The 140,163-nt window shown below is 37.6% G+C and overlaps 16 protein-coding genes and 3 pseudogenes across 26 annotated transcripts in view; 14 read left to right on the top strand and 5 right to left on the bottom strand.

Annotated features, from left to right (window-relative positions):
* The first annotated feature begins 485 nt into the window (after positions 1-485).
* LOC122327440 (CD48 antigen-like) lies at positions 486-3,704 on the top strand. The gene is made up of 6 exons (XM_043222806.1): positions 486-632; positions 1,327-1,665; positions 1,807-2,106; positions 2,481-2,600; positions 2,705-2,772; positions 2,940-3,704. The coding sequence occupies exons 1-6, from the start codon at positions 587-589 to the stop codon at positions 2,991-2,993; spliced, it is 927 nt and encodes a 308-aa protein (XP_043078741.1). The 5' UTR covers positions 486-586; the 3' UTR covers positions 2,994-3,704.
* Positions 3,705-5,361: 1,657 nt separating this feature from the next.
* Positions 5,362-15,205, top strand: LOC122328169 (CD48 antigen-like). Its single transcript, XM_043223874.1, has 7 exons — positions 5,362-5,367; positions 5,735-6,110; positions 6,236-6,522; positions 14,256-14,409; positions 14,780-14,869; positions 14,953-15,017; positions 15,164-15,205. The coding sequence occupies exons 1-7, from the start codon at positions 5,362-5,364 to the stop codon at positions 15,203-15,205; spliced, it is 1,020 nt and encodes a 339-aa protein (XP_043079809.1).
* A 3,786-nt stretch (positions 15,206-18,991) lies between these two features.
* Positions 18,992-20,184, top strand: LOC122327507 (natural killer cell receptor 2B4-like). Its single transcript, XM_043222923.1, has 4 exons — positions 18,992-19,095; positions 19,186-19,503; positions 19,688-19,969; positions 20,051-20,184. The coding sequence occupies exons 1-4, from the start codon at positions 19,029-19,031 to the stop codon at positions 20,167-20,169; spliced, it is 786 nt and encodes a 261-aa protein (XP_043078858.1). The 5' UTR covers positions 18,992-19,028; the 3' UTR covers positions 20,170-20,184.
* A 4,586-nt stretch (positions 20,185-24,770) lies between these two features.
* On the top strand, positions 24,771-29,651 carry LOC122327443. The gene is made up of 6 exons (XM_043222809.1): positions 24,771-25,119; positions 25,840-26,181; positions 26,348-26,644; positions 27,390-27,512; positions 27,602-27,669; positions 28,055-29,651. Exons 1-6 carry the CDS (start codon positions 25,077-25,079, stop codon positions 28,103-28,105), a joined length of 924 nt encoding a protein of 307 aa, XP_043078744.1. The 5' UTR covers positions 24,771-25,076; the 3' UTR covers positions 28,106-29,651.
* Positions 29,652-32,370: 2,719 nt separating this feature from the next.
* Positions 32,371-40,944, top strand: LOC122327478 (annotated as a pseudogene).
* Positions 40,945-44,320: 3,376 nt separating this feature from the next.
* Positions 44,321-48,651, top strand: LOC122327431. 3 transcript variants are annotated; one of them, XM_043222794.1, is made up of 7 exons: positions 44,321-44,478; positions 45,090-45,218; positions 45,439-45,774; positions 45,972-46,280; positions 46,490-46,609; positions 46,698-46,765; positions 48,502-48,651. In XM_043222794.1, exons 2-7 carry the CDS (start codon positions 45,170-45,172, stop codon positions 48,571-48,573), a joined length of 954 nt encoding a protein of 317 aa, XP_043078729.1. In that variant the 5' UTR covers positions 44,321-44,478; positions 45,090-45,169; the 3' UTR covers positions 48,574-48,651. The 3 variants fall into 3 exon arrangements, with proteins under 3 accessions (XP_043078729.1, XP_043078728.1, XP_043078730.1); XM_043222793.1 differs by lacking the exon at positions 44,321-44,478 and having other exon boundaries at positions 45,054-45,218; XM_043222795.1 differs by lacking the exons at positions 44,321-44,478; positions 46,698-46,765 and having other exon boundaries at positions 45,055-45,218.
* A 2,508-nt stretch (positions 48,652-51,159) lies between these two features.
* LOC122327381 (oocyte zinc finger protein XlCOF6.1-like) lies at positions 51,160-54,448 on the bottom strand. The gene is made up of 3 exons (XM_043222709.1): positions 54,238-54,448; positions 53,995-54,156; positions 51,160-53,027 (listed from the first exon to the last, which is right to left on the bottom strand). Exons 2-3 carry the CDS (start codon positions 54,035-54,037, stop codon positions 51,820-51,822), a joined length of 1,251 nt encoding a protein of 416 aa, XP_043078644.1. The 5' UTR covers positions 54,038-54,156; positions 54,238-54,448; the 3' UTR covers positions 51,160-51,819.
* A 956-nt stretch (positions 54,449-55,404) lies between these two features.
* On the bottom strand, positions 55,405-58,734 carry LOC122327401 (annotated as a pseudogene).
* A 2,845-nt stretch (positions 58,735-61,579) lies between these two features.
* On the top strand, positions 61,580-64,340 carry LOC122327426 (annotated as a pseudogene).
* A 1,664-nt stretch (positions 64,341-66,004) lies between these two features.
* LOC122327385 (signaling lymphocytic activation molecule-like) lies at positions 66,005-70,236 on the top strand. 5 transcript variants are annotated; one of them, XM_043222717.1, is made up of 6 exons: positions 66,009-66,522; positions 66,715-67,038; positions 67,467-67,781; positions 67,958-68,074; positions 68,189-68,256; positions 68,965-70,236. In XM_043222717.1, exons 1-6 carry the CDS (start codon positions 66,474-66,476, stop codon positions 69,013-69,015), a joined length of 924 nt encoding a protein of 307 aa, XP_043078652.1. In that variant the 5' UTR covers positions 66,009-66,473; the 3' UTR covers positions 69,016-70,236. The 5 variants fall into 5 exon arrangements, with proteins under 5 accessions (XP_043078648.1, XP_043078650.1, XP_043078651.1 ...); XM_043222715.1 differs by having other exon boundaries at positions 66,006-66,522; positions 68,189-70,236; XM_043222716.1 differs by having other exon boundaries at positions 66,007-66,522; positions 67,958-68,256.
* Positions 70,237-73,865: 3,629 nt separating this feature from the next.
* Positions 73,866-77,661, top strand: LOC122327428 (SLAM family member 5-like). The gene is made up of 6 exons (XM_043222785.1): positions 73,866-74,132; positions 74,323-74,652; positions 75,092-75,382; positions 75,603-75,721; positions 75,879-75,946; positions 76,543-77,661. The coding sequence occupies exons 1-6, from the start codon at positions 74,045-74,047 to the stop codon at positions 76,613-76,615; spliced, it is 969 nt and encodes a 322-aa protein (XP_043078720.1). The 5' UTR covers positions 73,866-74,044; the 3' UTR covers positions 76,616-77,661.
* Positions 77,662-79,764: 2,103 nt separating this feature from the next.
* LOC122327309 (NACHT, LRR and PYD domains-containing protein 3-like) lies at positions 79,765-87,351 on the top strand. Its single transcript, XM_043222577.1, is given in 10 exon segments — positions 79,765-79,997; positions 81,513-82,764; positions 82,859-83,088; positions 83,177-83,213; positions 83,303-83,722; positions 83,725-85,075; positions 85,188-85,535; positions 85,698-85,847; positions 85,947-85,993; positions 86,506-87,351. Coding segments are annotated over 9 exon segments (3,165 nt in total). The 5' UTR covers positions 79,765-79,997; positions 81,513-82,736; the 3' UTR covers positions 87,060-87,351.
* Positions 87,352-87,603: 252 nt separating this feature from the next.
* LOC122327391 lies at positions 87,604-91,791 on the top strand. Of its 3 annotated transcripts, none has more exons than XM_043222723.1 (6): positions 87,604-88,311; positions 88,901-89,051; positions 89,577-89,852; positions 89,948-90,262; positions 90,427-90,735; positions 90,993-91,791. In XM_043222723.1, the coding sequence occupies exons 2-6, from the start codon at positions 88,946-88,948 to the stop codon at positions 91,136-91,138; spliced, it is 1,152 nt and encodes a 383-aa protein (XP_043078658.1). In that variant the 5' UTR covers positions 87,604-88,311; positions 88,901-88,945; the 3' UTR covers positions 91,139-91,791. The 3 variants fall into 3 exon arrangements, with proteins under 3 accessions (XP_043078658.1, XP_043078660.1, XP_043078659.1); XM_043222725.1 differs by lacking the exon at positions 88,901-89,051 and adding an exon at positions 89,093-89,124; XM_043222724.1 differs by having other exon boundaries at positions 87,604-89,051; positions 90,493-90,735.
* A 449-nt stretch (positions 91,792-92,240) lies between these two features.
* Positions 92,241-101,164, bottom strand: LOC122328170 (oocyte zinc finger protein XlCOF6-like). Its single transcript, XM_043223875.1, has 3 exons — positions 100,741-101,164; positions 97,424-99,226; positions 92,241-93,640 (listed from the first exon to the last, which is right to left on the bottom strand). Exons 1-3 carry the CDS (start codon positions 100,793-100,795, stop codon positions 92,931-92,933), a joined length of 2,568 nt encoding a protein of 855 aa, XP_043079810.1. The 5' UTR covers positions 100,796-101,164; the 3' UTR covers positions 92,241-92,930.
* An 848-nt stretch (positions 101,165-102,012) lies between these two features.
* Positions 102,013-111,059, bottom strand: LOC122328171 (zinc finger protein 850-like). Its single transcript, XM_043223877.1, has 6 exons — positions 109,624-111,059; positions 109,079-109,229; positions 106,694-107,802; positions 104,298-104,441; positions 103,566-103,695; positions 102,013-102,986 (listed from the first exon to the last, which is right to left on the bottom strand). Exons 2-6 carry the CDS (start codon positions 109,131-109,133, stop codon positions 102,181-102,183), a joined length of 2,244 nt encoding a protein of 747 aa, XP_043079812.1. The 5' UTR covers positions 109,134-109,229; positions 109,624-111,059; the 3' UTR covers positions 102,013-102,180.
* Positions 111,060-112,394: 1,335 nt separating this feature from the next.
* LOC122327326 (zinc finger protein 658B-like) lies at positions 112,395-116,384 on the bottom strand. Its single transcript, XM_043222606.1, has 3 exons — positions 116,200-116,384; positions 115,808-115,949; positions 112,395-115,307 (listed from the first exon to the last, which is right to left on the bottom strand). The coding sequence occupies exons 2-3, from the start codon at positions 115,860-115,862 to the stop codon at positions 113,257-113,259; spliced, it is 2,106 nt and encodes a 701-aa protein (XP_043078541.1). The 5' UTR covers positions 115,863-115,949; positions 116,200-116,384; the 3' UTR covers positions 112,395-113,256.
* Positions 116,385-116,509: 125 nt separating this feature from the next.
* Positions 116,510-119,963, top strand: LOC122327430 (SLAM family member 5-like). Of its 3 annotated transcripts, none has more exons than XM_043222791.1 (6): positions 116,510-116,652; positions 117,606-117,935; positions 118,229-118,531; positions 118,612-118,725; positions 118,828-118,934; positions 119,354-119,963. In XM_043222791.1, the coding sequence occupies exons 2-6, from the start codon at positions 117,707-117,709 to the stop codon at positions 119,405-119,407; spliced, it is 807 nt and encodes a 268-aa protein (XP_043078726.1). In that variant the 5' UTR covers positions 116,510-116,652; positions 117,606-117,706; the 3' UTR covers positions 119,408-119,963. The 3 variants fall into 3 exon arrangements, with proteins under 3 accessions (XP_043078726.1, XP_043078727.1, XP_043078725.1); XM_043222792.1 differs by lacking the exon at positions 116,510-116,652 and adding an exon at positions 117,278-117,368; XM_043222790.1 differs by lacking the exon at positions 116,510-116,652 and adding an exon at positions 117,303-117,474.
* A 4,110-nt stretch (positions 119,964-124,073) lies between these two features.
* On the top strand, positions 124,074-134,306 carry LOC122328172 (titin-like). The gene is given in 12 exon segments (XM_043223878.1): positions 124,074-124,342; positions 124,493-124,711; positions 124,714-124,785; positions 124,956-125,243; positions 125,324-125,461; positions 128,399-128,494; positions 128,706-128,746; positions 128,851-129,130; positions 129,237-129,542; positions 133,003-133,272; positions 133,548-133,647; positions 134,012-134,306. Coding segments are annotated over 12 exon segments (1,878 nt in total). The 5' UTR covers positions 124,074-124,293; the 3' UTR covers positions 134,031-134,306.
* Positions 134,307-139,173: 4,867 nt separating this feature from the next.
* LOC122327438 (SLAM family member 5-like) overlaps positions 139,174-140,163 on the top strand; it is a 3,842-nt gene continuing 2,852 nt past the window's right edge. Inside the window, exon 1 of the mRNA XM_043222804.1 lies at positions 139,174-139,443. Coding sequence (XP_043078739.1) covers positions 139,386-139,443 — 58 coding nt within the window. The 5' untranslated portion in view covers positions 139,174-139,385. The remainder of the gene's footprint in view (positions 139,444-140,163) is intronic.

The raw sequence follows: 140,163 nt of genomic DNA on the forward strand, positions 1-140,163 counted from the left end.
CGTATTTTAATCCTTTTTCTTGGAAAATAAACTTGTTTGGCAACATTTCACTCCATTCCCAGCCACTTTTTACACCATATCTATTGTGTTTAATAGCGATTGTGGTGTCTGTTATTCACAGCTAGCCTACCATTTTATAGAAGATACCGAACGCACGCACACACACACACACACACACACACACACGCAGGAATGCTGTGTTGTCGGATCAATGAATAGCAATGAAAAGCAAAAAAAGCTTTGAAAAAACTGCACAATGTCGGCGCTGAACGCTCTTCAGAAACCCTGAAATAAAACGCAGGACTTCGAAAAACAAAACAAGCACAAAATCACAGCAAATTAAAATGACTGTGTATAAGCCTGATTCCATTAAACGCGTTAAATGAGAAAAATAAAACAGAGACAATCAGTCCGACTATATGGTAACCTATTTTTTTTTTTCGTACAAAAACCACCCACAATCACCGGAGCAGCACCAGCCATGACACCGCCTTTTTTTAAGTAGGGTTTCTCTATAGGAGCCCTGAATACTATTCTCAGAAATGTCTCGGTTAAGGCTTTCACGCTGTTTTGGCTTTTAACGAAAATGGCGTTTCGTGCATTTTTCTGTATTTGCCTGTGGCTTTTGTGTGGTAAGTTATGTTTTTTATTGCTTCAGTTCTTCCAATCAAACTATTCCAGCAGTTTGAACAGAAACAGGAATGCTTGTAAAATAACAGCGTAAACTAAAATATCGTATTCGTTGAGTGTTTACCAAGGGTTTGAAAACTTAAGCACGGGAACGGTAAAATAATCAACTGAACGCGATGTTTGCAGCATTTTAAAATATGTACATTTTGCCAAAATGTATTAAATGCTCCATCTTACGGTACCTGAAATAGCCTGCAAAAGAGGGTCTTTAACAGTTTCCTCTTTTTTTAAACATGAGCAAAGTTTAATAACGCACTAGCACCAAAGATAACAAAGCTAACTCGTTATTTATTCACCTGTCGCCTCATGTTTTTCATGTTGTCGTGTTCTTCATCATAAAGGAGATGTTCTGAAGAACAGTGGGGTCCAACAACAAATGACTTTCGCTAAATTGACAAAGAAAACACAAATGATCTTCTTTTGTGCTCCACAGATCAAAATCAGTCATACGGGTTAGAAATGACATGAGGGTGGATAAATAATGGGAGAAGCTCTATTTTAGGTGCACTAACCCTATCTCCGCAGTTTTCATACTTATAAATTCTTATGTTAAAGAAATTGTTATAGATTTTTATTGAGTAAAAATATATCCAAGGTGCTAATCTGTGACTGTTTTGATGACTTCTTCTCTTCCAGGTTTGTGTGGTGTTTATACAGAAGAAACGGTGATATCAGTGACTGAGGGAGAGTCTGTCACTTTAAATACTGGTGTTACTGAACTACACAAAGATGATAAGATACTGTGGTCGTTTATACTTAACAGTTCAGAGATTGGTTTAGCTGCAATCTTTAATCAGATACTCTCTATATATGATGATAAAGAGAATAATGAGAGATTCAGAGGCAGACTACAGCTAGATGAACAGACGGGATCTCTGACCATCACAAACATCAACAGATTACACTCTGGACTTTATAAACTAACGATCATCAGTGGAGTGATTAAACACAAGAGCTTTAGTACTGAAGTCTATGGTGAGTAAACAGAATAAATCATATGAAACAATTTTTAATGCAAAACTGACAAACACACCTAGAGGCACATTGTTATGGATCTATGATGACTGACACTTTTTAAAGAAATCATTATCAGTAATTGTCTGTTCCATGTTTTAGGTATTCTGCCTGTTCCTGTCATTATCAGAGACTCTTTAATAAATCTTTCAACATCAGGATCATCAGTGTCCAGATGTTCACTGCTGTGTTCGGTGGTGAACGTGAGTCATGTGACTCTCTCCTGGTACAAAGGAAACAGTTTATTGTCCAGCATCAGTGTGTCTGATCTCAGCATCAGTCTCTCTCTACCTCTGGAGGTGGAACATCAGGAGAAAAACACCTACAGCTGTGTGATCAACAACCCCATCAGAAACCACACTCAACATCTGGACATCAGTCAACTCTGTCAGACAAGTCCAGGTCCAGTATAATATGCACAATGGACATATCTGCTCTGCTCTAAATCTGACGTCTATTGCATATATTTCTATGAAAATGATGTGTTTACTAAAGGAATCACATATGGGTGTTACTTTATTTCCTGAACAAGTGTGCCGTCCTCAGAATCACGTCACAATTTCGTTGGAACCGTAGTCCACTAGACTGGTTTCAGAATAAAATGTTTTTTTGTTGTTGTTGTTGTCTAGCTAACGATTGAAATGTTAGACAGACTAATCAATTATCAATCAAAATAATTCTTAATTTTATTCAAAAGATATTTATGCCTTCAGATCAGTGTTTTTTCATCTTTGCTGAGACAGTAGTGTAAAGACTGTGTTTTTTATTCATTGCAGAATCCAGCCGAACTTTAGTTCTCATCGTTGTGTTTCTGCTGCTGTTTCTTCTTGTGGTCGTGGTTGTAGTCGTCTGGATGTTTGGTCGCCGTAGGACATACACACGAGCAAAACAAGATGGCAAGTACTACGACCGACTCTTAAATATATTTTGTGCAAATTAAGTGCTCAGACATGCCTGCAAATCTTGTAAAAACATTTATTTTATAAATATTACCAAACAGCTCAGGACAATGAAGAAGAGGTTGACTATACAGATGCAACTTTTATTCCACACAGAGCTCTGGATGCTGTAAGATACTTATTTTTTATTCTTTGTACATCTTTGTAAACCTTGCTATGCTTTCACTTTTTTATTACATTATATAATAGATATTATATATTACTTTGACTTTCTGAATCAGTTTTTTAGGCATGTGTAGAATCAGCTCTGTTCTCAACTTGTCTCTTTTCGTGCAGGATGCTAAAGGACGCAATCAGACGGTGTATTCAGAAGTGGCTTTGAGGCGATGATCATATAGACGGCGTTATCACACGGCTCAGTTTGTTACAGGACAGAAATGAGACTGAATTTCATTTCATTTTATGTAATTTCTCATTTTTAAAAACAAAGATCTCATATCTGGAACACACACAGTCGGTAAAAGGATATATCACTTATTTCAGGGACTATATATATATATATGTGTGTGTGTGAGTACGATTAAAATGAACGTGTTCATTACTGCACTGGGCTAATGGCTCCCTCTGCAGACTGTTTTTGAGACTTCTATGAATCAATGGCTCTTGGCTGGTAGATAACCAACTTTGGGACAAAAATCATCTTTCAAAAGTTTAGAATAACTTCCTTTGATAAGCAACACCCCTGCTCTGAAGATAAGACCATTAATACAAGTCATTTTTACTTTAATGTTGCCAGCATTCGAAGTTTTTATTTTTCTGAAGAAAGGCGTGGCGATGTAAAACATAGTAAAAAGTGCACTATTTAACAGGTTTTGCAACAGTTATCAGTATTATCTATGCCTGTGTAAAGTGGTTGATTTATTGAAATTTGATTCTGTTCTGACAAACCAGGTGATTTAATATGACTGATGATTTGAGTTTTCTCTATTCAAATTGTTTGAATGTAGTAATCTTGTAATGAAGTGAAGTCACTGAAGTCTATGGCTTTTTTCATGTTTGATATTTAGGCTCTTTATATAATAAACATTATAAATGAAAACAGCAGTGTGTTAATGTCACGGTGTGGTTTGCGAGAAGAAGCACTCAACGAGTAAAATGAACTTAAACAGTTTTAATCTTCTACAAACTTACAGAAATAACAGTATAGTTTCAAACGGGCAGGCAGGCACAATAAAAGCCACACGCATTAAAGACGAAGTCAGACAAACTGAATACAAACACACTGGGCTTAAATACACAACGTAAATACTTAATAAATGAGACACAGCTGAAGACAATTAGACAATTAACTGAAATTAGGCCACACCCATCACATGGCACAAGACAAAACAACAACAAAGGAGTCTACATGTGTTACAGTTAACAACAAGCTCAGATGACCTAAGGTATTTATTTTTCAATTAAAGGGACAGTTTACACAAAAAATACAATGACTGCATGATTTACTCATCCTCAAACCATCCTAAGCGTATATAACTTTCTTCTTTTTAGACCAATACAATAGAATTATATAAAAATGCACTGACTCGTATCAAGTGTAATGCCAGTGAATATATGTTATATTCAATAATCTAGTTGCGCATTCATCCATCATAAAAAGGACTCCACATGGTTTGATAAAGGCTTTTTGTTTATAAAAATTTATCTCTATCATATAACTATCATATGCACGTTCACCCAAAATGATGCTTGTGTATAAGCAAGTGTTTTTCTGGGCTTCACTTAAACATAAAACAGTAAGTATGTGCCTTTTTTAAAATAGTTTTTAATATGTGCACGTCATTCAGTTTTATGATCACACTAACCCTAAATCTAACCAGTTATGTTGAAAATTCATTTTTTCCCACAATTGTTTTAAATCATTAATCGTGAGTTGTTTTATCCTCTATTAATCTGAACCGAGCTGGACGGTAAAATTGCTGTTTTCTACAGAACTGCTTTACGGATGAATCGAACTCATTTCATGATTGATGATCTTCACACGGTTATTAAACTTAACAATGAACTGACTTTAACAGAAAGTGTCTAGAGCTCGGCAGAAATCTCCAAACTGTTAATAAATGCAAATGATCATTGTGTACAAACAAGCGTTTTGATTTGTTGTTGTTCTTTTTCAGTGAAATGCATTTAATGACTAAAGAAAGTGAAGGTAAAAATCTAGGCTATGCCAAACCACAGTCACTGAAAGTGCATTAGCAAATGAGACGCCTCTCTGCAGTCGGTGTTTGCAACGTGAAGAGCTTTTCGTTACTTTCAGACATGTGGCGGGTGTTTTATGCTTTTTTCTGTTTTTGCTTATTGGGTGGTAAGTTTATTTTTTTCAAATTTTGTTGTATTTCTTGTAATACAGACAGACTATTTAAGTATTTTCTAACAGACTGAAAGGAAACGGGAATGCATATAATAGTATAAAAGGTGCTTCATCTTTATTGAATTTCTGCATAAGTGTGAAAACTTTGATTTACAAGTGCACTTTACAGCATTTAAAAACAAAAAGATGCACATTTTGCCAAATTACATAAAACTTAAAATACATGTCGGATATCCGGTCAATTTAAAAGTATAAACTTTAGGCAAAAATGTAAATTGTCATCATGTACTCTCCCTCATGCTTTTTCAAACCTGTATGAGGAATACAAAAGAGCATGTTTTACACAAAAGCTATAGTAGAACTCGACAATAACGTCCATAGTCAACAATGAGAGTAAAAATACTAAATGTAACTGCGAGTTCTTCAGTTTTGGGATTGTAAAGAAAACATACCCTCACACGTCTTTCGTGTTGTGAGGACCTTTTTTTCTACGGTACACAGATATTGTGAATGAGAGGTCCAAATATCATTGACTGACAAAAAAAGATGATCTTTTTGTGTTCTCCACAGAATAAAAACTAGTTTTCATACTAATTCGGCATAAAATGATAACAGAATCTTTAACAATAACCCTTAAAAAAAAAAAAATTCTATTATGGTACTATGTTTTATTACGGTAATTAAGTAATAGTAAAGACATTTTTTGCACATAAATTAAACTATTTTTAAAAGATACAAAAAAAATGATGGACTCTGAAAGATACTTAAGATAATCAGTGCCGGCTTTTTTCTTCCAGGTTTGTGTGGTGTTTATACAGAAGAAACGGTGATATCAGTGACTGAGGGAGAGTCTGTCACTTTAAATACTGGTGTTACTGAACTACATAAAGATGATCAGATACTGTGGTCGTTTATACTTAATAGTTCAGAGACCCGTTTAGCTGTCATCTATAATCAGATGCTCTCTATATATGATGATAAAGAGAATAATGAGAGATTCAGAGGCAGACTACAGCTAGATGAACAGACGGGATCTCTGACCATCACAAACATCAACAGATTACACTCTGGACTTTATAAACTAACGATCATCAGTGGAGTGATTAAACACAAGAGCTTTAGTACTGAAGTCTATGGTGAGTAAACAGAATAAATCATATTAAAAGAGTTTTTCATTTTAAATTAAATGCAGAAATGACAAACACATCTAGAGGCATATTGTTATTGATCTACAATGATTAACAATTAGTTTATGTTTTAGGTATTCTGCCTGTTCCTCTCATTATCAGAGACTCTTTACAAACTCCTTCAACATCATCAGGATCATCAGTGTCCAGATGTTCGCTGCTGTGTTCGGCGGTGAACGTGAGTCATGTGACTCTCTCCTGGTACAAAGGAAACAGTTTATTGTCCAGCATCAGTGTGTCTGATCTCAGCATCAGTCTCTCTCTACCTCTGGAGGTGGAATATCAGGAGAAAAACACCTACAGCTGTGTGATCAACAACCCCATCAGAAACCAGACCAGACATCTGGACATCAGTGAAGTCTGTCTCACATCTTCAGGTATGTGGTATTGACCATTTCATCGATCAGTTTGGATCATGATGTGCAGAAGTATGACTGTTTGTGTTTTCTGAGCAGAATCCAGCCTGTCTTCATTTGCCGTGTTACTTGTGTTCCTGCTGCTGGTGATCACAGTTATGTTCTTGTTGATATTCTGTCACAGTGGACATCACACACAAGCAAAACAAGATGGTAAGTATTAAAATACATTTTGTAAACGAGATTTAAATTGTATTTATCTATACTAATTTTATATTTTCAAGCAGCTCAAGCTAACGAAGAAGAGGTCGATTATACAAAAGCAACATTTATTCCACACAGAGCTCTGGATGCTGTAAGATACGTTTTTATTCTCTACACTAAATCTGAAATACATACAGAAACCCAACGATGGTCTTGTTGTTGCCATTTTAGCCTATATATAAATAATTTCGCCCTCAGACATCATACACAATCAAAAAACTAGATATGTCCTTAATACGTAAAAGTAGTATGTGTGTATTTTTATTATTGTTTATGAAGATGCACGTACTTTCATGATCATTAAGTTCTCTTTACTAGATTTGCTGAATCCTACGGGATGCTCAATCTGTGTTTGTGTCTGTTCTTGACGTTTCTCTTTTCTTACAGGTGTTTAATGGACGGGATCAAATGGAGTATTCAGAAGTCGTGTTGAGACGATTGTAGGACATATAGGTTTAGTAACGTGCTGAAGTTTAGATGATGGCTGCAGTGTGTTATTTTTCACTTGATAATTCGTTCTACTTTCATAAAGGCTACTGCTGCGGTTTGTGTATTTTCTAAAAAATAAACATCATAAACAACTCTGAATATGCTTGTGGGTAGATAACAGTACATATACATTTCACATCGTAAAGGAACGATCAATTAGGTTTTTTAGAGAAATAAATGATAAGAGAATGATCTTTTAAAGGAAGCTGCATTTATTGTCAGGTTGTTGTTTTTTTATGCTTGAGGCTCTGCATGCACTTCCACACACTAGTAACTCAAGTTAAGAGTTTCAGTAAGGTTTTCTGCCGAGTCAGTATATACATACTTCAGTACATACTTCAACTGATCTGGAGCATTTGTACATGCACTTGTTATATATATTTCCCACCACATCTTAAATTATTTGCTGACACCAAATATATATATAATGTTTATATATAACATACAATATGTGTTTCACAGACAATTAAATGAGTTTTCTTCTTCTTTTTATTGACCTATTGAAAAACTAGGTTGCTGTTGGTAGAGAAGTTTGTGAGGCTTAGGGTGTATAGCAATACACAATACACAATACACAATAAAGCGCTGAATGCTTCATTCATTCATTCTACACATGCATTTTATAGCATCTGGATGAAGTTCGACTAGATCATTTCTATCTGATAAAAAAAAAAATTGTTGCAACTGATTGTACAACCTTTTAATAAATGCACTTTATTACAGTTTGTCAGTTGCCTCAGTGGAAAATGCTGAACTCCTAATGAGGTCAGTAAGTCAGGAGTCTGAGCACAGTGTGTGTGGTTTATAGTGCTGGGTACATGAGCCCAGTTCAGTGTGTGTGTGTGTGTGTGTGTGTGTGTGTGTGTGGTTTGTCGCACTAAAGCGAGTTTTATAATGAGAACCGCAATGTGCGAAAAATCAGTGTGAAGTGTCAAGAAAGTTCATCATTTGCAAGTTGTTTGCTGACTTTTTCTAACGGGTTTTTAAAACCTAGACTCTAGAATATTGACTTCAAGCAAACGCCATGATTTTAATCGCACAATGAAATCGGTATACCGTGCAATTAAGAATATTTAAAGTAATAAAATAAACAAAAATATGAGTCATGCAACATTTTTTTAAACACATTTTCATTTATGTTTTGTTAACTGTTGGTCGAATTCGCCAAACTGTCAAAACATCTTCAGATGTATTGTAATTTTTGTATGAAATACGTAAACACATCTGTACATAAGTCTAGTACTCTCTTCCTGTCTTTACACACCAATGCTGTGTATTGTGTGTTTAAGGAGCCGAGTCCAGTTTGTTCGAGAAGTGAAGCTATAGAAACTATAACCGTCTTCTTGGAAGTGTGAAGTGCTTTTATGTATAATTTACTCTTTCTTAAGATCAATGAGGTTAAGAATGCTGAGATGCATGATCAACAAAACGAAAAGGGATCACATGGTGGAATAAAAATGAGCAACAGTTCAAGATTGAGAAATCATGCATATATGAGCAATATATAACGAGTCCAGACCCATTGAGTGTGATTCCTGCACTGAGGACTCCCTCTGCTGGACATTTTCTCAATGCTTTTGACAACTTCACTAATATTTAGTTTCTGATCTGTGTTGACAATGTAGAATGTATTTGTAAAATGCTGCTCTACCCGCTTTCTTAATATGATATACATGATAGCTGGAAGTTTATATATTCACCTGAGCTGCTCTTTTCTTCTCGTTTCTGCTGTCGTTTTTGTATCTACCGGCAAATACACACTTCTATACTTATATATAACACTCTATTTGTATCTTAAGTATTATGTTAAGCGATTTTAGTGCTGATACAGATGTATTCGAGTATGAGAGAGATCCTGTCACTCTAAACACTGTTGAGTACAGAGAGGTGACCAGATTCTGTGGATATTTGGACCTTAAGAGACTCGCATAGCTGAAATCCACAGATAAAACATATACATATATATATATATAGATGTCACTGAGACAATACCTGAAATCGACGCAGGCTTTATCCCGCAGTTTTTTTTCTTGGTAAACGCATGCTGATTCATCCATTTTGGACGAAATTTTCAGGTAAACAATCCGAGGTCAAGGCAGACGGCGAACAATTAGAATAAACCGAGAAACAGTCCGACATAAAAGGGGTCTTTGTGCATCCACATAAAGGACATAACTAGAAATCAGTGGAGAGTATCCTCTGCCGGCTATAAAGACGACCTCCTCCTCCTTGACTAGCTGGTTAGTTGGTTAGTCGTGTCTCTCTTCTGTCACACCTGTGGCTCAATCGAGTTACGTTAGGAGTCACATCCTCATCGTGATTGGTTGAAGAGGGACCAATCAATGACCAGGCGCTGCTCATATTCAGAAAACTTAAAACAGTGTGATATAGGGAGGTATATTTCTAGCGACTGACTGCATGTTGAAGCATCACCTTTAAAGTCGTTCTGTACTATACGTCTCCATCTGCTGGTCGCTTTTGATCTCGTCGAAAGTGATTTACTTGCGACGCACGTGCTGAAAATTAATATCAGCTCGAAATTGATTCATCGTTCTTGTCTGATCATGGTGGTGGTGATGCGATCTATTAATATTTTTTAGACATTTGTGTAAATATGAACATGAAAACAGCATGAAAGAAGAATTTTATTAAAAGTTGCTACATTTTAATATATAAAAAGGATTTGACATGCACACTTGATTAACCGTGACACTCTTGGGGATGTTTGTTGTTATGTCATGCTTTTATATGTAAACATTTTCAAGTTTTGCATTTTTAATCTCAACTTACTCAAGTCTAAGCTTATATTTATAAAGCACTTTTAACACTTTGACTGAAACCAAAGTGGTGTACAAAGAACAAATGGATGTCCAGCGCTTTAATACCACACTTCAGGAAGACACTGCACCCTCCACTGCTTCGGGTATGTGTTCACGGTGGGTGGGTGTGTGTGTGTGTGTGTGTGTGTGTGTGTGTGTGTGTGTGTGTGTGTGTGTGTGTGTGTGTGTGTGTGTGTGTGTGTGTGTTCACAGTGTGTGTGAGTGTGTGTGTTTACAGTGTGTGTGTGTGTGTGTGTGTGTGTGTGTGTGTTCACTTCTCACTGCAGAGTGTACACTTGAATGGATTGAATGTCCAGCACAAATTACAACACCGCTGGCCACATGTCACATCCTTTTCTTTTTCCTTTTCTTGTCCCTTTCCTTTTTCCTTTTCTTTTTCCTTTACTTTTTCTTTTTTCTTTCCCTGATCCATTTCTTTTTCTTTTTCCTTTTCTTGTTGCGTTACTTTTTCTTTTTCTTCTTCCTTTTCTTGTTCCTTTCCTTTTTCCTTTTCCTTTTCCTTTTCCTTTTCCTTTTCTTGTTCCTTTACTTTTTCCTTTTCCTTTTCTTGTTCCTTTTCTTTTTCCTTTTCCTTTTCTTGTTCATTTCCTTTTTCCTTTTCTTTTTCCTTTTCTTGTTCCTTTTCTTTTTCAATTTCTTTGTCATTTTCCCTTACTTTTTCTTGTTCTTTCCCTTTTTTCTTTTCTTGTTCCGTTTCTTTTTCCTTTTCCGTTTCTTTCCATATTCTTCCAACATTCTCCATCAAAGTATTCATGAGACCCGATACATTCTCACTGTAGACAAGTTGATTTTTTGCAACATTTTCTGCTGCTTCCATCAGATCTTCCATGGCCTTTATCACAGGCTCCCAGAGGATGAAGCTCTGAGCGTGTCTTTCCATTCCAGTGACTTCCACACTAAGAACAGTCAGAAGGTACACAGCTCTCCTGACCGTTTCCTGAAGTGAACTGTAGATTCTGCTTCAATTCTTTAATTTCCTTCTGTCTCTCATTTTCAGCATCCCTGATTGCATTTGAAGACTTAATAATTTCACTGGTTCCCACAGCCATCATTATTATACCTAGAGAGCAAGAATCAAATCAGCCACAAATATTGTTTAGTTGCACTTGTTAAGATAAAAAGTTGTATTGGATGAGGGAGGATTTCTCACCAGGAATCCATCCGATGATTGGTACTGCAGCCACTACAGCTCCTCCAATAGTTACACCTGTACCTGTGCTCTGTTTAGCTCTCTGTCTTTCTATTTCTTTAGATTTTTCAGAGGCATTTTCTTTGTTCTGCTGTCCAGGATTTTCCTTTTCTTTAGTAAGTTGCTCTATGCATTGGGCTAAATATTTTTGTCTTTCTTCTATCATTTTTCTTGATTCTTTCAGGCACCGCTCAGCATTCCCAAGATACTTCCATATTTGTGCATAATCGGGGCTAGCTGTTGGACCAACTTGTGCGTCCAAGAGAGACTTGCAGGTGTTACAGATAGAGACAATTCCCTCATTTAGACTCAAAACAAAAGTCTCAATAGACGGCGCATCCATAACACTGAAGGATAAGGAAAGACAAAAATATTTCATTTGTAATTCATAAAGTCATATCAATACTAAATCATTATTCATAGCAGTTAAAAAGTACTTAAATAAGTGTCACTGCCTAATTTAGTCGTGCAAAATGCCATATTGAAACAAAACAACATGAATTAACACCCTCAGTCTCATAAAAATGAAAGATAAAATGAGTTCAGTGACCACCACATACCCTTTTCTTTGCTAACAGAAAAACTCTTCATAAAGAGGTACCAGCAAGGTAAGTTTTTATATATATTTCTGCATATTTCTTTTCAAAAGCATCATGTTTTGTAGGTCACCAAGCACGGGCTAAAAGGCAAAGAGAGACTTGCTTTACACATTTCATATATCACAGCTATTCAGTTTTTCAACAGCATAATATTTTTGTTACGTTTCAAAACTAAAAATGTCCCATTTTCACTTTTAAAACTGTTCTGCGTGATTTCAGCTCATATAAATGGTTTGGTATATTTTGCTATTAACAGCATCAAGTATTCATCATTTTATTGGACATGATTTATTCATGCATCCCATGAATAAGCCCAAAAATTATTACAAAGAAATAAAAAAAGAGAAAATAGAAATAAATAAATAAATATATAAACATACCTGAAAGTGATGCAGGCTTTATCAGTTTCTTTCTTGTTAAATGTATGCTTCTCTATTGGTTTGGATGGAATCTGTCTGGAATGGAATCTCTCTCCTTTTATACACTGCATTTAACAATCTGGAAAATCCCCTAGACATCCAACTTACCGTAAGTCACATGATCAAGGATCTATTAGGTTTATATTCACATACAGTCTGCCGCACTGCAGTCAGTCTATATATACAGCATTCAGCAAACAAACCCATCCACTGCTGACAACACATCCAGCTCAGCACATTGTTAATAAGAGAAGGAAAGCTCTATGGTCTGTAATTCATGGCATTATTTTAATATTTAACCTATAAACCACGCTATTATTTAATGTCACTAGTACTTATTCATTAGATACTAGTTCTTATTTTTTCCAACAGTGACTAGCATTTAATTATAGTTTACATTTTTCTTTTTTTTATGTAATTAATACAATTTAAAAAATGACAATAGTTTAATTTTTGTTTAGCGTTCAGCAATGACAGATATCTAATTAGATAACCTATTAATTTGTTGTTGCTGATTGTTTTTTTCCAGGTGTGTCTGCTGTTTAAATAAATGAAACCAAGATTATATCAGTGATTGATAAAGATTCTTTCATTTTAAACTGATGTTTCTAAAATACAGAGAGGTGATCATATCATCTGGATATTAGAGAGACTTGCATGACTTGAAATTCACAAACAAATCATTTATATTTATGACAGTGGTAAGAATGATGGATTCAGAGACAGATTACAAATCTCATACCTTTAAAAACATTAACAAATTGCACTCTTTATACTTTATAAAGTGCAGATGTTAAATACAAGAGCTGCAGAATTGCTGTCTATGGTGAACGAAAAGTGAAAGTGAAAGTGAAAGTAAAAGAGAAAGTGAAAGTGTGTATTTTAACCCGTTTAAGTGCACACACACCCCATGAACACACTGCAATGTGCAGTGAGACCCTACTGAATCATACAAAGTCTTTTTAGTTAAAAAACAAAAAACAAAATCCTTTTTAGTAACTGACACAGTTGATGTTTTCTTTACTTTGATGCAGTCTATTGTCCAGCATCAGTGTGTCTGATCTCAGCAACATTCTCTCTCTACCTCTGGAGATTGAGTGTGTGGATGATTCATACAGTTTTGTTCTGTCTAATTTATTCATCAATCGGACAACGCATCTCAACGCAATCACTATTATGTGTCTTCCATGTTTAGGTATGTCAACATTAAGGTTCATTCACTGAACACAGATGTCTTAGCCTGTAATGATAAATACTTTCCCATAAGACAAATTAAATGTTCTGCTAGGATATCTCTATATGTTTGATCACAATAGTTCATATTTTTGGACTGGAAATGACAAGGGATAGGCAGAGGCACAAGTTTACCGGCAGGTTGGAGATGAGAAGTGTTGGAGATTTAACAGAGTAAGCAGCTGCATATTGGAAGGCATCCAAACTGTCACACAAGTACCGAGAAATGGTACTCTTATTACGTGAAACCACATGCATTCAGCTCAAACACAGCACCTACTGACCTCAGTAACTCAAGATATGACTCAACATCTCATGTGCTGGATGAACCATAACCTAAAAATTGTCACGTCCACACATGCAAGGGAGAAGCAGATGTTAGTTTAGTGAGTTTTATTGAAAATAAGTGTAACAAAGAAGACTCAGATGAGTAACGTGTCCAGAATGCTCAAAGGTAAGTTCAGGTTCACAGTATTGTCCTGAACAAGTAAGATTCACTTTCCTCAACCAATGATATGTCTTTTCATGTGTATTTCAGGTGTGTTTGGTGATGAAATTAAGTCGGTATCGTTGACTGAGGGAGATTCTGTCACGTTAAATACTGAGTTTAAAGTACATGGTAAAGATATGTTATTGTGGATGTTTGGACCACAAGAGACTCGCATTGCTGAAATATATTACCAGAACATGATTATTTATGAAAGTTGTGAGACATTTGGAGACAGACTGCAGATGGACGATCAGACTGGAACCCTGACCATCAGAAACATCAGTAATGATCACTCTGGACTTTATAAACTACTGATCCTCAGCAACAGAGAAAACTCATACAAGAGTGAATCATGTCACATGAGTGAAAGTGGGTCATGTGACTCTCTCCTGGTACAAAGGAAACAGTTTATTGTCCAGCATCAGTGTGTCTGATCTCAGCATCAGTCTCTCTCTACCTCTGGAGGTGGAATATCAGGAGAAAAACACCTACAGCTGTGTGATCAACAACTCCATCAGAAACCAGACCACACATCTGAACATCAGTCAGCTCTGTCACATTTGTCAATGTACGTCAGCAGTTATATTAATTAGTAATTTAGGCAAATTGTGAGCAGAATAAAGTTCCCATTGATCAGTATATTTCCCTTATATTACTGTTGAAACATATAACTTGAGATTTTTTTTATTTTTCAAGTTTGATGTGTTCAATTTGTCATTATGTTTTCTCTTGATTTCAGTCAGCAAATCTCCTTTTCTGTTTGTGCTGATTTCTGTGATTCTGGTGATCAGTGCTGTGATGTTTCTTCTCTGCAACAAAAACAAATCGGGTCAGTCTCATCACAATCACAATCTCATCACAACGATTCATAAATGACATACCATACCGAATCAACTTGCTTTGGGTTTCTAGATGAGAAAATCCCTTTGGAATACACACAGATCATCTACAGGCTTCAGACGGGAGATCAGTCCCAGGTCAATACAACAGATTATAATTTACATTAGTGAAGGTTGACTTTGTTCATCTACTTCCTCGCAGCTAAGAACAGGTCTATTTCTGTGTGCTTAAATCTGATGCAATTTACACATTTTTTTATTGACATTTTCTTTGTCTGTAACAGAAACCACATCAGGATGTGAACAGATACAATGTGACTCAATAGTGATCAAGAGAGCTGAAACGACACTATTAAACACTTTTTGACACAATTACAACCTGGAAATTTTGGGATGTTTTGTAAATTTGAATAAAATGAAAACTAAAAGAACTTCAAATCACATGAACCAATATTTCCGTCACATAGAACATAGATAACCGATCCAATTTTTAAACTGAGAAATATTACAATTTTACAATGAGCTAATTTCAAATGTAATGCCTGGTACTGGTCCCAATGGTTGGGCATGTTTACCATGCTGTAGTATCTCCTCTTCTGATCAGAGATTTAATATTTTCTGGAAGTATTCCTATGCCCATATAGTAAATGGCTGAATCATGCTGATAAGTGATGCAGTGTAACCCGAGGGCCTGAAAACCACAGGAATTCTTCAACCTTATCCCTAGAGGTTTCTCTGAAGCTTTCTCTGATTGTATGTGCTGTAGATGATGAGATGTACAAAGCCTTTTCAATCTGACGTTAAGGAATGTTGTTTTTTAAGGTATTTTACAATCTTTTTATGGTATTTTTTAAAGACTGCAGAGCCTCTGCCCATGAGCATGCTGCATTAATAACACTGCAACAATAAATCATTTTTATGGAGGAGTGACTGTGCGTGAACAATGAATTTGTTCTTTTGTGCTTCTGTTTTTTTTCACATATGAGATTGTTTTGTGTACAAACAGTATTATAGGTTTCCATCTGCTGGTCACTTTTAATATTCTTATTATATCATGGTGGTGATGCTATTTAATATTAGTAGCAGAGGTAATTTGTGCCATTTACTAGTAACAATATTATTGTAAATATGAACTAAACAGCATAAAAGAAGATTAAGAAATCTAACATGCTAAGTCTTAAACTTGCCCATGCGTAATAATTAATTAAAAGTTCTGTTTATATATATATATATATATATATATATATATATATATATATATATATATATATATATATATATATATATATATAAATACAATGGAATAATTCTTGAAATAGATCTCGGTGGAATCCGATGGGGGAGTGTTGGGAGAGACAGGGGCGTCCTGGGATAACAATGGTAAGATAGAGATGTCATAGGGTTTCGAGACTACAACCCCAGTCCTTGATAATTCGGCCTGGTCTTCTGTCAGCACATAGACTGGCGGACACAGAGGTAAGTGCAAACACAGCGGGTTTATTGCGGTATAGGTGGGAAAATGAAAGCAAGGCAGTGAATCCAGGAGAGTAAACTAGATGAAGCAGGTTTCTGGGGTCTTAACTGAGTGATGAAACCAGCACACTACTTATACTCACCTCAGTCACCTCCTCTTCAGCTGGTCAAAGTTACATAGACACTCATCTCTTGCGTCCTGCTGATTCCCCTGTGTTTCCAAGGAAGCTTATTCTATGACTCTGTGGATATACCCTAAGACTTGTTTGAGGAAAGTGAATCTTACTTGTTCTAGACAATACTGTGAACCTGAACTTACCTTTGAGCCTTCGTTTGAAGTTACCTATGTTGGACACGTTCCTCATCTGAGTCTTCTTTGTTACACTTATATTCAATAAAACTCACTAAACTAACGTCTGCTTCTCCATTGCATGTGTGGACGTGACAATTTTTAGGTTATGGTTCATCCAGCACATGAGATGTTGAGTCATATCTTGAGTTACTGAGGTCAGTAGGTGCCGTGTTTGAGCTGAGTGCATGTGGTTTCACGTAATGACAGGTTTTTCAGGCAATGCACATGTTTTTAGATGATGCATATCTTCATGAGAGTGTGAGATGTGCAGCTCTTTCTTTAAACCACAACCCTCTATACGCCTGATGGCTTTAGAATTTTATATAGACCAAAAAATAAAGCGCAATCCAGAATTGCATCACAATGGGGGAAAAAAGTTTGCAATATATTTGAGATTGACAGAGGGAGTTGAACTTGAACAAACACCACAAACCAATTCCCCTTATTCAGCAGTCTGTTTAGCTGCAGTTCTCGTTCAGGAAGTTGCCCTTCTGTGTCTGACTCTTAGCTGGACGTTTTCATCACAATGTCTTCTCATCTGTGTGAGCTGATCTTGTTTGATCTGTGCGTGGAGAAACTCTTCATACTCTTAATCAAATTTATTTGGGGAAGCAGCATTTTATACACAAGTCCATTTTCACAAAACTTTCTTTTAGAAGTGCATGACTAATCTTAAGAAAATTTGATAATGTTGTATTTGTTCTTCAGGTGTTTTTGGTGCTGATACAGTTGCAGTGAAGTCAGTATTAGTGACTGAGGGAGATTGTCACTCTAAACACTGTTACAGAAGTACAGAGAGATGATCACATACTATGGATGCTTGGATCCAAAGAGACTTGTATAGATGAACTGATGAACTGTTAAGCAGCAATGAGATGTTTGGGAGACAGACTCTTTGACTGGATCTCTGACCATCAGAAACATCACAAGAGACTCTGGACTTTTTATTAATAGTAATCTAATAATAGTAATATCGTGGCTATCATTGACGGATAGCAGTTGTAAAAAAAATATATATATAGTTCATAAATTCTATTAAGTCATATTTGGCAGTTGGCATTAGTATATTAATAGTATAGTGGCGGAAGATTAATACGACAGAAAAAAAGTAAAATATGCCTTTTAAGCTGCCGTACATAAAATTGCTAAAAAGTTTAATTTCAGAGTTAATTTCAATTACATTTTTTTAACACCCCCTCTGAACTGTTAAGCCTTAATTCTTATTGTTATACATAATTTGTGCTAAAACATTGTCAAACGCACAGTGGTGTTATTAATAAATGCATGTTTCTCTCGTTTTAATTTGACATTATAAAAGTTTCAGTATTTTCTGACTTTCTAAATTGGTTTTGTGTAAAAACATTTCATGAGATGTTTGTGTCAGATCTTCTGTTACTGAAGTCAGTATGGTTTAAAGTGTGGATCTTCAGCTAATGAACACAATATTAGACTATGTGTTCTTGAAAGTGCCCTTTTTTCTTAAATCCAGAGGGAGATTCAGTCACTTTACACACAGAGACGATCAGATATTGAACCTGTGCATTTTCGCATTCACATTCAAAGTCCTTTTTTTTTTTTTTTTTTTTTTACAACATCTTTTTGTTTGAAGAGTTTTACAAATTTTTATTTACTTTTTTCGCTGTCTGTAACAGAAATCACTTAACGACGTGACTTTAGTCATTACTCACGAGTAAAGTTAGGTTTAGATGTAGAAATATGGTTAAAATTTAATTTTTGGATTAAAATATTGTTTCACAGTTCAGCTTCACAGTGTAGTACAGAACAAGTAAAATTCTGTTTCCTCAAACAAGGCTCAGAGTATATCCACAGAGTCGTAGAATAAGCTTCCTTGGAAACACAGGGAAATCGGCAGAACACAGATGAGTCCGATACAAGTGTCCATGTAACTTAGATACCAACCAAAGTGACTGAGGTGAGTATAAGTAGAGTGCTGGTGATTGCTGGTGCAGCTCATGGTGATTAGTATTCGGGTGATTGTTCCTGATTGAGCGGTTGGTGACGTGTATTTTAATGTGCTACTATGTCTCTCTTGGGTAGGAAAATCCCAATATTTATTGTGTAAAATATTTCATTTCAGAAGTCATGTGTTGTTATACGGCGAGCGTGAAGTGGCACATCCTGACACTTTAGAGTCACAGCTTATGTTGTGGTCAGTAAATGTGTTGAATGCATGTGGTTTGAGATGCTGAGAGGATGTGAAGATGCTGCGTATGATAGATGGTGTGTGTTTGTGTGTAGTTGAGAGTGCGAGGGGCCAGTTTCATTTCACAACCACAAATTAAGACGCAAACCTGTTTTCTGAAATGAGAGTTTACGGATCCAGAATAATGTTCTCTCATCTGTGCGCTCTCCTCCTGTTTATCCTGTGTGGTAAGTAACTTTTCAATACTTTTTTTATTACTAAATATTCTGCAAGTAAATGTTTGATGTTAATGATATGTGTTTTCATGTGTATTTCAGGTGTGTTTGGTGATGAAATTAAGTCTGTATCGGTGACTGAGGGAGATTCTGTCACGCTAAATACTGAGTTTAAAGTACATGGTAAAGATATGTTATTGTGGATGTTTGGACCACAAGAGACTCGCATCGCTGAAATATATTACCAGAACATGATTATTTATGAAAGTTATGAGACATTTGGAGACAGACTGCAGATGGACGATCAGACTGGAACCCTGACCATCAGAAACATCAGTAATGATCACTCTGGACTTTATAAACTACTGATCCTCAGCAACAGAGAAAACTCATACAAGAGATTCAGTGTCCGTGTCTACGGTGAGTAAAGTATTAATAACCTCATTTCAGTATTGAACAGTTTGTATCTGTTTGTACAATTGTTTCTTCTTTCTTCTAGTCAGAATCATTCATTTTCCGAAGTTTATATCATACATCCTTAGAAATTGTCTTCCTGTTAGTATATTTCGATGAATCTGGATAATAATGTGTAATCATTTTCCAGCTCATCTGCCTGTTCCTGCCATCACTATAAACTCTTCAGGATCATCAGAGTCCAGATGTTCGCTGCTGTGTTCGGCGGTGAACGTGGGTCATGTGACTCTCTCCTGGTACAAAGGAAACAGTTTATTGTCCAGCATCAGTGTGTCTGATCTCAGCATCAGTCTCTCTCTACCTCTGGAGGTGGAATATCAGGATAAAAACACCTACAGCTGTGTGATCAACAACCCCATCAGAAACCAGACCACACATCTGAACATCAGTGAAGTCTGTCAGACATGTGGAGGTACAGCAATGGTAATGTTTAGTGTTCTTTACAGACCTGAAAGAGTTAAAATGCACACTAATGTTTCTGTGTTTCCTCCAGACTCTGTTCAGTTTTGTGGTTCTACTGAAGCTATGATCCGATTGGTCAGCTCTGTTCTGGTGGGAGTGGCTGCCGTCGTTGCTGTAGTTTATGACTTCCGATCTGAAAGAGTTCAGTAGAAGTGAACACCAGGCGGAGATGGTTTTTTTAAAAATGTAAAACATATGTATATGTAAATAAAATGTTTAATTCGATGCAAAGTGTACAAAATCTTTCACATCCTTCTGTTTTGGGTTAATTTTGGGTTGTGTTTGGTTTTGAATCTCTGTTGTGATCAGCAACCATGAGGGTTTCTTTTTTTTGCAATATCTGAAATATATTTACAAGTATAGAAAGAAGCAGAAAAAAGGTGTTTATTGTGGAGTCTCATTCACCTCAGCTATTTTCTTTTCCTGTATATAAAAGTGGAGCAGTGATGGGGAAAAACAAAGCTTCAACTGAACAATTCAATTGTTTCGAAGCGGTCAGACAAGTAGTAGCAAGTGTTTTTATGAACGTAATTTCTGTAAAATCAGTGGGTTTTTTTCAGTGTTTGTTTAAAGTGTTATTAGGCAGGGCTTAATTAAAAGCAATTAAGCATCATTTTCCTTCTATTTTACATGCCCAAGTATTTAAATTCATAAAAAGTAATTAGTCTACATTATAAAACTGAATAGAGATCAGTTAAAGCCATTAGATGCTTGTTCATAGTTACCCAAATCAAAGTTCAAGCTGAAGAAAGTTTCTCTGCACCTGATTCCCAGTGTCACTCAACACGGAGACGAGACCGAAATAAATGAGAACACATGCGTGACTTGTTTTTACTTCGTCACGCAGATAAACACAGGAAAAACTCTGATATGAGTGGCAAAAGCTCAAGTTTGACTTCCTGGAGAACTTAGTATTAGAAGACATGAAACTATTTTCTGTTAGAGAGAGAGAGAGAGAGAGAGAAACAAGATAAAATGAAAACTCTGAAATCAGAAGACTACCATAACATACCACTTTCCACAGAAAACTGCATTTTTTTTTGTTTTTTATTCATGAGGCTCTTCCTGCACTGACACACCAGCAGCTCAGGTTGAGCGTTTCATTGAGGTTTCTGCTTTATTTAGGTCAGTATATATTTTTTTCTGGTGTCTGAACTCCACTTGACACCAAGTGTGTTCTGCACGCTTTGTGTTTACAATTCAACAAAAACGAGGATTTTACATTTTAGCTTGAGTTTGAGAAAGCATTGTGCAGAGTTGAATTATTTCTCGAATTTCCATTGTTTACGCCACAGGAGTTTGAAATTTTCAGACACATTTGGAGGAATATGATGTCGGTCGCTGCTGTTTTCTGTGTATGTTCGCCACAAAATGTAAGTGAATGTTATCTCATTTTAATGACATTTATGTATCTACTAAACCAGTAAAGCATAAATGCTGGACCAAATGATTTACTCTCTCTATATATGATGATCAAGAGAATAATGAGAGATTCAGAGGCAGACTACAGCTAGATGAACAGACGGGATCTCTGACCATCACAAACATCAACAGATTACACTCTGGACTTTATAAACTACAGGTCATGAATGGAGAGGTCAAACACAAGAGCTTTAATCTAGCTGTTTATGGTGAATAAACTGAATAAATATTTTAAAATTAATTTAATTGATGTCTATGTGGGATAATAAAGACTGTCTCGGGAATAGGCTTAATGAGAATTCTTTTAATAAATAGACCAGATCAAATCAGCACCAGATGATAAACGCTGAACATCTGCATGTGTTTGTGTTTGTAGATAAGAGAAGTCTGTCAGAATACACACAGGTCATCTACCGTCTGCAGATCGCTGATCGTCACCCATAATGCACCACTGATTTATGACCATACCATGCCTGATTTTTGATTCTGCCTAGTAACTACATCCTAAAACATGACATTGTGTTTAATGAAAGTGTCATTTACACATAAAGGTGTTTAAAATTTGAATAACGAATGTTTGATTAGTGAATGTTTAAAGTTTGACTTTTTTTAGTTCTTTAGATAACGTTTTAAATTAGAGAAAACCGTTAACTAGTTATTAGCATGCATCTTACTAGCATTGTTTGTTTATTAGTGCTTATATAGCAATTCAAATTTAAATAATGCATGTTTGATCGCTTGCGTGCATGTTTTGATGTTTAAATGAGATTTTTTGTAACTCAGATACCAATTTACATTAACTAGATGCTATTAGCATGCATGTTATTAGCACTGTTTGTTTATTAGTACTTATATATCACATATGAATGTTTTATTCGGCATTTGGCACCTGTTTTATTTTAGTCACTTGTGAAAAGTCATTTGAAAGCGTCTTTTGTTGTTTGTGAGTGAACCAGAACCTGAAGTGAGTCTTGACGCGATCGCGATGTCTTCTCGTCTGTGGCTCTGATAAAAATGAGGGTTTGTTCATATGTAAAGCATTTCTTATCTAATTTTATTTTATGCCAGCAAACCTTAACTCAATGGACAGAATGAATCGATCTTTTTAAAACCAGTAACGTGTCCGTTTTTATTTTATTGTTATATTCAATTTAATTTAATTTTATATATTTGTATTTTTGAGTCATTTTTGTTATTACGTTGGCTCTTTTCTTGTATTTTTTTTAGTCATTTTTTTTCATACCAAATAAATGTGCAAAGACTTATGGGATTAAAGTGGCCGTCAATTTTATCCTTTAAATATCTCTGTTCTAAATGCCCTTTTTTTAGTGGCCAGTTTTGGAGCCTTTTGGTTCTGAATAATTCTAAAATAATCCTAAAAAATGCCTACATATTTTCTTTCTAAGTGTGCAGTTAGTAGGATCTGGATGAAGTCGACTGAAAGGACCATTATTATTCACAGAAAGAATAGAGACACCTGCTAGAGGGCAATGTTTTCAAGCTAACCCCAAATCAAAATGCAAAAGTAAGATATATAAAGAAAAGTGAGATAAACTAAAATTGTTTTCTAAAAAATACAGCTCTTATTCGAACATAAAGCACATTAAAGACCAAAGTGAAAGAACTGATTGCGTAAATAAAGCTTTTCTATGCCTTTGAGGTCTGTGTAGCGTTAAATGTGTTTTTAATGGTCACTTCCTACCACATGGTCATCAAAGGACAGTTTCTTTTTCTTGTTTGTGTCGAGTCTTGCAGTTCATTTCAGTTGAGGCTGTTCAGCCGGTTCAAATTCAGTTTTTTTATGAGCAAATAGCAATAATCAGATTTGCATAACAGTTTTGCTATCTTTTTACTTTATGTAAATATCGCAACCACAGTCATGTGACCTACCTTTCACAAAAACCTTTTTTGCTTTTTATTGATGGGAGTAATTTTTTTAATACAGCAGATGTTAGGGGCAAACAAGGTACAAAGGTGTATTTTTCAAAAGGGTAATGCCTTAATGACAGCTTTGAAACCTGAGAAAACACTCAACACCTCACACACACACACACACACACACACACACACACACACACACACACACACACACACACACACACACACACCCATTCTATTTATCAGCAGCTGCCATAATCTGTTTAACCGTTCTGAGCCAAAGTTTTATTTTACAACAAAGGAAGTAAAAATGAAAAAAAGCTGTTCCAACAACTGAATAAAAAGTCTTTCTTCAATTATTCATCTCTACACTATAAACTTTACTACTTATGTATTTTACCTGTTTTGTCTTTCTAAGTGAAGCACCTGTCTAGCAAGGGTGCAGAGTAACTTCAAATAAGTGATTTAAGATGAACATTTGTCCTCAAGTTCTTGTCCTTGACGTAACCGATGTAAAAACCTAGCTAGGAATACGTAAACTACTTCCGAGGTCAAAGTTCAGAGGAGGCAGATTACACATATAGATGGTTCATTTATATGTGTAATCTGTAATCTTATATCAGTAACATTAACTGTGTACATATTTTTACTTTAAATGCGCAATTTATTGATTTTAGTGGACTAACTTTTGTGGATGGATTTAACTGGACCGTGTCTTGATTTTGAGAATGACCTAATTGCATTGTACGATCTGGTTTTCTGTGATATGGCGAGTTTGACAGGATGTGGTTTGTGAGCGAGAGATGGAGGAAACAGTTGCACAACACAATGTTTCCATTGTCTTAAATGGACAGTTCGACTCAAAGAAACATAATTCGGCCCAAGTCGTCGTTTACTCGACAGTCTTTCTTTTTTAGAAACCAGAATCAAGTAACACACAATACATAAATAACTGGAAAAGGAGGATAATTGATGAGACACACCTGAACCAAATGACTAAACAAGAGAGAATCTGGGTCACGGGGAGCACACCGTCCAGAGGTGCGACTGCAAGATACTTATTCTTTAGAAATCCCCGTTTAAATACAACGGCCTGGTTTCATAAACAGGGCTTAGCCTAAAAAGGATTAGGTTTTAGTTCATTGAGGACTTAAGTTTAAGCCTTTTTAAAGAAAGGGAAGAGAATATTACTGCATAATATCGCTCCCTTGTTTATTGTACTGCTCTTGTGCCTTACCCACGATGCACCTGTTGGCCACCGTTTGCTTGTTTCATGACCAAGTATCTGGCTAATAAGGATCTCGTCTGTGGCCAACAACGCTTCAGTTATTTGACATAGTGCATCAGCAGAGAGAGAGAGAGAGAGAGAGAGAGAGAGAGAGAGAGAGAGAGAGAGAGAGAGAGAGGGTATTATTCAACAATCTGAATAAGGACCCTCTTTGAAACCCTCATCTTTGGGTCCGAATAATGCTCAGGTCCTTGAAAATGAAGATTCCAAAATAAAAGTTACATTCTAAGATACCATCTTTAATATCGTTTCTGTTATAAGCGCTCTAACTCAAACGAAGTATTTTACTAGGACGCCCAAAGCACGTGGTGCACGCAAAACAGCCACAAGCTGTTCTGGGGAGTTTATCGTTATATTCCTGGAGACTGTGTTACCTCTTCCGTTTTACGGCTTATGTTTTTTCTGCACATGGCAAAGCGCGAGTCTGTCTGGTCGCTTCGCAATTGTTCCGTTCGCGTCGTTAAAGAAGATGTTTTACGCATTTCTCTGTTTCTTCTTATGGCTGTTCAGCGGTAAGTTTTATATTTCTAACGGCTTGTTCTTAGTCTTGCATGCATATTTAGTGCTGTTCATGTTAAACGCGCGATGCTAAAGGGCTGTCAACCTTAAACTTTAAGCATACTTAAATATACAGGTAGCCTAGTCATGAACGCATGCACAACCAACACATCTTACCATGTGCATAGCGAGTTTACAGTGGGAGAATCGCAAGACTTAGAAGACATTAAATAATGTAATCTAAGCATGAGGCTGTTATAGATATAGCTGTATAGATTATTATCACAGTGCTCAGTGCCCGTATTTGCTCGGTGTGTGTAGTCGCAAGCAACAAAACGTTTACAAAACACATTGTAAATGAAAAATGAAATGGACGAGAACAGTGACTGTGCTTAAGGCGGCAGACCATGTTAAAGATGCACTATAAAAAAAAATATATATATATATATATATATATATATATATATATATATATATATATATATATATATATATATATATATATATATATATATATATATATATCAATCATTGATCTCATTAATAACACATAGGGCTTCTATGCTAATTCTGGGGTGCCCAAAAAAACAAAACAAAACTCTGAGGTGGGCTTAACCACAATATTTCTACATTACTCAAGTATCTTCTAATGTTTCTGATGTATGATTAAAATAATTGAGTTAAAGAAATTGGTGCTTCCAGACCAACTTTGATCCGTGGTTTGTTGTTTTCAGGTGTGTCTGGTGATGAAACAGATGAAACGGAGACTATATCAGTGATGGAGGGGGATTCTGTTACTCTACGCACTAATGTTACTGAAATACACAAAGATGATCATATAATCTGGACATTTAGGCTTAAAAATTCGGAGAATCGTTTAGCTGTCATTTTTAATCAGATACTCTCTATATATGTTGATAAAGAGAATAATGAGAGATTCAGAGGCAGACTACAGCTAGATGAACAGACGGGATCTCTGACCATCACAAACATCAACAGATTACACTCTGGACTTTATAAACTACAGGTCATGAATGGAGAGGTCAAACACAAGAGCTTCAATCTAGCCGTTTATGGTGAGTAAACTGAATAAACTTGATCCCTTTTGATAAGGTTTAAGTTTAAACCATCTGGAGATTACTTATTTTTAGCTACTTGTTTAAATGGCTTTTTAAAGACACGCATCTCTTTCAATAAACTATTGTTTCTAAGTAACGTTTATCTTTCCTTCCCATTTCTTAGCTCTTCTGACTGTTCCTGAGATCAGCGATTCTCCTCAAAACCCTTCGGTATCAGAAAAACCTTCAAGTCAGAATTGTTCGCTGCTGTGTTCGGCGGTGAACGTGAGTCATGTGACTCTCTCCTGGTACAAAGGAAACAGTTTATTGTCCAGCATCAGTGTGTCTGATCTCAGCATCAGTCTCTCTCTACCTCTGGAGATTGAGTGTCTGGATGATTCATACAGCTGTGTTGTTGCTTATTCATTCATCAAACAGACTAAACACCTCAACGTCACTCAGCTCTGTCGGCCATGTTCAGGTACGTCAGCTCTGGGGGTTTTCCACTGTGCCAGTCTCTAAATGATTCATAGTACTCCCATGATCCCATAAATGTAACCTTGTCTCATAAACATATATACAAATATATATATTTTTGTGCAACACCATTTTTATGTACCTTACTGCGTATTCCACAGCAGTTTCAAAGAGACATGTTCACTGAGTGGCACTAAAAACAGGTTCAGTATGTGAACCATGACACAATTTTATTAAGCGGATATAGGTACATATTGCTGTGTTTTTATTATGTTGGTTCAGGTGCATATTGTGGCGGTTCAGAATTCAAATATCCATGGACTATTGCTAAAAGTTCATGCTCTAATGTGTTGGAAATATGCGCTACACCAAATCCAACCCTAAACCTACCCGATAGTGTTAACAAATGCCAAACTGATATAAAAGGGCATGCGTTGATGCAACCGTGCCATTTCAACTTGCTTTTATGCAGATTTGAACAAACTTAACGTTTATGAAAACCAATAGATATGAAGCAGGATATGCTAACATTCAAAAGTGTCAGTTTTCCAATCTTGTCAGAAAATATCTATCTATCCATCTATCCATATATATAACATATCCAATTATGTAAATAATTGACAGATTAATCAGTCATCTAATTAACTTTTAGCTGCATCTTTTATAATTTTTACCCAAGTTAGATCTGTTATTTCGTTTTGACTGGAGTGAGATCCATTTACAGTAATGATGGTTTTTCCTTATCGCAGATGGTTCACGTGTGCCCTTTAAAGCTGTAATAGCTGTATTTCTGCTGCTGCTGCTAGTGATCTCAGCTTCAGCCGTGTGGATATTCTGTCGCCGCAGGAGCCACAGAGCAGCAGTACAAGAAAGCAAGTATTACTTGTGATCAATAGAAAAAATATCATTGTGCAGTTAATGTTTTTTTTTATTATTTTATAAATATATTTGTACTAAACAGCTGGAACTACTGCGGAAGAGGTGGAGTACACTGATGCGATATTAACTACCAACAGAGGTCAAGATTTGGTAAGATGTGTTTATTCTTCGTTATTATCATTCTTCAATTGAGTCATGTAAAAACTAGGCTTTTTCTCGCTGAGCCTATTTATTTTTTTTGGCTTTAAAAAGAAATGCATTTTCTATAGTTTAAAGAATGTAAAAGGCAGCTGTTCGCTTAATGTGCTTTGTGAGTTTTTACTTGAGTTGTTCTGCGTCTCTGTGCATGTTCTCACACGATCTTGCTTTTCCTGTCTTTCTGCCGGATTTGGTCTTCTCGCGATATCCCTTTTCTCAATGTATGAAATGTTGTGTACCAAGTGCTGCCTTGTTCTTTAACTCTTTGTGCTTTTGTCATGTTTCATCAGCACTGTTTTACAGTCTCTTGCTGAAACATGTGTCTTTTTTCTTACAGGAGACTACTGGAAAGAACCAGACAGAGTATTCAGAGGTTGCGTTCAGATGATGATCATTCAGACTGTATTATTATACGTCTTATTACAGGGCAGAATGTCAGTAGGCTATTTGGCAAAGCATCAAGTCTCATAGTTGAACGATGCTAAGGGCTCGATGATGGAGGTGGGCCCCCGAGGAGGAAACGTGGCTTCTACTCAGGGGGGCCACCGGAGCGCGTTTGGACCGCAATCGTGTTTTCTACAGGGGTAGAACACGATTCTGAGGGGTAGCCTGAGTGGACAGGGGGTCCAGAAACCATAGCAGTGCCCCTGAATAATAAAAACAAACATAAAAGTGAAGTAGCAGCCCCTCAGAGACCACTTGCGCACACAAAACACAAATAAAGCCCAGGCCTGGTCCTCTCTCCTGGCCTTCAACTGTTGTTGCTCTGACTTGAGGCGCAGGTGTTGTTTATTACCATTTAACTCCAACTCTAATAGATCACAAATTGTCCCTGAAGCCTTTGAAGTTTTTTTTATATTGGTTTCCTTGTGTACAGTTTGAGCAATAATGTGAACATGAGTTCCAATAAAGGCTCCAACAACTTTAAGAAAGCCCACAGTACTCATAAAAACTACTAATCTAATCTAGTAGACGAATCTAATTTGTAGTTCTGATGCGTTCTGAATTAAGTTTGTCTTTACTAGGATATTCTTTTTAATTCTGAGAACATTTTGTCATCTTAACACCAAGAATTTTCATGACTATGTGCCAGAAGTATTCACAACAGACAAGTGATGTGCCATTAATTTCTGGTCTCTTGTCTGCATCTGCGCAGGTTCATACCTTACAATGTGTAAATGTGTCTAGACTTGGTTTTAGGTTGTTTATATATCCATATGATTGCTAGACTAGAATGTCTTAATAAAGTCATCATAACCAGAACAAAAATAGACCAAAACAAGTAAGGAGGGTCAGAAAAAGGTCATTCCAGGATCTAGCTTGGACACCCTTGCCTCTGCTGACTATCTGTGAGTTTTACATGTAGTAAGATCAGGTCTGCCTATGCTGGTAGATAGTACAATTCTCCTTATATTCTCCTTCTCACAAAACGGTTTAGAAAGTAGCATCTGTTATCAGTTTGTTTTTTTAGGCTCCTAATCAAGTTATTGGAAGAAAACATAATTTCTTGTATCTGTTCTTCGTTTCACACACATCTTAAAGAATATGTCGAAATCTACTGTTTTCAGTTGTGTGTTTGTCACAAATTGTATGTGATTTCATTTTAGTTTTTACTTTTACTGAATTCAGATTTTACAGAATTCATATAAAAAAACAAGGCTCAACTTTTTTACAAGTTTGGCTTGTTTAGTGATAAATGTGATTATTTCCTTAAGATTAATCTGCATTAAACAATGTTTGCTTTTCTGAAGAAACAAACATTATAAGCAAAAATAATTTACGATAAACCTAAACTTAGCATTGAACATCTTTTTTTTTTAAGAATATTGATCACTCCTGTATACTGTACAGACATACAGTACATTTATGCCAGCATTATTATCCATTTTGATGCCAGATATTCCACTGAATGGCAGAAAACAGAACATACTGAAACATACAAAACAAGCTTAAAATGAAATATATATGTACATGTGTGTATATATATATATATATATATATATATATATATATATATATATATATATATATATATATATATATATATATATATATAAATGGACTCTCATTTAAAATGTTCAATTCAGTTGAGTCATTTGACAGGTGCTCTTTAGATGTAATTTGAGCAATGACTGGAAAAACCCTTCCCTCAGACATGATCTTTGTGATGATTGCCATGACCTCCAGGTGTGAACATATCTCTTACAGACCAGATGGGAGAATAATACAGAATGGTAAAGTTTCCTATTGCAGAAAATGAAAGAAAAGATCTGCAGGGGTGTCATCAAGCAGATGACAGTGAGCCTTGGAAAAAGAAGAGAGCATGCATTATTGTTAAATAAAATATTTTTATAATGAATGTACTAATGGCTTTTGAGATAAGTCTTAACTGATATGTGGTGACAAAATATAGTGATGTATTGGAAATCAACAAGTTAACAGTTCAGTAAACAATAACCTCTTGGTTATGTATGTAACCCTCGTTCCTTGAAGAAGGCACTTGAAGGTTCACCACCTGGTCTCTGAATGGGGTAGTGGGAACTCGATTGTGTAGCCAATGTTGAAGCGGTCTCATATGGAATAGTCCCAGCAGCGTCACAGTGGCGCGGCTGCCATTTGCCCCAGGAGGCTCTGAAAACTTTCATGAAAACTTTCCGCAACTTTCGTGAAGACACGTGGCGACAGGGAGAGCCCGAAGGGTAGGACTTTGTACTGAAATGCTCGACCTTCGAACATGAACCTCAGGAATGGCCTGTGGCACAGAAGAATCGACGCATGAAAGTACACGTCCTTCAGGTCGATCACTGCAAACCAATCCTGGGGACTGACACACTGAAATAGGCGTTTCTGTGTCAACATCCTGAACGGGAGCCTTTGAAGTGCTCGTTTCAGGACTCACAGATCCAGGATCGGTCAAAACCCACCGCCTTTCTTTGGCACTATAAAGTATGGTCTGTAAAGCCCTGACCTCATATCTGCTGGAGGGACCAGCTCTATTGCATCCTTTGCTCCGCATGCAAGACAGGGGCACCCGCAACATTCACTGACGTATAGCGGATCCCACTGAACTTGGGGGACGCCGGGCGAACTGAATCATATAGCCGAATCGAATGGTTCGCAGGAGCCACAGGGATAGCCTGGGAAGATTCAGCCATGCATCCAGAGACCGAACTAGCGGCTCGAGCAGAACCACTGACGTACTGACGATGGGGAAGCGAGGGGGAACGAGGACACCTGGCTTGGGCGTCTCGTGGCCAGTCAGAAGCGAGGTCTGAGTGTGTGCAACCTGCTTTCTCGCAGAACTGAGGTGGGTAGTCCTTTGGTTTGTCCTCCCAGTCTTCCCACTGCTGCATGTTAGCCAAAGAGGAGAGTGAGTGTGGTGAGGAACTGGCCCGCTTAACTTCCTGTCCTCCCTGGGGACCCAGAGATAGAGGAAACTGCTCGTGTCGAAGTTTTGGATAGCACTGACCATGAGGTCAGCGGTGAAACAAAGATTCGCCACCCGGCCCTCCTCCGGGGAGGGAGTGATCCGTCTCAGGGCCTCTTGCACCTGCGCTTTCCTCCAGGTTTGGCAGGAGCCTGGACGGGCTGGATGGCTGCCCTGCTGCCAGCTCCACAGCGCTGCCTAGATGGGGGCTGCTCATGGAGCGAGGTCCGTCACGATACAGAGTTCTTTCAGAACTTCCGGGTCATGTCCACCGCCGTGCAGATCCTTAAGTGCCTTGGCCTGATGAACCTGCAACAACGGCAAAGGGTGTACTGCAGATGCAGCTTGTCCACAGGCCGCACAGGCCGCACAGGCACTGCCGTTCAAAGCTGACAAGTACCTTCAGGCCTGGGAGGGGAGCACAGGATCACGGCTGCATCGCAACTGACCGCTCCACCATTTCTAGATCTGTATCCAGTACAGTCAACAGTCAGGTGTTTGAGCTCCGTAGTTTTGACTACTAATCTTCGTTTTTTTCGTGATACATAAACATTATAACCGATTTATTCTTTCTCTGACCAAGAGTAAACATACTCGCTATATCTTTTACATCGAATCGCTTCCAAAAGTTGTATAGTTGCCAGTTTCTTTTCCATTTTCAAGATCACCTGCTTCTAGCTTGTAGCCCGTTAGCACCACTAGCCGGCTATCACCACTAGCGCGGCTATCACAACACAGCACACATCACAACACAGGGTTTACTAAATCACACCCTAATCTCTGTCGTCTTTAACAATGTCGACTGCTTGTCTACCTTTGAGTGCAGGGGAGGACTCACTCGAGCTGCACTCGCTGGTGTCGGAGCTGGAGGCTATGGAGAAGCAGATCGGCGTTCTCCAGGTGAAGCAGGCCCAGCTCAGGAAGCGGATAGCTTTGCTTGAAACTTCCCGCTCTGAGGCCCGTGCTTCCGACACGTCCGCGCCACCGCGGTTAAGTATAAGGTTCAAACACACTGTTTTCCAGGCGCTCGTGTTAAGGATGTCTCTGCACAGGTGCCGGAGATCGTGACCGAGCTCACCGGCACTGTGGTCGTGCACACGGGGGTGAACGACATCCGGCAGCGGCAGTCTGAGGTTCTGAAGAGGGACGTGAGGAGCATGGTGGAGGGAATCCGCAGCGCCGCGCCCGAGACGAGACGCATCATCATGTCGGACCGATTCCCACGCTCCGTCATGGAATAGAAAGGTTCAGTAGACTTTTTGGTTTCAATGAATGGTTGTCTTCATATTGTAAAGAACAGAAGCTGCTCTTTGTTGATAATTGGGATTCTTTCTGGAAGCGTCCTAGGTTCTTCCGTGCGGATGGTCTGCATCCCAACCGTGCCGGAGCAAAGCGCCTCTCGGACAACATCTCCACCGCGCTACACTCCATTTGACTAGTAAGTAACGAATCACACGACAGCAGCTTTGACAATATACCATGTAATGTAAATGTTAGACCCGAGAGTATGATTACCCACATAGAAACTGTGTCTGTCCCGCGAAAAATCTGATATATCAGTAAATCCCGCACAGGCCTTAGAAATAACCTAGTCACGATCAAAACAAAAGTTAAAACCAGTCAACATCAGCAATATTTAAAGTTTGGTCTCCTAAACATCCGATCACTGGCGCCGAAATCTCTCATTGTACATGAATTAATTACAGACAAAAGTTTTGACGCGCTCTGCCTGACTGAAACATGGCTGAAACCTAACGATTACATCAGTTTAAATGAGTCGACTCCATCAGGGTACTTATATAAGCACGAGCCCCGCCGGTCAGGTCGAGGTGGAGGTGTTGGAACGATCTATCGTCAGGAGCTAAATGTTACTCAGAGAACTGGAATTAGCTATAACTCTTTTGAACTGCTTGATCTTAATGTTACGCTTATGGATGCTACAAAGAAATCTCTGTTATCTCTTTCTCTTATCTCTGTGTATAGACCACCAGGACCTTATGTAGATTTTCTTAAGGAATTTGCTGATTTTATTTCAGACTTAATAATTAATAAAGACAGAGCACTTATTATCGGTGATTTCAACATTCATGTAGACGACCCAAATAATACAGTAGGAGCTACTTTCACAAATTTATTAACATCTTTTGGGCTAAAGCAAAATGTAATCGGCCCAACTCACTGCTGTAAGCATACATTAGATTTAATTATTTCGCATGGCATCGATGTTTTAGACCTAGATATCTTACCTCTAAGGGATGATATCACTGATCATTTCCTTATATCTTATAAACTCTCTGTAAGTGAGATTAACCGAGCCGCACCTCGTTACCAACTGGGTAGAACCATTATCCCAACCATTGTAGATAAATTCACAAACAACCTACCAGATCTATCTGACCTGCTCCGCAAACCTGAGAAAGCAGATGATCTTGAGCAAATGACCAGCAGTATGTGCAGTATCTTCACTCGCACATTAGATACTGTCGCTCCCATCAAGTTAAAAAAGATTAGAGAGAATAAAAGTGTACCATGGTACAATAGTCATACACACGCTCTAAAAACAGCTACTCGTTCACTAGAACATAAGTGGAGAAAGACTAAGCTAGAGGTTTTTAGAATTGCCTACAAGGACATTATGTGCACTTATAGACAGTCACTAAAAGCAGCCAGAGCCGAGCACCTCCGTAAACTCATTGAAAGCAACCAAAACAATCCTAGATTTTTATTTAGCACAGTGGCTAGATTAACAAATGATCGGTCAGCAATAGAACGCTACACACCCTCTCAGTTAAGTAGCAATGACTTCATACAATTCTTCACTAATAAAATAGATAATATCAGACTTAAAATAACAGAAAATCAACCCTTAACTTTGTCCTTTAGTCCAGCCTTACTCAGTACCCAGCAAATTCAGTTACAGTGTTTTGCAACCATAGGACAGGAAGAGTTAAATAAACTAATCACTAAGTCTAAATCTGCCACATGTGTATTAGATCCTATTCCAACTAAATTTCTGAAAGATATATTACCAGCAGCTGGTGAACCTCTTCTAAATATTATTAACTCCTCCCTATCATTAGGTCACGTTCCCAACCCATTCAAATTAGCAATTATTAAGCCTATGATCAAAAAACCACAACTTGATCCTAATGAACTATCTAACTACAGACCGATATCAAATCTCCCATTTATATCAAAAATATTAGAAAAAGTTGTGTCAGCGCAGTTATGCTCCTTCTTAAAGATGAATGATGTCTATGAGGAGTTTCAGTCAGGTTTTAGACAGCACCATAGCACAGAAACCGCATTAGTTAAAATCACTAATGACCTGCTCTTATCCTCCGACCGAGGCTGCGTCTCGCTACTAGTTTTATTGGATCTCACTGCTGCATTTGACACCATAGATCATAATATTCTCCTGGAGCGTTTAAACACCGCTGGTGTACAGGGACAGGCGTTAAATTGGTTTAAATCATACCTATCAGAACGTTATCAATTTGTAGATATAAACGGAGACCGCTCTAGTACAATGCCTGTAAAGTGTGGTGTGCCTCAAGGATCAGTTCTAGGCCCCTTACTGTTCTCTATATACATGCTGCCCCTGGGGAACATTATTAGAAAGCACAGGGTTAATTTCCACTGTTATGCAGATGACACACAGCTATACATTTCATCTAAGCCTGATAAGTTATCAGAAATGTCTAAATTAACAGAGTGTGTTAAAGACATAAAAGACTGGATGACTAGAAATTTTCTTCTATTAAACTCTAATAAAACAGAGGTGCTTCTTATCGGACCAAATTCATGTTTACAGCAAATTTCTGAGCTCAAACTACAATTAGATGGATGTGATATAAACGTTACTCCGACAGTTAAAGACTTGGGTGTGATATTGGACAGCAACCTGTCCTTCGAACACCATATCACTCATGTTACAAAATCTGCCTACTTTCATCTTAGAAATACTGCTAAACTCAGACACATGCTCTCTCTCTCAGATGCAGAAAAGCTAGTTCATGCATTCATGACATCTAGACTGGATTACTGTAATGCGCTGCTCGCTGGTTGTCCAGCATCTTTTGAGTTCTTACCAGGACAAGGAAATATGATCATATAACCCCAGTTTTATCCTCCCTGCACTGGCTGCCTGTTCATTTCCGGATTGATTTTAAAGTACTGTTACTGACCTACAAGGCTCTAAATGGTTTAGCCCCCATTTATCTGACCAGCCTTCTGTCTCGCTACAACCCGTCACGCTCTTTAAGATCTCAAAACTCAGGGCTCCTGGTAGTTCCTCGTATAGCAAAGTCTACTAAAGGTGGTCGAGCGTTTTCACATTTGGCACCCAAACTCTGGAATAACCTTCCTCTCACCTTCCGATGCAGCGATTGACTTCTGATCATCAAGGGGAGCCCAAGAGGGTCCAGACTGCCCCTTTTGCAGCTCCACTGGTTGCAGAGTTTAAGCATTGTGTCACAACCCAAAATGTCTGCAGCCAGGATGAGAACCAAGACGAGCAAACACAAGCTATGTCTTTTTCAAGGTGACAGAGCCTGCCCATCACTCCGAGATGACCACCTCCCCACAAGGATATGATTCATCCATAACCGCCACCTCAGCATCCTTAGTGCCCAGGCACACAAGGCAGCGATTGTGATCATCACCTAACACCAGGTAACAACCGCAACCAGAAACACACGGGTGTATGTCGTCTTCCAAGACACGTTGAGTTTGCCAGATGAAACTTCTTTAGAAAGACACACCGGCGAATGCTCTTTTAGTGCTGAGGCAACAGGGGGTAGCCGCTTTGCACACAAACAGGGGGGTAGTGCAGCCTGATTGTGGCAACCCATTGACACAGGAATGACCTCCGCTGAAACGCTGTACTCCAACACTCGTAGATCGTCTTTAAAGCAGATCAGTCACGCTCGGCTTCGAAGCAAAAAGCTAAATATGCGCTGCACCCGCTGCTTATTTATACTTGCGCTGTAATCAGCGGTAGCTGGAATGCGATTAGCACATGCCAATCTTCAATTGGCTCGTTTAGATACACTCAAAGTAGAGATCCCAATTCGTCAGTCATCCGACGTGACTTGGAGTGACCGACTGAAAGGGAACATAAGTTAACACAGGAGACAATATCATTGTCGTCTTATCATTCATTTGCCTGCATACACAACAGTTTTTTTAAAGATAACTGTTGTGTTCATAACAAAGAACTAAAGCTGCCTACACTGCATGATTTTGGGCTGTTCTGTTTCAAAAACAGCTGTTGTCACAGTCTTGAAGAAATCCCTGCAGTTATTTCACGATGCCAGTCTTTCGTCTGGGATAACTAGAAATCATACAGTGGGACTTTGAGGCTGAAAGTAGCTCATAACTTGCTGAATTAGAAGAAAATCAGTCCTAAATTGACATTTTTAAATGTTTATTTTAAGGGTATTTAACAAAAAAGTGTTGAGTCTGAGTACAGCATTTGATTACCTTGCTGATGACTTATAAAGGGTTAAAAACTTAAAAAGTTAATGAGATAATTAAGTGACTAATTAAATGATGATTGTGCATCAGTGATGAACACCTGCTGTTATTGAGAACTACAGAGGATCAGATGGTTATGTTTTATTGGTTAAAATGATGTCACCGTCATGGACATCACTGTTTGCTTTGGTTAATCAGTAATCAGATGCTGTACTCATACCCAACACTGGTTATTTGTGAAATGTTAGGAGCGAGGAGCTACAAACTATCCTAAAATGGCTGCTGTCAGCAATCTTCCTTAAAATCTAAACATTTTAGTAATATTTGGAGAGAATGGGCTTTTAAAAAGATATAGCCTTTGGTTTTAGAGGTTATCCCAACTCTATATTTTCCTTCGATTATATCTTTATTTTCATTTATTTACCAGTTGGGCAAGAAGTAACAGATGTTCTTGCATCCAGTTTGGTTTTCTTTTACATTTACATATCCTAATATTAATTAGGCTAGTGACAATAAACCTGCATTTTAATTTTATTATTAATTAAAAATCTTTATATGGCACATCGTTCACGTAGCTATCATGCGTGACCTGTGCTGCAGCTCAGTGTATTTTTTTATTTATGCAAGGGTCTTCATGCACGGTGACGAGTCAGAGCAAGATCTGCTGTGGTCTGGTTTATTTAGGTCTGCACAAAAACAATGTGGTTTTGTTTTGTTTTGGGATAAATGCACAGCCAGTATATGAGAACTTGTCTATTATGGGATGTATGTGGTAGGCGTTCGTTCATTTGAGCAGTGGGCCGCTTCTGTTATCAGACTCACGTTTGTCACTTGAATTGACTTATCATTAGTAAATATAGCTATTTAAAATGGTCCTTTGTTTTCTGTATTGCAGCTTTGCTAATGGTTTGCACTAAATCTTATGTGTATATACAGTTGCTTTATGACCAGTTACTTACGGTGAATAGTTCACCTAAACATGACAATTCCCCTATATTTTACTCACCACGAAGGCATTCGAGGTGTATACGACTTTCTTCTTTCTTCTTTTTAGACGAACTCAGTCAGAGTTTGTTTTTTAAATTTATCCTGGATCTTCTAAGCTTGGCAATGCCGGTGGATGGCGGCCATTATTTTAATGCTCTGTTAATTGGATATATCCTTAAACACTGTGACGTGAAACTAACCTATACCCTTCGGGCAGTTACCACATGTCCTCTGAAGCAGATCGATGGAGTTTAGTAAAAAATTTTTTTAGTTTTAAAAATATAAATGTAAATGACTGACTGACTGACTGAGCGCCAAGTTCCGGCTTCTTGGCTGATTTGTGACGTAAGTTGCGTCACACCTCGAGTCATATGCTGAGTTCAAGTCTTCCTCAGAAGTTCGTTCTTACGAGTTGACCAGACATTATTATGACATCGGGAGCATTCAAGTCACTTTTGACGAAAAACTCTATATCTACAAAATATTGAATAAAGTTCGCTATAGTGTTTTTTTTCTATTTTCCGTTTTTTGATGAACACAGATTTAGTAAAAAGAAATTAGCATTATATACATTGCTCTGCAGGAAATAGTGTCCAACCACAACCCAAAGTGTCAAAAAATCTCAAGAAAGTGTGAACAAAGTGGTAGGCCATAGGGAATGAATTTCGTTATATTTCATTTAAGGTCTACTTTTATGCATATTAAATAAACATTTTCCATTTTTTGGTTTTGTATTTTATTCTTTCTTTCTTTCTTTTTTTTTTTTTTTTTTTTTTTCAAAAGTGCAGTATATATTTATAATATAAATAATAAATAACCTAGCATTTTTCTAATCGTAGCGTCATAAAGCCGTGCTCCTTCACTTCCTCACTATCAGCAGACATATACTTCTGCCTCGCAGCTGCTGGTTTGAACGCACGTTTTCCTCGGAGCTATGAAGACTTTAATTGTCGGAAATCGTTCGGACATCTTCTGAGGAATATGCATTCGGACGCTGCTTTCATTTGTCTATGGATTCTTATCACAAATGGTAAGATGGATTGCATTTATCGGGTGGTTTTCACTGAAAAAGCCCGCGAACATAAATAGTAGCTACAGTACATACAGTTTTGTGCGCGCGCATGTGTGTGTGGCGTGTGTACAATAATAAAATGTAAATATTAATTTAAACCCCACTATGTTTCTTTTATCCGTAAGCTAGTCTGTTTGATTATGATAAAGAGTTTCGTTTGGATCTGTTTCAGGTGTGTTTGATGTTAAATCAGATGAGATTGTGTCGGTATCAGTGACTGAGGGAGATTCTGTCGATCTAAACACTGATGTTAAAGGACTCAGAGATGATCAGATACTGTGGACGTTTGGACCTCCAAAAACTCGAATAGCGGAAATCATTAAAAGGGACCAAATGAACTTAATTTTTGTCAGTAATGAGGGGAGATTCAGAGACAAGCTACAGTTAAACAATCAAACTGGAAATCTGACCATCAACAACATCAGATCTGAACACACTGGACTTTATAAACTGACTGCCATCATCAGTGGAGAAACCTCATTGAAGAGCTTCAGTGTTACTGTGTTCGGTGAGAAACTACTGTTACTAATGATGGGATTGTTTATTAATGTTTAACTCTAGTCTGAATTGTGGCAGAAAGTTAGAAACTATGACCAACCAAACATTGAGATAATAACTGTGCTGCTTTAATGATCAGTCATTGTCTTGGAGTAGATATTGTACAAACATTAATTTAATTCTCAGCCTTTAATAGCCCTGCAAGAAAACATCTGCATTTTTTTATTTGCTTTTTAATAATTCTGATATAACAATTACTTTTAATTGTTCCAGCTCCTCTTCCCTCCTGTCATCACCAGAAACTCTTCAAACTGTTCTTCATTATCTAAACGTTCATCAAAGTCAAGATGTTCGCTGCTGTGTTCGGTGGTGAACGTGAGTCATGTGACTCTCTCCTGGTACAAAGGAAACAGTTTATTGTCCAGCATCAGTGTGTCTGATCTCAGCATCAGTCTCTCTCTACCTCTGGAGGTGGAACATCAGGAGAAAAACACCTACAGCTGTGTGATCAACAACCCCATCAGAAACCAGACCACACATCTAGACATCAGTGAAGTCTGTCAGACATGTGCAGGTCAGTAATATTACTTGTTTTTGCTCTTATGTTTCCAATCTATTATTTTGGCTGAATTCAAAAGAGAAAGTTTTTTTATAGAACAGAGCAAGCATTCGTATTTGAATGTAATGCTAATAGTCAGCGTGTGGCTGTTGGTGTTCATGTCTGCTGTTATGATGTTCTGTTGCTGCAGGAAATTGTGTCAAACACAACAAAAGGGCAAGTAACTGACAAAGCTTACTATATTATTGAAGAATTTCTTACTTAGTATTTTTTTCATCTTTTTTCCATTCCACATATCTAAACATTCTTGACTCAATACACATTTTTCTGAGAAGACTAAATACACCTTGATTAAATGATGTTTAGATATACTTAAAATAAAAACAAAAATAAGTAAAGTAAATCCAGTTATTATCTATTGTCATGCATCATTGCCATCATATTCCACTAGATGGCAAAAATTTGACAATCATAGAACAGGAAAACATGTCAGAATACACAAAGATCATCTACTGCCTTCAGAGGGAAGATCTGCCAGAGGTCAGTAAACACTTTATCAGATCATAACTGATTTTACTTTAAATGCTATATTTACTTTACAATTTCAGGAATAAATTAAGTTCTGTTCATCTACTTCCTGTCAACTCAGAGGTTTAGTTATGTTTGAGATGTTGAATGTTTCTTCCTTATAGTTGGGATTGCTGGAGGTGGACAACTGGACAACTGTGAATTATCAACAAACAGCGCAGTGAATTATCTCAGGAAAATATATCTGTCCTAAAGTCCTCGTGTTTTAGCAGATGCATCAAATCATGGTGATTGATTGTCTGCGTTGCTGACGGATTCAAAGGAGATGCACAGGTGTGAGGACGATTCATGGATGTTTAATGAAGGACTTCTGTAGTTTACTGAATTAACATTTAAACTGGAGAAAAGAACATCAAGGTTCACATCAATCAGTGTAAGAAATTAAAACATGATTTATCTAGTGAAGATTTGAAATATTTTTTTCGCCAAGTCTTCTCACCACCGAACCCTCAATGAATCATGTGACGTCTGCTTTCTGTCGGTTGTCATCAGCACAGACCAGATGGAGTTAGATGTGTTTATAGTTGGATTAAATAATCTGAATGACCTCCAGGTGTGAACAGATCGTCATACATACACCCACATTTACTGATCAGCTAATAAAAGTCTGACATGAAATGTGTTGTGTTGATTAACGCGTCATAGCGCTAAAATGTTAAACTGCTTACTTCAAACACATTTAACATCCTCTTTCATAGCTTCCTCTTTTTTAAGCAAACTAAACAGTACAACCGTGCTTCACCAAACTGTGCTTTATTATACGCTTTATGATTATTATTAGCACATGCTTTTTATTCTTCTATATCAAGGGTGCCCAACCCTTTCCCTTGAGTTTCGTTCCAACCCTGATCCATTGCCAAGTGCTCCTTCAGATCCTAATTAGTTCATTGAGTTGTGTTTGATCAGGGTTGGGCCTGAACAGGAAGGTAGATCCCCAGAGACAAGACTGGGCACCACAGGGACCGAATGAACAAATCTTAAGCCTAATACATACTGCATGATTTCTGGCTGTCCCAGATTATTTAGAAGTAGACGCAATTGTTTTGCAATGCCAGACTTTCATCTGTGACAACTAAAAATCATATGAATGTGTACAAGTGAGGTCATACGTATTTGGACGAATTAGCCCCCTCATAAAATATACACAAATTGCTGTATTTTACATCAGAAGTAGTGAAGAGGACCGCTAAGTCACTAAAACCAAGCCACATACTATCCTAACATGGCTGCTGTCAACAATCTGCCTCAGAATATAAAGATTTTCGAAATATTTAATGATAATGAGCTTTTAAAAAGGTATCACCTTTAGTTTTTCTTTTTTATGTCTTTGTTTTTTATTTGGACCTTTGTTTTTATTTGGACCAGTTGGACAAGAGCTTTGGTTTTCCAGTTACATGCTATTTACTATCAGCTATAATTATATAAAATTATCTGTTAAAAGGTTGAATATATGCCTATTCACTAATTATGATACGCATAAATGTCTGACAATTAGGTGAAAAGAGGCCTTTCTCCTATTAGCCAATGACTGTGTGTGTGTGTGTGTGTGTGTGTGTGTGTGTGTGTGTGTGTGTGTAAGCTTGATGACATGATCTTATAAGATAACAGGTTGGCTGGTTTAAGATGGTCATCCAGCTTGGTCAGAGCTGGTCATCACTCAGGTTTTAGATGGGTTCTGAACACTTATTTAACTGGTCAGGCTGGGAGACCAGCTGAAACAAACCAGCTAATGCCAGCTTGACCAGCCTCCCTGCTGAAAAAGCAATATAAATACGGTTCGTTTTCTCACACAAACCGCTCATTTCATCTCTTAGACCAGTCGTTCCCAACCGGTGTGCCGCGGCACTAAGGGGTGCCGTGAGATCTTTTGAGGGTGCCTCCAAAATTTCGGGGAAAAAATTCCAAGGGTGCCTCAAACAAGAAAAGGTTGGGAACCACTGGTGTAAACAGTATTCTCATATCATCTAGGACTAGGTATAAGGTGTTGTTGCATGCAAACTCTCGAAATGAAACAAATAAATAAATAATAATAAAAAAGCTACGGAGATTTTAAATATCTATTTCCTTATAAGGGTGCCGGGAACTTTTGAAAGGCTTTCCAAGGGTGCCTCAAACAAGAAAAGGTTGGGTCTTAGACCAACAATGTTTTGTGACGATGGCGTATGGTTTAATTTGGACTTCTCTGTGCATGTTTTTTTTCCTCTTATAGAAAAAAAGTTCCCCATACCGACTATTATTTGACTCACTTAAAAATTTCTAAATTGCATCTAATGAAGATAAAGACATCTACACCTTCAGATGCTCTTGCGTCTAAACCTGAAACTTTTTAAACCAGTTAACAGCAGCCAATGATCTTAGGTGACCATTAACTGAAGACAGAAAGTAGCGCACACACAGAACACATGGCGCCTCAAAAAACAACAACAAACAGTCCTAGCATGTGACATTAGGCTGATGTTTTAGCTGTTTTTGACTTGCAGGTGAAAATCTAACCTGAAAAAACGCTAACTGCGATGTCCAGCAACACGTCACATCTGATCACATTCTGCTGATGGACACAGTAGGCTAAGCATATCATGGACAAAAGGCCTGTCATCTAAAATTAGCAGTGTATTCTGTAAACCATAAAGAGAGCGTGCACTTTCATTACGCCATCAGCGTGTGCATGAGTTTGTTTACCAGACTGCATATAAATTATTTATGAAGGTTTATATAAAATGTTAATGCAGTATTGTATTTCGTTCTGTATTATATTTATAGTCACGCAATGGGGTTCTGTCTCGTGACTGAGTGGTCAGGATGTGGTTTGTAGCGAGAGATGTTAAAATGATAGAGGGAGGGCGATGGCGTTCATGAACGTGGGGGAGATTTTCCTGTTTGTTTTAACTAGATTTTTATATAAAGATTTCTTATGTGATATTAAGAGCAATTTCTGTGATGCAGTGATGTCCAAAGTGTTTTTTTGTTATTCCAGTTGTTAAAAGTCATAAAAGTATTTTAGAGAACTAAAAAGAGGAACAGTAACTGTCATTTTCAGAGATCCAGCCTGCTGGAAGTAATCAAGCCCTTTGTCCATCTAGACCATCTAGGACTATTACTGAGTCACTGGGGTGAAATTAAAGCTGCATGATGTCAGATAGCTAATGCTTTACTGGAAAGAGAGTAAAAGAAAGACAAAGATGCTTTGAGATCTGCATTATCATGATGATGGTAAAACATAGCGTTGAAGATGGTTGTATTTCTGGGCAGTGTAAAAAAAACACCTAAAATAAGCTAAAAACTAAGCAGTCGATGCAATAAGCCCACACTATAAACTGCTATTATCTGAAGCTGATGTGAGCATTCTGGAGATAAATAGTGGTTTATAATGGTTTATAATTTACTGTAAACAGTTGCTATGGATAAGAAACGGCCTTCAAAAACAGTACTTTCCAAACCAATAACATTGTTTTTAACGTTTAACTGTGCTCAAGCTTCATTTGCTTGAGATTATTTCATTTTGTAATCAAATTTATGGCATTACATAACAGCTTTTTAACAGAAGAGTCAAAAAAACGTTTTGTTTTTTTTCAGGACTATATATTTTAGAAGAAATTTGAGTATTCCCTTGAAGCGCTGATTTGCGTCACCACATTTATGAGTAGTTCCCACACTCCTGTATCTAAAGTTCCTTACCAATAGAAAACTGGACAGGTGATTTCCATGGTAGATGAAAAGATTTTGCATTGTGTGTGTTTTTTTTATTTTCAGAAGACCCGTGGGAGAAATAAACATGAGGGTCTTCATGCACTGTGACACACAGAGCTTCTGAGTCAGAGCAAGATCTGCTGTGGTCTGGTTTAGTTAGGCAGTGGGCTATGTCTGCACTGAAACGATGTGGTTTTGTTTATGAATAAATGAGAACTTGTCTATTATGGGATGTATGTGGTAGGCGTTCGTGCATTTGAGCAGTGGGCCGCTTCTGTTATCAGACTCACGTTTGTCACTTGAATTGACTTAACATTAGTAAATATCGTTATTTATTGACAAGCATATTTTCTTTTCTCCATTGCAACTTATTGTTTGCACTAAACTTTACGTGTATATAGAATTGCTTTATGACCAGTTACTTATGATGTTCATCACTCGTTAGTCACTTTGGATAAAAGTACGGTAAGTGAAGATTTTTAGGTCAGTTGTATCAGTATCTTTATGCTTCATGCACAATGTATAAAGATTCATTACATGCTTAGGTCTACAAACAATGATGCTATTATTAAACATATAGTTAAATCGTGTCAGCAGTATAGCATGCTGTTGAAATATTTATTGCTGCAAATTGTTTACATTGCATTTTTAAATATTGTGCATTATGGAATAGGCACGTTCTGTTTTCATATTTGTAGACTGCACATCACATTCACCGTTACATCTGATGAACCCAGATTTAGCACTTTACTGCATTTGTATACATCACTATACAAGGAAATAGTGGCCAACCAGAACCCAAGGTGTCAACAAGTCTTTAGAAAGTGTGCATTTAGTTTCTTAAAACCCAAGCCTCTAACATAAGGAAGGAAGGAAGTTCTTATATGGTGTGTTTCAAAATTACATTACATTTTTCGTATGTGTCCATTAAACGTGTTCCCCGCAAACTCTGAATTTAGATTACGTTTGATTATTGTGATAGAACTATACTTTTGATTAGACTGATTTGTAAGCACAGCGTCATAAAGGCACGCTCCTTCACTTCCTCACCATCAGCATATACTTCTGTCTCGCAGCTGCTGGTTTGAACGCATGTTTTCCTCGGAGCTATGAAGACTTTAATTGTCGGAAATCGTTCGGACATCTTCTGAGGAATATGCATTCGGACGCTGCTTTCATTTGTCTATGGATTCTTATCACAAATGGTAAGATGGATTGCATTTATCGGGTGGTCTTCACTGAAAAAGCCCGCGAACATAAATAGTAGCTACAGTACATACGGTTTTGTGCGCGCGCATGTGTGTGTGGCGTGTGTACAATAATAAAATGTAAATATTAATTTAAATAAAAACCCCACTATGTTTCTTTTATCCGTAAGCTAGTCTGTTTGATTATGATAAAGAGTTTCGTTTGGATCTGTTTCAGGTGTGTTTGATGTTAAATCAGATGAGATTGTGTCAGTATCAGTGACTGAGGGAGATTCTGTCACTCTAAACACTGATGTTAAAGGACTCAGAGATGATCAGATACTGTGGACGTTTGGACCTCAAGACACTCGATTAGCGGAAATCTTTAAAAGGGACCAAATGAACTTATTTTTTGTCAGTAATGAGGGGAGATTCAGAGACAAACTACAGTTAAACAATCAAACTGGAAATCTGACCATCAACAACATCAGATCTGAACACACTGGACTTTATAAACTGACTGCCATCATCAGTGGAAAAACCTCATTGAAGAGCTTCAGTGTTACTGTGTTCGGTGAGAAACTACTGTTACTAATGATAGGATTATTTATTAATGTTTAATTCTAGTCTGAACTCAGTATGTGCCAGTAATTTTATTCCCAGTCTTTTATAGCCTTGCAAGTAAACATCATGTTTTTTGATTGTTTATTTTTTAGTTTTGTTTTTGTTTACTGATAATTCTGATATAACAATTACTTTTACTTGTTCCAGCTCCTCTTCCCCCTCCTGTCATCACCAGAAACTCTTCAAACTGTTCTTCTTCATCATCATCTAAACGTTCATCAGTGTCCAGATGTTTCCTGCTGTGTTCGGCGGTGAACGTGAGTCATGTGACTCTCTCCTGGTACAAAGGAAACAGTTTATTGTCCAGCATCAGTGTGTCTGATCTCAGCATCAGTCTCTCTCTACCTCTGGAGGTGGAATATCAGGATAAAAACACCTACAGCTGTGTGATCAACAACCCCATCAGAAACCAGACCACACATCTGGACATCAGTGAAGTCTGTCAGGCATGTGCAGGTGTGTCATCTGTAATTAAACTCTTCACCTGTATTGATATAAATATGGTGCAGGTGTTAAAACTCTATAAGCAAAGACAGGTCAGCATCACCAGTATTAAGAGTTTCTAAAGTTGTGATTTTTAACTTTTATCACTATTTTTAACACAATTAGACAAATGTCTCCCAGATCTGCTTTATGCTAAGAACTGTTTATCTTGTTTATTACAGAACATCAAACTTTCAGTTCCATACCAGTGGTAGTTGGTATATTGTTGCCGCTGACCATAGTTTGTGTAGTTGCAGGGACTGTGTGGTACATCAGGAACCATAAACAAACATCACACACTGGCAAGTATTACTGCAACAGCATATATTCGTCTTTGGTTTTGAAAAGTGTTTATCATATGATCACTGTTTCGTGCATAATGTTTTATAGTTAAAACAGAAAACGAAGACATACATTATGCTACAGCAATATTCATTGCACGTCCATTAGATAATACGGTAAGATGCAGTTTTGCTGTGTGCGCTGTGTCTCTGTGAATTATTAATGCTCAAAGTAAAAGAAATCTCAATTTCTGTCTGCTTGCTTATTTCCTAATTTGAAAAAAACTTGCTGTATTTCAAGCTTAATTCTAAATTAATTTGGTTATAGATTTGATTTAAGACACATTATGCTTCACATGCACAAAGCATTTGATCAGGAATCAGGCAATTACTAACAAAGTTATGCAAATCTTTACATCTTTTGGAATTTAGAAGCAACCGACCGAAAAGGTTCCAGTTTGTCAGTTGACAGTGAACAAACCTGTTCGACCCCACCTGCTTTAAACGTACGTTTGTGCATTTTTAGCAAGACACGAAAAAATGTACCAATGAGTACATATTATTGACACTAGAGGCAGTGAAGCTCCAACACCTTTTAAAACATACTTTTCACAAAAACGCCTGAAGAACATCATGTTATGACTTCACAGAGCACAGAGAAATACTTGGTAGGTGAGGAGCTCCGGTTTAAATCCCGTGTAATTACGGTTTGAGAAACCAGTTCAAATTTGTGTAAAATGCAGTTGAAATGACACGGTTGCATCAACAGATGGGGGTGTTTTTATCAGTTTTGCATTAAACTTGTTAACACTATTGGGTAGGTTTAGGCTTGTATTTGGCCATATTTCCAACATTATAAAGCATTAACCTTTAGCGACATGCATCGGATATTTCAATTCTAAACTGTCGTAATACGAACCTGTATCAATGTAATAAAAGCACAGCATTGTGTAATAAAGCGTGCCAGGGTCCGACCTGTCTTTTAGTGCCACTCGGTTGACATTGCTCTGAAAAATTGCAGTGAAGCGTTCAGTATGGCACGCAAAAGCTGAGTTGCACAAAAAGTGCACCGAGGTACATATTTTGATGAGACCAGGTTGGATCTACCGGTGAATAACCATGAAAGGTGAATTTTTGTTTTGTCGTGTTTTTGAGGTAGTAAAATCACCTGTAGGTTACTTTTTAGTGATGTTACATCTGCTGTTTGAGCACAAAATCACTCTTTTTTAAAATAAATATACTATAGTAGGTCAAGCTTTATTTATATAGATATTATTTTATAGTGATGCTCCTGGTTTTACTCCGTTTGAATTGACATCAAGAGGAAACGTTTCTTGCTGTCGACATGTTGCTGCTTTATGTACTTGTGCTTCACGAAGTATTTGTTCACCGCGTGTATATATTTGCATGATCTTTCACGCATGTGTGTGTGTGCTGCTCATATATGTTGCTGATCGACTAGTAGCATGAATACTTATTTTATCACAAACTGCTCTGTCTGTGATTGTGAGATAGTGCTCTCTTTTCATGTTTGGATGCATGCATCAGCCACCTCATTTAAATTTTGAGCTCTTTATTAGAAAATACCATTGTTAAGTAAAACGTCCCTTTCAGAACTTCCTCGCCTTATGAAATGAGCTTTTATTAAATCTGATTAATCTGTGAAGTTCTGCAAAATACATAGCCTGCAATAGTTGAAGGGATGGTTACCACTTTTCTCGAAATATTAGAAATCTATGGGCAAAACAGCAGTTTGAGAGCTGATCATCTTATCTTCAACTTTACTAAGCATGTTAATTAATGAGATTCATTTTCCGCCCATATTTCATTATTCTCAAAAAGGTTTAGTTTCTTCAGTTTTATGGCATCAACGCTGTTTCTAAGTTTTTTTTTGTCTTGTTTTGTTTTTACAGAAACCAGCTGAAGAAAGCACAGTGTACTCAAGCGTTGCAATACCAAAGGAACAAAACTTGCAGTATTTGTAAGTTTCTCTCAACTGAAACAGGAGGATTTGTGGGCCCAGTATTTGGAAAAATATTATAACTAATGTAACCATAATCATGCAAAAGTAAAAAAAACAGAAAACAAATTTACATTAGGAAGTGATTTCATGTTAATTGGTTTGCAGCTTATTGTATTATTAATCCATAACAGCATTTCATCCTATTTTAGTCGTATTACTTTCACTTAAGTATTATTATCAATCTAGGCACTGAAAAGAAACCAGTTGAGAAACACTGAGGTAAAATACAAATGTATTATTTTTAGTCATTTATTTCCACACTACCGTTTCATTGTGTTATTTATCAAATAAAATTTCAGTTGAGTTTTCAAAAACCATTACTGACAGGCACAAGAAGCCAAGTATTTAAATGACTTCTCTTAGGCTGTTAGACACATTTTAAAATGCGCAGGAACTGCCTACACAGCTAAGTTAACTTGTCTAGACTTGATCACTTGAGCACATGCAGCTGCCCTAAAGTTTTTGGGCTTTGTGTAATTTGTTTCAGCATTATTTTATGAAAATTGCACTGAATGAAATGCAAGCAAAATAAATGTTTGTGAAGCTTTACGCGGTTTGAAGTAGTTGAGTGGCTTTCTAAATATAATCATTGTCTCAGGCTGTTTTCTGAACAATAAGCAAAGCAAATCTAGTCTCTTAAAGGTTTAACAATAACAAAGCCCCGAGCTACACTAAAATGAAAAATGGATTTCTTACTTCATACACATTGGGTTTTTTATGCTCCAGCAGCTACTGCTTTTCTTCTTTTTAACTTGTTTGGATTCTGTCTCTCTCTCTCTCTTCTTTTTTTTCTTTTGATGGGACTTTTTACACAAACATGTGGTATCAAATGGGTCGTAGGCTCCAAAGGCAACACCTGTGAACTAACTTAAGGAGTCTCTGGCCACATATGGCAAAGGCCCCTTCCACCTGGAATATGCAGGCTACAGCAACACATACTTGGCAACAAGCACATGCTTTTCATTGAGAACTGTTGGGTCAGAATTCTGGAAATGTCAAGAGAACACAGACGTAGCATGTAACCAAGTGCTAATGACATGTTATAAAAACTAAAAGGAGATAAGTTCATGAAAACGTCATCTAATCTTCAAATGAAATGCCATTAAGTATGTAGTGTATGTAATGTGAGCATATATTTTCTGCCAGTCAGTGACTTTTATTGTAGATAAATGTGCCTCTCATTAATAAATCACATCATTTGTGTCATTTGAGAAACACTATCCAATATCAAACTTAATTTGCATTACGCACTTCAGTAAAACACCATGCTCATAAAAGATGCGTAAAAGACTGGAAAAAGGCAGAGTAGCCTACCCAATGAAAAAAAACTGCACATTAGCTCCTTCTGGTACAAGCACAGAACTTACACATAAGAAAGCACAATGATTTTAATTATATTATTATTACATTAGTATAATATATAACAGTATATACAACCTTTTATATAATGTTCAGCTGGAAATGGAAATGGATATAGTGTGGATCCTCCCGTTATTTTATATATTCTGAGCCTCTTGTCAATGTGTGAACACTGATAAGGTTTTTCTCCGGAGTAAGTTTCAGTTCAGCATCTCTAACAAAAGTCTTCCCACAAACGAAGCACACGTGATGCTTCAAACCACCGAGTCTTTTCTGGCGTCAACTTTGTATGAACTTCCAGGTGGACCTTAAAACCAAAGTTCGTCTTCTTCACGAACAAACGGCGCTTACTCTGCGAAACCAAAACAGAAACGACTCTTCAGGAAGGCTGCTTCTACTTCTTTTGGGGATTTATTGAAAAGGAATTGGTGCATTACCGCCCCCGAATGGTGAGAAATGCGCACCAGAAAAAAAACATCCCTTCCCAATTCATTTAGTTGTTGACAAGTAAATCTCCATCAGGTATTTTGTAAAATATACACTGGCTTTTATTTTTTCAGCACAAAAAGTATAGTTCGGCAAGTAATTGTACCATTTTATGCTTTTCCCCAAAACATTCTGAATATTTTTATATCTTCTTGTTCATCATTAAATACATGGGGAAATGTGGACAACCAGTAAAACTGATAAAGATGATCTTAGCATCAAGCTGAATTTGACCATTTAAATATGTGCTCCTCACATTTTTTATCATTGTGGAAACTATAGCGAATAAACTGATAACGTGATGTGAAAGGTGTCTGAAGAAAGATAACTTCAGACCCTGCCATGGACTGAAGCAGCGCTGCAGCATCTTACAAGATCTTATTTTAAAATAGTGCATTACCGTTATTTATTGGATTATGCAGCGTCAGTATATGTTTGTCTCAAGAGCTGTACATTTCAGTTGCTCACAACGTGCTTTGGAAAAGTAACACACACCAAACATCTAACCAAAATCCAAAACATTGATAAAACTGATATCCAACGAAAGAGAACATTTAAAACGATTTTACAACACAAAGTTTGTAATAACAGCTGTTCTATGTGGAAATAAAGGCTATGTCGTTTAGCGACGTATTGTAAATTTACTTTATTATAATAAAAAAGACTCAAGATGGCCCCAAGAACACAGATAGACCACCGGTCGTGGGTTTTTTGTCTTTTTATTCAGTCACAGATAGTAGTCTTGTTCATAACAGGGATTTCCTGGAGAATCATGAGTTCCCAGGTGAACAAAAATGCACTTCTACAGTATTAAAGTGCTCTATTTTTGCTCTACATACTAAAAATGATTATTTAGTACTTAACAACAAACCTAAGGAAAAGTGTACTCAACTGTGCTATTTTAAACAAACTTAAATGTGCTTTTAACATACTATCCCTGTATTTAGTACAATCAAGTGCACTCCAAGAGGTAGCTATGCATTTTTGAAATACAGAGACAGAATATTAAAAGCATTTTGATTCTTATTTATGGTTTCCAAAATATATCACAGTTGAGGACACTCAATCTTAAGTTTTCTTAAGAAGCACTAAAAAAATCATACGGTAGAAAAACGGTACATCTTGCATTGGCATATGGTAATAAGATTAAGTGAAGAAAACGATATTGCAACCAAGCAAAAGGATTGAGAACAAATCCTAATTTTTACATTTCTATTATATAATTTCAGACAAGTGACACACTTATATAAGCTACAGCCTGTTTTTGGTCATCTGCACACTTGTTCGGTGGTAAAACTATGAAGGTTATCTCTCCAGCCACTCATTGCAAGCGGTCACAAAAGGTTCATAGGACAGAAAGCTCTTATTCCGTTGGACATTTTCTTTTATTATGATTGCGTAGAGAATCTAATTTACTGAAGCTCTTCCCGCACGAAGAGCAGCGGTGCGGCTTCTCTCCCGTGTGGCTCCTCTCGTGTATTTTCAGAGACGCCAGCCAGCTGAACCTCCTCTCGCAGCGTGAACACCCGTAAGGTTTCTCTCCCGTGTGGGTTCTCTGGTGCAGCTTCAGTTCGGCGTTCGTGATGAAGCTCTTCCCGCACTCGATGCACATGCAGTCCTTCACGCCGCCGTGTCTTTTCTGGTGGGATTTGAAAGCGGTCTTCTGAGTGAAGCCCCTTTCGCACAGTGAGCACTTGTAAGGTTTCTCCTTCAAATGGACTTTCCGGTGGGCCCTCAGGCATACCGTCTTCACGAACGTTTTGCCGCACTGATCGCAGCTGTACCGTCTTTCTCCAGAGTGGGCGAGGACGTGTAATCGAAGAGTGCTGAGATGCGTGAAGCGCTTCCCGCACTGATCGCACGTATACGGCTTCTCTCCGGTGTGGGTCCTCTCGTGTATTTTGCGGTGTCCCGTTTGACTGAATCTCTTGTCGCAGTGCGAACACTTGTACGGTTTTTCTCCGGTGTGCGTTTTCTGGTGCTGTTTCAGTTCGGCATCTCTAATGAAGGATTTCCCGCAGTCGAAGCACATGTGGTTCTTCACACCGCTGTGCCGTATCTGGTGCGTGTTCAAGGCGCCCGTCTGGCTGAAACCCTTTCCGCACAGAGAGCAAACGTAGGGCTTCTCCTTCGTGTGAACTTTCCAGTGAGTCCTCAGGGATCCTATCCTGATGAACGCTTTGCCGCACTGGTCGCAGATATACGGCCTCTCTCCAGAGTGAGAATGCACGTGTAATTTAAGAGTGCTGGCGTGCGTGAAACTCTGGCCGCATTGATCGCACTTGTACGGCTTTTCTCCGGTGTGGATCTTCATGTGATGTCTGAGGGATCCTTTCAGTGTGAAACTCTTCCCGCACTGATCACATATGAAAGGCCTCTCTCTGCTGTGAACTCTCATGTGAATTTTCAGACTTTGTTTGTACGAGAAGCGCTTTCCGCACTGAGAGCAGGTAAAGTTCTTTTTGCCCTTTCTCTTCGGGGAGCGGCGCAAGGGCTTTATCGCGGATTTCACGTCATGTTTCTCCTCCGCTTCAATAAAGTCTTCGCTCTCCTTTGTTCCTCCATTCAGATCTAAGATTAAAGGTTTGACTTTTAGGCAAGTGAAAATTGGAAAATCTAATATTGTATTTAAATGAACTAGTGCCGTTGAACGATTAATCGCGATTAATCGCATCCAAAAAGAGTTTTTGCAAAAAAAAAAAAACATCTGGTTGAACGATTGTCGACTCATAAAAGTGCATTTTGACATAGCGGCTCTCAAGTTAAGAGACGTTCAACTCCTGTTGTCTAGCATGTTTTATTATTCCCCTGCCCGCTTCGAATCGAATCAACACAAAAATCGCAATATTAGCGATTATATTGGTGTTTTTCTTTACTATTATCACCGGCATATTGCCAAAAAGTGTCTATTTTCTGACACTCGGTAATATGTATATACAAAAAAAAAAATTTAAATTGCAATTCTTCGATTAAAAAAATTTGTTGCAAAACATTACATTCGAATGAATCAATAAAATCGGAAAAACCGCCCAGACCAAACAGATACATCTACATATTTTAAAAAAAATGCATATAAATATATGCAAAATATCATTTGTACAAACTTGAATATATTAGAGTAAATATTTCCAATGTGTTATGTATGTGTGTGTATCAATATATACAAAATAAATATGCACAGTACACACACATATTACATAAACAAATACGTTTATTTTGGATGCCATTAATCACGATTAATCATTTGCCAGCACTAAAATGAACACATAAATTAACTCTCTTTACTATGGTAGAAAAATAAAAAACAACTTCCTGATAAATACTTCCTTGACAATAAATAATAACTTTATTTGACCATTTGTTAACAACTAAAGAAAAGGCATCTTCATCCCAAGAAGTGATATGTGTTGTCATGGAAAGTGCCCTATATTTGCTCCTTTAACTTAAATTTGTATACCCTACTAAATCTGCTTTAACTGCTTGAAGGTTTATATATTCTTCAGCATCACTGGTGGAGAATCAAAGAATAAAGACCAACCTCTTTCTTCTTCTTCCTGTTTGATCCTGCACGGTTCATTCATGCTCTCTCTCTCTCTCTGCTCGGTGTCAAACTCTATATTCTTCACTTTCAGGCTGATGTGAACAAGACGAATCGTTGCAGGAGAGGATGTTTTTTTCTCGCGTGCTAGAAAGAGCGGATCTGTTCAGACGAAACATTAAAACGGTTGTTGATTTGATTCACAAACAGCCACGTTTTCACCTTGCATGTGCACGTTGTTACCTGCTAAACGTCCAATTCCGTCGGCAAAACGGCTAAAAAATATTGCGGTAGAGTGATTTCACATCCGACACAAAGCTCCGGAGCTTCATAATAAAGCGCTGCATCGGAGCTCGATTCACTTTGTCTGATTCACGTGATCCGTGACGTCGGAGCTTCGTTGCTCTTGCTGTATATTATATTTTGTGTCCCTGGCCCTTTTTTGTCTATTTTTGTATCTGTCGTTCAATGCAAAAATAAAAAATATATATATGATGCATAATAAAATGCTACAGGTTCCGCTCGATATTGTCTCTTATACTCTATATAAAGCGCTTCTTTGATAACATCTGGTGAAGATCCAGCATCACTCTATGGATGATTTACTGCGATTGCAAAATTAACTGTTGTTTTGCATTTGTATATGAAGCGTAAAACTTAAAATACTTAAATACTTTTGCATGTCTAAATGGAATATATTAGCTAACAATACTGATCGTTTAAAACACAGTCTTGCATAAAACAGTTGAACACGAAAGATCAATGGCCAAGGTCAGGATTTTATTTTTAGACAATACATAACAACACCAATAAACCTAAACACCTAGAAAACGTTTTTTTGTTATGTAAAACATTGGATCAGTCTGTGATTTATTTATTTTAAGGCTTGATGCTGGTTACTAATTACCTAATTGCTTGATTTTATATAAATGAGCATCACATTATTTATTTATTTTTGTGGCTGGATGAAGATAAAATAACGTTCAGTATCAGAACAACACCAGGATCAGTAAATGCTGACTTAATTTTCAAATTAGGTAAACTATTCCTTTAATTTTCTTCAGACGTTTTAAAGAGGAAACAGGAATAACGATTATGTTTAAAACTGTTTTGGGGTTTTATTTATATAATCCGGAAATAGCGCACCGCAATTAATGATGTAGACAGAGCCATTTCATTTCAGTCACATGTAATGTGCAATAATAGAGTTAACCAATACAAGAGTACTAAAATACTATCAAAGAGAAAAAGATATAACCATGAATATTGTTCTTTTGGGAGGAAAGGCAATCCTTCAGTTAATCATCATTTCTCATTTAAAACCAGTGGTTTTTAAGGTGACCCACTATTGTTCATATGTGGAGCTTGTCACTTCTTTGAGAGTGACTGCAGAGTCCATTCTTGAAGCAGTAACCATGGCCATTTTCAGTAGGGTCTAAAATACGAAGCCATAAGCAGGCACTTTCCATTCCTGCGGCACGCTCCGATTCTCTCAGTCTTCTCTGCTGAGCTGGATATAATTGTAAAATTTCTATTGGTACTGTTTTTTTAACCAGTGGCCCTCAAGAACCACAGTTTCGCTCCAACCCTGATCCAACACACCTAAACAAGATAGTTAAGGACTTCAGGGTTGCTAGAAAGCTGAGTTGGATCGAGATTGGACCTAAATTCTGCAAGAAAGTCGACCAAAGCTGAGAACCCGTGTCACAGATTGCACGATTCACTTATACTCCAATCAGTAAAAATTTAATCATGTGTGTGGTTTCTCTCCACTGTGGATCCTCTCGTGTTTTTTCAGGTTTCCTGGCTGATTGAATCTCTTGTCGCAGTGTGAACACTTGTAAGGTTTTTCTCCGGTGTGGGTTCTCTGGTGCTGTTTCAGTTCTTCGGTTGTAATAAAAGCTTTCCCGCAGTCAAAGCACATATGAGTCTTCACACCACTGTGCCTCTTCTGGTGTATTTTGAAAGTACTCAAGTGACTAAAACTCTTTCCACACAAAGAACACACGTAAGGCTTCTCCTTTGTATGAACTTTCATGTGGTCCTTCAGGGAATGTACCCCAAAAAAGTTTTTACCACACTGAGCACAGCTAAATGGCTTTTCTCCAGAATGGTAACGCAGGTGCGATTTAAGAGAGCTTGTCTGCATGAAACTCTTCCCGCACTGATCACATGTGTGTGGCTTCTCTCCGCTGTGGACCTTCTTGTGATACTCAAGGTTTCCTTTTCGTGTAAAACTCATCCCGCACTGATCACAGGTGTGCGGCTTTTCTCCGGTGTGGATTTTCATGTGTATCTTAAGCTGTCCTTTTAGCGTGAAACTATTCCGCACTGATCACACGTGTGCGGTTTCTCTCCGCTGTGGATTTTCAAGTGATCTGAAAGCGTCCCCTTTAGCGTGAACCTCTTCCCGCACCGATCGCACGCGTGTGGCTTCTGTCCGGTGTGGATTTTCATGTGATCTTTGAGGACACCTTTACGTGTGAAACTCTTCCCGCACTGATCACACGCGTACGGTTTCTCTCCGGTGTGGGTTTTCATGTGAGTTTTAAGGTTTCCGTTTTGCGTGAAACTCTTCCCGCACTGATCACACGTGAAAGGCTTCTCCACGCTATGAACTCTCGCGTGAAGTTTAACACTCTGTTCAGATGGGAAACTGTTTTCACAGAGAGAGTAGGTCATGGGTTTTTTGGTTTCAGTCTGCAAAGATTTTTCCTCAGTTTGGACATGATGCTTCTCCTCCACTTCACTCAGTTCCTCACTCTCATCCTTAATTTTTAACAGGTCTAAAATCAGTGAATTAAATAGAGAAATATAAAGGAAAGATAAGAAAATTCTCTCAATACATTCCTTTTTATATTGAATTTGTTACCAAAAACATAACTTGCATTGAAATTGAGTTTCATGATTGCGTTCGTATGCAGCTCAAGTATTACTTTCTACCTTTCTTTTTGTAATCTTAAAGGTTATATTAATATTGTTCACAGTGTCTGAGTTTTGTTTGAGGTTGATATCCTCATGCCCATAGTGTCTTGCATATACAATTACAGATTATAGGCATTTTGAGACATTTTGAGATTTTGTTACTTATCCTGCAAACACAGGTGCTGGCCATATATTTAGAAAAATCATCAGATTTCACTAATTCCATTCAAAAAGTGAAACTTGTATATTATATTCATTCAAAAACCACTACACACAGGTCTCAATGGTCGTCTTTTGGACAACTGTCAAGTCAGCAGTCTTCCTAGAACTAGACTGAGAGACCATTTAAAGTCCTCCGCAGGTGTTTTGAGTTAATTATCTGATTAGAGTGTGGCACCAGGTGTCTTCAATATTGAACCTTTTCACGATATCCACATTTTCTGAGATACTGAATTTGGGGTTTTCATTAGTCGTCGGTTATAATAATCAAAACTAAAAGAAATAAAGGTGTCTTCAATATTGAACCTTTTCACGATATCCACATTTTCTGAGATACTGAATTTGGGGTTTTCATTAGTCGTCGGTTATAATAATCAAAACTAAAAGAAATAAACATTTTAACGTATCAGTCTGTGTTTAATGAATAAATACAATATGCAAGTTTCACTTTTTGAATGGAATTAGTGAAATCTACTTTTTGATGATATTCTAAACATAAGACCAGCACCTGTGTTTGCAGTATAAGTAACAAAATCTCAATATGTCTCAAAATACCTATAATCTGTAACTGTATGTGCATTATTGTGAGTCACTAGACTAGTTGTAGCTGGATTAATAACATAGCTGCAAAATTAGTTGCCTGCTGAAATCGAAATGTATAACAATCCTGTCAGATCTCGGAGTGAACTACAGGTCGGTCGATCTGGTCTCTTCTTTTCAGCATGTTTCTGTGGTGTTGTTGTCAGTCATGTCATGCATGGAGCTCGGGTGATGACTGAAGGAGGTGACTAAGTAGATCTGATGTTACATTTTACTACATTTTAGCTACTTTATGCAGACTGCGTGCAGTTTACTGTGGATGAACCGTTTTGAAACTTATATGGTAGTTACTCATCATCAAAAAATCTGCAATATTGCACATTTAAAGTTCTTTATCGTCCATAATAAAAAAGAAATAATAATAAACACCAACCTCTTTGTTCAGTATCTTCAGATTTAGGGGATCTGCAGTGTTCTGGATCATTCATGTTCTTTCATAAATTCTGGTCTTCTTCATTTGTAGGCTGATGGAAATATTTAACATTTAACCAGTGAACTGTCAGAAGAACTTCACCGGTGGCTTGTTGTAGGAGGAGCTGGACTATAAAACTGCTCAACAGATTAACTCCAACATCTTAAGACTAATAAAACAAATACAAATGACACCCATCTTTGCGATATTTGCTCTATTTGTGTTTTTGCAGGAGACCTTTTAATTGCCCACTAAATAACCACTGAGAAAATTACATGCCTGCAAATCTAAATGCAGTTTTGGGTTTCTAATAACTAGTTCACAGCCATGAAGACAATAAAGACATGCCACTGTTTTGCAGGAATTGACAATACTGACAACCACCTTTAAGAATATAAAGCAAACCTCCTAGCAGACCTAACATGAGGCATTTATAATTAGCTAACTCTTCAATATCGTAATTTGCAGAACTGAAATGACTCAAACTAACGAAAATAAATTAATTTGTTTTACGGTCGTGCAATTACACGAAGTACTGTCTCCTGTCCATCTCTCCTCAGAAGAGTCGCTGCAGACCTGATCGTGGCTGAGGGCGCGGTGACGTCATCAGCGCGAGACGCCCGCAGCTTGTTTGTTTTTAAATGACTAAATTAATTAACACATTTTTTTGTAATATAACACAACCCCTTACCTCGTATCATTTCATCACTGTTTATATAAAAACACTTTATTTAGATTCTCTATTCTTGAAACGATAAACGAGCGCCATTGCTAGTGTATTGCTATCCACCAGATGGAGATATAGACTACATTTAAAATCTAGCTCTAGCGCTCCCAGCTCTGGCTTTGTAGGTCTACTTTCATGCAGAGTTAGCTCCAACTCTAATAAAACACACCAGAACACACCAGCCATTTTTAGGGTTTCTAGAAGGCATTTGAGTTTGTAGCTGTAACGCAGGAAAATATGGATCTTGTTAAGAATCTCTGATCTAGTGCACGTTTTCATAAATAAATACAAACAGCAAACTTGAAATGAAATGGCATCCAACTGGAAAGTATTGTTATTGTTAGCTAGAGAACTTAATGGTCATATGCACAGCATCCTACTAAAATAATACCAATAAATATAGGCTACAAAAGTTCTAGTTTATTGTTTATGATTTATATGAGACAGGAGCCGAAAATGGTTCATGTTTCACTTTTTTAATGTTCATGCATCATCATGATTCATTATGCACCGTGACACTACCTGCTTTGTTTAAAATGAGTCAAAATGAGATGCACTGTGGTCGCTGGTCGCGTGCGGTGCATGCTGTGGAAAGGCTGTAGGTGGGTGACGAGCTGAACTCTCGGCCTGTGATGGTACGCTGAAGTAGTTCTTACTCGTGGGAACTTGCCCGTGACTGCATAGTAAGAAGAAAATGTCAACTGAGAAGCGACAAAAGATAAAAAAATAAATTAAAATATTGCATTTCTATGATGTGCTGGGTATGTGTGCAGTTTTGTTTGCGTAAATCACGGTTTAATTGATAGTGGCACGAAGAACATTAATCTCAACTGTTCTAAATTAATTGATTTCTGTTACTTTGTTGCACAGGAAACGGTGGTCAACCAGAACCCAAAGTGTCAGAAAATGTCTAGATGGTGTGAAAGAGTGGGTATGGGCATGAAATGACACCATCTATGAAGCTATTCCCTGTACAGCTTTAATTAAACTTTTGCTGATTTATAATTTAGCCTACGTTTAGTCTAAATGTTTACCAGGCCATCTGGGAGTTATGATATAAAAAAAATATATACTCAAACAGTTATGGTTTGTAAAAAGGGTTTGTAAAGGGTTAGTTTTTCCTGCTGAGAGAAAGAACATGTAGGTTAGAGGTACAAACCACAAAGATGAACAAGTAATGTTTCTGTAAAGCTCAAAGAGGTCACAGTCTTCATCCTGTTTGGGTTTTTTGAAAGAGATTATTTTCTGAAGAGCATATAGCTACTGTGAAAACATTTTAAAGACCAAAGGTGATTGTCGCTATCAGCTACAAAATGGAGAATGTTTCATTATTGATGGCTCTTCACATAATCAAAGGTCACTGAGTAAGCTGGTGGAGAAGCAGCCACAAAACTGGGCCGATTATTTGGAGGCCACAATGTTTGGCCTCTGTATAATAAAAAAAGAAACCCAAAAAAACCAAATGACTACAAAATACTCTCCAACCTTCTTGATGTTTAACACAGAGGACATTGCAGCAAAAGAGTGTGTCGCAGAATGAATTAAAAGGCACGACGGGATATTCAAAGCCATACATATTGGTTGTGTTCAATGTAAAATTAAAAAAAGAAAAATGGACGTTGATTATCCACTCAAATCAAAGTTGGAGGCGTGCGAAGCAGGCAGAGAAAGGGTGGTAAACTGGACCCAGACTACACTGACCATACACAGTAATGAATGAGGATGGCAAATCCATTCATTTAAGGGAAGACAATGGACGTTCTTTTCCAAAGATTAACAAGGACCATTTAGTTCATTTTTTTTCCGTCACACAATGATTCCTTTAAGGTATCCTCATCCGTCCCTTACCCACCTGGCCCTGCTCTGCAACAACCTCTTATATTCGTGCATTTCATTCATTCTCTTACCCTCCCACCAACAACACAGCTTTTCATGCATAAACAAATGCCTCCTTTCACCGTGACAAACACCACCATTTAACTGCCACCCAGCCTGCTCTCCAGACTAAATGTCTTGCTAAACTCTGTATCTATTCTTTTGCACACATCTATATAATAATTTACACTTTTTTGTTTATAGCTGTAATGACTGGAAACGTTCGCCTTTGGAATGCAACTTAAGATATTTCGGATGAAAACCATGAGGCTTGTGACTGTCCCATTGACTGCCAAACAATTTTGCTGTCAATGTCTAGAAAAGTATGAAAGACATCGTCAGAACAGTCCACCTGCCATCGTTGGTGCAAATTTGTATTTTTAATATTTTAGGTTGTGTTCAGTGGATATTCTCCAAAAAGTTATCATGCATTGACACATTGACACAAGACGACACATTGCTCTGAGCTGCCATTGTACTGTACAAAATCTAAACAAAGACTCATTTTCAGAGTGTTTACAGGAAGCCAGAGGTCTTGAGTGTTATGTAGTTTGCTGTGTTTTTTATAGAACTTCACTTCACACCAATTATAAATTCAGGCTTTGTTATGTTGCAGAAAATTTGAAAACAAAATGTTATAAGTCAATAAAAGTAAATGCAGTAGTAATTCTGTTTTGCATCCAAACGGACCTGCACAAGCATCTTGTTTTGCTTTTTTATTGCACCGAGCATATCTCTTGCACTGTGACACATTACCCGCTCTGCTGAAAACGAGATGCGCTGTGGTCTTTAGGTCAGATGTGGTACGTGTGTCTATTATTGGAGATGGGGCACCAGCCCCTGCAGTTTTAATCGGCCCACGCACAACTGGCTTTTCTTTTTGTATTCAATTTGAAAAGTTAAAGCGTTTAAAAGTTAAAACGATGCTAACGTACCAGTTGTAACAGATAGCACCATTAACTGTAGTCCTCAAAATGATCTATGTTCATTTTAAACGTATAAAGCTATTTTAAAAATCTTCTTCGACTTCTTCGAAACCCGCGTTAAATCATGAGGAGTGTACGCTATTGATCGTATATGTAGGGAACTTTGAATATGATTCATAAATCTTTTTTCCTCTGCCTATGGATTTGGTTCTCACCCGGTAAGTGATACACATATTTTATTATTAAGTAATGTTTCATTACAGTTTTTATCTTTTTACACAATAACTTTATATAGGCCTGTTTTATTATCTGGAACAAAAAAATATACCTTTTAATGGAATAAACAACTTGTTGGTCAATAAGTCTTTTTCAGAGGATTTTTTTCTAAAACTGGATAAATGAATAAAACAATACTTGTCTGTTCCAGGTGTTCTTGGTGATGCAGATGAAGAGAAGTCGGTGACTGAGGGAGACTCTGTCACTCTAAAAACTGGTGTCTCTGAAGTACAGAGTAACTATCAGATACTGTGGATGTTTAATGTTAATAATTCAGACGCTCGTATCGCTGAAATCTACAGACAGAACATCCATATAGAGGATAGTACTCATATATTTGGAGACAGACTGCAGATGGACAGTCAGACTGGATCTCTGACCATCAGAAACATCAGAACCCAACACTCTGGACTTTATAAACTACAGATCATCAAAGGAGGGGTCACAAGAGTTTTTCTGTTGCTGTCTATGGTGAGTAATATTACATGTTTAATAATACCAAGAAATAAAAGTGATGTTAAATGATGAAAAGATGTAGATTTATTTTTTTTATTGGAAGAGATTTAAAAAAAAATGTCATTATATAGCTTGGATTCTCTGCAGTTAATGGGTGCCATCAGGCTGCGGTGCCAAACAATCTTCAATTTTGTCCTCAATTAAATTAAGTTACATTTTTGTTTACATTTATTCTCAATATTCCTAGCTCCTCTTCCCATACCTGTCATCACCAGAGACACTTCAAACTGTTCTTCATCATCATCATCATCTTCATCTTCATCAACCTGTTCACTGCTGTGTTCGGTGTTGAACGTGAGTCATGTGACTCTCTTCTGGTACAAAGGAAACAGTTTATTGTCCAGCATCAGTGTGTCTGATCTCAGCATCAGTCTCTCTCTACCTCTGGAGGTGGAACATCAGGAGAAAAACATCTACAGCTGTGTGATCAACAACCCCATCAGAAACCACACTCAACAAAACATCAACATCACACAACTCTGTCACGCATGTCCAGGTTAGTCAGCGGTGATATTATTAATTAATAATAATGAATTCTTCAGGTTTTCCAAACACGTCTGAGAAGCTTTTGAATGAGTTAAGACCTATGGCCACAATGTCTTGACTGATAATTATTATTGTTCTGCTGATCATTACAGAACCCATGCAGCAGTCACTGTCAGTGGTATTTGTCCTAGTGATAGTACTGATCATGACTGCAGCTCTGGGGGTCATATACTTACATCACAGCAAAAGCAAACAAGGAAGAACACAAGGCAAGGATTACCTTTTACATGAAATAATACAAGACTTTCTGGGACAAAATTAGGCGCTATAAAGATGTGCTATAGTATTAATTTCATTATTATCATTTATACAGACTATATATTGTTAAAACAGCACAGGATGCATATTGCTTTATATAATAAATCATGATTATATAAGTTACGTGTATTGCTGATCCTTTCACGTTGACTTGTGTTCGTAGCTCTGAGAATCGTAGAAAACCAAAGCACGACGGAAAACACAGAGGTCATCTACTGCCTTCAGATGGATCTGCCACAGGTCTGTGAACAGTTCATCTGATTACGACTGATTTTCTTTCTTCCTTGCAGTTATTCATTCAGAATTGCACTGATTCTGTTGAATGATTTTGATTTACTCCAATGGCTACATTTAAAAAACCAACAAATGTTTCCAAACTCGTAAAAGCTTAATCGCTACTGTAGATATTTTTTGGACCCCCTGGACTGCATGTTTTGTATGCCTCCCTAATCATACAAGGAAACACAAATGTGCAGGCCTGGGCGTCCTCCAGAACATTATAGATAATGATTACAGATTAGTTTGTGATAAATGCTTCTCTCTGTCTCTAATAGAAATCGTCTCTGGATGCGCTGAGAACGGAGACATCCGTGAACTATCAACACACAATAAAACTCAAAAGTCAGATCCCAAGGGAATATCACCTAGACCCAAAGTATATTAAATGACTTTTATTATGTATTGAAAAATAAATAAAATAATAATATAAATAAATAAGGTTTATATCAAACAAACACCACCAGAGGGAGCGACTGACAGCATTTAAAGCATCTTATATAAAGTATACAAATTATTTCTATAACGGGCCTCCGATAAATTTCTGCAATTCTCAAACACATCCAACTACTGCGTATTTAGAATAACAATTAAAACCCTGCTGATCGACACACATCCCCTTAAAGGTCGTAAGCGCTATGGTTTTTTATCACTGCCCTCACAAAAAGACTATTATACTTTGTTTTCAGACTGCACTTTCACTTTATACAGAGCAGCGGTTGTGTGTAGCTGCAGGGGAATAACAGCCTCCTCCACATCTGCTTGTGCAGATCATTTACTGCAGATGTCATCCAGTATCCAATAGATATTCGTTTTCACTTTTCTGCAGTAAAAGTTGACACATTGCCCTGAGCTGACTCGACTCATGCAATTTGATAGTGTTTACAGGAAGCAGGAGGTTTTGAGTGATGTGTAGTTTGTTGCATATATATATATATATATATATATATATATATATATATATATATATATATATATATATATGTATGTGTGTGTGTGTGTGTGTGTGTATAGGCCCATATAAAAATGTTAACTATTTGTAATTCTGTTTTGCATTTGAAGACCTGCACAAGCATCTTGTTTTGCTTTTTACTGCACTGAACAAATGCTCCATGCACTGTGACACATTACCTGCTCTGCTCAAAATGAGATGCTCTGTGGCCTTTAGGTCAGATGTGCAGAACATGCTGTGGAAACACCGTTTGTGGGCAGAAGCGTTACAGTAAAACAACGTACTTCATCCTTGAAATGTCTAAAAAAAAAATACCTGTGAACATTTGGCCCATTTCCTTGGTAACCGCAGTATAGAAAGCACTTTGAAACTTGCAGCACTCATACTTAATGAATTAAAGCATAACCTTTTCAAATGTAAGCTCTATTTAAATTTGCATTTTTTTTTTTTTTTTTTTTTTACGACCATCACCAAGAGCCTTCTTCGCACATTCCCGAGCAGGAGTACGCCTGATCAAAAATATTTCAAACACAAAAATGTAGTAATATTTGCACCATCAATGGTTCATCTGTAAAAATGTTTTGTTGAGTCAACTAAAATATTTTAGTTGTCATAACGAAACATTTTTAGGCAGCAAGGTAACAAGTTATGTCAAGTTAGGATACTTTTTATACAAGGTCTGGCAATCGAACAGCTTCTGAATATACTGATATGATTACAGGATTTTACCGAAGGTGAATGTTGCAAATTACGGTCAGTGGGACTTTTTATAGCGAAATTAAAAATACGGGAGAAAAACAGTAAAAAATGGAGGGTTAAAAACACGACCAAGATGCTGTAAGATCAACTGGCTGTCGACTAGAACAGAAACTCGCTTGTTGAGGAAGTTGCAAAGAATTGAGGCAAACATGTGATAGCGGAAAAGCTAGAAGAAAAAATATAGCTGACAGCTTGTTGCGCAGACGAAATGAAAGTCTGCATTGAGGCTGGTGACCTTGACCTTGAGCTCCCATGAATAACAAAAGGTCAACTTTGACCGAATATAATAAAACGGTTGTTCTGCGATTCCCACGAAACACACGTGTGCAGGTCACCATAGAGCAAATCATTTGACAGCAAAGAAATCGCATCATTTAAATAATTTGTTTAAAACACAAACGATATTCACACAAATGCGCATTTATCATAAACACCTCTTTCAGCGCAAGAAGATTTCTGGGCAGGAAACAGTGGCCTACCCAAACCAAAGTGCAAAAATTTCTAGACAGTGTGAACTAGTGGGTATAGAAATGAAACGCCGTTAATGAATATCTAATGTTATGTAATTATGTCAGTTGGCTTAAGGTATGTATAGAGTAAACCATACTCTTTTGTCACAGAATCTTGGTTTCTTGGAGAGGAGCTGCAAACCACAAGTTGAAATAAATGCAATCGTGGAAAAAAAAAAAAATCTGCACTTCACCACGTTTCCTGCTCAAAGTCTTCATCCTGTTTGTGTCCGTGAAAGAGCTGAAGTTCCTCTCACGTTCATTTAGATAGTGTACCGTTCGGATGCAGCCATCATTTAAGAAAAAGAAAGACCCCCAAAAAAGGGCGGAGCTATTTTCTCCAGCTCACTGACATCTGGAAGTCTGGTGGAAAATGCGTTTTAGATTCTGTCGGCTACTTTTTACTTCTTTACAGAAATAACATCGTGCGTTTTTCAAAAAGAATGGACTGCAGTTTTTTTAAAAAGGCCCTGCAGTTTTAATCGGCTCACGCACAACGGGCTTTTCTTTTTGTATTCAGGCTTGAAAAGTTCAAGCGAAGACGACGCTAACGTACCAGTCGTTAACTTTAGTCCTGTTTTAAACGTGTTATACATCGTGTTTAAACGCTGTTATACAGATCTTCTTCGATTTAAATTTGAAGCGGATGAGCAAACTCGTGAGGAGTGTACGCTTTTGATAGGATATGTAGGGAGCTTTGAATATGATTCATAAATCTTTTTTCCTCTTCCTATGGATTTGGTTCTCACCCGGTAAGCGATACACATATTTTCTGTTAAATAGTGTTTCAGTTCCAGAGAATTTTATCTTTGAACACAATAACATCATGTAGGCATGTTCTATTATATTCTATCTACTTATGTAGGCACGTTCTGTTGTTTGTAGTATGTTAGACATCTTTCTAAAACTGGATAAATGAATAAAACAATACTTGTCTGTTCCAGGTGTTCTTGGTGATGCAGATGAAGAGAAGTCGGTGACTGAGGGAGACTCTGTCACTCTAAAAACTGGTGTCTCTGAAGTACAGAGTAACTATCAGATACTGTGGATGTTTAATGTTAATAATTCAGACGCTCGTATCGCTGAAATCTACAGACAGAACATCCATATAGAGGATAGTACTCATATATTTGGAGACAGACTGCAGATGGACAGACAGACTGGATCTCTGACCATCAGAAACATCAGAACCCAACACTCTGGACTTTATAAACTAACCATCATCAAAGGAGGGGTCACTTATAAGAGTTTTTCTGTTGCTGTCTATGGTGAGTAATATTACATGTTTAATAATACCAAGAAATAAAAGTGATGTTAAATGATCGGAATTGTTCTTTAGAATAAATATTTTATTTAAGAAGTTCATATTTGCACCATTAATGGTTCATCTGTGCTGTATTCAGAATATTATTAAGGCTAACCACATTATACACAGACACCAGTGCCTTAAAAATATATTATTTATTAAAAATATGAAAAAATCTTTACTCTTTCTCAGGCCAAGAGGTGGAGGATTGTTTTTTTTTCTCATTATTTTATTGGGAGCGATTTTAAGAAATTATGCATTAGATTGCTTGAATTCTCTGCAGTTAATGGGTGCCATCAGAATGAGATTGTAAACACAGAATACCACTTCTTCAATTTTGTCCTCATTTAATCTGTTAAAAATAAAAAATTCCATTCTCAATATTCCTAGCTCCTCTTCCCATACCTGTCATAATCAGAGACACTTCAAACTGTTCTTCATCATCATCATCATCTAAACGTTCATCAGTGTCCAGATGTTCGCTGCTGTGTTCGGTGGTGAACGTGAGTCATGTGACTCTCTCCTGGTACAAAGGAAACAGTTTATTGTCCAGCATCAGTGTGTCTGATCTCAGCATCAGTCTCTCTCTACCTCTGGAGGTGGAACATCAGGAGAAAAACATCTACAGCTGTGTGATCAACAACCCCATCAGAAACCAGACTCAACAAAACATCAACATCACACAACTCTGTCACGCATGTCCAGGTTAGTCAGCGGTGACACTTGTGATAAGAGTTTGTTTATTAAAGTATTTTCTTTGAGGCTTCCATGCATGCATGTTTAAAGACACGTTAAGTCAGTTAATGACAACAATGCCTTGACTTTAAATCAGCAACTGCAAGGCTTATTGATAATTATTGTAGTTTTGTTATTCATTACAGATCTTACGCAGCAGTCACATTCGGCGGTATTATCAGTTGTAGTGATATTGCTGGTCTTGGCTGTAGTTGGGGGGCTAATATACGTGTACTACAGAAAATACAAAGCAAGCCCAGAAGGCAAGTATTACCCTTTTCATCAAACTATTTTCATTTCAAAAGATGTACCACAATATCTGTTCTTAAGCACCATTTCAGATTCATTTGAACAATGTGACGTTATCCTTAAAACAGTCCAGATTTGTGAGGAAGAGGTGCTTTATGCCGAAACAACGTTTTGCGCACGCAGTGTTCACAGTACGGTAAGACACTGTATTGCAGTGTGCAGTGAATCTGTCAGCAGAAACCACAGATGCTTAACGAGACAAGCGCTTTCACACGTGATGAAGCAGAGAACCTGCCATCACCGATTTCAGTGTTGTACTTGTTTGTCTGCGCATTATGTTTCCTTTTCAAGCTGCCTTTGCTTGTTTTTCCTGCTTAGGCTTCAGCTGTAAGCACATTATGCCAAAAAGTGTTCTCAGAGCTAGTACAGTTTAGAAAGGTTGGAGGTTTCTGAATACGATGATCGTGCCTCCAAAAAGCCAGAGGCCTCCCTAACGGACGCTCAGACATCAAATAACAAAAGTGTTTATTATCAACCCGGATTATTCAATGTGCTTGCTTTGCAGCTCCACGAGTTTTTTTAAACACCCGAAAGCACCCCAACGCCCTTCAAAAAACAAAAGCATAGCTCCTTTGTGGTAGAAATCGTGTATGCAGATACAACTAGCATTCAAGAAAGCTATACAAAATGATCAAACATGCTTTTGCCGTCATGTCCTCTGCTCGTCGTTGTGTTCGTATTCAACCGTTATCCTTGAAAACCCCTGCAGTGTTTACAGTCAAGAAGGATTATAAGTACATGACCAGACCGTTGGTATAGAAGTATACACACAAACACTGCTTATATGCATGTTTTAAGTCGTTTTAGTTTTAATTCCTAATGTTCACGTTTCGATTTTTTTCAGAAGCCAGATGAAGACCACCACATCATATACTCGAGCATTAAAGCGAGATGACGGCATCGGTGCACTAGCATCTTGGTGATTATTGCGAAGCTGGCATGAAGTCTTTTTTTAAGCACTTCATGGTCAGTGAAATCATTTTTAAAGGCAGATTTTCAGAGGAGCGACAAATGCTTCACAGTTACGACTGAATTAATAACCCTAGCGCCATGAGTATCTTAGCAGTATTTCAACATCGATTAACATCCTTTATACTTATTATTGTTTTCTCTGGAATATCTGATATTGATTGGTCAGTTGACATTTTGCAGTAAAATATATATTCTCAATAATCTACACTCATGGATATTATTTAATACATTATACTTAATGTAACATTGGAGCTGCAGTATTTGGCGCTTACACTAAAGGTACAAAAGCTATCTCCGGGGTACTTTTTGTACCTAAAGGATCCATTTTGGCACTTTAAAGGTACATACTGGTACTTAAAGTGTGTATATGTAACCTAATGTATTACAAAAAAGTATACCTTTTGAAAAGAGAACTTTTGAACCTGTATTTTTTGAGAAGGTATGCAATCTAACTTCTAACATGCTGCGACTTGTTCTACAATCAGCTTTTTACCTGTTAGACGCGACATGTTCGTGCAAGATCAGCTCCACTGATGGAATCTTTCTCTCACACAATCTTAAACCTTCTCGGCAGACGCCGAAGCCTTAACAAAAAAAATATTTTCTGTATTTTTCTACTATGTACCGTTTCATAAATATTTTAACTCTGGTACACTTTTTTTAAACGATTGGCATACAGAATATATTTGTACAGTATTTTGCATTTTTGGTACCCGCACTTCCAAGGTTTTCCTGCACATTGGTATAACTTATTATGGACCTTATGTGTTCTTGTGGTGCCATCGTTGGCTGCCCCCATTAATGCCACATCTAGTTTGCCTGTTGTTGTTTTTTTTAAACAGATTACATCCTGAAAGTTTGGCGCCGATTTTAATCCAACCCTAACTGACAAGATGATACTCGTCTGCTGTTAACTTGTTCATCTTGACACGCAGGATATGTTTGTGCAGCTAATGCTGGAAATGTTCCACAGTATTTTACATTTTAGCTCTGTGCTCATCACAAAAACCACAACACTCTTTTTTATCAGTATAAAGTGTACTAAACACTGTTTTCTGCAGTGTGTCCTCTACTGATCTTAGCGTACTAATACAATGTAAATACTATGTTTCTACATTTATGTATTAAACCATCTAAAACAGCACTGATCATGTGTTTGTTATTAAATCAGCGTTGCCCCAATAAAATAACTCTGCCGTGACAAAAAGTATTTCAAACAGCCTTTCACTGTTCGCTGATGTCTTTAACCCAAACAAGGTTTATCATGTTGTAAAGATAGGTGTCACCGTGGACTTCCAAAGTGATTGTTTGACTAATTCATGAAGTCCCCTGGGGTCCGTTCTTCGCCGACTAAGTTTAATCGTTGACGATTTCTTGAATTGTTTGGTTCTTTGAAGCTCATCCCGGACTTGCTGTCATAGCAACAGCTAAAAAATAATATAGGCTAATGCTGTGTAATCTGTGATAGCCGGGTTTGCTCGTTGAAATATTTATTCGTGATAAAACAGTTACTTTATAACTGTATTGGAGTTTTACAAACAAGCTATAGTTAATCCGTACAATCTGTTTCAAAGAGAAAATAAAATAAGTCGCTAATGGCAACGCTAAAATAAAAATGTAAAGCATTTACGACTAACCTACTGGAAATTGGGATTCATGACGCTAAAAAAAACATTTAAATTTAAAAACAGTGCACAGTTAATTTATCTATTATACCATTTATGTACTTTTGTGTCCTAAAAGTCGATTCGTCAGGTGTCACGCATCTGGCCTTTTTGGGGAGCGCGAGGACGCGCAGTAATCCAGGTGTTTTAATCTAATCCGATAATTGAGTTGAAGAAGCAAATTAGACAGATTAGAAGATATGCCACCTTTTAAATCATCTCGGATGTATCAAGCAGGGTGAGAAGAACGGACCCCCAGGTCTCTGCTTGTTTGTAAACGGGACACTAGATGGAGCCAGAGCATTAAACTTTCTTTTTTGTTCCAAACACATGTATTTCCAAATAAGCCCAAAGCACTTTATTAGATGGATCAAGCGTGTTTAACTTGGGTTGCATCTAAACTCTGCAGGGCTCCGGTCCTCCAGGAGCTTTTTGACACCCCTGTCCTAAATAGTATGTCACAAAGACACAAACCATTGTGCTTTTAAATCCTTTTTTTTTTTTTTGAACGAATAGAAGTAACTAAAAGCATTTATACTTCTGACTTATATTTGTCGTTTTCATCATTTATTTCGCTTTTGTGAGAGCCTGTATCTCACCTATATCATGAGAAAAAGCCATACTATATAAATATAATGCCTAGAAACGTTGGACTCCACTATGGGGCACCATCGCGCGCACAATGTATCACAACAAACAAGGAACCTCAAAATTGCATGCAAACGTAGAAATCCCCAGAATCACTAAATCTCCCCAATGCAAAAATGCTACAATATCTTTAGTTCAAAAAAAGTAAAGTAGTTTGCGTCGCTTGATGTTACTGTTAGTGAGTGTATCTAAACCAAAGCAGCAGCGTTAGCATTAGCATTAGCCGTTGGGCTTTTCTGACTCAGGGTTGCAGACTTGCCTTCCAGTGCCTTTGAGTTCATTCAGCTTCTGTGAACAGGAAAGCCCGTCTACTTTGATTTGATTGATCATTTCAGTCATTTTGACATTGATGTTAATAGACCACTGAGTCGGACGAGCCTAAAATGTAAAAGGGCAACGTTCAATAACTGCTGCAGGTGATTGTGCCAATTCATGCGCCAATTAAATGAGCTAACTGACGAAGCTTTTCTATCCATCATGGATCCTGATTCAGCTCCCATAAGAGAATGAGATAAGCATTACACATTAGATAGCAAGCTCTGCTGATTTTTGGCTAAAGGATGTGGAGGAAGGCTAACTTTACACCTACACAGAGGAGGTAGATAAAAAAAAAATGGAGCTGATGTAAGAAAATACTCTTTGCGGAGAGTAAACATGCAAATGTTAAGAGCGAGAACATTCTCAGAATGATTTATTTAACTTAAGCGTGAAGCTGCAGAGAGTGTAAAACTACATACAGCTTCTTTTTTCGATCGTGTAATGTAATTATCATGAAAAGGGATTCACCGATGTGTGGTTTGACCTTTGCTGCCTTTGAAAGACGCAGACTCTAAATTGGTACATTAGTACATGAATTGGAGGAAGTACCAAAATAAAAGGCAGCTGCCAGTTGATTGGATAGCAGCTGCCCCTTGTTTGCATAAACTAGCTGTTTCAGCATAAGGAACACCTTTTTTCCCAGCTGATTTAAAAAATACGCGAATCACGTGGCCAAAAGCCAGTGCATCTTTATGTTTTTGCCTTCTGTGCATTTAAAAAGCGCAAAGTCTTGTATGGCAAACATATGGAGTTGCTGCAGCACTGGCACTATATGATTAACTGCTTGGACTTGTAAGGTGTATTTTGTGCTTTGCTCATACCACACTTTGTGCTTCAGTGAAAACAAATGTAGTGAGAACGCTTCAGAGAACTAGAATGCTTACTTGAAATACGTGTAGAGGTAAAAGATCAGCTTGAAATGAGAGCAGTGTTTGTGGCGTTTTCTTATAATATACATTTTTACCTTATTCGCATTTTTACCTTCAATGATTCAGAGTTGAGTCTTTTAAAAAAAAATTGTTTTACACAGCACACTTAAAAAGTAAAAACTTTGCAGGATGTTTTTATTCACTTAGAGCATAAAAGCACATTTTCCAAAATCCATAATAGGGGCGCTTCGAGATTAGGAGCTTGGGAAAAGCATCGTGCTTTAAACTACAGAAAGTAAATAGACACTTTTTGACCTGATGGTGGCACTAATTTGAGTTCAGGCCTACCAGAAACCAACAGAAAAAAAACTCTTCTAGAGGTTACATGAAAGGAACGAGGCTGCTGCAGCTTCTCGGTGGTTTAGGGGTCATGTGTTAGAGCTGTCTGAAATAGCATACTGCCGTTTTCCTGCAGTATGTGTGTACAGGGTGAACAGCGGCTGAATTTATGTGATGAGTGCTTACCTGAGAGCTTCCTGATGCTATTTAAGTCTGTGGTTTGCACGTTGGTTCCGGAAAAAGAAGAAAACAACGTAACACAATGTTCGCTATTAAATGTGATTCAACTCCGGCTGGAAGATCATCAGTCGTATAAGTAACTTGAGAAGAAAGTACGGAGTACTTTTCCTAAACGAATCAGTTAAAATAATAGCATCGCTGGACATTATCAGGACATGGCTGTGTGAAACGTGTCTTAGATATTCTACCATTTGGATCTGTAGAGTACATGGAGCTCTTATTTTGTACAGTCCTTGCAAGAATGTGTTTATGTATGTAGGAGGAGGAGAGCTTGCTAGATAAAACTTTGCTCCTAAAAAGGTTTTTTACTTTCCTCTGCATAACTCATTATGACGCAGAGGAGGGAGGGTGCATTGCTTTAATGTGAACAAAGCAAACTATATTTATGCTAACATTATATTTATACTATTATTATCAGTAATATTTATTGGCCAAACTAATTTCCAAATTGACGGACTAAAAACTATTAATAAAAATGTTTATTTTAAAATAATAGGAGATTTACCGCTGATTGACTTAGCAGAGACGATTTACAGCTGAATATTAATTTTGTAGCTTGCCAAAGAGAGGAGTGAGGGGTGGTTGTTTGTGTGTGTGTGTGTGTGTGTGTGTGTGTGTGTGTGTGTGTGTGTGTGTGTGTGTGTGTGTGTGTGTGTGTGTGTGTGTGTGTGTGTGTGAGCGTGAGCGCGCGTGCGCGCGAGGGCGTGTGTACCGAAAGTTCAGACCTAACGGCACTTCTTTCCATCTTCATCTAGTTGTATTATTTCTATTCTGTTACTAAAGAGGTGACGGAACGCGCGGACTACATCTAAGAATGAACTTTTTTCGTAAGCAGAGGAACGGATAGACGCACTTTTTCACCCGTTTTCGCGCCATGTTTAGCCTATTGTTGGGTGTTTATGAAGTCCGAAAAATGATTCACAGCGCATCTGTCTTCTGCCTATGCCTTTTGCTTACGACTGGTAAGTCTTAAATTCCTTTGTTTTAAGAATTGGTAAATTATATTACACACACACATGCATATATATATATAATAGTCTGGTGCATTTCAGTTTTTTTTTCTGTTTGTTTTTTTGCCATGAAGTGTCTTGCCTTAAGACCAGTGGAACTTAAACAGGTTTTTAATGTGCTTGATAAACTGCTTTTCTTCAGGTGCTTTTGGTGCTGATACAGATGCAGTGAAGTCAGTATCAGTGACTGAGGGAGATTCTGTCCATCTAAACACTGATGTTACTGAAGTACAGACAGATGATCAGATACTGTGGATGTTTGGATCTAAAGAGACTCGTATCGCTGAAATTCACAGACAGAACGTCTATACAGAGGATAGTACTCATATATTTGGAGACAGACTGCAGATGGACAGTCAGACTGGATCTCTGACCATCAGAAACATCAGAACCACAGACTCTGGACTTTATAAACTACAGATCATCAGCAACAGAGAAACCCTATACAAGAGATTCAGTGTTGGTGTCTATGGTGAGTATTGGTGTCCTGCACATGAAGATCCAGACTGTGATGATTCTCAAAACGAAAACATTTTTCCCCTTTTTTTTTTTTTTTTGCAATTTAATGACAAAACAAAGTGTGAGGAATTGTCCACACCCTGTTTTTCAGTGATCTCATAATGGCTATTGTTTTGATATGTCCAATGGAAATACTCATTAATAGAAGGAAGAAGGACAATAGTGTTGAAGTTTCACGTACGTTGATAGTTGGACAAGTCTGTTAAGCCAAAAAAATGTATTGCTATAGTTTGGATGGATAAATTGGTCGAAAAGTCAGTATGCAAATATAACGGACATCATGTCTGGTACATTTTGAAAGCATCAGAAGTCAATGTAAAAACAAATGCGTGTTGCAAAGTCTTTTGCGTGCAATTGTTCTGAACAACGTTTTTGCTTTGAATGTTTTGCAGCTGCTCTTTCTCTTCCTGTCATCTCCAGAGACTTTTCACAACATTCACAATCTGAAAGATCATCATTGTCCAGATGTTCACTGCTGTGTTCGGTGGTGAACGTGGGTCATGTGACTCTCTCCTGGTACAAAGGAAACAGTTTATTGTCCAGCATCAGTGTGTCTGATCTCAGCATCAGTCTCTCTCTACCTCTGGAGGTGGAACATCAGGAGAAAAACACCTACAGCTGTGTGATCAACAACACCATCAGAAACCAGACTCAACATCTGGACATCAGTCAACTCTGTGCAGGTAAAGTTTAAAAGCGTTAACAATGTAAAATATCAATAAAGTGAATTAAATAATTTCATGCAAAATATAACGCAAAAGACCGAATTTAATCAAATATTTAAGTAGCCTACTTTACTTGAATACATGCTTAGGTGAAATGTAATAGATGTCACCATCATATATATTTTAAAGTTAATTAAGATTAAGATGACACTACTGGCTTTTTTTCTGTGCATTACAGAACTGGGAGAACGATCGCGTCTCAACATTTTAATAGCTGTTATAGCTCTGCTGCTGGTGTTGGTTGTAGTTTCAAGTTTGATGTACCGCCACAGGAAGCATAAACAATCGAAAAAGAAGGCAAGTATTGAGTATTATATATATATATATATATATATATATATATATATATACACATATATATATATACATACATATACATACATACACACATTTTAAAGATTAAACTTATTAAAAGTAGTTAGGTTTATTAAATGTGTGATTATTATCAAAACAGTTAAGGTTCAAGAGGAAGAGATACTTTACGCCAGTACAACTTTTTGTGCATATCCGGTTAAGAATACGGTAAGACATATTTCTGTGTGAACCCGTTTTGTGCACGTGTACACCCTCCGCTCCTTTAAATACCAGCGCATTTTCCTGTTAACAAAACCTCACGAGTCTCAAATACCAAAAACATGACGCAGTGCTTTTTTTAACTGCATAAAAACCCTTGTCAGACCAACCCAGTTCCCCGAATGTTGTCCCAAACACAGCTGTCTGAACAAAGTATTTTTACGCTGTTGAAATGTTAAGGCTCTGTGAGTTCCCAGCGTGCACTGCAGTATGAATAAATTATGCAGCAAACCTTCTTTGTTGTTTTATCATCATTATTAGCTGTTGCACTGTTATGTAAAGGGCTCGTTTTTAATATTTGTGTAACCACTTACGTCCTACCTGCCTTGAAATTTTAAGCTAAGCCAACTTTTCAGTTTTTATAGTGTGTCTGAGTATGTGCTATCACACCGCTGTGCTTCTTTCTGATATAATGACACTAAACGCGCTTCCTTCACTCTTTCTGCTCAACTGTGGCAAATAAAGCTGTTGTTTTAAATCATCCTTGGCTTTTATCATTTAGTATTTTACTTTGTTTCGTTTTTGATTATTATGTTTCCTTGCAGGGTGTCGTTGAAAAAGAACAAACTGAATATTCAACTGTTGCCCATTTTAAGACAGAAAAGGCCCCCGTGTTAAAAGAAGGAAGCCATTGTGTTTACAGCTGCGACATTGAGCGTTTATCAGGAACAGGAATTTATCAGGAATGAGCATTTATCAGCTTAACTCTGAATTTTCAAACGTGAAATGTATAAGACCAATTTTTCCTTATGGGAAAATTATGGAGCATATAGAACAGAACAAACGAACCACTTATAACGTGTTTCTGCAATTGTTTTTGAAATATAACCCCTCCTCTGTAATGTGAAATATGACTTTTATGGCGTTTATGATTTATCTGATATAACCAGATTTTTTTCACAACTTGAAAATGTGCAAACTGAATGTGACCAATACTGTTATACCTAGTGTTATAATGTTAAGAGCCCTTTGTAGCTTGTTTTATATCATTATGCTTAGGAAATGTATTAAAAGCAGGTTAAGTGTAATCTAGGATATGGTATTAAAACATTAGAATTGCTGCATGGCTTGAAACGTGCCTTTAAATGAAAATTGCCGACACTGCAACATGTGCTACCCAGACGGACCACCATTTTGGAAATGTCGTCATGGCAACAAAAATGCGAATATCGGCACCTGACTGAACTTGGGTGTTGATTATATGTCACGTAGGGACTTTCTTGAGTTGAAAGGCATGCCGCTTTAAATAGACCTTTCAGGATAAGCAATAGTGTTCGTGACACCAGCGTCATCGTGGGTTCTTATGGGATTTTATGGGAAAATTTTTACACAATGGTCTGTTATTGAGGGAACACTTTTAAATGCACTTTAAATAAGCCATATGTGTCATTTAATTCAACAGGGCATCTTGCTTTATTAATATTTATTACGAATGCCAGCAGATCCCTTTAGCGCAGCTCATTCCTTCCTCTCCATGCGTGCGGCCTATCCTAAGGGTGTGGAGCTAAAATGCAAGGAAACACTGAGGAAATGTGTTCTTTGGCTGTTGTTCGCTCCTGAAACTGCTTCCACCGATGTTTAAAACAAAATCGATCATAGTTCCATGTTCATGCTTACATTGTGTCTCCAACCTCGTTCCTGTTCATAAAAAGCACTTAAAAAGATACCAGCGTTATGTGGTCTGTTTTTACCGTTTTCCCAGTTCTTTTTTACCCTTAAATACAATTTTGAACCAGTTCATCAATTATGGCTGTATGTTGAACTTGCCTGTGTTCAGTAAATAACACATATGTTGCTTTAAGAGTTGTACTATTATTTATAGGAAAGTGTTTCCCCCACAACATCAAAAACATCAAGTCTGACTGAAAGCTATTCTGCCCCCTACCTTCAGGTGTACTGAATGTACAGACAGTGAACGTGCATCAATGGCGGTAATAAAGTCTGTATAAGCTTCTCTGTTGCTCTTTGTAGGACAGGACTGATCATCATTTGCCTGCATTGGTAGCAAATATACTGAGATAAGAAATATGATGAGGCAGGCTACAACAAAATACATTTTAGAGAGGTTTTTATCAGCATTTTGTCACGATCACAATAATGAAGTAAAACAGACATGACCAGTGAGACAGCTCAGCTAATGCAGTTTAATTAATAAATGTTATTTATTAAGTCTCTACATTTAAGCAGGCTTTTCCCGAAGTCCCCCTTAAAGGGCCAGTAAGCAATTTTACGTACATAAAAGTACATTTCGCTAAAATAAGTTCTTTAATTTAGTTTTCTAATTGTAGTCTTCTTTAAATACGTGTTAACAACGCTGGGTATGTAATAAAAATATGATATTTTTAATAAATCACATTCATTGTGTGAGATGGAGTGGTCATTTCTGAAAACCACACAGCCACTGTTTTCAGTTTTGTTTGCTAAAAGGCCAAAGCAGAAGAGGTCACATTAATTCTGAGCACTGTTTTCTTTATTCTTATTTGCGAGGGCCTACTGCATATTGATAATATTGTTGTTTGATTCAATTAATTGGTTAAATTACGCTCCCGGAGGCCCCGTCACTTTATCGGTTTGTGTAGTATTTATACAACCTGTCCTGTAAAACACATTTATTCTCAAATCTGGAGAGATTTCGCAAGACTTTTGGTCGTAAATCTGTTTGTGTGAGGCGTGTTGTCTTCGCCACACACTATAGGAGCAAAATGGTTAAATGGTAGTTAAGCACATAGTAGTTAAGGCCACTTAAAAGTATGACCGTAAAGAGCACAAGCTGCTGTTCTCCAGCTAAAAAATGTTCATTGAGGTTCATTCTATCGATAAGCGATTTTATGTAAGCGATTTTTAGACCCCTTCATAACAATCCCCCATTTATAACAAGCATAGCATTGATATTTTATATACATCAATATTTTAGGTGTCATTACCATGTTCGTGTTGCACGTTTAAATTCTGAAAAAGCACCAGTATTGTACATTTGAACGTCTGTTTGTGGAACCATAAATACGTTGGACGATGAGATTAATCAGGTGTGTTTGACTAAGGAGTCGGCTGCATGCGTGTGGTTTACCTCCAGGGAGAGATGGAAGCATTTCTTGGTAGTTTATCAGATAACACAAGCAAATTGGTACGCAGTTTTGATGCAAAGCGGTTTTTAATCTTGTGTGTATGTATTTGGGCAGTTTTTTGTTGACTGAGTACAGTCAAAAATGCCCTTGGCAAAAAAGGTTTGCTTGAAAACCGCCTCGAAGTACCTTTGGTTCTTTAATTATCGAACCATTTGGATATAATTCAAAAGCCATTGGGTCTTGTCCAAAATATGGGGTCTTTTTGGGAGTATTGGGCCCTTAGTCTGAGAATTCATGCCGCTTTTATACTAAGACAGCCGTGTTAAGATTATTTCCTTCAAACGGGGGCAAATTCAGAACATCAGGATGTAGCTTATTCCCTAAAGTGTGTTAAGTGCAGTCATTTAGTCAAATATTAAACCGGCATAACTGCAGGAAGAATACAGGCTTTAAGATGGTTAATATTGTTGAAGTTTCATAATGTTGTATATTATTGAATAAAATGTCTAGGTTAGAAAGTTTAGATAATGGCCAGGAGGTTGTAGACAGTTTATTCATTTAGATCAATATCTGAGTTGATCCTAATGTCGGCTTTGATCTCATAAACGCGAATCATTCCGCCCTCGCTTGATAATAGTGAAAGTAGGTTAGAGCTAAACAAATTGTTTACAGGAAGTGACTGGGATGTTTTACATGGTTAAATATGTTGATGAATCTAAACGCATCGTTTTTATTGTCTGCCTGTTTCAAAATCCCGCGAATCGGTGTGTTAAGTTTTTATGAAGCAGACTGATGAGACGATTGCGAGTTACTTCTATCGAAAAAAGTTCAAAGATGGAGCTCTGCGGCAGCGCCTGCCTGCGTTGACATCCGCCTTGAAAACCTCCGTTCTTTACTGTGGTTATCAGCCATGTTTATTTGATAGCTCTTGTGAGGTAAGTTCATTTACTTGTATAAATTCATAAACATATTTTTTTTTCTATACAGTATGTGATGTTCCTGTACTTCCTCTTTGCGCTAACATACCTAATTGAACTTTGTTTAGCTATGCCTTTATCTGCTTTTACTGGATCTCTCAGGATGTCTCTTTATGTGATTCTGTTATACACAGTCAAAGGGTTGGATGTAGAAACCTTGAAGATCAGGACAAACTAATTCAATCAAGTGTTAATTTTACAGTTTAATGAGTTTATTGTCTTCATTTGGCCGCTAAAGCTGAACCACGCTGAACGTCCTGAAATGTACGTAAATATTTAAGTTGGGGGGGGGGGCTATCTGGTTGGCCCTCATTAAATTAGCATTAAACACCACGTCGTGTTTTACATTTAGTTGTGGAGCTACAGTAAGTAAGGCTGTTAGTTAGTCATTTTATTTAATTTAAAAATCGGATTAAGTGTTTATTTTCTTTTGCGAGTGCGCAGGACACAGTTTTCGCGCGCACTGAGATGAGAGGCGCGCCCTGTTTTGTTGCCAGAGCAAAAATCCGCCCCAATAATGCGTCCCAGACGTTTGTCATTAAAATAAAACGCCACATTTTCCCTGATACACTGTGTAACTTTATCTGTTAACTATTTATGGCCTTTTAAAAATGCTCTTGGGAAATTTTATGTGTATTGCACCCTCCTTTAACTGTTACTTTCAGTTAATAACACCCATAAATTACTCAGATTCTAGGAGTAGTCTCTTCATCCGAAGTGAAACTGCTTCGCCCATGGATGTGTGAATTCGCTACTTTGCAGCAGTCGTCAATAAAAAAGGGGCAGAGTCTAAACGAGTTCGTAAGTTTTGTTTTCCGTTAAAACCCTTACAGTGCTAAACAAGTTTGTTAGACCACCTGTCAAACAAAAAAACTAAATTAATTTAGTCATTTATTATGCAAATGCTGCGAGGCGTATTTAAAGCGTTTGCTTTAAACTCGTTTTACTCGGTTTAGATATGGTCCAGACTAAATTTTGGGATTACAATGTTGTTCCAGGGTCAGCAAAATATCGAGCAAAGTTTAGCTCCAGCTCTAATCAAACACGCCTGAAGCAACTGGTTAAGGATTTCAGGATCGCTTGAAAATGAAATGAAAAGCAGGTTCATTTGCTGGACAGTAGATCGCCAGGAGCCCTGCTGTAGACTATACTGCCCACTGGTTTTGTATGTTAATTAGCTTTGACATGCATGCTGTACATAGGCTGCATGTTTTGTTTTTGTTTTTTTAAAAAAGCGCATTTTTGGATTTTATTTTTCTATTTGTCGCTTTGAGATGAAAAAAAGTGTTCTCCGCCCAGTGCCGAACCAGAGCAGACGCTGTCGGCTATGCTGTAGCCAAACTTATTTCACTTGTGTTTTGAATGAAGAAGTCCGATCTCTCAGCTGTTTTTCAAGGCGAGGAACATCTCAGAAGAGCCTATATTTCGACACCGAATATCCACTTCAGTTAACGGGCGCTTTCGATTTTACAGTGTAGGTTTAATACACGGAAATATAGACGCAAATGGATGCGGCGCGTAAACACAATCAACATGAAAGACATGGCCGAGAAGAACAGCTCTTTATTACAGAAGAAACCGATTAAGAGCCACTAGACTAGCCTACAGGTAAGCTGTTACTGTGGACTATATGCCGGTATATTAACGTTCTGGATTGTTAAGAAAAAAGACAGCGATGTACAATTATATATAAATGAGGTGTGCACAAAGGCTTGTGATGTTAGTGTCGCCAATTTAAAACTTTTAAAGTATTTAAAACCAATATAAGCTATTATGCCATTTTAAAAATACTTCAATTTTATAATACCGATAACATTTATTGTTATAAAAAAATATTTTGCTGCTTTAAACTTTTGTGATGCACCATTCGAACGTTTGGGATACTTGCATTCATCTAGGATATATTCAGTAAATATTTCTGTTCCCTTCGTGTGTGATGTGCATGAACAGTGGACAGATGTTTGGAAGCCATTTTGGACTTTGTGTTGTAGCATCAAGCCCCAACCACCACCTAGTAACCTCAAAAGTAATTGTAAGGATACTTATTACTTTTCCAGATTATAGCTCTCAATTTGGGGATAACCTGAAAGTCTCACCCTAATCACCCTAAACTCAAGTGTCAGGCTATATTGGCTCAAGCCAAAAAAAATGTCTTTTAGATGGCATTAAAATGATTATAGCTACTCAGCCATTTGTCCCATTGGCTTGAAGCTTAATATGAAGTGTCTTTGTTCAATGTGCCATGAGGGTCATTGGCATATCTCAAAAAAATTTGGCTGCCATCAGCCAATGAATTTTAAGCACCTATTAGACAAGGTCGTTCAGAAGAAAAAGCAATGGGCATGTTCAACTCATAGCCCTGAAAGTCTGTATGAATTTTGAAAAAAATCAGCCACTAGTTGGTGCTAAAAAATGAGATAAGGTTTTTTTTTGTTTGTTTGTTTGTTTGTTTTTTTATATATAAAGTGGTGTTTCACAGATCTCCTCATTCTTAGCAACTTTGCTTCCGGGATTAATGCATCAATCATATCTTTCAATTTGATATTCAAACTGAGCATTAAAAGACCTGAAACTAATGTAAATGTTTGCTTTAAAATATAGACATTAATTATGAAGCATAACAATTACTCCTAAACCATTTATCCTAACACAGCAGAAAAACTGTGAGGTTAGAAGACCCACTTAAAGAGGATAATTATGGAAAGAAAAAAAAGATGTATTGAAAGTAGGAAAATATTTCTCATTTATTTTGTAATTTTCAAAAAAGCTTTACTGCCACATTTGCACTGTTTTGGTTATGTATTTATTTTTTTAAACAGATGTTAACAGTATTGAAACAGAGTTTGGAAACATGGCACTTCAACAGCATGACAACGTTTCACAACATAATAATAATAATAGTTCTACATCGCTCAGACAACCTACAATTAAAAATTCAGACCGGTATCTTCAAGATTTCAGAATTGACCAAAAAAATGGTGGCACAGTTGTCTCTCCAAACATACTAGGATCCAAAATAGCTGGTGATGTTTTAGTGAACGTCAATGTGGTGAGTCTTAATGAATATCATTAAAATGCTGAGCTGTTCATTTAAGAAATGGCTTAAATGTATATTCTATTCTATTTGTTTTTTTCAGCAACAAGTGTCCCACTTTACCTCAGTAAACAGCAATGGTAAGATGGAGAAGAGACATGTCAAAACTTGCTTAATAAAACTGTTCATTCATAAGTGCAATTCTTCTTCTCACTACTTTGTCCTTTAGAAACTCTTCAGAGCGTAAAGCATAAGATGAAAATGAGAATGAAGACGGAATCTGAGAGGATTTTGGAGGGATGTGCACAACAGTCAGTCTCTCTAAATAAGATCTACACTCAACTTTTCATCATCAGTGATGAGTCAGACCCCATCGTTAAAGAAAACAAGACTTGGCATATCGAGATGATGAATGATTTAAACAAAATAGTGAAGGAAATAAACTACAATGACATTCTTAACCCACCCCTGGATGTAATCAGAAACATGAAGGTAGTTTTAACAAAAGGAATGGCCGGAATTGGGAAAACCGTGACCGTGCAGAAGTTTGTCCACGACTGGGCAAGTGGACAAGCCAATCAGGATCTAGAGCTTGTTCTTCTGCTCCCATTCCGAGAGCTGAACTTGTGTGATGAGGAAAACCAGAGTCTTTTGACCTGCTTTGTGCCTTGTATCCAGAGTTCAAAGAGGCGAAACCTATCTCTGACCAGATCTTTGATAGAAAAGTTCTGTTCATCTTAGATGGTCTGGATGAATATAAAAATGAACTGAGCTTTAAAACAAGCATTTTGTCAGATGTTACTAAAAAAACCAAACTGGATGTTCTCCTAGAAAACCTTCTAAGAGGAAAACTGCTTCCGTCCGCACACCTGTGGATTACCAGTCGGCCCGTGGCAGCTGAGCAGCTTCCCTCTGAGATCTTCAGTCAGGGATATGTCACGCAGATCAGAGGATTCACAGATGAACAAAAGGAGAAGTACTTCATGAGGCACTTTGAGGATCCAGATCTAACCCAGAAAGTCATCAGTCACCTAAAGTCTCATAAGTGCTTGTGGATACTGTGTCAAATACCCCTATTTTGTTGGATTTCATCAGCTGTTCTGAAAGCCATCATTAAAAGTCAAAATAAAGACATGCCCACAAATCAGACAGAAATGTATATCCACTATCTGCTCATTCAGACTGGGTTAAGCCACAAAAAATATCAAGGGCAAAATGTCTCACAACAAGACGCTCTCATACAGCACAAAGAACTGATTAAGAAACTTGCAGAACTGGCATATGGGAAGCTGAAGGAACAGAGCACAATGTTCAGTAAAGAAGACTTGAGAAAATATTATATCACTCCTGATGAAGCTCTTCGATATCTTGGCATCATTACCTGTGTCCACGAGTGCAAGTTTGGATATAACAGGACTAAACATTTCAGCTTTGTCCACCGCAGTTTACAGGAATTCTTTGCAGCCTTATTTGTTTTCCATGAATTTCTATCAGGAAATGAAGACTCCCTGGGATTAACTAAAGCGAAAAAGGGGCAAAAGTCTAATTTGTCAGATTTTCTAAAAAGCGTAATTGATGTGGCCGTGGAAAGTAAAAATGAACACTTGGATCTTTTTATCTCTTTTCTGTTTGGAATTTCTTGTGATTCCAGCAGACATATACTCGAAGGATTCCTGCCTCGACCGGAAAACAGTAGTTTAGAAGATCACAAAAAAATCACCAAATACATTAAGTCTTTGAGGAGGAAAGATTTGTCTCCTGAGAGATGTTTTAGTCTTGTTCATTGCATCGTGGAGCTCAAGGACATGTCTTTTTTGCAGATACCAAATCTTGAATCCTCACGGACCAAAAAGCCCCTCACACTGTTCCAGTGCACGCTTCTGGCTTTCCAGTTTGTGATGTCAGATACAGACCATGATGAGTTTGTCCTCAGGAAATTCAAGATAACTTTAGAAGGATTTCAGAGATTCTCTCCAGCCATTATATGCTTCAGACATGCTATGTAAGTATTATGAAAACATCTGTAAAAATCTTCACTGTGTATCATAAATTTTCCTAGTTTCCAAAGTCTAGTCCATCAGAGTTTATGTGCAAAATTGTAACAATATCGACAGGCTCACAGGAAGCGGCTTTACAGAGAAACACTGTGAAATCCTGGTGCCTTTTCTTACCTCACCAAACTCTCGCCTGACTCATCTTGATCTAAGCCACAACAGTCTGGGGCTTTCTGCACTGAAGCAACTTTCAAAAGCCTTGTGTGATCCCAAATGTCAGATTGAGATGCTGAACCTCAGCCACAACGGCCTCCGTGGTCAGGACATGGACTTCATCAAGCAAGTGCTTTCAGGATCAAATGTGAAGCTGAAAATCCTGGATCTCAGTGATAATCATCTAGAAGACGAAGGAGTGAAAATCCTCTCAGCTGGGCTGCGGAGTGCTAAGTGTCATCTTGAAGTTCTGAAGTAAGTAAAACTAACTGCAAACATCTTGGTGGCCTTCGTGTGAATATTTTAACACAAAGAGGTTTGCTTCTCAGGGATCACTTGTGTTTAGCTTAAATGCAAAATCATTTGATAAATGATTAAGTATATGTACAGAAACCAACCAGCTATGCTGCTTTATAGACTTTTAGGCTGTCAGATTCAAGATGGAGGTTTGAAGTTGCTGTCATCTATGAAAGCCAGTCTAAGAGAGCTGGACCTGCGGTATAATAACCTTGGAAAACCTGTGGAAAATAAAGTTTGTGAACTGAAAGATAAGCTACCCTCACTAAGGTATTTGGTATGGGTTAATTTTGAAGGTTGGAATGAGCATACAATAGCGTGATAGTCTTAACATATTAACCCATACTAATCCTAACTCCAACTCTACAGAATTTACACTGGTGGAGTCTGCAGTCACCAACCAGGGCTGTACAAATGTGAGTTTAACCATGGATCAACAAAAATTGTAGGTTAAAATGTGAATAAATATCTATTTGTAGACAACTACAGGTCTTGCGATGTGACATACATTTACCGAAGTGCAAAAACTGTGTTTCTTTAATTTAGTTCATGAAAACCTGCCCTCAATAAAATGAAAGAACTACCCAAATGCTGTTTAAAGAAACATGCCTCTTTTTTTGAAAAAAAAGCTAGTGTTCCAACTCACCTAGAGTTAAACAGTAGAGTTTCACCATTTTGAATCCATTCAGCCGAACTACGCATCTGGCAGAAGCATGTTTAGCTGTAGCTTAGCATAGATCATTGAATCTGATTAGACCGTTAGCATCACAATCAAAAATTACTAAAGAGTTTCACATTTTTTTCCTGTTTAGAACCTGTTAAACTCTAGGGGTTTTGTGACTTCTCTACATTGACTCTATATTTAACTGTGTATATATATTGTATATATTTACCTTACATTTACTGATAAATCTCAATTTGTTTTTAGATGCTGTCGCGCTTACCTTTGACCCTCGGACAGTTAACGAATACCTCTATCTGAACGAGGACAACACAGTAGCTGTTCATAAGAGAGAAAGGCAACAGCTACCTGCTAATGATGAAAGATTTGACAAGTGCAACCAGGTCCTGTGCTGCCAGCCGCTGTCAGGACGCTGCTTCTTTACGGCAGATGTGATCGGGACAGAGGTGCGCATGGGTGTGGCCTGCAAGGGAATCAACAGGAAGGGTACGAATGATGCCGTACTTCTGGGACGCAATAAGATGTCGTGGTGTTTATGCTGCTCAAAAAGTCTATTTGTGGCTCATGACAAAAAAAAAGAATCGGTAACTAAACCACTTCAAACAGAGTCCACCAGAAAACTTGCTGTGTTTCTGGACCAAGAGGCTGGTTCTATTTATTTCTATAGGCTGATCCCAGACTCTGATCCAGAACTCTTGCACATGTTTGATGCAAAGTTTCCTCCTGATGAGGAACTTTACCCTGCATTTAGTATTCAGAAACCAGACAGCTCAGTCCGTTTACAGCAAGCATCACTGTAACTATATGCTTACACTTACAGTTTGTGTTCATGACATGAATGATGCCTCACATCAGGAGAGAGGGATCAGACATGGATTATTCACCTGGCAGACCTTCTAAAAACAGCCAGCTAGTAACCCAGAAGATCAGCAGTTATTGATACATGACTTCATCATTATCAGTTGCTTTATAAACACTACACAACAGTGCTATGGCATTTTTGTGTTTGCGTTACAGTTAAAATGTCTTAAGTTGTGTATATCTCAACATAACTGGTTTTCTTTAATGAAAAATAAAGCTGCATTAATTGGACATGATTTAGTTTCTATGTACTGGAATGATTTTTTTTTTTTTAAATCTGTCATTACAAAACTATATGACTTACTTTCTCCTGAGGAGCAATAAAAGATAATTTGAGGATACTCTCCATATGTTGGAAGTTAACGTGATCCGATTTATTGTATTTATTCATTTTTTTGGGCTCCCAACATTTCTTACAAGTATTTTGTTGTATGTTCCATAAAATAAATAATCACCTGCTTATAGCTGAAACCGAAATGTTAAAATCACATTTCTATAATTGTTTCTAATTTTACACTGTATTAGATAACTATTTGCATTACAAGTGATTGTGTCATGATAGCAATAGCTGTTACTCTACAGGTGTTGCTGTAGCTGAAGTTGTAGGTTTTTAACACAGAAGATGAAAACAATCGTGAGAGAAAGGCAAGGGTGAGATTGAGAGGTGCATTAAGTTATCGCAACATTCTGTACACATTAGTATTAAAATATGGTAACCGTGGACTGTCTCTTTTCAGTATAAACAACCCCATCTTCCTTACACTCCTGTATCTACATGTGCTTACACGATCTCAATCCCAGACTCCTTTCAAGAACGAGGACAAAAACAATTACTCATTTTCTCAACTTTGCGGATTGCTGAAACGGTGTAAGGAAAGGGAGGATTCGTAGAACTGAAATGCACATTAAAATGCCCATTAAAACTCAAACCGAGTCATATCCGGCTCCTGGATCCGAAGAGATCCACCTGCGAACCACTCGCAAACGATCAGGCGAAGTAGCAGTCCATTTCCGCCGGCCGGAAACAAACACCTGCCGTTCTCGTTCCTACCGTTGATCTTTTATACCTAACCACGCCCCCTTCATTGATAATTTCACCCCTCAGACGTCACCTGCCACATAAGCATTTTTAAATAAGCAGGTTACATTTAAGAACACGACAATTTATCCAACCAAACTACTCTTATGAAGGTGCGTATGGAAAGCATGCCAAATAAAAAACAAAACCCGCGGTATAGATACGCAAAAATGGACGTTTTCCGTGTTTGTGCTACGTTATGGGTAGGATGAGGGTTGGAAAGTAGAGACGTATCATATGTACGCGAAAACTGCGTGCCGTTTGCACACCAACAAATTTCGTATCATATGCACGCAAAGACTGCGTATCATATACACGTCCTATATAGGCCAAAGTCCGTTTTTGCGTATCAATACCACGAGTTTTTCGTTTTCGCCTATTTATAGGCATTTTCATGACACCGGAATGAACTAAAATATTTGACAGAACAAACATGATTTTAGTTGCTGGAGGGAAGTTTGTTCTTAATGCTGAGATATGTGTGTAAAAGTTCTGAGAATGGTAGTTTCTCTTTTGCTTTAGCAACAGGTTTTTTTGCGTATTCAAATAGTCCTGTGACAAACGAAGACTTAAAAAAACATTTCAGCATTTGTAACCTTCTTCAACATCTTGTATTGCTCCTAGATCTACTTTACTGCCCAGATCTAATCCTGCCTTGTTCTCTATACTTCTAACCTACCCGCAACCGCATTTTTTTTGCAGCATAGCTTTCTCCAGTTATCTTACAGGTAGCTCGGATCTTTCCCAATGAGAAACAATGTCGATGGAGGCACGATGGAAACGCATCTATTCAAGCTGAAAAAGAAATTGATTTTTTTTCTTGCTTTGTTCTGTTTTAATCTGTGCAAAGATGGTGAGTGATGCATTTTTCTTATTCTACTCCATATTTCCTAGGTGTACTGCAACCCAGGGATTCTCAAATTAAGGTCTGTGACCCACAGTCAGGGAAGGGGTCCACGAAATAAATTTAGGGCTTCATAATTTCAACGATGTGCTAAATGTGGATGTAATCGAGAAATCCAGTCGAACCGGAACTTACTGTATGACATGGGATGTCACCTTATTAGGAAAGTTTTGGATAAATAAAAGTAGATAAGTCAAATCTCGGATATGAATAATCTGAATGTTAAACCGCAAAGTATATTTAAATACGTTACTGCGTTTAGTGACGCAAGCACCTGCGGTTTTATCTACGGCACAAACTCAAACAATAAATTTGCATGATGAGTCCCCATAAGTCTGTGTGTATTCAGGTTTAGGTCCCATGATATAAACCTACACACACAAATAGGCCGCAATTTTGCATGACCGTGTCTTCAGTTTTTAGATACATTAACACTTCTCACCACTGACCATGATATCCATTGACCTTTAACAGATGGGAATGATTTCGCGAGAGATGAAATGGTGACCCGAGTGACTGAGAGAGATTTCATCATTCTTCACGACGATATTACCGAAACGCAGCGAGTCGACCGCGTGCTGTGGATGTTCGGATCTCCATATATTCACACCCCTGAAATCTACGAAAGGATCATCTCAACCTCAGACAGTTATGGGGGTTTTAGGGACAAGCTGAGGAGATCTCACATCATCTGGAGTTTCAGCAGCACATACGGGGCGACTCAAAATCAACTGTTCCTTTCCAGATCCTGTGAGTAGAATATTCAAACCCTTCAAGCTTCTGCCGTAACAATGCTAACGGGATGGAAATATAAAGTGTTATAAAGTGGATTCTGTGTTTTACAGCCGTAAGAGTTGTACAGAATGTTTTAGCGATGGAGGGAGAACGTGTGATATTTTACCCCAATGCTACCGAAATAGAAAGAGGTGATTTGCTACAGTGGAGGTCTGCAGATGGAGGTCATCTGTGTAAAGCGATAAGCAATGAAATGAAAATCACTGAATGTGACGAGAGCTTCGGAGACAGATTTCAGCTTGATTATCAGAGAGGATCTCTCACTATCAGGAACATAAGCGCAAAGGACCCCGGACTTTATGAATTTACCATCATCCGAAAAGGAACTATAAAAGCATGCATGCGTTATAGTGTTAAAGTCTACGGTATGCAGTTTCTTTCTTCAAGGCTTTAATGATGGTTATAAATTAGCATGTTTTAAAACGGCGAGTTTATGAAAAAATTAACATTTTGTCTCAATCTGTGGTTGACATCAAACAACGTTCATAAATCTGTTTGTAGTTTTATTTTTTATTCACTTGTTTTCTAGCTAATCTACCCATTCCCGTCATCATCAGTAAATCTTCAAACTGTTCTTCTTCATCAACATCTAAAGATTCATCAGAGTCCAGATGTTCGCTGCTGTGTTCGGTGTTGAACGTGAGTCATGTGACTCTCTCCTGGTACAAAGGAAACAGTTTATTGTCCAGCATCAGTGTGTCTGATCTCAGCATCAGTCTCTCTCTACCTCTGGAGGTGGAATATCAGGAGAATAACACCTACAGCTGTGTGATCAACAACCCCATCAGAAAGCAGACCACACATCTGAACATCAGTCAACTCTGTCAGACATGTGAAGGTACAGCAGCTGTGATTTTACAAGTGATGTTATATGAATTGCCTACACTTGCATTGTAATGATTAAAAGCCACATATACAGCAACTTTATATATATATATATATATATATATATATATATATATATATATATATATATATATATATATATATATATATATATATATATAAATAAAAAAACACCTGTTATTTACACTTTTGTTTGGTTCTTGATGCACACAGATATGCTAACTTCAAATTTGTGTTTGTTCTTTACAGAACTCCTACATTCATCATTATCTTCATTATCATTACTATATATACTACTTATTTTAGTAGTTTTGGTCTTGACTGCAGTGGTTGCGAAGATGTATCGCAGAAGGAATCCCAGAGAAGAATTTCCATGGTCACATGACACTTGGTGATTGTCCTAGACTACTATTTCCACATGAATCCTGATAAGTTTGAAAGTTTTTTTTTCCTGTGCAAACTGACCTTTTTGAAGACTTCAAAGCGGATGCATTTTAAAAGTCCATTTTCATGTTGTCATATAGTGTGGGCTGCGAAAACAGAGGAATTCGAAAACGTTCCAGTTTAGTCCTGTGATGCACATTGTACCCAGATATCACAGATTGTATACTGACATAGTTGTGCCTGCTTTTTTGAACTTCGACTCAGAGTAAAATTGAAAGTGAAAGTGAAAGTGAATGACTGACAGCTAAAACTGCATTAGCATCACATTCTCCATACGTCATGGCCTCAAGGTGCTATGTTGAGGGAACAACATCCATTTCTTGTGGTATTATGTTGAGGGAACAACGTATTTTTCTAGTGGCCATGAGTTTGAGTAAACAAACCTGTCACCATAGCAACCCAGGTTTTTTTTATTTTTTATTTTATTAATTGATGAATTATTACGTAAATTGTTCTATTGTTTTATAATATAAATAACTGTATCCATAGGTTACTGGACTGTATTGCATGATATGTAAATAATTAAAAAACTACATATTGAATAATAATATCATGAATAAATGTTACATAAAGTAAATAAAATAGGCCAACACGAAAACATTTCTATCCGTCCCAGTCTTGCTAGCTGTGTGTGTCCATTAACTGATCTTCTTTTTTCGTAATTTTTATATTTATATATATATATGTGTGTGTGTGTGTGTGTGTGTGTGTGTGTATATATATATATATATATATATATATATATAAGCACTATAACTGCTGTCTTATTTATATTGTGCTCAATATTCAAACACATATAAAACACATTTCAATACATTTAGCCTAACTACAACACAATGAAACAAGCATAAATTTGCACAAAGCACCAGAACAAAACATTTTAATGTGCATGATTATAAAATATCACACACCCAACAAAGCCCATATAGCTTGTATTTACTTTAAAGAAATGCATACCGCCACCACTCCAATAATAATGCTATGCCAATCAAGAAGATTGTGAAGCTGTAAACTACCATAGAAATATTAAAAATTATCCACAGGACACATTCATTTACTTTTTTATAAATGAATGCACTTTATTGGATTTATTTTGGACTGTTAACAATAAACACCCCCATTTCGTTAATAGAGCTTGGAAGAGCCAGGGCAATTTTTAATATAACCTTGATTGGGTTTCGTCTGAAAGAAGGAAGTTTTATACACCTAGGGTGAGTAAATAATGTGCTAATTTCCTTTTTAGGGTGAACTAACCGCTTAATTATTCTGCCCAGATCTGAGAAAGAGTCGATTCATCTTTTCACAACAAAACTTAAATCTTAGACTTGTGATTATTCTGGGAAATAACGCTTTCATTTGTATAACAGCTTATAATACAATGTTTGTTTGCACCATTCAGTATCTGCGTCTGCTCGTTTAACACTTAATGGCTTCCAATATGTTTAAAAGCATGAAATAATGAGCAATGATTCATAAATATTTAAACCATAATATTGTAATATAATACAAAAAAATCCTAATAAAATCATTGAACAAACGAGCTGGATCTTTAGATAAACTTAGACATGATTTTAATGATTTCAGACCATTTTTTTCGTCTTTAATTATAAAGGGGGAAACTTTTCCCACGTGGAAGGCAGTGATACGACTCTCGCCGTTGTAGATTCTCGATGATCTCGGGTTTCCTGACCACTCCTCTAGTGCCGTTTCAGTTCATCAACCGTAATGAAGGTCCTCCCGCGATCAAAGAACATCCTTCACGCCGCTGTGTCTTTGCTGGTGTTTTCTTAAATAACTCAGCTGGCTAAAACTCTTTCCACACAAAGGGCACACGTGAGGTTTCTCCTTTAAATGAACCGTCAGGTGGTCCTTCAGGGAATTCGCCCAAGAAAAGTTCTTGCCACACTGATCACACATATATTGTCTTTCTCCAGAATGAGAATTCAGATGCGATTTCAAAGTACTCAAATGCGCGAAACTCTTCCCACAGAGACCGCACGTGTGCGGCTTTTCCCCGGTGTGGATTTTCATGTGATCGTTAAGGTGTCCTGTATGTCTGAAACTCTTCCCGCACTGGTCACACGTGTGCGGCTTCTCTCCGGTGTGGATTTTCATGTGTTCATTAAGGTTTCTTTTATGCCTGAAACTCTTCCCGCACTGGTCACACGTGTGCGGTTTCTCTCCGGTGTGGACCTTCATGTGTTCATTAAGGTTTCTTTTATGTCTCAAACTCTTTCCGCACTGATCACAAGTGTGTTGTTTCTCTCCGGTGTGAATATGCATGTGTCCACTAAGGTTTCTTTTATGTCTGAAACTCTTGCCGCACTGCAGGCAGGTGAAAGATTTCTTGGATACTCTTTTTACGGAAAAAAACGTCTCGGCCTGCGAGCGAATCAAAGATTTGACGTGATGGTGTTTCGGGTCTTCCGTCTCCTCATTCTCTTTGATCAAGTCTAAAATAAATATAAAAAAGCTTTCATTTTCAGTACACCGTAAATAATCAATTGGAGAAAACCTAATGTAATAAGTAGACAACTGCATACAAACATTTGTGTAGCACTGAGCGCATTCATCAACTCTGTTCTGAGAGTTTGCAAAAAAACGTCATTATCTTATAATAAAAAAGTTTCTAAATAACTAATAATGAGAGTTTGGTTGATGTAACATTTACAATCTTCCTTTCATTGCAAAAACACTTGAACAGGTTGTGTTCATCCAAGTCTCTGGCTTTCTCACACAGGACAACCTCCTGGATGGACATTCAGCCGAGACTGCCATGCTTTCTGCTGTAGAAGCCCGAAAACCGGCAAGAGTGGATTACGGACGTTCTATACTAATTTTGCTGGATCTGTCCGTCCACTGCTTTTGACAAGGTCAACCCTCATATCTCCTGTCAGGAACCGCACTTCCATGGTTTCAGTGCAGCAGTGCCCCGCTAAGCCTTTGCGGGTCCCTGGGTAAACGCGGCTTTAACGCATCCAATAAAACTGACTCAGGGGTCCCCTAGTGTTTGAGGTCCTGGGCTGCAGCCCATGTTGCCCATTAAGATAACACAGCTCTTAAACAGGTCCTAGGAGTCAAAGACACTAATTCTAACTACTGGGGTGCCTCAGGGCTCTATGTTTGGACCACTTCTCTTCTCTGTTTTATATATATATATATATATATACACTGGATAGCAAGTGCGCTTCAAATAATACAAAGTTTATGTATTTACAACACAAGCCATAACAGTAATTATCAAACGAAAAACCTGCCTCTTTTAGACTTGCACTCTATTCATTTACTAGCTACTTGCTTTCTTAAAGAACTAAATAACACTAGCTTCTCTGTTCTTTTCGTACGCTAGGTTTTTTCACAGCTAGTTTGGTTTCTCAGAGAGCTCAACGGGCCGCAGCTTCAGAAAACAAATACAACACAAACAAAGAACAGAGTTTCTATTTACACTAAGTGCAAACAGACCACTTTGTTGGCAGACGTTATTTGCACTAACTCCACCAACCGATGTGTGACTGGGACAGTCAACACTGAAAAAAGACACTTGTTAAACATCACTTTCAGTGGTGTAGACGGCAAGGCGTGCACTTTCTGTATATTTTATTCACTAATTTGTTCTCATTGCTGTGTAAAATGTATATAAAAACACATATTTTAGAATATGCAATCTTATTTAGTTATTTAAATCTCTTGTTTAAAAGTAGGAAAACAGATGTGCTGTAGTTAGGTTACTTTAAACGATAAGGATATTTGTTTATACATAATAAAGACCCATTTCGAATGTTCATGTGCTTTCCTTCGTCCTTCAGAACATGTGTATGCAAATTAAGCGTTCAAAACGGGACGAAACACTGAATTTTAAATCGATTTTTCAAAATGATATGCCAGACTACCCCTGTAAATGGTGAAAATCACTTACATCTGAGCCTATTTGCGGCGCGTTTCTGATTTGTTTGTGCTGCGACAGTTTGCAGAGCGTCTCTTTGCTTGAGTTGTAAGTATTTACAGTGTGTTTCTTTCGTTTGTGTTTCGAGTGTCCGCAGACAAATAGTTTTAAAGTAGACGTAAGTGGGGGGTTTTTTATTTACAGCGTGCTGATCTCTCTCTGCCACCGTACTAATCTTAAAAAAACGCTGTTCTTCAACATCAAACGTGAAAAAATAAGAATAAACGCCCACCTCTTTTTCTTCACTCTCTTCCCGTTTCATTCTGCGGGGTTCGGATCACTCATGTCTCGAAGTCCCTCATAAATGCGTTCTTCTTCACTTGCAGACTGATGGGAAAATATTTCGGCACGTACTGCTGATCTTCTAGGGGAGGAGCTTCTGTGAAGGTGAACTGTCAGGTAGTAGGAGGTAGTAGGTATCTGCCAAAATAAAAATTATTTCAATTTCAAAATGATTCACGCCTTCACCCAAAGAATACATTATCGTTTTAATGTTCGCCTATATCAAAATATATACTGAAATTGTTTCTACAACAAATGAATGGCTTGCATTTGACAGTTTTGTCAGTGAACCAATCTATTTTAAATATTTTATACATTTATCTTTATTTTTATTGGACAGATAAATGAATGGACGCATAATTATGCAAAAATATGAACAAACCCGACACTTAAAAGAATCCAAATACAATAATGATGATGATAATACTACTACTAATAATAAAATGTAACAGTAAGGAATAAGGATGAATTAATTTAGAAATACATTTACAGATTTGTAAGCAACAGCTAACATTTATATGAATGTTTATGAACTGGCTTTCAGTCCGCAGTTGTTTTTAAGTGAAAAATGGTTTGTCATACAACCTGCTGAAAATAAATAAATCCAGCAAATAAATGGATAGCACTAAAATCAATAGCCTGTTGACGACCGTTGCTATTATGCCATTATATTACGCATATGAAACGATTAGACTCGTTAACTGTAACAGCTGGGGAATGTTGACATGTAAGGACAATGCGTTATTTCAATAAATAAAACGTTTATATTAAGTGACTTACGTTGTCCGGCTATAACAGGCTGATTTTGCTCTATTCTGTCTACTTGTAATAGTTTAAAAACAAGCTCACATCTGAGCCGCTGCACATCTCCATACAAACACAGCGTTTATAAATGAAACGAATCGGTCTTCTTCTTCTTCTGCTTCTTCTTCTTCATGTTTTAATGCGGGTGGCATCCAGCGTTAAGGTGCATTACCGCCACCTACTATGCTGGAGTTGATTAACAGAAACTTAATAAATACACTCTTTATACTTTATATTAATACTTAACCCATGCAAATTAAAGAAATATGCTTTCCTGTTTTTCCCCCCATCTAATATCTTTGGTGTTTAGAAATAATTAAAAAAACATATAAAATTACACACATGATTTTGACTAACGATAGCATGCTGTAAATGGCATTGGAATAAATTTTTCTTGAGGCCGCACAGGATCATTCAATTCTTTGGGACCTCACATAGTTCACCTTTAGCGTTGGCAGTATGGTGCAGGAAACTCAGAAGTGAAGAACAGCAGTCTTAAACCACTTTTCCACCAGGGCTGGAACTGGAGCCGGAGCCAAATTGGGAACCGGGCTGTGCTTTTCCACTCTGGTTCAGGACCAGCCCTGAAAACCATTAAGAATTATCATCTAATTTCTGTATCCAGTACAGCTGTCATAATAAGTTATGACTAAGCCCAAAGCTTCCACAGTGCAGACTGCATAGCCTTAGCCTACGGGATTATTACAGTATGAACAAATGACTCTGAACCAAAGACTGCTTTGGAGTTTATTGTCAAAAAAGACTCTCATCTTATGTTTTTAATGACCATTGGTGTCCCAGTCCCATTCTGTGATTGGATAAGGACCGATGAAACTCTGGGATGGGTTCCTATACCTGCATGCCCTGTATCAAATCAAACCAAAGAGAACAGAAAACCTGAAACTCAATCCAGCTTACATAAGGTACATAAGGCGCTGCACAGCACCACACTTAAAAAATCAGATCTGGAACTCGCTGTAATTCACGACTTGCATCTTTTATTATGGAAGTGTAGAGAAGCTAGTTGAGTGAAACTCTTCCCACACGGATGGCAGCGATACGGCTTCTCTCCGGTGTGGATCCTCTTGTGTATTTTTAGATATATTGCCCGTTTGAATCTCTTCTCGCAAAGCGAACACTTATAAGGCGTTTCTCTAGTGTGCACTGTCCTGTGCACTTTCAGTTCACCATCTGTAAAAAATGCCTTACCGCACGTAGAGCAAGCGTGATCCTTCACACCGCTGTGTCTTTTCTGGTGTGATTTTAATGTATCCAGCGTTACTACAACTCTTTCCACACAAAGAACACACGTGAGGCTTCTCCTTTGTATGAACTTTCAGGTGGTCCTTCAAGGAATCTGCCCTAAAATATTTTTTACTGCACTGGTCACAGCTATAATGTCTTTCTCTATAATGAGTACACGTATGTACTTTTGATTTTCTGAAACTCTTCCCGCACTGATCACAAGTGTGCGGCTTCTCTCCGGCGTGGATTGTCATGTGATCATTAAGGGGTGCTTTTTGTGCAAAACTCTTCCCGCACTGATCACACGTGTGCGGTTTCACTCCAGTGTGGGTTTTTATGTGTGCGTTAAGGTTTCCTTTATGCACAAAGGTTTTCCCACATTGATCACATGCATATGGCTTCACTCCAGTGTGGATTTTCATGTGTACAATAAAGTTTCCTTTTTGTGCAAAACACTTCCCACACTGATCGCACGTGTGCGGCTTCTCTCCGGTGTGAGTCTGCATGTGTTCGTTAAGGGTTCCTTTTAATCTAAAGCTCCTCCCGCACTCATCACACGTGTACGGTTTCTCTCCGGTGTGGATCCTCTCGTGTATTTTCAGATATTCTGGACGTTTGAAGCTCTTGTCACAGTGTGAACACTTGAAAGGTGTTTCTGTAGAGTGAACTGTCTGGTGCACCTTCAGGGCACTATCTGTAAAAAAAGTCTTCCCACACTCAGAGCAAGCATGATCCTTCACGCCGCTGTGTCTTATCTGGTGTAGTTTTAATGCACCCTTTTGGGTAAAACTCTTTCCACACAAATAACATACAAAAGGCTTCTCCTTTGTATGAACTTTCAGGTGGTCCTTCAGGAAATCTGCCCTAAAAAACTTTTTACCGCACTGGTCACAGCTATACAGCCTTTCTCTAGAATGAGTAAGCAGATGTACTTTATAAACACCTGATTTTATGAAACTCTTCCCGCATTGATCACAAGTATACGGCTTTTCTCCGGTGTGGACTTTCATGTGATCATTAAGCGCTCCTTTTCGTGCGTAACTCTTCCCGCACTGATCACAGTTGTGTGGTTTTTCTCCGGTGTGAATATTCATGTGTTCGTTAAGAGCTCCTTTTTGAGTGAAACTCTTCCCGCACTGATCACACGTGTGCGGTTTCTCTCCGGTGTGGATTCTCACGCGTTCATTAAAGGATGCTTTTAGTGTGACGCTCTTCCCACTTTGATCACACGCGTGAAGTTTCCCTCTAGTATGGATTTTCATGTGTACGTTAAAGTTTCCTTTTTGTGCGAAGCTCTTCCCGCACTGATCACATTTGTGCGGCCTCTCTCCGGTGTGGATCCTCACGTGTTCGTCGAGGTTTCCTTTAAATGGGAAACTCTTCCCACATCGATCGCATGCGTACGGTTTCTCCAGGCTGTGGATTTTTTCGTGTTCATCGAGGTTTCGTTTTTGCGGGAAGCTCTTCCCACACTGATCACAGATGTGTTTCTTCTCTGCGGCGTGAATTTTCACGTGTTCATTAAGGTTCCCTTTTATTGTGAAAATCATATCGCACTGCTCGCATGCATAAGGCTTCCCTCCGCGATGAAATTTAATGTGAAGATCAAGATTTTGCCTACACGAGAAACTCTTTTCACACATAGGGCAAGCGAAACATATTTTGTTAGGACTCAAAGGGGTTAATGATTTTTCTTCAGTTTTGACATGATGCTCCTCTTCAGCTTCAGACAGTTCTTCAATCTCCTTTTTCAATTGCAACGGCCCTGAAATGAAAGCAAAAGGTTCAGAGGGTTCAAAATTATGATTATCATTAAAAAGAAACCCTGAAATTAAAAGAATGTGAGATGCCTATAATAGTAGAAACACTAGAAAACATTTCGATGCATTCATTTTAGTTAGTTAACCCGATCACCCAATTACTTTTAATTCAATCCAGGCACAAACCATTTGTGTTGTACGGCGAGCTATTGAATACGTTTAAGAACTATTTTTATGTCAGGGTTCGACAATGTTATATAAATATATGTAAGAAAATATTATAATAATTGTCAGACCTCCTGAAGATTGCAGTCAGCATAAATGTTTCTCTAAACTTCCTCCTAAACCAACATAAAACCCGGGCTCCATATTGTACACATTTCACGAAGAGTTACCCTGATATTATTTGTTTTAGATTCATGTAGGGAATTAAATTACTGTTCTGTAGCTTTAAATGACTTGGCGAGACCAGAGAACTGCGATTGGGATCGAGAGAGAGGACATAAACGTTTTAGAAACGCGTGTTTTCCAGCTGATCTTTTCGGGTTTTGAAAGTTATCCAATGTCAACATTTTCCAGTTCGATTATATCCTTGTTTTCATTAACAGGGCGATCTGAACCTTAACTTAATACAGGGTGACCTGAAACCTCAAGGTTAACATACAGGGTGAAAAAGAAAACCATATCGTCCACTTCTAAGGCACATCGGGTTCTCGTTTTATTGCAGGTTCGGGTGACAAAGCTACTTTCACTTTGACATGACGCGCTAGCTGAGAGGAGATCCGTCAAGCTAAAAGCCATCGAGGATGGATCGTTTCAATTTCAACTTGGTGAACCTGTGATATCTTCTCCAGGGTGTAAAGGAAAATAAAAGCTGAAGCTTTTTCATGGAAGCTTGCAAAAGAAGCTCTGCGTTTTGTGTTTAATCACATCCATACAGTCTAGGAATCTACATTATCATCACTACGAAGATATTGTGCGTTATATATAGTTATATATAGTAAAGTGTTTTATTTCTTCATTGTTTGGTCACGCTTTGCATTATGGCTAAACTGGCAATGAAAAATTCTTGTAAACATTTATTAATCTTCAGTACTTCCCATATTTAATAATCTTGCTACTGTACATAATTTAAGAGTTATTAAAAAACAAATAAGTACTGTAGCAAATTTAGCTATTGCTTATTGTTAATGTTAATGCATTAGCTAAGATCTTTTGGTCTTTATAATAATTTTTAATCGGCTTTTTATGTATTGATTTACTGTTTGTAAGTGTTCAATTATTTTAGTTAAACTTTACGGCAACCCCTTTTTATAACTATATTTCAATATTATACCGTATGCCATGATAAAAGCATTAGCAATTTGACATATGCCTAATAGGGTATTGCCAACTCCCCTATATATTCTTGTATCTATATACGTATTGCAAAAGCAATTGCATTTTTTCTAACTGAAAACAATTATTAATTGATGACCGGTTTTATAGCCTCACTGAAAAATTAAGAGCAAACACCAACCTATTGGTTCTTCGGTATCTTCCGGTTTAATTCTGCAGGTTTCTGGATCATTCATGTTATTTTGTCGTTATGTTCGCCAACTCTGTCGTCTTTACTCGTGGGAACATTCAGCATTAAGACCTGTGGGAAGAGCTCCACTGTGAGAAAGGACGAGCAAAACTGCCAAAAACAAACATAAATCAGTCATAAATACAGCACAGATTATCAAACGAATGCTTTCAGTAATTCACAGGCTTTAAACAAGCTGCCTGTCTTTATATATCCAACCAATTAGTAAACAGTACTTGCTTTTTAAAACTAATTAACATACTGTGCATATATAAATATCGTCTTTTTTTCACATTATGATCTATTTTTGATGGAGATGATGTTTATTAGCAACATATGTATTATCATCCTAATGTAGTTAAATTGCAGTCATTGAATAAAAACAAAAAATATTTTTTGTGTGTGTGTGTGAACATAAACTATTTATTTTTACACACCAGAAAATATTACTAAACTAATCTACATATTAATATTTATGATCTTGCGACGGATTTAAAAGGCCCGGCATGATGGATATCACACGTTTGATTAAGTGGCAATCGGTAACAAAGCCATTATTGCTGTGAACATAGAAACAGTCACACAAAATATGTATTTAGCACACATCGTCGTCTGCTAGGCTAAATGATTATTATTTCAGACAGCGGACTCCAGAAAAGACGCAAAAAAATAGCACCGGATCAAAACAGCACGTTACAGAAATGACTCCGTGGCGCGACGCTTTAAAAGCTCCGTTAGTGAATAAGAGAGAAACACCGTGAAATGTTTACCTCGCATCAGAAAGACCCGACGCTGCGTGCGTGCGCGCGCCCGCGGGGACGTCACCAGCGCGAGGCGCGAGGGGAGAGAGACTAATTAACAGAAAGGAAAATATATATTTTTTAATTATTATTCTTAAAGGCCATTAAAGTAAAAACAGAGATAGTTTGCTAAAAAAAAAAAAAGACATGTTTTGTTAAATTTTATTTATTTTTTTACTTTAATTACAATAGTATACTCTTTTAAAGAAGCTTCCAAACTTTTCTGGAGAATTCTGAAAAGGAATAAAACTAGCCAGTCATCTGCCGACTGATTAAAAAAAATACATAGATACGAACATACTTTCAGCGATTGCTTAGTCTCGTAACTTTAAAATGCTTTAAATCCTCTTTCGGGGTATTATATATCGCGCTGGATATGAAGAGTAAAAAGATAATAATTCAGACAGACTGCCATCTCTTTCGATCTCCGAGGTGAAATATCATTTATTAGGCATTTAGGAACTTCAACATCAAAAAGCATTCATAAATCGTCATTTGCATTTCATAATTATAAATCTACAAATTGTTTAATGATAAGACTGGGATTAATGCAAGCATGGCACTTAAGTGATCTAAAGATGAACTGATGAACTCATTTCAGGCATTTGTCTTTTGTATGACTGCGCAGCGAATTTAACCAGGCGAAACGCTGCCCGCACCGAGAGCAGAGATACGGCTTCTCTCCAGTGTGGACTTTCATGTGACCCTTCAGGTGTCCTTTTCGGGCAAAACGTTTCCCGCACTGATCACAAGTGAAAGGCCTCTCTCCGGTGTGGACCCTCTCGTGTGTTTTCAGATGTTCTGACTGACTGAATCTCTTGTCACAATGTGAACACTTGTAAGGCTTTTCTCCAGTGTGTGTTCTCTGGTGGCGTCTCAGTTGAGCGCTATCAAAAAAGACATTCCCACAATCAAAGCACATGTGGTTCTTCACACCGCTGTGTCTTTTCTGGTGTTTCTTTAAAGCAGCCAGCTCACTAAAACTCTTTCCACACAAAGAACATATGTGAGGCTTCTCCTGCGTATGAACTTTCAGGTGGTTATTCAGGGCGCCTGTCCTAAGAAACCCTTTACCACACTGATCACACGTGTAGGGTCTTTTTCCGGTGTGGATTTTCGCGTGCTCCTTAAGTACGCATTTTTGTGTGAAACTCTTCCCGCACTGATCACACGCGTGTGGCCTCTCTCCGGTGTGGATTGTCATGTGAACTTTAACAGTGTGTTTGTTCATGAAACCTTTTCCACACAGAGGGCAGGTTAAAGATGTTCCGGCTCCTCGTTTCAACGAATTGCTTTCAGTCGGTGAGGAACTCAAAGATTTTCTTCCGAACTTAACAACGTGATGTTTCTCCTCTGCTTCACTCGGTTTTTCGTTCTTCTCATTCTCTTCCATCAGGTCTAAAATGAAAGCAGAAAAGGTTTAATATCCAGTCAATTATACAAAGAAACAGAGTTGTGAAGGGGAAGAACATAAAACTAAACCCTAACATACGTTAACGGTTAATTTTCTTAAATTACCAAATCACCAAGGACAACAGTTTCAGCTAAAAAAAAAAAATTCCTGCGCTACTGAAGGAAAAAGAAATGGATGAACTATCCCTTTAAATTCCACTATGCTGAATTAATCAGTTCTAGGTAAAACTGCCCGAACTGAAGACAGTGTCTTAACGGTCAGGACCCCTTTGGGGATTGGTGAAAGCTGAAGAGTTTAAAACTTTATGAAACAAACAAATCTTGAGTCTCGGATCGTCTAATCTACCAGGAGGAAGAAGAAATTGTTCGATTGTATTTTGTAGCTGCTTTGAAGCAATTGTAGGATTAAAAAAATGACTTTCAGGCTCCATTTGGTATCTAGAAAGTGTTCCGTATTACGTTCAACATTTTTACAGCTCTCATAATTTAACCAAAACATGCATTCACCATTAGCGAACCTTGATGTTCTTTAGCATCAATAATAATTCAAGAATAAACACCAACCTATTCGTTCTTCAGTATGCTCCTTTACCGTTCTTCGGGGGTTGTGAATCACTTTTGTCCTCACTCTTCTACCATGAACTGTCTTCACTTTTAAACTAATGGAAATATTCCAACATTTATAGGTGAATTCCTGTAGGAGGAGGTTAAATGCTGTGTGATACGAGCATATCTGCTAAAATCACCTAAAACTACACCTTTAGTCAATGAAAATTGACTTCACTAGAGATCTGAAGACATCAGAATAACAAATGATGTGAAAGGTAACTGCTTAGCAGCTATTAAGCTTTATTATAAGTGTTTGTGGTAGAAACAGATAATCCGAATTCCCTTTTTTGCTGCTAAAACATAACACTTTTTGTTATTTCATTGGTCATATGTGATAAAACTTTATCATTTATGTGATAAAAACGTCAATAATACACAACAGCAATTACAACTGACTGCTGCTTTTGCGTTTGAGTGAATATAAATGAATATACGATCGATGTAGGCTACGGAAAGTGACAAAGGACAGAAAACCTTTTTTTAAAAAACGAGTTCAACAGAGATGTATTTTAAGGTTTAAAGACGGCTAAATTGTCTTGTTTTGCATTAATAATACAGATTCACATTTACCTTTGATGGTATGGATTTAACGCTCCCGTATTATTTGGTCGTAACCCTTCAAAAACAGCTATAATAACCAAATCGCAAAAAACAAAACGAGCACTGCCCTCATTTCAGAAAAGTTACCGCTGATTGTCGTCTTTCTTTGTTTTTCACGGGCGGTAGGTCAACCAACTTAAATGGTGCGTTCCCGCCACCTACTGAACTCAACGTAAACCTAAAATGAAAAATTGAGAAACTGGAAACATTATAAAACTGTATATACCATCGTTACATTTTAGGGACATTTGTAATAGCAGGATAAACGCCTACATTAACAGTTAGTGCTAGGCTGGCACGTGCACAGATAGGGCTCAACCTGTGCAAACACGTGCCCCTCACACTCCATCGTTTCCCCCTCAGTCAATGCTATTAATCTCTCTATTTCCTGTCTTCAAACGTATAGCTAATGAAACGTATTAAACAGAGCCTGTTACTAAAATCTTGTTGAATCCGCTCTGTCAGCAAACCTCACAACCCTTCCTCTCGCCTGAATGAACTGAAGCGCAGTGTTGCCAAGTCCGTGGGATGTTTTTCATCTCCGCGAGTTCAAGATAAATAATGCGGTACTTAGTCTCTGCAACGCTAATCTACCAGGGAACCCCACCAAAAACCTCATAACGCGAGCGGGGTAGTTTTGGGCTAGTTTTAAATAGCAGTTTGCGGGTTTTGTGAAAACCTGGCAACAACGCACAGCAGCTGAACGGTTTCTATTTTGAGTTTTGCAGCGGTAAAATATCTCGCTGTTTGAAGAAGTACGGCGTTTTCTTTAGGCAAGAGACACAATGTCTATAAAAGCTCATATTTCATGTATTTGACGTCTGAGACAGAGATAGAGGGCTAGCATTTTTAGCATCTTATAGTCATATCCTCGTCACCTGTTACGTTAAATATATTTCTAAGAAATGTCTTTGATTTAAGATTGTTCACACACACTCAGTCTGTTAGCATTTAATTATATTATATAGTCGCATGGTTAATGTTTATGCCGTTAACATACACGTATGCTAGCTAGCTCATTTTTGAATTTAGCTCGTTATCTTTACTTTTGTAAAACCCTGTTTTACTTCGTTTATTCGTGTAATGTATAGTAACAAAAATAATAAGTGTATTTGAGTAATAGGTCTTCAAAACACCAACATTACTTGTGTCGGATATGCAGTATTTTCTTATAATCTTCTATCCTGACTGGAATTGTGTTTGGACATAATTGTTGAAATTATATTTTAAAAATACGCAAAAATGGTATGCTAGTTATTTAACAATAAAGTTCAATATAAAACAATACTGCAGTCCTTTTTTAAAATAAAAAGTCTGGTGTGTTTTTAAATTACTAGCATGACTAGCAAAACTCTTTCCACACAAAGAAAACACATAAGGCTTCTCCTTTGTATGAACTTTCAGGTGGTCCTTCAGGAAATCTGCCCAGAAAGTTTTTTTCACACTAAGGGCAGGGGAAAGATTTTTCTCCACCTTTGACATGATGCATCTTCACGACTTGACTCTCCTCATTTACTTTCATCACGTCTGAAATGAAAGTAAAGAGATACATAACTTTTTGTGCCGTTTCGGTTACTAGCCGACACTGCATGCATCTTGCATGTGAACATTGTAACCGGAGATACTTGTCTGTAATGTACTATTCAATCTACTGTCAAATCTTTGAGTGTACTTAATGTAAATATACACTGCAAAACCTACGTAAACAGGTCAGCATCTAATGATTACCATGTTCATATTATTGACATTATATTCCTGTTGGGAATAAAAACAATCATATCCGTGCGTCCTGATGAAAGCCAACGAGAAAGGTCTCAATAATGTCAGCTGTAGAGAAAATGCACGTCGTAGGGACACACAGGTGATCGTTCGCTATGCAATCATGTTTGTTGAAGAAATTAGTCTTGGAAATCTACTGATGAATCAGATTTAGTGCAAAAAAGTGGTTTGGTTTGAGTAGATCAAAGCTTCACTGGTTGTTTTAACACTGTGATGCACTGCAAGAGAAGACATGTTTTTTCTGTTTAAGTTCTAAGCAAAGTTCTCAACATATCAGATTTATTAGGTCCGAATGCTTTGACTGTGAGAGACAGGAGATGCTGAAGAAAGACGAAGTAATGATAATTAAATTAAGTTCACTGAATAATCTTAGTCGTTCGCGTTTCAATGTTTAAACTTGAAATCTAAATGCCAGCGTCTCAAAGTGCAGACTTAGTCCAACAAAAGCAAAAACAACGGAAAAGGATTGCTTCACAACAATATCCTGCGAAATGTAAAACCTTGAAACAAAGGCATTCTCTTATTTTTTTTACAAATCATACATTCGGACGATTGAACGACGATAGCAAACATTGCTAAAGAAGGTTTATAATTAAAATAATAAGTCAAATAAATAAAATAATTATAAATAAACAACACTGTTTAAAAAATATTAATCTGAGATAATGAGTGGATTAATTGTTCTAATAATCTTTGATTAATCAGTGACCAACATGACTGACAGACAGACATGCATTTTTATGACTGGATAGAGAAGAGAAATGAGTGAAGCTCCTCCCGCACTCATCACACGCGTACAGCTTCTCTCCGGTGTGGACCCTCTCGTGTATCTGTAGATACGCTGATCGTTTGAATCTCTTGCCACAGTGTGAACACTTGAAAGGCGTTTCTGTAGAGTGAACTGTGTGATGCACCTTCAGAGCACTTTCTGTAACAAAAGTCTTCCCACATTCAGAGCAAGCGTGATCCTTCACGCCGCTGTGTCTTTTCTGGTGTATCTTTAAAGCACACATCTGCCTGAAACTCTTTCCACACAAAGAACACACGTAAGGCTTCTCCTTTGTATGAACTGTCAGGTGGTCCTTCAAGTAATCGGGCCTAAAAAACTTTTTACCGCACTGGTCACAGCTATACAGCCTTTCTCTAGAATGAGTAAGCAGATGTACTTTATAAACACTTGATTGTCTGAAACTCTTCCCGCACTGATCACAAGTGTACGGCTTTTCTCCGGTGTGGACTTTCATGTGGAAATTAAGGGCTCCTCTTCGCGAGTAATTCTTCCCGCACTGATCACACGTGTGCCGCTTCTCTCCGGTGTGGATTGTCATGTGATTATTAAGGTTTGTTTTATGCGCGAAACACTTCCCGCACTGATCACACGTGTGCGGTTTCTCTCCGGTGTGGATTTTTACGTGTTTGTTGAGGTTGCTTTTAACCGAGAACCTCTTCCCGCACTGATCGCATGAGAACGGCTTCTCTCCGGTGTGGACTTTCAGGTGATCGTTAAGGTTTCCTTTTTTGGAAAAACCCTTCCCGCACCGATCACACGTGTGCGGTTTCTCTGCGGTGTGGATTTTCATGTGTTCGGTTAGGTTTTCTTTTATTGCGAAAATCTCACCGCACTGCTCACAAGCATACAGCGTCCCCCCACTGTGACATTTTATGTGAAGGTCCAGATTTTGCTTGCATGAGAAACTCTTTCCACACTGAGGGTAAGCGAAACACGTATTGTCGTTTTTCGGTGAAGATGTTTCTTCAGTCTTGACATGATGTTTCTCCCCCGCTTCAGTCTCCTTGCTCTCTTCAAACAGGTCTAAAAAACAAGTTTTCAAAAGTTTGATTTTCAGTAAATCACTAAAACAAATAATAATAATCAATAGAAATTTGGATGCATTTAAATGATCATTATTTTTAAACATTACAGGCACAAAATGAATGTTTCTGTAATGAAAACGACTAACTATATACACGTCGCTACATAACTATGCATTAGCTATTGTGGAAGAAAAATTCATATATTGAGGGACTACAATAAAATACTTCCAGGTTACAGACGTCATAAATCTAGATAAACCCCGCCCCCAGGAACATGCACCGAAGGGGGGCGTGTCCATGCTGTGCTGCTTTAGAGGTGTACATAAAAATCTTTCCTACTGTATGAATCGATTCTGTCTTCTAACGATTCAAAATGAATTATCAAGTTTCAAAGTCAATGTTTTAAAACAGTAGTACCCAAACCTGCTCACCCTGCCCTTCATCTCTCGTTCAGACCAGATCAGCTCAAATTAACATCCATTTACACACTTTCTTCCAACGACAAGCCTTAAACATGGATGCACGTGTGGTCGCAGTACCGTTTTAAAGCTTCAATCATGATAAACCTTTAACAACGTACCTAAAAGTATGACGCAACAACGATCAGAAAACGTACCGTTAATGCTTGCACGGGTTCTGGGTGATCCTCTTCGTCTCAATCGGGCTCAAATCGATAAGCAATATAGACAACCCGGAGCCGATGAGGTGAGGGGTGGGACATTTAGATGCACACTAGAGGCGTTTAGCCAATCACAACACACTCTGCCAGCTAACTAATTGGCACACTGCAAATTTTTTAAGAAGGGCCTTCACAGAAACAGGAAATCAACCAGATATTTTTATGCTAGCTGAAAAGTAGCGTACAATACCACATAAACGCTATCAAACCTAATTAGACCAGTTTCGGTCTAAGTTCTGCTTCTTTGCCTCAATATCTTTTTAAAACCTGCATTTATTGTCAGAATTGTCTTTGTTCATTCTATTTTCTGCCTAAAACAAAGGAAGATAGTTTTTAAAAGATTCTAACCGTTCTCTTACTGGGTCACCATTGACTTACATAGTAGGAAAAAATACCATAATGTCAATGCTAACCCAAAACAGCTTGGTTACATTTTTTTTTTTTTTTTTTAAATATATTGCTTTGTGTTCGGCAGAACAAAAAAAAAACCATACAGGTTTGAAACTACTTGAAGGTGAATAAATGGTGACACGATTTTCATTTTTGGGTGAACTATTCCTGTGAGCAAACTTAAAATATAAGAACAAACACCAACCTATTTGTGGCTCAGTTTCTTCTTGTTTTATTCCGCAGGGCTCTGGATCATTCATGTTTTTAAGTTTCTTTCACAAATGTAAGCTTCTTTACTTTTAGTAATTGAAATATTCCAGCATTTAGCGATGAACCTCTGTCAAAACGCTGCACTGCTGTTTAGGAGCAACAGAATAAATACAAAAAAATAAATTATCAAAACAATGCTTTATCATCGGGCATCTTCATGTCAAAATACATTACCAAAATTAATGCAAAAAATAAATTATTATTTTTTTAAACAAATCAAGTTTGCCTCACGGGTAATACTTTTTGATCAGGTGGCGTTCAAAAACAACACCATTATTGCTTTTATAAAGTAAATGTATTTAGCATTAGTTCCTCACACTGTTGTCTGCTAAACTGAATGTTTATTTCAGTCAGAAAAGACAAACAAATAGCGCTGAATCGGATAAAAACGATACGGAATGACTCTGTATAATGTTCCTTTAACAAACGGTGTTTTTGATAATTGTACAATTATATGAAGATCCGTGAATTGATTTTTACCTCAGAAACCCAGCGCTGACTGATGACGTCAGTGGCGACGTAGTCTTCTTCTTCTTTTACGTCAGATCGTAGACACGGAAGTGTATTACCGCCACCTATCGCCAACGCTTCATATTTTATTTCAGTCATTTTTCCGTAGTGAGAAATATTAAAATATCCGATGATTGCTCTTTTGGATAGTGGTTTTATACTAGCCTATATAACTTACACGAAGCGATGTTTATTTTGTAAAGAACCAGTTATAATTCAGTTCTTCACTCTCCTTATTGTCTTCCGTCAGGTCTAAAAAGTAAAATTATTTTAAAATCTCGCGATATTAATATAAATAAATAATAACGTTTTGCGACGTTAAGAGAAAGCGCAGCGTGTCCATAAAAGAAAGACACCGCTATTTAAGGCAATCGCTATTTTTCTACACCAAACATGTGATGTTTGTCAATATATTTTCAGAGACGAGATGTTACTGAAAAACAATTGAATGAAAACGTAATTTTTACAAAAAAAAATACATTAGACATTTTCGAATTTGATCGAAAACGTTCCAGCACCACGTGCAACGGTTTTTCCCATATCAATATTAAAATATCACTCAATTTCAAACAACTATATCTTTGTTCTTCAGTATCATGTTCACAAACTTCTTTCAATCGTCTTTGCTTGTAAACTGGGGGGAATATTCCAGCATTTACTAGTAAATTTGACAATAAAGCAGACTTGATTTAAATCGCTGTGGGAGGAGCTTCAACCCCTCCCCAATGAAAATAATCACGTTCAAAAAGAGGGCGTGATGATAGAACTAGTATACTAGCCTACTTACTTCGAATAGCCTATATTTTAGTAGTTTATAGAGTGTGGCTTTTAAATATTAGAATGATTCCCTCAACCAAAAACAAGAAGATGATATTACTAAATGTTATTAACTCTGCCCTTTGTCACCATTCCTGTTCATTATTTATATGGACAGGATTTCGGGGGCCGGTTTGGTGACCACAGGATATCGTCTCTGCTTTTTGCGGATGATGTTGTCCTGTTGGCTGCATCTGGCCAAGACCTACAGTGTGCGCTGGGGCGGTTTGCAGCTGAGTGTGAAGCGGCTGGGATGAGAATCAGCACCTCTAAGTCTGAGGCCACGGTTCTCAGTCGGACAAAAGTGGCTTGCCCCCTTCAGGTTGGTGGGGAGCTCCTGCCTCAGGTGGAGGAGTATAAGTATCTTGGAGTCTTGTTCACTAGTGAGGGAAGGATGGAACGAGAGATTGACAGACGGATCGGTGCAGCTTCTGCAGTAATGCGGTCGCTGTACTGGTCTGTCATGGTAAAGACCAATCGATCTTCATTCCTATACTCTCACCTATGGTCATGAGCTTTGGGTCATGACCGAAAGGATGAGATCCCAGATACAAGCGGCCAAAATGAGTTTCCTCCGTAGGGTGGCTGGGCGCTCCCTTAGAGATAGGGTGAGGAGTTCAGTCACTCGGAGTAGACCCGCTGCTCCTGCACATCGAGAGAGGCCAGCTGAGGTGGCTCGGGCATCTGGAAGTGTTCAGGGCATGTCCCACCGGGAGGAGGCCCCGGGGAAGACCTAGGACACACTGGAGGGACTATGTCTCTCGGCTGGCCTGGGAGCGCCTCGGTGTTCCCCCTGGAAGAGCTGGAGGAAGTGTCTGGGGAGAGGGAAGTCTGGGCATCCCTGCTTAGACTGTTGCCCCCGCGACCCGGCCCCGGATAAGTGGAAGAAGAAGAAGGAAAACAAACGTCTGAACATTGCTCAAAGAAATCATCGATCACACGTGAGGCTTTTCTCCGTGGTGGATCCTCTCATGGTTTTTCAAATTTCTTTGCCAACCAAATCTCATGTCACAGTGTGAACACTTGTAAGGTTTTTCCTCGTTGTGTGTCTTCTTGTGTGACCTCAGATATTCTAACAATTTGAATTTGAATTCTTCGCTGTGCATGCTCTGGTGCAGTTTCAGCTCAACCGGTATAATAAACCTTTTCCCACAATCAAAGCACATTTGATCCCTCTGTATCTTCTCTTGCTCTGGTTGGATAACTGCATGATTAAGAAACAAGAAGCCAGCCGGGTTAATTATCAGTGTGCACTCCTCCCAAAACTTGTTTATAGCTAAACATCATTTAAAATGTAGTAATAAGCCATGTTTTATTATAATTTCCTTAGATAATGGTTGTCTATGGGGCACTGCTACCAACATGAGCAGGACAGATTCACTCAAAACAATGAAAAGTGCAGCTTTGTCCTGCAACATTAAAAACCTTAAAACAAAGACATTCTTGTATCTCTTACAGACCATGCAGTGGGGCAAAAAAGTAGTCAGCCACCAATTGTGCTTAAAAAGATGAGAGAGGTCTGTAATTTTCATCATAGGTATACCTCAACTATAAGTGACAAAAATCACATTGTAGGATTTTTAAAGAATTAGTTGGTAAATTCCTTGGTAAAATAAGTATACAGTCACCTAAAACAAGCATGATTTCTGGCTCTCACAGACCTTTAAGAGGCTCCTTTGTCCTCCACTCATTATCTGTACAAATGGCATCTGTTTGAACTTGTTATCAGTATAAAAGACACCTGTCCACAACCTCAAACAGTCATACTCCAAACTCCACCATGGCCAAGACCAAAGAGCTGTCAAAAGGACACCAGAAATCAACTGTGGGAGCAATTATTAGAAAATGGAAGACATACAAGACCACTGATAATCTGCCGTGATCTGGGGAACCACGCAAGATCTCATAACGTGGGGTCAAAATGATCACAGGAACTGGGAGCAAAAATCCCAGAACCATACCATACCTAGTGAATGACCTGCAGAGAGCTGGGACCAAAGTAACAAAGGCTCCTATCAGTAACACACGGCGCCACAAGGAACTCAAATCCTGCAGTGCCAGATGTGTCCCCCTGCTTAAGCCAGTACATGTTGAGGCCCGTTTGAAGTCAGTTAGAGAGCAATTGGATGATCCAGAAGAGGATTGGGAGAATGTCATGATCAGATGAAAATTTTGGTAAAAACTGAACTTTTCGTGTTTGGCGGAGAAAAATTGCTGAGTTCCATCCAAAGAACATCATACCTACTGTGAAGCATGGGGGTGGAAACATCATGCTTTGGGGCTGTTTTTCTGCAAAGGGACCAGGACGACTAATCTGATGATAAATGGAGCCATGTATCATGAGTGAAAACCTCCTTCCATCAGCAAGGGCATTGAAGATTAAATGTGGTTGTGACTTTCAGTGACTATGATCCCAAACACACCGCCCAGGCAACAAAGGAGTGGCTTCGTAAAAAGCATTTCAAGGTCCTGGAGCGGCCTAGCTAGTCTCCTGATCTCAAACCCAGACAATCTTTGGATGCCCAGCAACAGCCCCAAAACATTACTGGTCTAGAGGAGATCTGCATGGAGGAATGGGCCAAAATATTTTTTGCCCCACTGTACATCCGTAAGTAACATAAAATATAAAGACAGAATTACAATGCTTACAATAAAGCAAATTAAAAAAATATTAATTTGAAATAATCAAGAAGTTTATTTTTCTAATAATCTTTGATTAATCAATTACCAGCATGATAGTTTGATGCAGTCAACAGATCAGAAATCAAACTACTTGTAATTGTAATTTCAGACATGCATTTTTTTATGACTGGTTAGAGAAGAAAAATGAGTGAAGCTCTTTCCACACTCATCACATGTGTACGGTTTCTCTCCAGTGTGGACCCTCTCGTGTATTTTCAGATAATCAGACCGTTTGAATCTCTTGCCACAGTGTGAACACTTGAAAGGCGTTTCTGTAGAGTGAACTGTGTGATGCACCTTCAGAGCACTTTCTGTAACAAAAGTCTTCCCACATTCAGAGCAAGCATGATCCTTCACGCCGCTGTGTCTTTTCTGGTGTATCTTTAAAGCACACATCTGCCTGAAACTCTTTCCACACAAAGAACACACGTAAGGCTTCTCCTTTGTATGAACTTTCAGGTGGTCCTTCAGGAAATCTGCCCTAAAAAACTTTTTACCGCACTGGTCACAGCTATACAGCCTTTCTCTAGAATGAGTAAGCAGGTGTACTTTATAAACCCCTGATTTTCTGAAACTCTTCCCGCACTGATCACAAGTGTACGGCTTTTCTCCGGTGTGGACTTTCATGTGGAAATTAAGCGCTCCTTTTCGTGCGTAACTCTTCCCGCACTGATCACACGTGTGCGGTTTCTCTCCGGTGTGGATTGTCATGTGATCATTAAGGTTAGTTTTTTGTGCAAAACATTTCCCACATTGTTCACATGTGTGTGACTTCTTTGTAGTGTCGTTTTCATGAATGCATTTATTTTTATGACTGGTTAGAGAAGAAAAATTGGTGAAACTCTTCCCACATGGATGGCAGTGATACGGTTTCTCTCCGGTGTGGATCCTCTCATGTATTTTCAGATATTGTAACCGTTTGAAGCTCTTGTCACAGTGTGAACACTTGAAAGGTGTTTCTGTAGAGTGAACTGGCTGGTGCACTTGCAGTGCACCATATGTGAAAAAAGTCTTCCCACACTCAGAGCAGACATAATCCTTCACGCCGCTGTGTCTTTTCTGGTGTAGTTTAAAAGCACTCCTCTTCCTAAAACTCTTTCCACATAAAGAACACACGTAAGGCTTCTCCTTTGTATGAATTTTCAGGTGGTCCTTCAGGAAATCTGCCCTAGAAAACTTTTTACCGCACTGGTCACAACTATACAGCCTTTCTCTAGAATGAGTAAGCAGATGTACTTTATAAACACCTGATTTTATGAAACTCTTTCCGCACTGATCACAAGTGTACGGCTTTTCTCCGGTGTGGATTTTCATGTGATCATTAAGCGCTCCTTTTCGTGCGTAACTCTTCCCGCACTGATCACACGTGTACTTCTTCTCTCCAGTGTGAACTTTCATGTGTTCATTAAGGGCTCCTTTTCGTGCGTAACTCTTCCCACATTGATCACACGTGTGCGGTTTCTCTCCGGTGTGGATTTTCACATGTTCATTAAGGGCTCCTTTTTTTGTGAAACTCTGGCCGCACTGATCACATGCGTATGGTTTCTCTCCAGTGTGGGTTTTCATGTGTTCGTTGAGGTTACTTTTATATGCAAATCTCTTCTCACACTGATCGCATGTGAACGGCCTCTCTCCGGTGTGGACTTTCATGTGTTCATTAAGGTTTCCTTTTTGTGAAAAACTCTTCCCGCACTGATCACACTTGTGAAGACTCTCTCCGGTGTGGATTTTCATGTGATCATTAAGGGCTGCTTTTCGTACATAACTCTTCCCGCACTGATCACACGTGTGCGGTTTCTCTCCGGTGTGGATTTTCATGTGTTGGTTAAGGTTTCCTTTTTGTGTAAAACCCTTCCCACACTGATGACATATGTGTTTCTTCTCTGCGGTGTGGATTTTCATGTGTTCAGTTAGGTTTTCTTTTATTGCGAAAATCTCACCGCACTGCTCACAAGCATACAGCGTCCCCCCACTGTGACATTTTATGTGAAGGTCCAGATTTTGCTTGCATGAGAAACTCTTTCCACACTGAGGGTAAGTGAAACATGTATTGTCGTTTTTCAGTGAAGGGCTCCAGGATGTTTCTTCAGTCTTGACATGATGTTTCTCCCCCTCTTCAATGAGTGCTTCAGTCTCCTTGCTCTCTTCAAACAGGTCTAAAAATGTCAAAAATATTTGATTTTCAGTAAATCACTAAAATAAATGAATAAATAAAACAAATAATAATAATAAAATAGGTTAAAGACATGAAACCTGACATAGGAGACACATGAACGTTCTTAAGCATTATTGTTTTTTAAACATTACTGACACAAATTGGCATCAGTGAGGGATCAAATGTCCACATTTCAAGTAATACAGCTTTACGATTCTCTCTGAAAAAAGCAGAGCTCTTGGAGGTGTGCAGTCTTTTCAATTTCTGTCAAAACATCAGAATGTCTTCTTCTACTTTAAAAGCTCTTTGACATCCCACCTATTCAGAAGTGATGTATCAACATAAAATACTATTACGATCTTACCGTTATGAACCGGACAAAGGTAAGTTTTGAACGCATTCATTTGTTATGTACTTGCTGAATAACTGATTGTGGATCATTTTAACCAAAAACATTTTGCAGCTTTAATTAACCTTATTAAAAACAAAGATCAAACCAACCTATTTGTTGTTCAGTATCTTCCTCTTTTATTCCGCAGGGCTCTGGATCATTCATGTTTTCAGTTTTCTTTCACAAATTGAATCTTCTTCACTTCTAAGCTAAATGAAGATGCTGAACTGCTGTGTGGTGGGACCAAGAAAACTGCAAAAAATAATGATGATGATAAAATGTATGCATTTATCATTAAATCGGGTGTTACAGTTAAGTCTCTTAAAGATAAAACAGACGCTGTTAAAAATGCATTAACCTACAGGCAAAACATAAATCCGAAAATTAATTTGCTTGCAAACAAATAAAGTTCGCCAGCCATTAACAAACCATATACTTTAATATTTGCTCAGATAGCACTCAAAAGCAATACCATTAATGTTAAAACAATAAGAATACATACATAAATGTATTTAGCATTAGTTCCTCACACTGTTGTTTGTTAGACTGAATGTTTATTTCCGTCAGAAAAGACAAACAAATAGCGCTGAACCGGATAAAAACGATACGGAATGACTCTGTATAATGTTCCTTTAACAAACCGTGTTTTTGATAATTGTACAATTATATGAAGATCCGTGAATTGATTTTTACCTCAGAAACCCAGCGCTGACTGATGACGTCAGTGGTGACGTCGTCTTCTTTTACGTCAGACTCTAAACACGGAAGTGTATTACCGCCACCTATCGGTGGAGAGTCCTTTTTTACTCTTTATTGTGACAGATTTCATATTTAATTTGTCATGACTACCCCATGACTAAAAAAAATGTTTAACCAACATGGTGCTAAAGTTATATTAGGAATAATATTAAAGTGTAAACTCCTCCTGAACTGGTCTGGCTTACGACAAACACTGGTAGGTATTAGTGCTTTGTTTCACTTTGCATTGTTGTGCAAAATGCGTGTTTTTAAAAAAGTATAAACATGAGCTCTTTCACACCTTAGCTGTTTTAGTGGACCATCTCACCGTGTGGTTTTGACAGTGAGGGGTGTATGCATTTTACACACGAGAATGCAACGCTTCACACTTCACTGGAAAAAATGTGAGAACGCTTAATGCAGAATTAATAGATGAACCTTTTGACTTAGACAATTTATACTCATTTAAAGGTGTCATGACTAATATATATATATATATATATATATATATATATATATATATATATATATATATATATATATATATATACATACACACACAGTAAAAAAAAAACCCCAACAAATTATAGTTGTTTAATGTTAATGACAACTAAAATATCTTAGTTGACTTAATAAAAAAATTTTAAAAAACGCAGCGAGGTAATAATTTATTTCAAATTGAAACAACTATTGTTATTTATATGGATATATGAAATGTTCATCTGAGGGCCAGGGAGAAAGAGGAAGAGAGAGAGAGAGAGAGAGAGAGAGAGAGAGAGAGAGAGAGAGAGAGAGAGAGAGAGAGAGAGAGAGAGAGAGAGAGAGAGAGAGAGAGAAGAGAGAGAGAGAGAGAGAGAGAGAGAGAGAGAGAATGAAACCATATTCACGTCGCTGGATTGTTCTTCACTTGTAAACACTTCTAATTCTTTTATGGTAATATTTGACATTTGGATGTTATAAAAAAATAAAGGAGCCTTTGTTAAATGCAAAATGATTAACACAGCAACTTTATTCCGTGTGAGTCTCTTGATCTTTAGCGGTATGTATTTTTATCATTTTTATGAAATATAATTTGGTAATAGTATGGTCATTTTGGATTATTTACATCTTTCTCCTGTTTGATCTGAAAAACGGTTTTAATTTACTCATTGAGGCGGTTTGTTTCTTCAGGTGCTTTTGGCGCTGATACAGATGTAATAAAGTCAGTATCAGTGACTGAGGGAGATTCTGTCAATCTAAACACTGATGTTACTGAAGTACAGAGAGATGATATGGTACTGTGGATGTTTGGACCTCAACAAACTCGTGTAGCTGAAATCATTAAGCAGATCATTTATACATATAACAGTAACGTGAGATTTGGAGACAGACTGAAGATGGACGGTCAGACTGGATCTCTGACCATCAGAAACATCAGAACCACAGACTCTGAACTTTATAAACTATCTATCTTCAGCACGAGGGAAACCACACACAAGAATTTCAGGGTTATGGTCTATGGTGAGTAAACCGATTCTCATGATAATCCAGACTTTGTGTGATATTTTGGGAGAAAATGATAACTCAGAGAGATAAAATGCATAGCAATGTAGTGTGTTTGGTATTAACAGAATAGAGTATTCTGCTGCACCTATAACATACAGTATATGAAGTGTACCTCCAATAAAGCAGGAGACAAAACAAGACCAAAACATAATGCTGCACCTATTAGTTTGCACTCGGTGTTTAAAGATGCCTTGATTATTTAGATGTCAATAATGCATTGTCCCTGAAATCAAGTGTTATATTTCTAGCTCGTCTGCCTGTTGCTGTCATCACCAGAGACTCTTCACAGTGTTCTTCATCGTCTGAAAGACTAATGAACCAGAATTGTTCACTGCTGTGTTCGGCGGTGAACGTGAGTCATGTGACTCTCTCCTGGTACAAAGGAAACAGTTTATTGTCCAGCATCAGTGTGTCTGATCTCAGCATCAGTCTCTCTCTACCTCTGGAGGTGGAATATCAGGAGAAAAACACCTACAGCTGTGTGATCAACAACCCCATCAGAAACCAGACCACACATCTGAACATCAGTCAGCTCTGTCAGACATGTCCAGGTAATTGTCTGTTCAGGTAACATGTCTGTAAATGCACTGTTGATGTGATTCCAGAGTTATCTGTTCTCTTTCTATTTCAGGATGGTTTAATGTAAACCCAGTCTTTGCTGCATGTGTGTCTGCTGCAGCTCTGCTTGTACTCGTGAGTGTGATCTACTGTCTCTACAGGAAACACAAAAGAGCGACACAAAACAGTAAGCACTGTCTTCTCTACCTTTAACAATTAAAGTATTAGTAGTTGTGCATTAAAACGGGTGTTAGCAATTCAGAAATTAACCCTAACTCTAAAACTTTAGGAAATGGTTTTAAACCTCATGTGAATACATCGGAAACGGTCCAGACGGGAGATGAAGAGATACAATATGCTGAAACGGGATATTTTCAACAAAATGAACATAAAAACGTGAGATTTCCATGAAATGCCACTTATTGCCATGTCCACAACTCACATAACTACATTTATTATGTGAAACATAAAACATCCATGATATTTCCATGACACTCTTTATGAGGATGGGGCCGTCGAGCTGAAAAATGCCAAAACAAATATAGTCCAGATGACGAAATAAGCGTGAGGAACAAGTCAACTTAGATTAAAAATATATCTTAATAATATCTTAAAACTGTAAAAATATATTGTGTGCATAATGTAAGGCACATTTAGTATTTTGGATCAAATAATGGACCCGGAGGTCTCTTTCTCTCTGGCATCTATAAACACCACAACGACACACTCAATTCAGCTGTCATGGTCAAATAGATAACTTTAACTTATCACAATCTTTCGTTTGGTTCTTTTCATCATTTTGTCTTGTCTTTCAGAAAGCTCATGGGACAGAGGAAGCGATATACTCCAGGGTTGTCAGACGACACTGAAGTGCTGCGTTTATGTGTTATGTCTGGATTGGTCTTCGTTATTAAAATAAAGGAGAGGAAGACAGAATGTCTCAACTGAATGGAATTAATATCCGACTGATTTTCAGGTGATATTTAAAGATGGATCTGCGTGCAGTGAAATAGATCCCAGCGCCAGAGCTTACAGACAATCAATCAAAAGAGAAAGGAAAAATAGTGTCCTTCATTCAGGAAGCAAAACCAAGTTCGTGTTCAGCTTCATGTCACCATTTTGGTATCAGGGTTTTCTCAAGCTTGCACCGAAACATCATGCGCGTACATGAATATTAACGATTCGTACTGAATATTACAACTTATATGCAGTATTTAGGTACACAATTTTTTTCCCGACCTGTTTTGTTAATTGTCAGTCAGCACTTCTTCCTGCTTAATTAGCTCTAATGCTCGATTTTTTTCACTGCTGTGTGACGTTTTATCTGGGAGCTTGAGCTCAGTAGCGAAACGTGCTGCTGCAGATTTGCGTATCGGTCTTTATTTACCATATAATTGTACTAATAAACATGATTCTGTGTTTTAATCAGGCGTTTTAATTAATAGGGTATCTCAAACTTTCTGGAAGGTGGGTCCAAAGGCTACAAGATCTCATGAATGTGTATGAAAAAACTAATTTTTACGCATAAGGGGCCCGGGCTTGAAAGTCCTATATGGATCACGTGAAAGAAATATTGACTTGTTTAAGAGGTTTTCTTGTGTCATTTATTTTATTTTGTTTATTTATATATTTTTGTGAAATTGTGAACTGCGTTATGCCTTACACGACGCTGTCTTTTTAAATTTCGTGTGAAGCTTATGCAGTAAACGAATAGTTTAAAATTAAAATTCACCTGCTAGTCGTTAAAAACGCTCATATAATAGCAAACACACGTTAATATGGCAACAGTTATTTAACGACAAGGAACGCATTTTAGCAAAGCTGCTGTAAACGTTACAGTAACTGGCTGGCAAGTATTTTACTGTAAAAAAAAATAAACAACCAGCAGCCATGCTTTAAAACATATTCAGCAGGAAATGAACGAATAAACAAATGCAGCTGCTTTGCTTTCATTACTCATAATTTTATTATCTTAATTCTAAATGGATAGAAACTGTTTGTAGCGAATGTTTTGTATACGTGTTAGAAAATGAACTAATCGGATGTCAGTGGTTTTTACTTTAGAGTGAAATCGTAATATTACTTGTTTTCTCTTCATTATGATCAAATAATAACGAGAAACCAGCATTTAGGTCGCTCGTATACGTTTTTGCTGCAGTCTATACATTGTTTTGTTTCCCTGAGCATGCAAATGAAATAACATAGATCTAATTCTGAGATTTGTGGTTAAATCATTTGGTCTGTGCTGTTGTTAGATACTCCTTCAGGATGTGAAGCAGGAACCGAAGGCTTAATGTTTTTCACTTCATGGTCCGCTCTGACTCATAACCCGAAATGTTATGTTTAATTTTCCTTCAGAAATATCCGTTAAATGAGTTTACGTGCAGACAGTACTACATGTTAAAGAAGAAAATATGCTGTATTGCGTACTGGTTCTGTCATGTATTTTACATTTTAAGTTCAATCGTAAAGACTGATTCATGTATCAAATGTGTATGTGTAAATATGTATTAATTAATGCTGGTTAAATAAGCTGGGTCAGGTTAGCCAATTTACCAATTTTTCCCGCCAGTAGGCTAAAAACAAACCAAACTTGTTGTTTTAACCCGTTTTTTTGTTGTTGTTGTCGTTTTGTTTCTTCACCCATTTAAAATTAGGCTTTCTACTAGACCATTTTTTTCATGATCCATCATATAGAAATATAAATATCCCCACAGAAGCCCAAATTCTCATGGTTTTGAAGACGCAATTTCAATTCCACAGTGGTGCAGTCGTAAATGTTTTAAGATAAAGTACTTTATTTCATGTGTTTCTTAAGGCTCGTTCTATGTGCAAAACTCTTCCCAGACTCATCACATGCGTATGTCTCCAGTGTGGAACCTCTCATGAGTCTGAATCTCTTTTTACAGGGTGAGCACTTGCACGGTTTTTCTCCGGTGTGAATTTTCTGGTGCCGTTTCAGACAAATTCTCTTCTGGTGTATTGTTAAAGCATATCGCTCACTAAGGTTTTCTCCACACGAAGGACACACGTGAGGCTCCACCTTTGCATGAACCTTCAGGTGCTTCTTCGGGGATGGCGCTGGAAAATAGTTTTTTTTTCATTTTGATCAACGGTCTGCCTCCAGAATGAGAAACAGATATATCTTCTCTTCGGTGTGGAATCTCATGTGCTGCTTAATTTCTGCTCTTTGTGCGAAACACTTCCCACGTTGATCACATGTGTGTGGTTTCTCTCCAGTGTGGACTCTCATGCGGTCCTTAAACGATCCATCAGGTGAAAAACATGTCCCGCATTGGTCACACGTGTGGGTTTTCACAATGAGTGCAGGTGAAAGATACTGTGGATCTACTTTTCAGTAAATCACCTCCAGTCTGAAAGGGATTCAAAGAGTTCTCTTCAGTTTTGATATCATGACGTTTTCACCTCCGCTTTCCAACCTCCTTCAACCTCCTTGTTCTCTCCCTTCATGCTTTATGTCAAATGAAGAATAAACACCAACCTGTTCGTTCTTCAGTATCTTCATTTTTTGTTCTGTATCAGTCTAGATCCCTCATTTTGCTTTCATAAACCCCGATTTATGAGAATTTCCAGTTGCAGCAAACTCAGGAACGAACAGATTTGTAAGCAACGAATAACATTTCAACTTAGGATCATAGAAATGCCGCTATATTCTTGAGGATATATTCAGGATATATGCTGAATTACTACAAAATTGCTCTTTGATTAATAAAACATTAAAACAAATAATATCATGCATCTTTACAGTGCAGTTAGTAATCTACAAAGCGATATTTTCATGTTAGGGTTAGGGTCAAGTGTCAAATATCCTTCCTATCTACATGTTCACTTTTACGTATCTCTTGGGACTGGAAAAATGGTATTTTGGCACAGCACCGCCTACTGGTCAGGAGATATGAATATATATATTCTGAGTGGTTTATACAAAAAACACAAAAACTAGTTTCTTCTGATTCAATGCAGCATGCCAATGATACTCCAATATCCCATACGAGCCATTTTGGGTGTCTGCCATTTTGTATTTTGTCTCATTAGCATATCATTATGAAACTCATATGGGTGCCATTTCTGATTGTATTCAAAAAGTAAAACAAATTAAATAAAAATAAAAAAATGCTAATAGCTCGTGCTGATTTTAATGAAACTGGTCTTAGATTCCTTGGATCATGCCAATACCAATTATGCATTAAACGCATTAGTAGTGATTGTGATTGGTCAGCCATTTGCCATTGCTGCAGTTTCTTCTGATGCTAGATCCTCATTTCGCTTCTGTTGTGCTTTTCCCCTTTTTTTGCTGCTCGCAAGATATATTTTATTTTAGAAATGTGCTAGGATTTTCAAGGTATTATTCACCACTACGGTAAAATACTGCATAAAATACTGTAATTTAATATAGTTTGAATGGTTTTAACGTGTCAGTCGCAAGAATGCTGTTGCATTGAGGCAGTTGTGCACAAGGCATCTTTTTTTAATGCAAATGCTTTATGCCTTACTAACAGTTCAGTTTCGGTTTCAAAAGTAAAAGGCTGTTTCTGCTCATGTGAATCCCCCTACAGACACCTCCACAATTCACTGGAAACAAATGTTTCATACAGGTACAAGATAAAAAAAATAAAAATAAAAAAAGTGTTCAATATTCTTGTTGCGCAGCTTATACAAAAAATGTACTCTACATAAGTGACTCAAATTTAACAGCAGTAACCAAGCTCAAACTTTTTTTTTGTAAGTTTTAAATATCGATTTGATCAGGTTTCGTACAGATCAAATTTCTCAGCAATCCATGACATAACTGATGATTTACAAAAAGTAAAACTTCCTCTTTCTGTAAAATAAACGGGGACCAGAAACCAGAAAAAGGTATCAACTGAGAAGTGCAACCGGCTTCTCGGGGGTCAAGTTAAAATCCAGGAATAACAGGAAAAAAATATTCAGCTAAAAAATTATAATATTTAGCATTTCTAACAGTTGATTTGGTTTTCTGTCTTGACAGGAACTTGGACCTGAACACAGAGAGACTAGAGGAGAAGACTAGCGGTAATTATCAATAGGCTTTGACTCAATAGAGCTTCAACGGTAGTCAACTTCACGTACCAACAAGACCAAAAACCAAGAGAACTGTGGTGAGTGCTTTTATGCAGAGTCTTGATGAGCTGGTGATGGGATTCAGGTGTGGCTGGTTAGTATTCAGGGGACAGGGAGCGTTGCGGTTGGCTGACAGTGGTGATGGATGCTGATTGGCCGGTGAAAGAGCCTGTCGGATCCCTAACAGTCAGCTATATTGCTGTTCAAATAAAACATAGCACAAATAAAGTATTATATAAATAATATTATATAATATTATTTATATATTACATAAACTTTAATTGATCTCCACTGGATAGCGAAATAGCTATATAACTATATATAAATAAATATAAATATATAAAAATATATTGTATGTTACTGGAATTAAAGTGAGCAGGAGGGGGTGGAGGGGGAGGGAGGAACAGAAAATGTGCATAAAGTAAAGCCAGAGATCTCACAATTCATTCCTGAGAACCACTTTCACACAACTGGATTAGTCCTCGCATGTAAATTATTTCAATTCTATTTTGTAGCTTTTTTTTTTTTGTAATTTTAAGACATGGAGCATGTTAACTCTTTATGAACATGTAAATAACTGTTTGTAAGCGGAGTAGATAATTACTGAATTGCATCATGCAGAAATAATATTTTGGAGAGTGATAAATGGAAGATGATGCACGACTCTACTTTATTCTGCCTCTGTTTATTGATCATGAATGGTACGTGTTAAACATCCTTTTATTAATATGATAAATATGTTTCTGTATTGGGATTAATTAATTTTCAACTTCCAGGATCTTCCTAAGCATCCTATTTGATCTGAAACAGGTTTGTTATCTACTGGCTGGAGATTTCTGTTTGTGTTTCAGGTGTGTTTGGCGCTGATACAGATGAAGTGAAGTCAGTATCAGTGACTGAGGGAGATTCTGTCGATCTAGACACTAATGTTACTGAAGTACAGACAGATGATCAGATACTGTGGATGTTTGGACCTCAAGAGACTCGTGTAGCTGAAATATATAACCAGAATATCAAAATGTATAATAGTGATGAAACATTTGTAGACAGACTGAAGATAGACAGTCAGACTCTGGACTTTATAAACTATCTATCTTCAGCAAAAGAGGAACCTCATACAAGAGATACAGCCTTACTGTCTATGGTGAGTAACCTGATTCTCATGATGATCAGGACCATGATGAAAGAAAAATTAATCCATTTTCTTGATTTATTTTGTGATGCAAAAATAGGGAAAAAAGGCTGAAGAAAATGTAGTTTAGATATCAATCACTGTTTATTTCTGAATTCATATTTTATTTCTGTATTTCCCAGCTCTTCTGCCCATTCCCATAATCACCAGAAACTCTTCACTATGTTCTTCATCATCATCATCTTGTTCGCTGCTGTGTTCGGTGGTGAACGTGAGTCATGTGACTCTCTCCTGGTACAAAGGAAACAGTTTATTGTCCAGCATCAGTGTGTCTGATCTCAGCATCAGTCTCTCTCTACCTCTGGAGGTGGAATATCAGGAGAATAACACCTACAGCTGTGTGATCAACAACCCCATCAGAAACCAGACCACACATCTGGACTTCAGTCAGCTCTGTCAGACATGTCCAGGTAATTGTCTGTTCAGGTAACATGTCTGTAAATGCACTGTTGATGTGATTCCAGAGTTATCTGTTCTCTTTCTATTTCAGGATGGTTTGATGTAAACCCAGTCTTTGCTGCATGTGTGTCTGCTGCAGCTCTGCTTGTACTCGTGAGTGTGATCTACTGTCTCTACAGGAAACACAAAAGAGCGACACAAAACAGTAAGCACTGTCTTCTGTACCTTTAACAATTAAAGTAATAATGCTTTTGCATCAAGTTTATATATCTGATGCTAATGACCGAGAAATTAACTCTCTTAACCCTAAAACTTCAGGAAAAGGCTTTGTGTGAATACAGCGGAAACAGTCCAGTCTGAATATGAAGAGATACAATTTTTTAGACAAAATGACCAGAAAAGGGTAAGGTTTTTGTAATCAGTCTGATTTGAAGAGGAACAGAATTGAATTGAAGTCGTCTTGGAAAATATCTCTTTGTAGTATAAAATCATGATCACTTAATGTCAAAATGTAGATTCTGTGCACAATGTCAGGAGCATTTAGACTTTAAGCTCTGCAATTAAACACAAACAATTATATTTTTGATCAGACATTTATGAAAAATCTTACAAGTTTCTTTCTCTCTGCATTACAAACACAACAATGACACGGTACTTGTATGTTTGGTGAGCCTCATTTCTTACAGATAATTTGTGTTTTATTTCAGAAAGCTGATGAGACAGAGGAAGCAATATACTCCAGGATTATCATGCTAGACTGATCAAACTGTTGCATTTATGTTGTCTGGATTTGTCTACTTAACCAGTTATTGGATTATAGTAGAGAAAGATGAAGAACTCAAAACCCTGTGGTTTATGAAAGTCATAAATCATTCAGGAAGCAAAAACCTTGACTCGGTTTGAGGATGCCCTCTGGTGTTAGAAATATGTCACTTGGCTTTCTGTTATTTTCCTCAAGAGCACAAATCTTCAGAGCACTTTTAAGTTCTTTTTTTTCTTCCAACCCACTGTTAGTTTTATGAGTTGTCAGGACTTGTTCATGCTTAATGAGCTGGAAATCTGTTCAACATGATCTGACTTGCAATGTAGCAAGTGTACAGCAATGACAGCAATGTATTCATATTGTAGACTTTTGTGGATTTCTGTGCTTAACGATATATTAAATACCATAAAAGTTGTACTCAATTTTGTGAGTTTGTTTGAGGTTTAATGCATATCTAATTACATAATTTGGAAAACAGATGTATGTTTTGTATATTTTAGCTTTTGGCTATAAATATTCGGTTATAAATACAGCGTTGCCCTGGAAACAAATGACCAGCACGCACTCATCATCTTTGGATAATAGCACAACCAGAAATAGATATAAAATTACATAAGCATGGAAAACAAATGGACTTTTAGCATAATTACATATGTAAATTGATATATTAAAAACACTACTCATTTCTTCAGATACACACAAATGGTTCAAAGAACATAGATACTGGAAGGACAGGAGCTGCATTCTGCGTTCCAGAGTTTAAAATGAAAGTGGCGGGAAGGATAACAGACGGTGGTACATCAGTGTATACAGCTGAAATGATAGCAATTCTTATGGCAATAGAGTGGGATTAGGAAGTGAGACTTGACAAAGTCATAATATGCTTCAATGGCAGTTGAGTATACAATCATTGGAGACAAGCAGAAAAGACATTTTAACAGAAATGATGGTTAGGTTGCACAGTTTACAAGAGGTGGGAATAATCATTCGAGGTAATCAGGAGGCAGACAAAACAGCCAAAGAATCACTAAAAATGAATGAACCCAATATAAGCATTTAACTCGGTAGAGAAGAAGAAAAACATCTCAGAAGCATGCTGTAGGAAATGGCAGAAACATTGGGACAAATGCCAAACAGGCTGTCACTACTACAAAACACAGAACTATACAGAAAAGTGAAACGCAAAATAATTTTATTATTATTTTTTTATTTTACACATTCTCACATAATATTTAGGCACCACAAAGGTGGGGAAGTGGAAGGGCAGATGTATCCTTGTGTATCTACCATCATAGGCTTTGAATGCAACCATCCAGACCTTCTTCAGAGGTTTCACAACACTCTCATTCCACAGCCAAGTCTAATGCAAGTATTGTTCCTTTCACCAGACAGGGGTTTGATGTAAGCTATCGTACTGTGCTTTGGCCAATGGCTTTTTCAGATGCTCAACTCGGCCTCTCACAACTTGCAGGACTTGAGAAAAGGATTTCTGCTATCATCTTGGTGCCAGATACCAGGAAAACTCCTTCAAAAGTGTTGAGTCCATGCCTCGACAAATGTCAGCTGCTGAAGCAATAAAGGAGTCAAATGGTGTCTAGAGCAGACAAAGTGTACTGTCCAAGCAATCACAGATAAGTGTCCCATATGACTACTGATTTAAGATCATTTCTGAAAAGTACCAACTACAAAACCAGTTCATTTATTACATTTCTGACCACTATAAGGCTCAGTTTCATAGACAGGGCTTAGCCTGAGTCAGGATTAGGTCATAGTTAACATCACTGGTGTGCATCTTGAGAAAAAACAAAGGCAATGTTTCTTTCAGTTGAAACACCACAGCCTTACATTTTAGTCTGGGACTATATATAGGCTTAAGCCTTGTCTGTGAAACCAGTGGGTATCTGTTATTAGTTTATCCAATGACACAATTTAAGAGGGACAGGAACTGTCCTTTCTAGGCTTAACAGTCCTGTAACTGTGTCAGTTTTCCAGTGTAGTATTCGTAAGAAGTCTAAAAACACACATAAAAAACTGTACAAATCTAGAAAGTGTTGAACAAAAATATTTTTAGAACTAACTGTAAAATTGCTTGATTTATTGTAAACCACTGGCTACAGCTGAGTAACAACTGAGATGAAATTAAAATTCACCACTTTGCCTTGCATTGAAAGAGTAAAGAAGGTCCAGTAGGTTTTAGATACTTTATTCATGAGGAACAGTATCTTAAGTGATCTTTGATCTCAACTGTGATATCAAAAAAACAAAACAATAATAAGTAATTCTGCTCTCAAGAAAAGCAAAAGTAGGTCATAGCTGCAAAATGGTGTATTTCAAAGGAATTTAATATGGTCATGCGTTGAAACAAGCAAAGGACATTGCAAGTTTGATCATGCTCAACTTAAGCTTCGCTTCATTTGTTTTGCTTCCAGTCAAGCAAGCCTCTTTTACTTCTTCTGAAGAATATGATTCGATTGCTATTCATTTTATGGATCTTGGGAGGTAACTTCTATATTTATTTTTACTATTTTTACTCCCCTTTTTAATAAATCATACAATATTCAGCTACAAACGTCATTAACTTTTAGTCTGATTATTTTTGTATAGTCTCTTTGTTCTTACATACCTAATTAAATGACTTTGCAATTGTGTCAAAATAAAAGTTCAAAATACAGTTTTCTCTGTAGCTCCATAATATCGTTATGTGTTCTAGATGTGTCGCTTGTTGAAGCTTTTGGACCAAAGACAGCGTCGGTAAAAAATTGAGATCTTTTTAATATTATCCTAATAACTGATTTACGTTATCTTCTTTTTTTGTTTTGTTTCTTATATATTAATTATTCTCTCATGTTTTCCAGCAGTCTCTTGAAATTCGCAGACATGTTTTACCGTGTTCACCATCAGACAAAAAATGTGAGATTAAGTGTTCAGCATTCAATGTTCAAGAAGCAAATGTAACGTGGTTTAAAGGAAATCAAGTTTGTTCACAAATCAGTGTCATTGCTCATAACCCTAACCCCTCTCTAAACCTGGAGGTGGAATATCAGGATAAAAGTAACTACACCTGTGTGCTCAACAGTCCCAGCAGAAACCAGAATTTGACTGCCAACATCGCTCACCTCTGTCAGGAATGCAAGAGTATGTAATTGATAATGCTGCTAAATATATGCATGTCCTCAATTATGTCGGACATTAACATCTGACTGTTTTATATGATTCTGTTTGTGTTTTGTTACCGAGACAGAAAACATGATTCCGCTGCCAGTGAAGAAGGGAAAATCTGTCACTCTGCACACTTTTACTTTTCGAACCATATCAAAGTATTTTCATATCATATGGATGTTTGGACCTCGTAAGATTGTCATTGCGGAAATTCTGAATAATCAAAAGACGACTGACTGCGACGAGAGATTCAAAGACAGACTCAAGCTCGACAGTCAAACCGGAGATCTCACCATCACCGACACCAAAAAAACAGACTCTGGAATCTATCAACTAGAGATATACGGTGACTCTTTTGACTGCAGTATTTTCAATTTAACTGTCAGTGGTGAGTACAAGGTGCACACATTGAGCAAATATATTAATATCCTTCCAATCTGAATGATTTTATTTCTTGTGTTATAAATTTGTTCATTATTACAAGAGGAATGTGTAGGTTAATTGAAAGTGGCAGCCATCTTTTAAATGCAGCAACAACTTGAAAATGTTGCTAATAGCTTTTACAACTATAGCTATATTGCTTCATAATTTCCCATCATTTTGATTTCCATGGCACATCTGAACATTGATGTAATAATCAGAAATGTTTTTAGAGCGGCAGATCAGCAGAGACTGACGGCTGGATTAATGATGAAGAAAATTCAGCTTTGATCACAGAAATAAATGACATTTATTAAAAAACATTTTTAAAAAAAGATACATTAAAATACACTGCAGAGAATGCCTCAAACGTGGGGCCACATTTTTATGTATCATGTGCCAAGTCAATGTTTTTTAAGAAGTCTCTTCTGCTCACTCATCATGATCCATTTTGGAAACAGCTCAGTAGAATTTTTTCAGGTTTCTTTGATGAATAGAATTCTCAGAAGAGCAGAAATCTTAGAATTAGAAATCTTTTGATAAACTTTATGATCACTTTTGATCAATTTAAACCATCCTTGCTAAATAAAGGTATTACTTCTATAATTTATTTAAAAAAAAAATCAAATAAAAAATAAATTAATTCTGTCATGACAACTCTTGAAAAGATTGCCATGGTAATGTACGTATTTGTTCTTGGTAGAATAAATATTGTTCTATAGATATGCTGCATCCACGACATGCTGCCGCTGAGCATGTAAGAAATACTGCTGCTGCAAACATAACATACATGTTGAGCAGAGAGCTCATTGGATACAGATACAGCAGTGTGTTGGTGTGTATACTGTCCTTCTGTGGACTCTTTTACAAAGTACTTTTTTTTATCAGACATCACATGCAAACTGAAATAAAAAGAAAAAAATTCTGAATTTAGTTGGTTTCCTTTAGAAATACACTGCTAAAATTTTTTTACAATTTTGAAACCTCACGTTTATTAAAAAAAAGTCACCCCACAAATATATCAAATTGACTGAAGTGTAAATTCTGCTGATTAGATCACTGTCCATTATTGTACTGTTAGTGATTTATAAAAATGTGTTTGATATTGTAACAGTATTTATAATAACTTGCAAAAACTTGATGTTCACGTCAATATCTTGTCTGATGCACCCCATCCCCTAACCATTCGAATGTTTCCAGGTTGTTATAGTTGTTGTTGAAGTTAACCTGATTAGAGAATGGGAGAGTACCACAAATATAGCACAATCTTTGGGTCTAGAGAATGCCATTGGTTGTACTGCAGCCCAAACCAATGACTGATCCACCTCCACGCTTCACTCTGGGCATGCAACAGTCTGGGTGGTACGCTTCTTTGGGGCTTCTCCACACAGTGAAAGTGGACTCATCAGAGAACAATACATGTTTCACATTGTCCACAGCCCAAGTTTTTTGCTGCTGGCACCATTGAAACTCACGTTTGGCACTGGCACGAGTGACCAAAGGTTTGGCTATAGCAGCCTGGCCGTGTATATTGACCCTGTGGAGCTCCCGACGGACAGTTTTGGTGGAAACAAGAGAGTTGAGGTGCATATTTGGCAGCTGTGGTTTGGTTTTTTGGATACAGGTTAGCACCCAGACATCCCTTTCAGACAACTTCCTGTTGGATGTGGTTCGTCCTACTTTGTGGTGCACTCACGTTACCCTAGATACTGTGGCTCTTGATACATCACAAAGACTTGCTGTCTGGGTCACAGATGAGGCAGCAAGACGTGCACCAATAGTTTGACCTGTTTTGAACTCTGTTATGTCACCCATAATGTTTGTGTGCATTGCAATATTTTAAGCACAACTGTACTATTACTCTGTGCTATTAAATCTTCACACTCTGCTCTTACTGGTGGAATGTGCAGTCAATGAAGATTGGCCACCAGGCTGGTCAAATTTAGCCATGAAGCCTCGAACACTAAAGACCAAATCAAAAACCCCGGAGGGTGGTTTATTTACAATCAGTGCCAATTAAGTGCAAAAATCCAAATTGTGTCCCAGTGCTTTAAGTCCTCCTTGTGGTTTCCCAGGACAAATCTGATTGATCCTCGGGATGCTTCTCATTCTGTATATAAACACAGAATAGCTCTATAATGTTGCTATCACTAGAAAAGTGATAAAAGCTGACAATATTTGCTAATTAGTGAATGGGCTGAGTGGGTGTTAAATAATGTGTGTGTGTGTGTGTGTGTGTGTGTGTGTGTGTGTGTGTGTGTGTGTGTGTGTGTGTGTGTGTGTGTGTGTGTGTGCGTAATTCATTGCAGCTGGTTAATCCAATTAGTGTATATTAGGCGTGTGATTGGTTGCAGCCTTGTGCAGACAGAACAATGACAGTCCAGGGAGATGTGCAACAATCTGTGTACTGTGAAATCCACGTGGTAGATAATGACCTCTTGTGGTGAACAAATGGAAGTTCATAAACCAAACCATATAATATCAAGTTATATGCACAAATTGTTTATTATGTGTTATATAGCGGCTGAGCTTGTTAGCCACATGCTCATTTTAGATGCCTGTTTTTCTCAAATTTAAACACAGACTGTTGTGGGGGGAGCTGTTTGTTTGTACTGATGGTGGTGGTGATTGTATTTGATTGGATTAAACATCTCCCCCTCTCAGTTTCTAGTAAAGATCAGGGCACAGGTGAAGTCACTGTGCTGAAGGTCAATGAAGAATGCTAAGAAAACTCACATATCTGGTTTATCGTGAAGCTAGGAGTGCAAAATCTACAATTATAAGTAGTATGTAATGAAAACAGTGGCTAAAATTGGCCAGTGAGTTTACCTTGCTGGCCCCCATTTGTGTTACGACATACATTCTTGTTCATTTTATAATCATATTCCTGATGTTCCTAGAGATCCAGCTAAGGTCATTCGTGTTTCATGTCAAATCTAATAAAAGCAAATACAGCAGGCAGGTTAATGGTGGCAAATTAAGCATTTTTAGCTGGAATGGCTTATTGTTGGATCTTAAACATAGTGAGTTGGTAGCTTTGGGACTGATAAAGCATATTTTCTAACTTTATATTTCACTTATGCTTAAATACATAAGATTAATTTGGTTTTATGCTAAATAAATTGTGACCTACTGATACTTTCATGGCGAGACTTCATTTGGAGTTTTGGAGGTCTTTAGGCAGCATTTTGTGTTGTTGTTGTTGTTGTTGTTGTTGTTGTTGTTGTTGTTGTTGTCATTTCACTTGATGTGGACAAGTAACCCGTACTCAGAAATTTAATCCTGCAGTCATCAGTTTACAAAGATGCCTTTCTAACCATTAGGTCACTGCTGCCCAAGATGTATTACCATAATGCAACAATCAATGCTGTTATAACTACTGTTTTCTTTTTATATACATTTCTTCATTTTCCTTGTATGTTCCCTAGATCCTCTGCCAAGTCCTCAAATTTCCAGTCACTCCGATCGCTGTCCGTCCTCAGGCTCAGAATGTGGAGTGGAGTGTTCAGTGTTGAACGTGAGTCACGTGACTCTCTCCTGGTACAAAGGAAACAGTTCACTGTCCAGCATCACTGTATTAGATGTCAACTATTTATGCCTGAAGCTGGATGTTAAGGATAATGGCAACTACAGCTGTGTGGTCTCCAATTCCCTCATCAATGAGACTAAATATCTCATCATCGGTGAAGTTTGTTCAGGTATGCCTTCATTTGACTTGACTTGTTCTCTCGCGTTTTTTCGTGTGATTTTGATATACAGTCAAACGTTTAGACACAGAACGTCAGCAGAAACAAATTTAGTCAAATGTATTAGGTCTCACACGTTGAATTTTTAATTTTTGAGTTCATCCTATTTAGGTTTTATCTAATAATTACCACAGTTTGGTCAGACAAACTTGAGAACTGGGATGTTTGCTTGCTTGAGATCTGAACTGAGTTATGCTAATTACTGTTTTCTTTTTTGTTTATTCCAGACCACGGGGGTAATCCCACTTGGAAGATAATTTTGAGATGTGTTGTTGTTTTTGCATTTTTTGTTGCTTTGATATGTTTGTTCAAGGATCGACGAAGAAGGCAAGTATTAGCAAACATATGATCCTTTTGTTTAAAAACTAACTTGACCACTATATTGACCATTTTTATATGTTTCTACATGTTTCTTTGTAACTTTAGTCGTAAGATGCAGAATCATTCACCTTTGTCCACATAATTAGACTATTAATAACTATAGAAGTCCTATGCATACACACGTGTGTGTGTGTGTGTGTGTGTGTGTGTGTGTGTGTGTGTGTGTGTGTGTGTGTGTGTGTGTGTGTGTGTGTGTGTGTGTGTGTGTGTGATAAATGAAAGAATGTATGCATAAACACAATTAGAAACTAGTAAGTGAAAGTGCGCTCAAAGTGTGATATTTGTTCTTTTTTTCTTTTCTTTTTTACAGAAACGCCCAGAGATTATGAAGACAGCAACCCTGCATATCAAAATCAACCTTTGATGAACCGTTCTTCTTTCAAAGATGTTAAAAATAGCAACAGTACTACCGTATATGTACGTTTGTTTACAATAACGCATAAAAACAAACAAACCCGTATACTGTATGTGGTGTTACGTTCATCTTGTTAATTTATGACCACAAGATGGCTCAAGTAGAGCATTTAAATACTTTCTCACACCGTTCCACAGCAACTAACTCAAACCTAAGCACACATTTTAAAATGAACGAGATCAGTGATAATTGCTGCATGAATCTCCCTTTAAGAATTGCATTATTTGTAGAAAAAAAGCATTTATATAAGATACTAATAGACCTAATTCTCTTTAATCAGGCCCTCGTTGAATTAACATTTTACTTCGATTTAAAATTCATTAAACCTAAACATCTAAAAATGCTACAAATGCTAAATAATTCTTATTAAGATTGTTAAACTCCAACGTGAAAGACATGATTGCTTACAAATGCAGGAATCTTGTTTTATGGTTAATCTGTATTGCCCAAATCGTTTGACTGACTGAGTTTAACTGACTAATATTTGTAGGATGTAAAACCATTTTCCTCGTTACCATTATTATTTTAAAATAAGCAAGATAAGTAATAATAAACTATAAAATTAGTAAAAAAAAAAAAAAAAAAAGAAAACATGAAGAAAATACTAAAGAGGCTGACAGAATGTCTGTCAAGGGAAGATATGGGTTTACCCAGAGAGAAACCTTAGCATGGACAATAGACACATGCCCATGTGAAAAAACACCTACAGCTGTGCATATAGATTGTGTTGCACTTGTCTCGAATAGGAAAATAGAGTGCCGGTAATGTAAAATGACCAAATTAAACACTTGTTGTCCAGCTCAGTTTAAGCAGGAAATGAAGTGTCCCCAACTAAGCAAGCCAGGGGCGACAACATCAAGCCAAAAAGAAACCAAAACTCCATTGATGACAGAATGGGAAAAAAATTCCTGGGAGAAACCAGGCTCAACACAATTTGGACTTGAAATAAACGTTGTAAGTTGCTTATAATTTAAACAAACACTATGTTTGCAGTTTTACCTCAAAATCCAACACATTAGTTGTCACAAGCTCAAAACTTCCAGTTGGTGGCAGCAGAGTTTAGACAATTTCAGCAACATTGAAGACATTTCCTGGTTGGTTTGTGTAGCCTACTAAATTTAAATGACAGAATTGTTCAATAATAGCAAGATTGTCAAAAGGACATCTAATAAACTTGCAATGTTAACGCGGATGAAAAAAGTGTGCTAGTTTTCTGATACTAAACTACTAAACTTAATATTCACACCCTAACATTGCATACAAGCTATTAGTACATTTAGATGAAAGAAGGCCATCTATACATTTTAAAATCTTTTATATCTTGGCACATAGCCTCTCCATCCTCTTTACTTCTTTTAACTCCTAAAGTAAAATCTCATTTTAAACTCTTAATTATGGCACACAGTGTACACACAAACTGTCACAATATGTACTGCACAGCCATATGTAGTTGAAATGACAATAAAAAGCCACTTGACTTTTTCAAAATCGGTTTGCCCTGACAAATAACGCCGCAGTAAAGGGTTGTGACTTGTGAGAGTATCTCTCGAATTTGTATAGTAGCCTAGCAGTGTTGGCAAATTGGGTTACTTTAGCAGTCTTTCCACAGGATGTTGAAGCAACCCGATGACTTAATATATAGCCCCTGGAATGCGACTATTATCAGTGAAGCCCAGCCAAAAATATGTGTTTTTCTTCACCGCAACTCAATTTTTACCTAGAATCCTCCTAGAAAAGCGATTGGGCTAGTTTTGAGTGGCACTTGGGCGGGATTTTCTGTGAAAACCTGCCAACCCTGTGAAGCAGAGAAGAACACGATGGTCCTCAAAACTAGCAAAACGAAGAGGTCCTCAAAATGCAAGGGTTTGCGAGCAAAAGCACTGTAAACAAAATATTACCATGTGGACCTTTAAGAAAGGATCTTAACAGCTTTATTTGTTGCATTTATACGTATTATCTCCCTTTGTTATATGTGTTTTAAAGAAAACGTAGTCCACAATAGTCCAAGTGAAATATATGAACTATAGAAACTTTCTGTTATTTTATGCTTCTCGTGAGTTTCAATTTCTGCTTTCTGTAATAGATAAGCAGCTGCACTTGTTTTCCATGGAAATCCCCAAGCTCCACTTATGTGAGATAAACACTATGCAGGAAACTGGGAGTGAGGGGGAGGGAACAGAAAGAAAAAAATGGATCCTTTTGCTTATCCTTGTTTTGGTGTCGGTCTTTGCTAGACACTGTCATTGCGTTCAACCATACCGCATTGTTCCCACAGTCACAGGTTAGGCGTGTTTTCTTTGAACAGAAAACTGATGTCAATATTTGTAGAGGAAAGGACAAACATGGCAGACTTTACTTCATTGGCACAGGAAGTTTGGTCTTTTTTAAAGATCTCCAATGCTTCACATGGTTTGCCTTGAGACCTCTGACACAGGATGCGGTTTGGTAAGTGAAACAGTGACAGACCAAGATAAAAAAACGAAACTTGTATTGATGCACAGTTACAGGTCTGCAGCTTCACTTGTACCTACTGTTTCCTTTTTGATTCAGTGTTATTAGTCTTTTTTCTAAACCGTTGTAAAACAAGGAAGTGGATCCTCTGAAAGAAATGTAGGAAGTCTTAAAATGAGGAACTGATATACAAGTTACTCTATGAAAGCCCACTTCCATTACATAACCTGCTGCTTATCTTGATTACCCATGCTGGTACTGAACCTTAGAAAGATCAGGGAATCCCACTTGTTTGTGTACAAAACTTTCCTACCTTCCAGCCCCTCAAACTAGACATGAAAATCAGACCACACTTACTGGAGCCAGATCATGTTACAGTATAAACACTGGACTCCTCCCTTAGACTGTCATTAACCAGGCCAACATCCTCTGATTGTAATGGACCTTCTCTGTTACTGAGTAAGTTTATTATTAGAAACAGGAAACAAGTGTTTAAGCACTGGTGGACACTGAAGGTCTGATGTTCATGTCACACAGAATCCAAAATTCCCCATCCTTTGTGCTTCGTGTCATGCTGATATATCACACTATATGCAAACAAAAGACAGCTGGTGCACATATCAGATATCACTGGCCATCTGGGAGCGGTAGCTTGGCAACCAGGCAACCGACCAATAAGGTAAAACAATGAAGCCCTTTCACTTTACTGTCTCTTTGGAGATGCAAGCATAGCCTGAATCACAATCTTGACCACAAAACATGAGACAAAGGACTACTATGGACACAGTGGATCAATTCCTAATAACATTTGATCAGCCAAGTGCAGTACATAAATATGATATTTCTCAGCGTAAATTTAACGGGACCACTGGAAAAAACGCTGTCTCTCTGATCTACAGGAAACGGTGGCCTACCAGAACCCGACGTGTGAAAAGAGTGTGAACTGAGGGTTTTATGAAATTATCTTTTAGTTCAGTCAAGGACAGCTATTAGCAGTTTGTCAGTAAAAGAGATTTACATAATTACATGGAAATGCAGTAATTACATGGAAAATAATATTGATATGAAGTCCAAACTGGTTCTAAATTGCTCTGTTGGGGAAACATGTTTACAGCACGCAGCTTTGCCGTCTTTAAACTAACTGACCAAACTACTTTTTCCTTGATGTCAGGGCTAGCAATGGAAATATTTGTTTTGGAAACACATATGTGGGAGGATATTAAACTCCAACTTCAAACTGTTTCTTTCTGGTACCATAATGACGTGTCAGATGAGCAAGCAGATGCTAACTGAAAACAATGCTCATTTTACGGCAATAAGCTTTTTACTGTTCTTTCAATTAACCATCAAACTATACTCTTTGCTCTACTTGTTAAAAGTCTGGCGTATAAATGTATTTAAAGTGCTTCGTTTTCGTTTTAACACATTTAAATGTCACTGGTGATCGCAAATGCCAAAAGCTGACGCTAATGCAAAGGTTACAACAGTATGAAAAAGGACAACTGCATGCACGTTGCGTTTTGGTTTTGACCTCTTTGATCTTTGTTGCATCTCAACAGGAAATGGTGGTCACTCTACGTGATGCGACAGGTCGTCTCACTGCAGGCACGTCAGCTCGAATGACCTAATTAGGTTTATGATAGTGCTAATATGATTATTAGTGCATTGTTGTTTAACATTTTAATATCTACTAGAACGAACTATGCATTTCGAGTCGTGCTTCTCTGAAGGGAACTTCAGGCCCAAGCTTGTTCAGCAAACATCACAAAGAGATCACTGAGATCTCAGATGGTTGAGTCAGATCAGAGGCCTCCGTTTGCTTTGGGTTTTTTTTGTAGAAGAGTGAAAAAGATGAGGAAGGGGCTTTGGGTTCAGAGAAGAGCTGAAAACCACAACGATGATTAGACTGTAACACGGTTTATCATTAAGATTGTAAAGTTTGCACTGCGCTGCATGGCTTAACTACGCATTTATGTGTAAATTAGGTTTAGTCAGCAAGAGTTAGCAAGTCTAATAAATTAAGCGAACAACTAGTTTAAGTACCTCAATAAATTTACTGGTATTATAAATCTAGGTCAGAGTGTTGTACCTGTAAGTTGTGTGCCAAAGTGTGGTTTGTACCAGTGGAAATTGCAACTTTGCATAACATTGATTTCTAGAGATGGATGTGTGGTGGTGTAAGCATGTGTGTTGGTGTAGGTGGATGCTTCTCATGGCTTGATCTTATTACGGTTGCATATAGACTAACAAAAGCTCTAGCAAAGGCACACAGCATATACTAATGCTTGTCAAGCATATGCTAGTTGCAATATACAATCATGCCAAACTTAAAAACCCAACAAGACAACCTGATTTTAAGCTGGTAGCTGGACTGGTTGATTTACAAGCTTGGACCAGCCTTAAACAAACTTTATTACAAAACAGCAATCGTTTTCCAGTTAGAAAGATATAACAGAGCATAAGAAAGGGGAAATTTAGAATTACACAAAGGGCAAGACGATTTTGCACATGGTAAATAAAATGGAGATAGTTTTATTTAAAAACCTATGCTTACATCTCAAAATAGGCACAATAGAGAAGAGCGCTTGACTCAGGGCGGGACTAACAGCGAGGTCGCCTCAAACGCTCAACATGTGAAACTGTTTTCCTTTTTAATTTCTAGCTTCGCGAAGAAAACGTTTTTATACATGATCGATTTGATTAAATCGTGTGAATTAAACCTGACCGAGTTTGAATGCGTCAGCTCCGTTTCTTCTGTCTTCGGACACTTGACGGTTCTCGCAGCCACAGCCCATCATGAGGAAATCTTTAGATCAAAATGAGGATTAATATTAGCGAAACAGCGTCCTTGTGTCTTTTCCTGCTGGTCATGGATGGTAAGTAAAACATTTTTTTGTGTGTGACTTCGACTTTAGTCCGTTGGGTTTGAAACATAAACATATGCATTCGCTTATTCTCCTTTAGATAGCATCCTTTATCTACACCTTTTTCACATAAAGCAAAACTTCATGGGTAGTGACCAAAAAACAAAGGTTAGGATTAAATGCTGAATTTCTGTGGGTTTAACAGATGTGAGATCTTTTCAGTAGGCTTGCCCACCAAACAGCGTCGTTAACTACGTAGGTGGACTAAGTTTTGGACCATTGGGAATCTTCATTGTTTCAAACATATCCTATATTTTACTTGAACCGGTTCACACAGATGGTGCACCAATCTCCTTGAGGGCACATTCAACTGACACAGTTTAACATAACCACGTGTAATAAACATCACAGTTATTAACATCCCCAATAAGCACCCTACTGTTCCACAGTTTGCCTAATATTCTGCAATATCCAGCTGCTGTTCTGGTTTTGGAATTATTTTTATTTAGCAGCGTATAATTGTAAAAATAAGTTCATTGTGAACTTCTACTGAAATGGTGAAGAACTAGCTAGTGGACTGTAACTCAAAAATGAAAATAGGTATTGTGCCACGCGATATTTGGCAGAGATACAACTATTTGAAATTCGGGAATCTGAGGGTGCAAAAAAACTCCCCTATTGCCTTTTAAGTTGTTTAAATAAAATTTTAGCCATGTACCTTACCATTCCAAT

This window comes from Puntigrus tetrazona, chromosome 22 (assembly GCF_018831695.1).
Source record: "Puntigrus tetrazona isolate hp1 chromosome 22, ASM1883169v1, whole genome shotgun sequence".
NCBI lineage: Eukaryota > Metazoa > Chordata > Actinopteri > Cypriniformes > Cyprinidae > Puntigrus > Puntigrus tetrazona.

Bases quoted from the DNA above. Each gene is read 5' to 3' on its own strand.
- LOC122327440 (XM_043222806.1), top strand. From the start codon at position 587: ATGGCGTTTCGTGCATTTTTCTGTATTTGCCTGTGGCTTTTGTGTG. The intron at 633-1,326 runs GTAAGTTATGTT...CTTCTCTTCCAG, and splicing joins TTGCCTGTGGCTTTTGTGTG to GTTTGTGTGGTGTTTATACA. The intron at 1,666-1,806 runs GTGAGTAAACAG...TCCATGTTTTAG, and splicing joins CTTTAGTACTGAAGTCTATG to GTATTCTGCCTGTTCCTGTC.
- LOC122328169 (XM_043223874.1), top strand. The intron at 14,870-14,952 runs GTCAGTCTCATC...TTGGGTTTCTAG, and splicing joins CTGCAACAAAAACAAATCGG to ATGAGAAAATCCCTTTGGAA. The intron at 15,018-15,163 runs GTCAATACAACA...TGTCTGTAACAG, and splicing joins AGACGGGAGATCAGTCCCAG to AAACCACATCAGGATGTGAA.
- LOC122327507 (XM_043222923.1), top strand. From the start codon at position 19,029: ATGAGAGTTTACGGATCCAGAATAATGTTCTCTCATCTGTGCGCTCTC. The intron at 19,504-19,687 runs GTGAGTAAAGTA...ATCATTTTCCAG, and splicing joins ATTCAGTGTCCGTGTCTACG to CTCATCTGCCTGTTCCTGCC. The intron at 19,970-20,050 runs GTACAGCAATGG...TGTTTCCTCCAG, and splicing joins AGTCTGTCAGACATGTGGAG to ACTCTGTTCAGTTTTGTGGT.
- LOC122327443 (XM_043222809.1), top strand. From the start codon at position 25,077: ATGTTTTACGCATTTCTCTGTTTCTTCTTATGGCTGTTCAGCG. The intron at 26,645-27,389 runs GTACGTCAGCTC...TCCTTATCGCAG, and splicing joins GCTCTGTCGGCCATGTTCAG to ATGGTTCACGTGTGCCCTTT. The intron at 27,513-27,601 runs GCAAGTATTACT...TGTACTAAACAG, and splicing joins CAGAGCAGCAGTACAAGAAA to CTGGAACTACTGCGGAAGAG.
- LOC122327431 (XM_043222794.1), top strand. From the start codon at position 45,170: ATGCATTCGGACGCTGCTTTCATTTGTCTATGGATTCTTATCACAAAT. The intron at 45,775-45,971 runs GTGAGAAACTAC...TACTTGTTCCAG, and splicing joins CTTCAGTGTTACTGTGTTCG to CTCCTCTTCCCCCTCCTGTC. The intron at 46,281-46,489 runs GTGTGTCATCTG...TGTTTATTACAG, and splicing joins AGTCTGTCAGGCATGTGCAG to AACATCAAACTTTCAGTTCC.
- LOC122327381 (XM_043222709.1), bottom strand. From the start codon at position 54,037: ATGAATGAACCGTGCAGGATCAAACAGGAAGAAGAAGAAAGAG. The intron at 53,028-53,994 runs GTTGGTCTTTAT...CTTTAATCTTAG, and splicing joins ACAGGAAGAAGAAGAAAGAG to ATCTGAATGGAGGAACAAAG.
- LOC122327385 (XM_043222713.1), top strand. From the start codon at position 66,474: ATGATTCATAAATCTTTTTTCCTCTTCCTATGGATTTGGTTCTCACCC. The intron at 67,039-67,466 runs GTGAGTAATATT...CAATATTCCTAG, and splicing joins TTTTTCTGTTGCTGTCTATG to CTCCTCTTCCCATACCTGTC. The intron at 67,782-67,957 runs GTTAGTCAGCGG...TATTCATTACAG, and splicing joins ACTCTGTCACGCATGTCCAG to ATCTTACGCAGCAGTCACAT.
- LOC122327428 (XM_043222785.1), top strand. From the start codon at position 74,045: ATGTTTAGCCTATTGTTGGGTGTTTATGAAGTCCGAAAAATGATTCAC. The intron at 75,383-75,602 runs GTAAAGTTTAAA...TGTGCATTACAG, and splicing joins CATCAGTCAACTCTGTGCAG to AACTGGGAGAACGATCGCGT. The intron at 75,947-76,542 runs GTAAGACATATT...GTTTCCTTGCAG, and splicing joins CATATCCGGTTAAGAATACG to GGTGTCGTTGAAAAAGAACA.
- LOC122327391 (XM_043222723.1), top strand. From the start codon at position 88,946: ATGAGAAACAATGTCGATGGAGGCACGATGGAAACGCATCTATTCAAG. The intron at 89,853-89,947 runs GTGAGTAGAATA...TGTGTTTTACAG, and splicing joins ACTGTTCCTTTCCAGATCCT to CCGTAAGAGTTGTACAGAAT. The intron at 90,263-90,426 runs GTATGCAGTTTC...CTTGTTTTCTAG, and splicing joins TTATAGTGTTAAAGTCTACG to CTAATCTACCCATTCCCGTC.
- LOC122328170 (XM_043223875.1), bottom strand. From the start codon at position 100,795: ATGAATGATCCAGAAACCTGCAGAATTAAACCGGAAGATACCGAAGAA. The intron at 99,227-100,740 runs GTTGGTGTTTGC...CTTTCATTTCAG, and splicing joins AGATACCGAAGAACCAATAG to GGCCGTTGCAATTGAAAAAG. The intron at 93,641-97,423 runs AAGGCATTTTTT...TATTTATTTTAG, and splicing joins ACGCTTGCTCTACGTGCGGT to ACTTGATCAAAGAGAATGAG.
- LOC122328171 (XM_043223877.1), bottom strand. From the start codon at position 109,133: ATGAATGATCCAGAGCCCTGCGGAATAAAACAAGAAGAAACTGAGCCA. The intron at 107,803-109,078 runs GTTGGTGTTTGT...CTTGTTTTTTAG, and splicing joins AGAAACTGAGCCACAAATAG to ACCTGTTTGAAGAGAGCAAG. The intron at 102,987-103,565 runs GTTGGTGTTTAT...CTTTCATTTTAG, and splicing joins GCATACTGAAGAACGAATAG to ACCTGATGGAAGAGAATGAG.
- LOC122327326 (XM_043222606.1), bottom strand. From the start codon at position 115,862: ATGAATGATCCAGAGCCCTGCGGAATAAAAGAGGAAGATACTGAACAA. The intron at 115,308-115,807 runs GTTGGTTTGATC...TGACATTTTTAG, and splicing joins AGATACTGAACAACAAATAG to ACCTGTTTGAAGAGAGCAAG.
- LOC122327430 (XM_043222790.1), top strand. From the start codon at position 117,426: ATGATTAACACAGCAACTTTATTCCGTGTGAGTCTCTTGATCTTTAGC. The intron at 117,475-117,605 runs GTATGTATTTTT...TTGTTTCTTCAG, and splicing joins GAGTCTCTTGATCTTTAGCG to GTGCTTTTGGCGCTGATACA. The intron at 118,726-118,827 runs GTAAGCACTGTC...CTAAAACTTTAG, and splicing joins CAAAAGAGCGACACAAAACA to GAAATGGTTTTAAACCTCAT.